General features: G+C 51.5%; 3 protein-coding genes across 10 annotated transcripts; 2 read left to right on the forward strand and 1 right to left on the reverse strand.

Moving 5' to 3' along the window:
* The first annotated feature begins 1,119 nt into the window (after nucleotides 1–1,119).
* Nucleotides 1,120–24,901, forward strand: WIPI2 (WD repeat domain, phosphoinositide interacting 2). Of its 5 annotated transcripts, XM_049790959.1 has the most exons (13): nucleotides 10,479–10,564; nucleotides 10,649–12,996; nucleotides 14,729–14,859; nucleotides 15,198–15,367; nucleotides 16,653–16,749; nucleotides 17,353–17,450; nucleotides 17,907–17,999; nucleotides 18,800–18,870; nucleotides 19,805–19,912; nucleotides 20,672–20,836; nucleotides 21,826–21,933; nucleotides 23,249–23,379; nucleotides 24,199–24,901. In XM_049790959.1, exons 5-13 carry the CDS (start codon nucleotides 16,704–16,706, stop codon nucleotides 24,309–24,311), a joined length of 933 nt encoding a protein of 310 aa, XP_049646916.1. In that variant the 5' UTR covers nucleotides 10,479–10,564; nucleotides 10,649–12,996; nucleotides 14,729–14,859; nucleotides 15,198–15,367; nucleotides 16,653–16,703; the 3' UTR covers nucleotides 24,312–24,901. The 5 variants fall into 5 exon arrangements, with proteins under 5 accessions (XP_049646914.1, XP_049646915.1, XP_049646918.1 ...); XM_049790957.1 differs by lacking the exons at nucleotides 10,649–12,996; nucleotides 14,729–14,859 and adding an exon at nucleotides 1,120–1,383 and having other exon boundaries at nucleotides 10,482–10,564; XM_049790958.1 differs by lacking the exons at nucleotides 10,649–12,996; nucleotides 14,729–14,859 and adding an exon at nucleotides 1,120–1,383 and having other exon boundaries at nucleotides 10,482–10,564; nucleotides 23,249–23,346.
* Nucleotides 24,902–40,126: 15,225 nt separating this feature from the next.
* On the forward strand, nucleotides 40,127–47,383 carry SLC29A4 (solute carrier family 29 member 4). The gene is made up of 11 exons (XM_049835505.1): nucleotides 40,127–40,209; nucleotides 42,741–42,910; nucleotides 43,600–43,731; nucleotides 43,847–43,960; nucleotides 44,042–44,170; nucleotides 44,690–44,764; nucleotides 45,149–45,414; nucleotides 45,503–45,638; nucleotides 45,865–46,052; nucleotides 46,338–46,578; nucleotides 46,651–47,383. The coding sequence occupies exons 1-11, from the start codon at nucleotides 40,181–40,183 to the stop codon at nucleotides 46,791–46,793; spliced, it is 1,623 nt and encodes a 540-aa protein (XP_049691462.1). The 5' UTR covers nucleotides 40,127–40,180; the 3' UTR covers nucleotides 46,794–47,383.
* A 1,117-nt stretch (nucleotides 47,384–48,500) lies between these two features.
* On the reverse strand, nucleotides 48,501–105,741 carry TNRC18 (trinucleotide repeat containing 18). 4 transcript variants are annotated; one of them, XM_049835503.1, is made up of 28 exons: nucleotides 105,454–105,741; nucleotides 88,051–88,176; nucleotides 85,792–87,597; nucleotides 82,438–82,540; nucleotides 81,819–82,024; nucleotides 81,460–81,606; nucleotides 80,771–80,955; nucleotides 79,576–79,999; nucleotides 78,119–79,066; nucleotides 77,322–77,497; nucleotides 76,439–76,575; nucleotides 75,852–75,980; nucleotides 73,778–73,952; nucleotides 72,343–72,706; nucleotides 69,402–69,677; nucleotides 62,187–62,426; nucleotides 59,363–59,805; nucleotides 58,388–58,549; nucleotides 57,386–57,527; nucleotides 56,806–56,923; nucleotides 56,448–56,523; nucleotides 55,978–56,086; nucleotides 54,932–55,048; nucleotides 54,441–54,605; nucleotides 52,595–53,889; nucleotides 52,011–52,247; nucleotides 51,464–51,538; nucleotides 48,501–50,900 (listed from the first exon to the last, which is right to left on the reverse strand). In XM_049835503.1, exons 1-28 carry the CDS (start codon nucleotides 105,653–105,655, stop codon nucleotides 50,694–50,696), a joined length of 8,790 nt encoding a protein of 2,929 aa, XP_049691460.1. In that variant the 5' UTR covers nucleotides 105,656–105,741; the 3' UTR covers nucleotides 48,501–50,693. The 4 variants fall into 4 exon arrangements, with proteins under 4 accessions (XP_049691460.1, XP_049691461.1, XP_049691459.1 ...); XM_049835502.1 differs by having other exon boundaries at nucleotides 48,502–50,900; nucleotides 58,388–58,552; nucleotides 72,343–72,709; nucleotides 77,322–77,494; XM_049835501.1 differs by having other exon boundaries at nucleotides 48,502–50,900; nucleotides 58,388–58,552; nucleotides 72,343–72,709; nucleotides 105,454–105,740.
* Between the last annotated feature and the right edge of the window lie 20,504 nt (nucleotides 105,742–126,245).

The raw sequence follows: 126,245 nt of genomic DNA on the forward strand, positions 1-126,245 counted from the left end.
TAAAATCTGCCATCTCTTAGCAGGAAAAGCCTCCCCACAGGAGAAGAAACTTTGGATGGGTAGAAGGAATTACGGGACCAACATGGATGGGTTGGCAGCAGCTGTAGCGGAGGCAGAGGCGAGCGTGGGGGGCGATGGGGGGGGCAGGATCGGCTCGGGGGTGGCTGTGGCAGGGTGGGCACAGGGCAGCGGGGTGCCGGGACGGGGCCGCTTGGGTTTAAGCCGTTTGGAGGAGTCTCCTCACCAGCATCTGGAGGGCAGTTGAACGTGGGGGAGCCTGGGGGGTCCCTTACACATCAGGGACCGGCCGGACTGGTGGAGGAGATGGCTCCATCACCCCCCGCCGCTGCACAGGCATCACTCACGGACCCTCCCGGATAAGCCGCCCCCAGAGGCACGAACCCCAACACCCTGCACTCCCCAGCGTGGCTCATTTCCCCGAGATTAGCTCTTTTCAGGACCAAGCCCTTGATTTCCATCCGGTTTCCAGACATTCCTATAGTTCAGTTGCCTTTTTTTTTTTTTTTTTTTTTTTTTTTTCCCCTGCAATTTCTATTATCTCCTGACGAGCTGCTCCCTGGATCCGGCAGCCCCCGACTTCCCCTTGCTCTGAAATTGCCTCCTGCCCACCCCTGGCTGCCCTGCAAGCTGGGGACCCCCCAAAACCAGATGCACCCCTGGCCAGGACAAGGCCATCGCGCTCAGTTGTGAGCTCCAGAGAAGGGGCTGCGCCCAGGAGCAGAGCCCCCGTCCCATCTGCTGAGCCTTGGGGACCTCCGGTGGCACGAAGCAGAACTGCAGAGGGTTTGACCCCGCAGGACCGTGACAGTAACGTGGCGGTCGCCCTCAAGGCTGGGGAACAGCGGGGACACGCCGGAGCTGGGGAGCACCGACTGCGGTATGCGTCTCCCATCCAGCCGCCGACCCCGGCGGGCCCTGCTTAGCTTTAGAACGTACCACTCCCCCCCCAGCCTTTTCCCCGACCAAGTTCGGCGCCACCACCCGAGCGCATGCGCGGCTCCTCCCGCCCGCTCCCTCCTCCTCCCCTCCGCGGGGCGGGCGCATGCGCGGTGGCAGTACGGTGGCCGGGAGGAGAGGCGGGCTGGCGGGCGGCGGGGGCGGGTCGGCGCAGGCGCGGGGCCGCTCCGCCGCCCGCAGCGTAAACAAGGGGCCGGCGGGGATGAGGAGGCCGCGGGTCCGCGGTGGGGGCCGGGGTCGCCGGGGTTGAGGTGTTCTGCCTGCTGGAGGCGTTTACCCGCCCCCCCTCCCCCAGCCCCCGCCGGACGGGGGTGGCGAGGGTCATCCCGCCATGAACTTGGCCAGTCAGAGCGGCGACGCCGGCAGCGGCCATCTGCTCTTCGCCAACTTCAACCAGGACAACACGTAAGGGGGCGGCGCCCGGCCTGAGGTGGAGGGTGTGGGGGGGAGTCCGGCCTGAACTTGGAGGGGGGGCTCCTGAGGGAGGGCTGCGGCCGGGGGACGCTGAGGAGGCCTGGCTGTTGGGGGGGGGGGGGGGAGCGTGGCGGGGTCCCCCCTTCCCTGGTGCCCCCCCCGCCCCTTTCCCATGGCAGGGAGCCCCGCTGCAGCCTCTGGCTTCTCTGCCACAGAGTGAGGCCGAGGTCTCCCTCCTCCCTGCAGCGAGGAGGGGTGGAAACAACCCCACCGCCGCCACCCCCCACCCCCACCCCCCGGCTTGTATGTGGAGCTGCAGGGTGTGAGGCTGCCCTCGTAGGGACACGCAGCGGAGGGCTAATGGGCTGCTTGAGCTGTGGTTGCAGCATATCGCCTTCTCCCTCTCCCAGGTTGATGCCCTGGGGAGGTTTTCCTTCTGGTACTTGTGAGGCATTGCTCGCTGTTGCATTGGAAAAGGGAGGGAGGGCTGCTTCTGCTTCCTGATGTCCAGCTTTCAGGAGGGCCTGAGATAACGTGAAGACCCAAGTCTTCCAGGAGGTGCAAAGACTTTATCCAAAAGCTTGTTATAGCTATCTTTTCATACAGCTTTTTTACTTTCACTTGCTGTCTGTGTTGAAGCAGTATGCCTTAGGCTTAAAATTATTTTTATGAGCCCATGCTTCTTTTGGTTTTGATTTTGAAAAAGAGGCCTTTCTCATGTAGTCCTTGAAGTTGTACTTATTCGTGTTTCAGTTCTAGAAACAGTCAGGTGGTTCATGCTGCACATCTTGCAAATTATTTAACTGCTGCAGCATATTTGGGTTAATGCCTAATAATTTTTATATCGGGTATTAAAAAGCAGTATTTTTCAATTTAAGAAATCCCTAGTAGTTGGAATTGGAGCACTAAAGATCCTTCAAAGAAGGATTCGACTGTCTGAAATACCTAAGAGATGAACCTGGGAAGCAATAACCGAAAGAACTTGTGCTTGAGAAAGGAGGAGTTTTGTTTTAGGAAGTGAGTAAGAGGAAATGATCTCAGGTTGGCATCACAGAGCATAATCCACGTGTGCAGTGGTGGGGTTTTTTCTTTTAACAGTTTATTTGTTTGTTTTACAAGCAATGATATCTTGTCCTTACAAGAGAGATCTCTGACTGTCTTCAGCATGTACTGTAGGATATGGGAATTGTGAAGGCGAGAAGATTTTTTTTTTAATGGTGACTGCCAAGATTGAGGAGGAAGGTCACATGACAGAAGGAAATACTCTGTTTGCTTTTGTAGGTTTTGTTGGGAGTGAAGAGGTGAACAAGTAGAGCTGGATAGACTTGAGACAAGAGACTTTAACAGTAAATAACTTATGATAAATGAGGGGAGAGGGGAGCAGTAGTCTTCTATGTATTAGTAAATCATTATCTGTATATTGATTCAAGCCAAAGACTTCTGCTCCTACTTTTCACGTTTTTTCATCAAGTACCATACAGAGCTCACTCTGTCATTGTGCATATAAAACATGCCCATGTTTTGCTCTGATACCATCCATTTTTTACCTATTACTGGATAAAACAAGTCATAATAACTAGGAAATCTGTCACCTCTTTCTTTCGCAGTTCATAAAGATGATTATGTACGTTTTTGAAGTTAAACTGTGCTGTCCAACGTTGGTGATCTAAAAGCATTAGTATTTCTCCTTCCTTAAAGCAACTGCCTGTTTTCAGTTGCAGCTTAGCTTTGTGGAGAGCTGTATATATTTAAAGACCACTGAGTTGTGTCAAAAAACTTCTTTTGAACAAGAGAGCTGCAGGCTTCACTTGAGAACAAACCCAAGACAGAAGTAAAAAGAAGGCAAACGTAATATAAGCTTATCTAGGTCTTCTTTGGCTTGTACACCTTGGAATCTTTCTTCAAGGAAGAGTAAAATGTGATTCCTTTTTAACTTTGAGTTTGGGGGGGACGGACACACGACAACTGTCTAATGATTTCTTTCCTCAACTGTGTATGCTACTTCACTACTTTTCCCATTTTGTTTTTCTAAATATCCAAAAAGTATTCTTCAATTTCTGTGCTATAGCTGATTATTATTTTTTTTTTTGGTATTCAGCATTCTAATGTCCATTGTGCAGGTAGATTAATTTTTTTTAATATTATTTATATGTGTAAAGCACCTTGAGGTTAGCTGATGAGAATTTTGGTGATGTATCTTTTTATGTGATCCAGACCTGGCCCATATATCTTTGCAATTCAAAGTATTGGATTACTAGGTCTTTTGCATCATTTTTTAATACTTTTGCATTTTCAGATATCCATTATACAATCACAGAATTGTTTAGGTTGGAAAAGACTCTTAAGATTGAGTCCAGCGTAAACCTAACACTGCCAAGTCCACCACTCAACCATGTCCCGAAGTGCCACGGCTACTATAGAAATGACATAAATATAAAAAGGCTCCTGTTTCATATTCTTGTCTCAAAATCATGAGAATAATTTAAAAGGCCACTTACTTTGAAGCAAATGAGATAGCTGGATGATGTTGAGTAAGTATCCCTTCTTTCTAATAATGTCTCAAAGACATCTCTCTAAGAAAAGTAGTAAGTATAAAACAAGTCTTGCAGATGTTTTTGCGAGCAGCGCAGCTTCTTAGTAAAACACTTGTCTGATGTGGTAAGTGACCCAAATAACCAAGTTACATTCTAGTTCTTAAACTGAGTAGAATTTAGTGGTTATATAAGTTCTTTAAACTGAAGTGTTTGGAGGGTTTTTTGTTGGTGGTTTTTTTTTTGGTTGGTTGGTTTTTTTAATTTTTCCCTACTTGTGATTTCTCTTAGTTTGTTGTTTGAATAGAGAAACAAGAAGTCAACTCTCTGGGTTTCTTAGTATGCTATTCTATATATGTGGAAGATCACCGTTTACCAGGTGAGAAGAGCTGAAAAAAACTTAGCAGGAATGAATTACACTTTTTCATGCTGGGCCTTGGAAAGCTTACTTATTTTCAATTTACATTACCAGTAACTGGAGTCCTTCTCCAGACGAGCAAGGTAAACAAATGCATATTCTTTCAGCCAGTATATGAAAGACAAGCTTTGTTTACATCTTCGCAGTCAGTAGAGCTCGCATCATGTTTTAAGGTGTGCTTCAGTAATTAGAAAAATCGCTGACAGACAAAGCTGGAAAATAAATGACATGGGCGCATTGTTGTTATTAGAATTAAAGCTTTTACCCTCAACTGACCAAGGTGTCAGTTCCACTCATGCTCAAATGTGTCTTGCTTACCTAGACAGCAGAGCCAATTGCCTTGTATTAGGAAAAAGATGGTACTTCTTGCTGGTAAAAATAGGTGTCAGGCTAACTTCTCCTAGGTTTTATGAAGGGTTGGTAACGAATTGTTGTCTCCTGTAGGAAGGAGATGAGCTTCATGATGGCTTTTAGTCTTGGGAAATCGGATTGCTGGTAGATAGAAGAATGTTGTCAACATAAAAGTTGCTGTTGCTTTTCCCACTTGTTGTAGCCCGTGGTGACTGAAGCAGATATTCTCTGTCTTGCTTTTAGTTGTTTATTTTTCCCACACTTAACTTTTTTTAGCATTCATTCATGGGTCCTGTATGTAGTAACATTGTCTCTTGGAATAGTATCTATGTTGTTGCAAGTGTTGTCTTGGCTCTTTATTCCATATTGCCCTAAGCTTTATTTACATGAGAGTTTTGAAGTATTGGCTGGGACTGGAACCCTGCCTGAAAACACTCCACCTGTAATGCAGCAGAAGCGGTTGGTTTGTGGCTTCTCTTTGATATAATATGTTTTCATTAAGTAAAAACATGCAGAAGGTCATTTTCAGAAGATGTTAGTGTGCTTGTTTTGGACCTAGCCCTTTTCCCCAGTGAATCAATCATTGCACAACTCAGCATGACTGGCATTCTCTGAGAGGCAGAAGCTCCAGCTTGCAGATGAAAGTGAAGTAACCGGTCAGAATTCAGGTAGCAAAACCATGCAGTAGAAGCTTGTGGGTGATCTCAGTGCTAGGTATGTTTTAGCAGCTGGAGATCTTTAATGATACATATTTGGTAAGAAGTACCATTTAAACCCGACTGCTGTTTGTATTGCTTCTGGGATAACAACTAAAACCGAGCATGGATACATTTATGAAAAATTAAACTCACCTCATAAACTCATACAAGCTTTAAAACTCATAAGGGAAATGGGTAATGTAATGGAAGTTCATAACTTTTTAAGCAAAGCATAAGTTCAAGATCTCAAAGCTTATATGTATCTATGAAATAGGTAAAAGTTTCAGTCTTTAAGTTGTAACACAAATATTCCTAGAGAAACGCCTTTGGAAGAACTTAAAAATTAACTTATATGGTGTTCAGACTCAATTTACAAAAAAAAAAAAAGGGGGGGGGGAAACCCCACAAACAACAAAACACCAAAGAAGAAAAAAACCAAAGAACCTGCTTGTGAAATAATGCAAGTCAACAGACTGTAGAGAAGTTTTAGTTGCCTTTTTTAAAAATAAGTAATCACGTGACAGCACTTGGAAACAAAATAGTTGCTGTAGTTTTGAAAATAGATTCCTGATGAAAGGACAAAAGGAGGCCTTTCGTTTGGACTTCTAATGAAAACACTGGTGCATGCCTTATTTGCAAGGTCTTCCTTAGTCTCTGCTTTCATTTATGTTTGGAGCTACATGTGACAGGTATCAGTCCATATATCTGTTCTTTCTGATTTAATTCTGCCCTTTTTTCCCAAATAAATCAGTTTCATTCTATGTTCTGAGCAAATGCTTGTAGCTCTAAAATTGTATAGCATGCCTCATGTCGCAGAAGTTGTATTCTAGTTCCCTTACTATGTGATGTTTGGATCTCTGTAGTAAACTGCTTGTGGGGAGAGGAACAAGGGTTAGGTGCTGAGCATTCACTCCTCTGCCTTTGTTTCTCTGAAGTTCAGGTGTCATTCACTCACGATCCTTGAGGACAGGAGAGCTCTATATTCCAAGGATGCTTTAAAATAAATTAAAAAAAGGAAGGAAAGAGCAGTCATGTAGCTCTCATGCTCAGGGAAGATAGCTGAGAGAAGCAATCGTATGTTGTGTTACTTGCTGTTGTTGCAGTGGAGATAGCAGCTGAGGTGGGCTTGCCAGACGAACTGTTCCTCAGCGTGTGACAATTTGGATGGGAATTTGGCCTGAGAGTAGTGATGTTTACTTGGATTATGAACTTTCTGCTGTCCCAGCGTATTGCTGCATGTTAAATGATGAGCAAGTCTGGTCTCCTTTTGCTGTAGCAGATTTAAGTTTGTGTTGGTTTTCTTTTAATGGAAGAACAATGGGAAAATCTCCTGTGGGTTGTCAGAGTGTTGCTGACAAATCTGTTGAACGTATGAGTTTCTATATCTAGCTTTTGTCCAGAATAATGACATTCTTGACCCTTCTATTAAGACATGTTTGTGAGATGTTACGATTTTGGTTTCAGCAGACATTTGGGAGGGGGAAATAAAGCAAAGTAAGTTTCTTTAGTAATTCTTTTCTTGTGTCATTTCACTGATTTTTGTTTTATTATTGTTATTATTATTTTCCCCCTTTTCATCATAAGCCTTTGTTCACAAAATGTTTTGTCTTTGGAAATTTACATTGGTTTTGAAATGAGGTGGAACATTAATATAATGTGACTATCGTAATGAAAGTAGGTTTAATTAACCAGTTTTTTAAAATAGTAATGACTTATGGAGTCGTGTTTATACTGCAGCTGTAATTGATTTTAATCTTTGAGAGAGCTGCCCTTAGCAGGATCTTTCTGATTAACATGGAATATTTCTGATTAATAGTTAAGTTCCTCTATGATACGTAAAGGGAAAAACTGGTTTTCTTCCTTCTGTATGTATATTAAAGAAGTAAGAGAATACCTATGTGATTCTGACCTATCTGAAAAACTTGTTTCTAAAGAGCCAGAGAGATTGAACCAGCTGATTTCCCACTCTAGGTGAGTGCACTTAGAGAGAATGTCAGCATCTTGAAATGAGTGTGTGAAAGATCTCATAACACTGTTTGCTTGATGAGGTTAGTTTTAATTATTTATGACAGCCGCTCTTGAAAATACTCTCAAGATTTATGTAGTCTTGAATCAGACTACAGTATTATCTTTGAAAAAAGTGGGTAAACACAGTTTCATAAATCATGGCTATATTGGTAATTTTGTACTGAGTAGACAACCTTGATGATGGAATAGCTCAAAGTCTACAGTCTAAGGTGTGTAATAGAGGCTACACATAATAAAGCTAAAAAAACACCTGTGTGTAGCATAATGTTAGAAGAAAAAAGGCAATTTTTTTATATTGATTTTATTTTCAATTTCAGTCTCATCAGCTTCTGAAAATTGGTGATAATAAAGCATAACACCCATGTTGTAAAAAGAGCTTCTGATAAACTACAGTAGCTTCTTGTTGGCCACTGTCTATTTGAGCAATAGCTGAATGGCTTATTGATCATATTTCTTCCCCATATGGTTGCACGTTTTTTGGAGGCGAGGTAATTTTGGCTTGATACTTGTTTTGTGGATTTGGTCATTTAGATAGCTATCAGGTGTCTTAAGGGCTTAAGTGTAATATCAGTGCGGGGGAAGATGGGGGATTTAAATCATTATGATTATGCTGGTATAACAGCCTAGTGAGTTCTCTTATTACATATAAAAAGCCTTTTTCCAATAGTTTCATAAGAAGTAATTAGAGAGTACATTAAAAAAAAAAAAAAAAAAAAACCCAAAACAAACTCAATCCCTCCAAAACCAAGAATGCTGTTCTAGAAGAAAAATGGGTTGTTTTGCAGTTACACTTGTATACTGAAACAGGTTTAATTATACTGACTCGAACTGTTCTGTGTAAACAAATGATTTGTGACTTCATCACCTTGATCCCGAAAGAAATAACAAAAAGCAGTTGCCATGGATGGCAAGGTCTGTTCTGTGCATCTTCATTTTGGCTTCTACTCTGTCTAATGATTTTTATCGTGTATGCAGCTTGCTTTCGCTATTGTCTAAAGCTTATTTAAACGAGGTATAGGTGTAGGACAAGAAAAATGGGCTTCCTGTCTGGTTTCAGTGATACTGTCAGTAAGACATAGATACAGCAATATTCTGTATTTAAAGCTGCAAGTACAATACAGGAATCAGTTCTGCCTAGTAATACACTCTCAAATAGCTGCTTTGTGGAGTTCTTTGTAAGGAAATCATCCTATGTCTTTTGTAGATCGTTTATATTGCAAGGAGTCTTGTGACACCATTTATTTTTAACTCAACTGAGTGCTTGTTTACCTTTGTGAAGTAACAGTTTTAATATCATTCTTTTGTTAAACTTTATTTTGAGGGAAGCAGTAGATGATCTAAGAAAAGCTAACTCATTTTTTTTTTTTCCCCCAAATTACAGTTTTGTATTTTTTTCACAGAATTTGTATTTTCATTGAGTTGTACAAAAATAGTTGAGGAAAAACACTGAAGCGTCTGTGGCAACTTATCAGATATAGTCTGCTGAACATACCGATTTTGTCTGAAGTAAAATTAAATTCGCTATTTCTAAGGTGACTTAGAGGAGCAGCAACAAAATTTCGTTTTATGGTTGCTTCTTTGTCTCGAAGCCTAATATGCTTTTTTCATATCTTGGTTATTGAATCTGAGGAGGCTTATTTCTCTTGCTTGGATGGTGCATATTTTAATTTGAAGGTTTAAACCTTCTCAAATATAATTTCTTAGCCAGACTGTGCCAGTTGTACTTTTTTCTAGAACAGAAGGTGATACCATCATACAGAAGTTGATTTTATAGCTTGGGATCTTAATTTCAGAGGGCAAACCATTTGAGGAACAATTTTTAATTTTCTGAATACCTTGAAATTTAACAAGTGCTCACTTTGGAGCCATGAGAGGAAAATGCGGAAAGAGCAAGAAATCTAGGAATCTGTATTGTATTCTAAATGCAGAGCTAATGTTAGTGCATCTGAATTATAGAGAATCCTCTTGCTGAGTTCAGAAGGGCATTTTGGCAGGCTGACTAGCAGCGTTGGGGTTTGAGCCTTGTATTGAATGACTTGCCACAGTTTGGCATATCAAAATACATTTTATTGGAATTTAATTAGTCATTCTCCATGTGTCCTGGCAGTAAGAAATATATGAACTATAAGCATACTAATACATTTCTGCACAACTGTATTGACTGTTAATTTTCTTATTCTGTGGCATAAAATCATCCTCTGCATGGGGAGGGGAAAATAAGAATGTGCCGTTGTCTGCTGCCCTGATGTGTAAAGACCTGCAAGACAAGCCTAAAGGTTTTTCTAGCTTAAAATTTAAGACCTGTCTTTGACTCTGACTGGAAAAGCAATTAAATGGTCTGTGAGCTAAGTGTGAAAATTGACTAATGGAGGAAAGAAGGGTTTGTAGTCAGTTTTTTAATGTTCTACTATTGTTAAAATCTGTTTAACATCAGTGACTAGCATTTTTAAGAGGGCTTCTCTGATCAAAGATTCAGCATGAGTATTTGTAAGACTGAGACCTAACAATGTTCATTGGAGGTGCTAGAATGTCATCAAATAAAACCAGAGAAAATTAGAGTTGGCAGTTTTTAATTCCTTTTTATTATTTTTTTTTTAATATGAAAGCTCTTTTGGGGTGGTTGGGGAAGGTAACAGTATCAAAAGCAAAAAATCCCCAGACAGCTCAGTTTAAAAGGTCTTGGAGGTCACCTCTAATGATGAGGCAATGATGTAATTGGTTTGCATTACATTATTCAAGTCATCATCTTTCTTCCACACTAAAGCTTTTAGTTTGTGTGGAGAAATCACCAATATGAATTGGACAGTAGGCTTACATTAAGCTGTGAACTCTCATTTCATAAAATGTGAAGCAGGATTCCACACCTGGGGTAATTCTGAAGCTATTTGGCCTTTTCAGAGTTGAGGAAGCTGTCTGCGTCTATCGTGGCTTTTTCGGTCAAGCTTTTTATTGCTCTTTGTACTGAGCTAACCCAACTGGAGTTTTAGAATAGGGTAAGAATCTGTCCAAGGGTAATCACAGCTGATTTAGTTGATGTTTCTAACTGGCTTGTTTCTTTTTCAGATCCCTTGCAGTTGGCAGTAAATCAGGCTACAAATTCTTCTCTCTTTCTTCTGTGGACAAATTAGAGCAGATCTATGAATGCAGTGAGTATCTTCTTTTTTCCTCTTTTCTTATCCCCTCAGTTGGCTGAATTTGGGAAGAATAAGACATGTTTCATTTTTTCACAGGTTGTTTGAAATTGACATAAGAGGAACCTTAAGTATCTGATGAAATATCACACAAATGTAAAACTATATATCAGTGTTCTGTATTTAAATTTAGCTGGTATTTTGTGAAATTTGGTAATAGCTATGAGGAGAACTCTTTGCTTTTCTAATTTTATGTCCAATAGCCAGGTTGTGTAGCAGCTGGGCATTAAAAAAAGAGAATTTACTGGTGTGGGAGAGTGTCTTTTGGGTCTTTATGCTGTCTGTTGAGGCAGGCAACCACTAATATACCTTTATCAAATAAGAAAACAAAGTCTTGATTATCTTTTTCTTTAATCCTAATATTTGCTGTTGGAAAAATAATTTTTAATGTGATAGCTGTGGGTTTACTTGTCCAAAAGGGTGAATAATCCAAATTCCCATAACTTCTCAATACTGGTCACAGTTGAGTAGGATATGAGATGAAATGGAGGGAGGCATGGGAAAGAAGTGGTAACCCCTGTTTTACCAGCAGCTCATAGACTTCCCTTTTTTGAGGTGCTAATAAGTAAAATATGAGTGCTATGCATGAGTATCCTTGCTTTCTTGTAAACTCCATGTGAACAGATGGTACCAGTGGCTATGATGTCAGCATTTATACTAGGATCCTGATGTACCATGCTACACAACAGACTTGTCTTCAGACTCCATACCCTAAGTGAACTGACCCTGTGGCGTCTTAAGTTTGAAAATGCTGTGTGATTCAGATCACCTATTATCTGTGGTGACAGCCTGATTCTGTATACAGTCAATGGAGAGAAGTAATTGTGAGGTTCAAATTAGGCACCTGTGATCAGGTTAAACTGTGTTGCAGCTACACCTGCCTGTTTGAGTCATGGTCTGGTTGTACTGGTTAATCGGTAGCTTGAATTCCATTTTATGCTGTTGAGTTTACGTACCTGACCTCAGTAGTATGTGAGGCACTTACAGTATCTGGCCTGATATCAACCCAGGAGACTCAGTGAAGATGACTCCTGTTACACAAGACACTGAATAAACACACTGAGAGAGACTGAGCTGAACTTTGCAGGACTGCTTCTTCAGGGTAGTCCTTGAAAGAAAAATTACAAATTGGATAAAGTGCCTTGCTCACAATATTGCAATAAACTGATAAAGAAGCTGGGATTGGAATTTAAACCTGCTGATTCCAGTCTTGTCTTCAGACTGTTCCGGGATGCCTGTATTGGCTTAACCTCTTCGATATTGTAAGTTTTCTTCCATGAGTGTTAAGTCTGTAAATACAGAGCACAGAGTGTGAGGTAACATTTAATAGAAAATGTGAAGGTTTGAGCTGTGTATGCCAATCTGTCCTGACCTTTGCTTGTAGGGTATGCAATGTCTGCAGCAGATCGAAATATTTGAGATCTTCATTTTTTTGTATGCAGTTAAATAATTTTCAGTCTTGGGCTTGCAAACCATGCCTGTTTAAAACTTGATAACTGGGTGGAGGGCTTCTGGTGTATTGGGTGGGTGCCTCCTTTCTGCAGGGAAAGGTAGCTTGAGGCCTCCCAGACATGTGCCTGCCTCCCAGTTTAGTTTGTGTTGTTTTGAGTGAGCACTTTTAAGGACCCCTCCCTCTCTTCTGTAATATTTGATCTGCCAGTTCTTGTGTAGGTGTCTAAAGTAAACTACAGAATGTGCCCCAGCTGTCTTGTGTTTGAGAGAACAACTGAAAGGAATGGGAGGTTTCTTTGTCTGCTCCCATCACTGACTTCTACTGTGATTCTGTACAAATTGCCTAACTCCCTGCTTTAGTTGACCCCCTGTAAAAATAAGTATTAGATTGAAGGGTGCTTTAAGGCTTAATGAATGCTTATAACATGCTTCATGTTCTTGGATTAAAAATGGAATAAAAGCACAGCTGATCATAATCTAGCTGGTTCTAACCAGCTCTTGTCTGTGATGCTACATGCTTGTGTTTATGAAACTGTAATCTTGTTATGTATTTGCTTGTTCTCCCCTCACTGCTGATACTTAAAGCATCTTGCAGTTCTTTATGTTCGTACTGTGTTTTGAATCCGAGTTCCTGGCAATGCTCACTTGTGTAGCGTATAGAAAAAAAAACGCAAACCCTGTCATTAACAGCATTGCTATAGGACTTAACTAGTGCTTCTAAACATATGATTAATTCAGGTCAGCTGAATGTAGGATGTGCAGTATAGCCTGGTACTCTACTTGAGCGGTTGCTCGTTAGGAAGCATACATGACTTGGCAGCTGTGAAGAGATTTTATCACTTCTTCCTGTTAGGAGAAGACAAAGGAACAGAGGTGCATCCTGTATTTTTAAAGTGAATTTAATTAAAAGCCCATCACAAAGCTTTTCTCTAAAGGTAACTACCTGTATTATAGCAAATCATTTTACGGTGAGACTGAAGGATTGTCTATACCTTTGAAGCATTTTCCTTGTTGAAAATTTTTTATTCTGTCTGTGACTGCTTAGTTCTTGATAGTGCTCTTCCCTGTGTGCCTTCCCTGCTGCCTACGCTTCCCACCAGTGCAGCATAGGACAGCACTTTTTCCATCTGCATCTGTGCTGCTGTTCCTCCTCTGAAATACCAGTTCTGCCTGCCTGGGAGAGTAATAAATCCCAGAAGCTGTGTCTTAACGCAGTTGCCCCTGAATGGGGAAAGAAGCTGTGCTTGCCCAGGAGCAGGGAGCAGTCAGATTGTGGGGTTTGGGTCACCTGGGTGCTGGTCTTCTGACTCTTGTAAAAGGATGCTATCATCATGAAGGACTCCAGGCTTAGATAGAAACCTGAAAACCTATGCTGTAAAATATTTGAGAATCTTTTCTGTTACTAGTCTGATTCAAGGAACATGGACCTCTGCATTTGAAAGTCTATGTGTAAATTCATATTGAAGCAGACTTTTGTATATCTTTTTCATCTGTTGTGTGTGGCATCAGGAAAATGGGCAACAATTCCTTGAAAACAAAGTCGTTGCTAAAGTGCATTATCCCCTGTTGCTTGAGGAAATTGAATTTGCAAAGCCTCTGTGAGCTGTTTTCTCTTCTCTGGAAAAGTACAATATTAAATACGAGATTTAGATAAAAGTCAGTTATGTTGCAAAGAATACTGAAAATGCTTAGCATAAACCTGCTCCTTTTCCATAAGGAGGCTACTTCTCTCTCTTCCTCAAAAGAATGTAGAGCATTAAATATTTTCTGGTTTTTTTTCTTGAAATAACTGCCCAGAAAAAGCACTTTCAAAGCAGACATGTCACACAGTGATGACATTGTCATATGCTGAGAATGTTGGACAGAACGTTTTTCAGGGAATTTCTGTCATTGGTGGTGAGAACAGTGCCAATTAATTATTTAATGTGTCTCTTGGCCAAAACAGACGCCTACAGAAAAAAAGCTTTTTTGTTTTTTGATTTTTTTTTTTTTTTTTTCCTACTGGAAGTTTTACAGTTTGGAATGTGTTAAACATTGAGCTAATCCAGATACTGACTTCTGAAAAATTTGGTTGTTTTGATGAATCAAGGCTAAAGGCTCAAGTTGCTTGTCTTGATTCAGTTCTGCAGTGGAAGGGCAGGTGTAACCAGTAGTGGCTGGTAGCTGTGGGAGAGCTGCAGAGAGTGGTAAAACTCTCTCCAGTTTTCTCTTGCTGTGAAAACTGTGTCTTACTGTGTCTCTGGGGCTTTTGGAGGTGAGCTTCAGGGGATGGGAGGGGGAAGCACACGTGCCAGGGTAACCGGTGGTGGGAATTGGACTCCTAACCAGCTTGGTCCAATACTGTACTATAACCGAATGCTCTGAAAGGGCTTCTTTGCCGGAGATCCTGGAGTCTCTTCCCTCCTGCTGACTTCCCCATATTTTGAATGGTGGCTTATGTTCCTCCTTTGCCTCCAGTGCTTCCATAGTAGAACGCTTGACATAAGTAATGCTGTTTTATGGCTATGCATACATGCTGGGCTTTGGTGATTCCTGTACTAATTGTTTTTAGGAACTGTCACGTAAAAGATGGTATATGTAAAAATACTAATCAGAGGCTGAAGCGGTCTTATAACAAATGAGTTTACTAGTTTCTTTGAGTACAATAACCTTTCTTTCCTCATGGAGAGGTGTGCAGAAACTCCAATGTTTTTGGTCATCAGAAACCCTTCCATGCATAATACAGCTCTGAAAGCAAAACAAAAAGCACACCAAAAAACCCCAAACAAAAACCTTTGCTTACCTAGGTTTCTACAGAGGTAAGAGAAGATTGTAGAATTCCAGAATTTGACAATTTGCCATTTTTTGTATTTCGCATTTTTGGGCAGGGGGGAGTAGATACTCTGCTCTGAAACATAAACTTGTATGACACCTCAGGGTGGGGAGCGGGGAGGAAATCTCTGTAAATCGGCATTCACCATGTAGATTTTCTTCTTTAAAAACCTGTCCTGCATCCCACCTTGACTCTTAGCTGTTGTGGCAGAATGTTTGTGGTGTTAAACTGTATTTTTTTAGACAGTATTTCCTGTTGATGTGCATCATTCTTCTTCCCTGAAATCTCCCTCTGTATTTTTCCCTCATTATTGTGATTCCTCAGCTGACACAGAAGATGTGTGCATTGTGGAGAGGCTGTTCTCCAGTAGTCTGGTGGCCATAGTTAGCCTTAAAGCTCCACGCAAGCTGAAAGTTTGTCACTTTAAGAAGGGGACAGAGATTTGCAACTACAGTTACTCCAACACCATCTTGGCTGTCAAACTCAATAGACAGGTGAGTAGTAATTTTGACTAGGTGAAAATACGGGGAGGGGTTGTGGATCTTATTCTGGCACTTCCTCTGCTGACTGATGTCTCTTCCTTTGGTGACAGAACTGCTATTTGAAATTAACTTGTACTTTTCCAACTGTAGCTTCTGTATGGCATCTCAGTACTCATATTTTGTTAAGTATTTTTGGTTCTATGTTTATGTATTTACTTAGGAAAATGCCCTGAGTAAGCTGGGTGTGCTTTGAGTAGGAGGTTGGACTAGAGACCTCCTGAGATCCCTCCCAGTGTGAATCATCTTGTGATCCTAAATGTGGAAGTATGTGAAACTGACAATTTCTGTTCAGGCCTAAACTTAAAATTGTTATCTATTCACTTTTTATGTTTTTAAATATAGTTTGCTGAATTCTTTTAAAAAAAAACAAAAACAAAAAAAAAACCCCAACCAACTGAACTGGTGAAATTTTTGACTTAAGTACCTGGAACCATAGTTTGCTGTATTGCTAAATTGTTAGTATGCTCTTCTGCAAAGACAGACTTCTCTGTCTTCAACCAGTTCATTCAAACTAGAGAGAATGGCATTGGAAGGAGAAAGTTTTCTTAGTGTCCATTCCTGCCCCCAAAGATCAGGTGTGGGAGGATGGGATTCCTGTTTAAAACCATAAGGGGAAACGCTGGTTGATTTGATTTTTGGCATAGTGAGGTAGTGTTAAATGAGTAACATCTTGTTAGTCATCCAGATGTAGTTTGTGAAAGTGTAAATGAGATGTTGAAGAATTTAATCAAAGTTTTTTAAAAAAAAAAAAAGCCCCTCACAAATTATTATAAGTAATAGGCTCTGTAAGTGGTTAAATAAAGTCTTCTCTGTTTTTTCTGTTTAGCCAAAGCAGAAAACTATTTGCACATGTGAATTGGCTTCTTGAGGAGTGGGGAATACATAAGGGCAGGTACAGAATAAGAATTAAAATAGCTTTAAATGATGGTTTCTGGCTTGCTGACTTAAACTAGTAATGTAAATAATTGTCATTTAAATCAATTTGCACTAGCGTAGTTGAGGAAAGTCAAGTGCACTGGTCAGTTCAAGTGACCGAGTGTAGTATTGCGCTGTTGAAGCCTTGTCAAGAGGTGTAACTTGTGTATCTTCTATCAGACTCTTATTTCTTCCCATCAGGTGGGTACAACCTTTTCTCTGTTGAAAGGTACCTACTGCTTTTTTGGATACAATTTTTTAGGATTGATAAATTAATGTAAACTCTAGTTTAATATCAGCATTTCATCTTTCCCCTGTCTAGAGGCTGATAGTATGTCTGGAAGAGTCTCTTTATATACACAACATACGAGACATGAAGGTATTACATACAATCAGGGAGACACCTCCCAATCCTGCCGGTAAGTATGTTGTTAGAAGACAGCATAATTCTGAAAGGTGCATTCTGTGTCAACGTACGATGTTTCCTAGAGGGAACTGTAGCATTGTTAATTCCACTTCCAAATGAAAGTAACGAATTAAATACATGAGTGTTGTCTTAAAGCCTACCCATTTAATCCAGGTGAGCTTTTTGAGAACAAATAGCAGACTCTGCCTTAAACTGCATCTTCCCAGTATTTTGGTTTCCTAGAGTGGATGTGTTGAAATGTTAGAAGTAGTAGAGATACAAACTGGATTTTGCCAGCACTTGGTATGGTTAAAGGCTTTATCAGGTTAATCCTTTAGGTGTTATGGCAGACGTGGAAAATTCTACTGCTTAATCAGTTACTGTAGCTCTGTTGGTATTCTTCCTTTTCTACTTTATATTAAATTTTAACTTACGTTAAATAGTTAAGTATGTTGCAGGCTGACTCTGAGATTACTCTTCCTTGTTCTGTTTCTGTTGATACCTTGTGAGGATAAGTCGATTTATCTTTGTAATATTCAAATGCGGAATCAGAAAGTTTTGCTGCATAAGTCTTGGAATTTGCCTCTTTCTAATTCTGTTTCTGCATCCCTTTTAGGGTTGTGTGCTTTATCAATAAATAATGATAACTGCTACCTGGCCTATCCAGGAAGTGCAACTATTGGAGAAGTACAAGTCTTTGACACCATCAATCTGGTAAGGATCTCTGTGAATGCTGTTTCCACTTCTAAAGATGCAGTTTTTGGAAACGATTTAACTCGCTCAGAGAGGAATTGCTAGACACTCAGTTAGGTTCCCCTACATCAGTTTGAAGTATGTCTCATAGCTAGGCTTCGCAGAACGTCAGCAAAGAAAACAGACGCTAATATTAGATTTGAGTAGAGTTGGGCAAATGGACAGAGCGAAGTGAAGTAATTTCTGGTTTAGTTGTCTTTTAAGTATCCTACTGCTTGTACTCTCTATGCACATGCTTCAGTGATTATTTTATGTACTTTTACTTAGCAATTACTGAAACACTTTATGGACAACAGCTTCAATATTTAAGACCCATATTTGCCTTGAATGCTCTTAAATATGCAGTCTTAAGCTGCAAACATGTAGCTTTTAACCTGTACTGTACTAAGGTTATACTTTATTGATTCACTCCTGCAGAGAGCTGCTAATATGATCCCAGCTCATGATAGTCCCTTGGCTGCTTTGGCATTTGACGCAAGTGGTACTAAACTTGCTACTGCATCAGAAAAGGTAATGTGGCTTTTTATTGACTTGCCAACAGTGATAAAAATGAAATTTGTTTCTAAGCATTTTAAGTAAGTTTAAGCATGCAGAATTCCATATGCGAGTGCCAAAAAAGAAGGCTTACAGTTATAATGCCAAATCTAAGTTAAGAACTGTTAATGACATTTGACACAATTTCCATGCTGTGAAATGTTGGATAATAAGGTTATTTAAATAAATACATTTTAATCTGGCTGTAATCAGGGCAATCCTCTAAGTGTTTCTCCCTTTAGTGCAGGATACTTACTAGAAATTAGTTGTCTTGTCTTGATGCTGTCTTCCTAATGAAAACAAGACAGCTAAAGTCAGAACAGAGAGAAGTATCTTGCCAGTCTGTGGCACGCAATGACAAATTGTCCATCTAAATTGTATAAATTAGAAAGTCTGAAGCCTCTGCTTTTTGGGTAATAAGCTTAGAATATAAAAGTGTAACTGATTGCATCTGATAAAGACACAAAGACATCCAGGTGACTGTGCTTGTGGTACTCATCTAGTGTGGTCATTTTCATGATCAAATATGATAAGAAGGGCTGTTCTTGATGCATAGCTTGTTCTCTACATTAGTAGCTCCCACCTCTTGTTGTTTCTCTGCTCTTCAAACACATCCTACGAACAAGCTCCATAAATATTTCATGCTAGTACGTGGTGTGCATCAACAGCAATAAGTTAACAGCAAAATGGTTTGCTGCTTGTGGTTGTACTCTGCTCACTAGAGCTAATACACAATGAACGAATGTGAAACAAATAATTTTTTTTTTTCTTTACAGGGGACGGTAATAAGAGTGTTTTCCATTCCAGAGGGACAGAAACTCTTTGAATTCCGAAGGGGAGTGAAGAGGTAAAGTTCAACTAGGCTAATTATCTGAAGCTCATTCCGTATGGTAGATCTCCAGTATGTTCTGCAATTGAGCTGGCATCCTGATTTTTGCATATTTTCATCTCTATTCATCCCTGCCTGTACACTTATAACAGTTTCAGCTTGAATGTCTTCCAGTTTCACTCCTTTGGACTTGGCTATCCATAAATCAATCCTGTCAGAACTGTACTCCCTCTTGCCTTTTAAAAATTTATTGGTGAGGGAACTTGTTTAAAGTGGGTCACCTTTTGTAAGATAAATTGTATTCTTAATGGCGATTGGAGGCAGTACATCTAATATTCTCTCTCTTCTAAGTCCTGCTAGAGCTGTGATCATTGATAGCCATTGTGAAATGGTACTATGATTTGTGGTAACTAGCAACTCTAGTTCTACTGTACTTTATACAGAGGTAAGACTGAGTTCAGATTGTTACTAATTAACCCCCTATATCTGGTGTACATCAGAGTTGAACATCATTAATGGGGATCTTGCTCTTGAAGGGCTTTAAGAAGGTATCACAGCATTCAGAATACTTACTATGGAAATGTTCTTTTTTTCTTATTTGCGAAGCAGTGGTGACTTGAGAAATCTGCTTAATTATTAATTAAGCCAAATACTTCAGCTTAATTGCGAGTCACCTGCAATCTCTGACAGGAGAGGAAGAGCAGGTGAGTCTACCATGCAACCACAGTTCCTCCAAGCTCTTGCAGTACAGCTTGTGTGAACATTATGGAGCTCCTTAGTGGTGAATGTGCAGAAAGACTCCTACCTACCAAAATGGAGAAGTAATATTCTCATTTAAGGCAATTCCCTTGAGTTAGTTAACACTAGCTTGCTTCTTACACCATTTCGTACAGTACTGAATGTCAAAAGTAATGCTTCATTGTTTTTTTCCATTGTTTTTTTGCCCCCTTAGGTGTGTGAGCATCTGTTCGTTGGCTTTCAGCATGGATGGCATGTTTCTGTCTGCATCCAGTAACACAGAGACGGTGCATATCTTCAAACTTGAGACTGTGAAAGAAAAGTATGTTTCAGAGTTGCCTTAGATTTTTCAAGGAAAAGGCCTTAAAATAAACTATACTCAACAGGATGAGTTCTCCAAAGTGTGGACAGACTGCTTTTGAACACTTCTGTTAAGTAAAGGGCTTAAGAAGTCACTTACGAATCAGCAACTGTGGCTGAGCTCTGTGCTGTTCTCCTGGTGAACAGAAAAGGTATTTCTGCCGAAGAGAAATTGGCCATCTTTGGCAGAGGAATGTGGAGCAGCTGTAATATTTTCAGTTACATTTGCGTTTCACCTCTTCTCACATCCATATGGGAAGAGCTATCTCAGCAATGCCTTCTAACTGCCTATAGGGCTTTAAAAGGCATCAGCTTGTAAAATGTTCCTATTTGTGATTTGAGTGGACAGTCTTAACTTGCATTTCTGTGGAAGTTGTTGGAAACAATGATTTGCTTAGTGATAGACAGTTGAATAAAATCTTGAAGTGTAGCACTTTTTGGTAGATCTTGCTTTTGTATAGTGAACCTTACGAAATGCAGTTTTATAAGCAGAAGTATCAAGTTACCAGTCAAACATGCTTAAATAACAGGTGGAGGGTATTGTAGGATACATTGTGCCCTGTAGCATAAACGGAGTGCGTTAGAGTTCTCAAGGGTGTTAGTTATTTCTGAAGAGAAACAAATAGCTGCTTAACATCTTAGAAAAATGTTTCAGAGTGTTTACATGCCTTTTTTTCTAATGTGAAAGCGAAGCCAGTCACTTTTCTCTTCTGATTTGTAGACCTCAGGAAGAGCCTACAACCTGGACAGGTTACTTTGGAAAAGTGCTGATGGCCTCAACAAGCTATCTGCCCTCTCAAGTAACAGAAATGTTCAACCAGGGTAGAGCCTTTGCTACAGTCCGCCTGCCGTTCTGTGGGCACAAAAACATCTGTGCACTTGCCACGTGAGTAAAGAAATTGAGCCTGCATTCATCACCCACTGGATTGCCATGTTGGGCTATGGAGAGGCTGACACCATAGGACATAACCTCCTCTCCAGCAGGGCGGGTAGTACACACAGCGATAGATGGCCTGTAATCATTTCAAATCCTCTTCCCGTTCAAGAGCAATGTGTTAGAGCTAACACCTCACAGTCGTATGAGAGGAGGAGGAAAAGGCATAATATTTGGAAGAGAATAGACTATTTCTAAGTGTTGTTTAAAGATGTCTTTTAATTTTGAAAGAAGAGTGTTGAGAACAGACCCATGGGCTTACGCCATTTGCTTCCGTTAGTGCTAGGGGGAGTGATACTGTGTGTTGTGTTAGTGAATTGCAAAATTAGGCAATCCAGACTAACCATTAAAGATGTCTTTGAAAGCAAGTTCATGTTGTTCTTGTCTCTGAAACAGCATAGCATTCATTAAAGTTAATTTTGAGGAGTAAATAGAATCTTTAATCTGTCTTCACCAAAGGCAGGTGCCATTTGGCACAGCTACCAAAGCAATAAGCTGAGCAGTAGTAAGCTTATTTTGTGGGGGTTTTACAGTCTTTATGCTAAATTGACTTCACTTCTGTACTCCGACTCCTCTGATCTCAAAGCACCCTTTAAGGAATAGTTAAGCCTTGTAACATTTCTGAAATAAGTAAATACTTCCCGTTAGAATATTTGTCTCTGGAGTAGCACAAAGCTTGGTAACAGGGTGGTAACTTCTGAATCTGTTTTACTGGGTTATATAGGAGTTGCTCAATTTCTGTGGCATCCCATTAGCCCGGAAGTATGGTTATGCCTTACCTTTTTTTACGCACAGTTTTTTCCTAGGTGCTCTGTCTAACTTAGTGTTCTCTGTCTTACGAGTAAGAGTGTGGGAAGTAATGACGTAAAATCATGGGAGGGGAGGAGAGTGTGCTTTCTTAAGTTCTTATTAATCTGTTGCTCTCCCCTAAACCTTTCTAGAATCCAGAAGATCCCTCGTTTATTGGTGGGAGCTGCTGATGGGTATCTCTACATGTACAACCTAGACCCTCAAGAAGGAGGAGAGTGCACACTAATGAAGCAGCACAAGTCAGTCCACATTAGCTGAGGACTATTGTATTTTATTTGTTCGCAAAATCCAGTTTGTTCTTAAACTTAGTTCTGTTGTACAAAAGTCTAACTTAGAACAGCTCATTTCTTTAAACTAATCTTTTTCCAGACCTGTGATATGAATAACTTCAGAATCCCCCTGCGCCTGCCTTCCTAGTATCTACTACATTAAGCACCGCTTTACCAGCAGAAACTTAACACTGTCCGATCGCAGTGAAGGATCAATCGCTGTTAGCTGTATGATCCTGTTTCCTCTTGGCAGTTTGAGTTACTTAAACAAGAACTTGAAACGTCTGACAGAATCCTTTTCATCAATAAATGAAGCGGTTACAGAGATGAGAAAGAGATGTTGCTCTGACTTCACAGAGGAGAATCTGGCCTATGAATTTTTCTGTATTCTCTCTTTACCAGTGTCCTTATTAAACTTCCTTGCATGTAGGCCAGCCAACTAATGTTCGGTAGTGTCGTGGTTTAATGATAAAACATCAGTGTTATCAACATTCTTTGCATACTGAACTCAAAACATAGCACTGTACCAGCTACTAGGAAGACAGTTAATTCTATCCCAGCTGAAACCAGGACAGGTAGCAGTAGTGTAGAACACTTAAGAAAAATACAACCCAGCATTGTTATTTTTTAATAATGTTTGGCATGAAAAGCTAGGGTAATATAGTTGGATTAGTTACGTGATCAATCATAGGATTAAAGCCACCGATAACTCATGAAGATAATTCAGGTTTGCAGCTTTGGCCAATCTATAATACTGGTCAAAAATCATACCTTTAGCTAATCATTTTAAGGTATGACCTCTGGTTTCACTTGTAGATGAAGTCTCAGAGGGAAGTTTTTATGAAGTTCTTAAATCTCTGAAATACTTTAATACCTTCACTATAGGGTTTTCTAGTATATGTGTATGAAGCAACCGCTTATGTTGTGGATAGAGCTCAAAAGACAATCTGTAATATTGCTGATTGGAATGTTTTTGTTTTTTTTTTTTTATTAAATCATGAGCTCTTGTTTTGAGTCTTTTTTCACAGCATCGACTACTAGGATTTAGATTCTGATGCCATGTCAGAGGCAAGCATGTCACTGATGCGTCTTCAGTATTAAATATGAAATGTTGTCAAATGCCATCTTGACAGTCCTCTAGAATGGAGGGACCAAGTTCTTCCTGTTACATATGTATATATATTATTCTTGCATATCTAATGAGATATTCTTCTGTAGCTGTCAACTAAAGCTGTATTATGCCCAGGTAGATCACCTCTCCAGCTAACCTCTCTCTGCTTGGTAGGCTCGATGGCAGTATGGAGCCAGCCAACGAAATTCTAGAGTCTGCATCCCATGACCGGCCGTTGGTAGCGCAGACGTACAGTGCTGCTGTGACTAAAGGTACATATGTGCCTTCCTCACCCACAAGGCATGGTAAGAAGAAGGCTGGAAATGGAGCAGAGAGCACCTCTGCGTATTGCTTCTCTCTAGATGGCTGTGAGCTCGTCTACTTTGACACTGAGCTTTTCATAACTGTGGGTGTGATGCGGAGCATTGGTGAGCAGTAGGAAGAGAGCACTTGTACAGTAGCCTCCTATAGATGGATCAGTCATCTTTGCTACTTTGAGTAGAACTTTGTCTTGAATTGTGAATGATTAGTGATAGTTGCAGCACTTGCCAAATGGTTCTAGAAATGCCCTAAGAGAACTATTTCATACAGGAGTCCTGCATCCAGACCTCATGCAAAGTATCTGAACTATAGCTCCCCCCCCCTTTTTTTTTTTTTTTAACAAGGTTGATAGGAGCACTTACCATTCCGTTATGGGAACAGTGACCTTTTAGCATGATTTGCTGCTCTGTTAAATTGAGAGAATGAGAATTTGCTTAATGCTGCACCTCGAGTGGAGCTTCTACCATCTTTGTATGGCACTCAGGTCAGTGCTTCGGCTGCAGAGGAAGGACTGTCTGCATGTATAGCCTCAAGACTGCAGTTGCAGCTGTCATGCATGGGCGGCGATTAAGAACATCAGCCTGCCCAAAGCACAAGTACGTGTTGCGCACATGTAGAGTAATTTAATTTTTATTATAAACTGCTCTTGGCTTGGAGAAACACCGACCATGATGAAAGCAAACATAGGGTAGCAGTGAAACTGTTGCAAGTAATGTCTGGTATTTCAGCTCCAATCATTCACTTTAGATCCAAGCCGTAGTTTGTGCTGCTGATCCCCCAACTATTTGTTCCTTTCTCTCCAGCCTATACGGATGACCTGGGTGCTGTGGGTGGAGTTTGCCTGGAAGATGAAACCAACTCACTTAGATTGGATGAAGACAGTGAGCATCCTCCCATGATCCTTCGGACGGACTAAACTTTGACCTGTGAACTCACTCCTGAAGCAGAGAACACTGGCTTGATGTTTCTTGAGGAATCTCGTGTTATGCTGCTATGAACTTTGACATGAGTTGGGAGAGAGGATGACAGACTCTTACAGTTTTAAGTCGTAGCTGTAGTTCTAATTCTATACAATTGGAAAAATATATGGTTTTCAATTCAGTGGCTTTTAATCTTGCTTATCTATTCTAGCCGTGTTTATTTTTTTGTTGCCAAAACCTGCTGTTTGTGCAGCCCTCAGAGCCTACTAGCTTTGCATGCGTTCATGTGCCAAGCAAGCATAGGAGGGGGAGAGAGAGAAGCCACTTTATTACAAACTCAAGTTTGTATTTTTTTTATATATGTATATAATATTTAGCTTATATAACGAAGGAGTAGAGAAGTGGTTCTGGAAGCTGAGACTAGTTCTGCACTGACAAAGGTCCAAATGGTTTCCTGTGCATGGGCTTGCAGGCATACCTAGTGACTGACATGCAACCTTTCAAATGCAATGGCCTGGTTTTTTGGGTTCTCCCTCCCCTTTCCTGGACCATTTTGTTAATTAAAATTCCTTCTGAATGTTGTGTATTTGTGGGACTGTTCTGTTTGTTGGGCTGGAGAACTGGAAGTGTTTCCCTGCGTAAGGATATAGAATATAGAAAGTGCCTTTACAGGGAAGAAAAGGAATTGCTGCAGGAAGAAAGCTAGAATGCAGGAATTGCTAGAGACTCTTGTTTGTACACCTTTAGTACTGGGGTGTCTACAGCCCGTAGTGGCTGATAAGCTTGTGGATTTTTTAGAGAAGTCTTGGAATGCACTTTCTTTCTCTCCTGTAGATTGTCTTATTTCCTTGGCAGAGTAGCAATAACCTTTTTTTATACTTTTTTTAAATTATCCAAAGCAAGGAATCTGTCAGGCTGGAGGGAAGTCCCTGCAGAGCATGGCAGCCCTGCTCTTTAAACAGCCTTAAGGTTTTCAGCTGGAAGGCATAGCTCTCAGTTCTTGCTTCTCTTCAGTCTGGGGCTGAGTGTACGGCTCCAATAGTTGAAGGTTCATGATTTTTTTCCAGATACGAATGTAAATACAGATGATTTTGAAAGATTTATTTTCTTCTGCTAGATAACAGTGCTGCTCTCTCTTTTTTTTGGTTTTTTTTTTTTTTCTTCCCCCCCCCCCCCCCCCCCCCCCCCCCCCATCAGAGTACCTTTTGTGATACACTCCAAGGACTGGTTGTCTCTTTGGCAGTTTTGGAATAAATCCTTAACTGCCCTGACCCTGACTAGGGCTTTCCAAGGCTGAGCAGTGCTGCAGACTATTTTTAGGGTTGTAATGTGCCTTCTCTTAAGTCTTGGATAACAGTTAGTGAGCAAGTGATTAGCAAAGTACTTGGTGAGTGTTACTTTCCTTTGCCAAAATGAGCCTGCTTTGCCTTTTATGTAGCAGTGTGGGTTGTTTCCTTTCCCTCTACTGACTGCTTGCAAAGAAATAAAACAAGACAAGGAAGTTGCAGATCTTCAGGGAAGGAGAGAAGCTGAGTACTCCAGCTATGGGTGAACTCCCTACCACGACTAGACAGTGGTGTGCTTTTAGGATTTGGTACTGTTAACAAGTCTTCTCTCAAGCAATAGCAGGCAGTGGTCTTTGTCCCCAAAGCCCTGTGTGGGCAGGTGGGCTTTCCCTTCCTCTGAAAGTGCAGAAGATGATGGTAGCCCCTACCAAGAAAGCTGCCTGTATCAATGAGGCTGTGTGAGTGGAAGATGTTCTTATATGAGCACGTGTGGGAGAGAAGTGATCAGGCTTGTTTATTCACTGAAAACCCTTGACTGTCCTAAGTAGTTGGCTGGCGTGGCTTGTGGTGTCCTCTCCAGAACCCAGCATGTTCAAAGCAAACCACTGAACCATGCTGAAATCCCACTTAGTCTTTTGACTTTAAGCTTTGGCTTTGGCTGGCAACTAAATTCTATGGTCTGGATTTTTTTTTTTTTTTTTTATTTTTTTTTTTACTTCAAGTGCTATCAGTTTTGCTGTGGAGCTCATAACTGCAGAGTAAAATACAAGTCTTGGAGTAAATATAAAAAAGCTCAGTGAGATTTGCTGGCAAACTGAACCGCCCAGGAACTGTCAGATGTCTTCTCGTTCCAGACTAAAGCTGGTAACATTCCTGATAACATACTTGGAAGTGTGGCATAGACTCCACAACTAGAGTTAGCAGTAAACAGGCATAAGCAACACAGGTCTCCTAAGCACACAAGTTTTACAACTCTTGAGTGTAACAAAGGCCATGTTACATAGTAAGATATCCCTTAATGTATTTACTAACTTTTACTGCTAAAAAATGAGAACATTTATTGTACTAATTTTACCCTCTTCTTAACTTTCACACCTTATCTTCCACAGGTGAGTTGGAGGTCTCGTATTCACTGTATTTGTGTCTTCCATATGCTGTAGTGTGCTCCTGCTCCTGAGCCACACACTGACTGTTGAATCGCTATGCCCTGCTTGGTTCATTCTTAAGTAGAAGCTGGAAGCCAGTTAAAGTATCTGTCTTTGTTGTTGTTGTTGTAACTGGGAAAATCTTTTTAGAGAGCAAAAGTATTAATATTCTGGGGTTAGTGATCAGCCAGCATGGAGCTAGTAGGGTGGAGTAGGTGGTTTCCGGTCCCCACTGACAGTATTTGAGTGGTGACAGTAGTTTGTCTTTATTTTATAAGGATATAAACTTTTTCTCAGATAAAATATGACTAATATAATTTCCCTCTGATGGCCTTTGGCCCTCAGTAACCACCCTGTTGTGGTATGCTACCAAAGTTTGAAGCCTTTCAGGTTGGGGTTTTATCCCAATGGCACAAAGATGTATGGGGCTTTTTTTCTTAAACACACTAGAAATGCTGTTTGCAGCTGCATCCTCACCCGAGTATGGAGGATATGATTGCGCTGTTATGCTCTGTGGATCGGGTGGTGTCTAAACATTTCTGTTCTGATGGTCTAACAGCCCTGGGTTCCCCAGGGTAAGCCAAGGAGGCTCTACCCCTGTGCTGTGGCCATGGGCTTCTAGCCATGCCATATGGGAACACCTATACAGCCCCTCTCGTTTTAGACTGACCTTCCTTGGAAGGGTGTGTTCTGTGTCACTCTCTAGATACAGACTGCACTTCTGATAGCTTTTTAAGTCAGTAGAGGATTGGGGGCAGAGATAGACAACTGAAACAACCAAAGCTGGGGAGGGGGGGAACACTTAACAAACTTGGAATCCTAAACTCAGGTCTTAGATTGCAGTGGGATCTGTTCCCAGTGAGTACCGTAGGGAAGGAGCTGTTTCTCTTGATGTGCAAATAGGTAGCGAGTGTACATACTCTGCTGCTGTCTCGACATCTGTCTGTTTACCCTACTTAGTATTTCAAGTTCTGAGGCAGAAAGCTTTTATCTGCTCTGGTCTCTTCTTATGTCACTGTTTCCAAAATACAAGCGATAGATACAAATCTAGCAGTTGAAAGGCTGGGCCTGGCAGAGGAGGAGGAAGTAAAAAGCATAAAGAGCTTAGTAAAAGCTGTTTCTTCTGCGGCCCTGTTCAGCAAGACATTTGTGCGAGTGCTCCCTCTGGTATCAGATGTGTGCGTGTACCTTGCTGCTTCAGGTCCTATGCAAGTGAGTTTCTTGGGCCTCTTTCTACAGAGGGTGGGGGTAGTGGTGGTGGCTTTTCAAGTCTGCCTGAACGCAAATAAATATCTGAGAAGACTCTTAATACAGTGACAGGTGTCTCCGCAGAGGAAACTCACATCTGACCTATGCGTAATAGTAAAAAGGGAGGAGTGAACTGAACAGCCACCAGCTCGGTGAGTAGGTTAGCTTAGAGCACCGCGAAGCCGATCAGCAGAGCAGTCTTTATTACATCCCATGCTGTGCTTTCTTGGCTCTAATAATGGCATTAGCACCAAAGCAACATGCAGCAAGAGGGTAGAATTTCTTTCTTTGTAGGTTGCCGAGCTATTTGGTATACCACTTGTGTGTGCAGATGCTCTGCTGCTGTTTGCAGAGTGACAGGAGTCTTTGTCCAAAGCATTGGTGGGGATTGATCACTGCAGAGGTTTGGAGAGTTTTATTCTGTGCTCCAGCTGTCCTGGCTAACAGTCACCTTGATTTAACCTGTTAACATCTGAGAGCAAGGCAGAGTGCCTTTTCCACATGTGCAGAGCAGGCCTTTCTTTTTCTGGAATCTGTGCTGCACTGTGAAAGGCTTGCAACGAAGGAAGCATGGCTCTGACTGTAAATAAATCCTTTCAGATTCCAGTTGCACAACCAAAGGAATTCAGCAAATTCCTATTTTTCTAACCGTGACATGCCTTCATTTTAACACTCTTCAAATTGGCAAATCTCATCTTACACTGCCTTGAAAATAACGGACAAGAAGTTTTTATTCTGGCTTGCAAATAGCTACAGTTGTGCTCGTTGCAGATGTCCCAGTGCTGTGGCTTTGACCATGCAGCTGCAGCGATCTGTACGCTGACTCCCCTTGCGCTGCCTTTGCATGTGTCCGACTCATTTCTCAGGAGTGGGGAGTTATTCCTGAACCTGTAGCTCTGGGTTTCTATGGGGTGTTGACTCAACCCTTTGTCTACTTAGATCTATTTGCTCTTGCGTTTGCTTCCTCACCTGGAAAAAAACCTGCATCCTGCAGTGCTCACTTAATCTGTTCAGTATCTGTGTCGATAAGTGGAAAAATCTGTCTAACATTCCGCCTCACCAAGTGTCTGGCTCTCACTGCTAGCCCATCGCTCTTTGTAATTTTATAACTGCCTAAGAAATTAAATCTGTGTTGTGATAAGTATTCTGTGTCTTCTTCCTTTTGTTTGCTGCTTGGAGATGGGGCCAGATAAGATCAGGGTGACGCTACGTGTGTTCTGCACTCTGTGGCCCAAACCAAAACACCAGCAGTAATAAGCCCTCAGTCCTAGGTGTGCTTTGGAGCCGCTCTCGAAAGACACCATCAGCTTGGATTTTGCAGGGACTGGAAAAGGGCAAGCTGAGTTTCTCCTGGCACATTTTGCTTGCAAATGTAATTTTCCCTCTCATTCCTCCTTAAAGCTGCTCTTCTTGGACTTGCACTTGTGTTTTTCTCACGTTCCTCAGGTGAGTTTAGATAACTTCCTTTATTCTTTCTTTTATGGGTTGCATCTGAAGCAGTGCTTTCAAATATGCACCCTGGTCACTGTGCTGTCACTCCAAGTTTGTTGCTTCTCGCCTTCAAGCCCAGGAGGAAGATCGCCCATGCAGATGGGCGAGGAGGCAATCTCCTGCTTCTGTATGTATCCTTCCTTTCGCAAAGCCACGACGAACACTTTGATCAGAGTCAACAAAAGGAGAAAAAGCCTTTCTGCTCTCCCTAGCAATGGTGGAGCATGCAACGATGAGATTCTCCTTGTTCTCCTGCATGACTGTTTCATAGCGAGGCCTCAGCTGTGAAGCTGCAGATGTCTCCTCTCCTGATCTAGCTCTGGAGGGCAATGCTGTCCTGTCAGTGCTGTTTGTGTGCCTCCTTTTGCTTCGGGCAAAATAGGCTATGTTAGCTTAGGTGAGTGTTTCTAAACTGTTCATTCGGCTGTTGGTGATGTTTCTCGTCTTCTGCCTGGAGCAAACTGAAGATCTGAGAGAAGCCGCTGGTGGATTCAGTAAGAGGCAGCAACTTCCAGCCACAGCGGTGATACCCACAGCCTGTCTGTCCCCTACGCCCCACATGGATGTGGTCATCCAGGCCCACTGATGTTTTGGGAGGTCTGACTGCCCCTCTGCTCCTGCCGTAGGAGAGCAAAGCAGAATATTCTCCAGTAAGCACGGGAAAACCGTAAATAATGGGTCAGAACCCAGCCCTGAACTGGGCAGCTGTGGTTGCGTTCAGATTGGCAGTCTCGTGTCTGTCTGCTGTTACTGAGTCTGGCCCATTAAGCATGAATTCCCAGGGAAGGGACTTAAGAAATCTCATCTCCAATTATTTATCTTATTACAAGGGTAGACATGGACTCGTGCCTGTGTTCCTTCCCAGCACCCTTTCTCTTGGTAGCGAGTAGGCTTTTGGGTTTAGCCGTGCTGCTGTGGTCTACCGCGTGATCAGGCACTGAGACCCTTTGCTACAGAGAACTTGACTCCCAAGATGAAAGAACTCTGAGCAAGACCACAATTTTGGTATAAACAGCCTAACTTCATGGGCTGCGGCTGTGCTGAGCACGCTGCTGGGAGCAGAGGTACCGGGCAGAACGGCCCTGGCAGGCTGACACCGACCTCAGCCGTGCTGGTTTGCAGTAAACCTTTGATGCAGCATCGCTGGTTTTTAGAGCAAGCGGGTAGAAAGCAGATGCTGGGGTGGTGCTGGGGCAGCGGCGGGCAGAGGCGAGCACGGGCGCTGCTCTGATCCTGCCCGCGTCTGGGAGCAGCTCGTCCCTCCGCAGCACCCGCTCCTGGCTGCGCGCTCACCCATCCCCGAGCACGCACCTTTGGCGTACCGCGTCTAACCTAGCCCCAGACAAGACTCGGCCAGGCCCTTGGCAGAGACTTCTTCAGCTAATTAATGGCGCAATGTGAGCTAATGAGGCTTTTCTCCCCAGCCTGCTGGAGTTGAGGAAATCTGACGCCTGCTGTTCCAAGCACCTTGTTACGTTTTGGGGTTTTAGCAGCGAGTTTTATAAATTACAGGTTGCGATAAAGGATTCGGAGATCTCTAAGTCCAGGTAAGTCTCTAAAATAGGCTAGAGGCTTTTGACAGTATTTTGATATTCTGGAAACCCTTTTGAAGGGATGAGGAAGACCCTGGGAGAGGGAGGCTTGTGTTTGCACGGGTCCGGGTGGGGGGCTATGCCGGGGAGCATCGAGTGACGCAGGGCAACGGACCCACCTTGTCCACACGGTGGGTACGGACTGTCACCTTTGGGTGCCAGCACGGCACCTACCTGCTTAGTGTCTCCTCTCCTGGGTGCCCCACCTGCGGGCAGCCCCCTTGTTGCTGCTTTCCCCTCCTACTTCCCCCCCCCCCCGCCCCGGGCAGGCAAGCTGTGCTTCCAAAACCCTTCTTGGCACTTCACCAGGTGGTTTCTCGGCAGCTCCGGCTCAGGACTGATATTTTATCTGGGGAGGGCAGGCGGAAGCCTGGGCCTTCTGCTTGTGAAGGCGAAGGGGCTGGGGCGGGGGGGGCCGCGCTCTGCCGCTGCGCAGCCGCTAGATGGTGGTGCGGGGCGGCCCTGCTCCTTTCCCGGCAGCATCCCAGCCTTCTTCCCCGGGAACAGCTATGGCTTTTTCTCCCTTCCCTGGGAACATCCCAGCCTTCTGCCCTCGGGGCTTCCCTGCTCTTTCCCCGGCAGCACAGCAGCCTTTCCCCCCCCCCCCGCCCCGGAGCATCCCTGCTCCTTCCCTGGCAGCATCCCAAACTTCCCTCCCACACCCCTAGGAACATCCCTGCTCCTTCCCCGGCAGCATCCCAGCCTTATTCCCTGAGAACATCCATGTTCTTTCCTCCTTTTCCTGGGAACGTCTCGGCTTTCTGCCTCCGGGGCATCCCTGCTTCTTTCCCAGCAGCATCCCAGCCTTTCCTCCCGCCCGGCCAGGAGCATCCCTGCTCCTTCCCTGGCAGCATCCCAAGCCTTTTCCACCCTCCAGAGCATCCCTGCTCTTTTCTCCCTCCCCTGGGAGCATCCTAGCGTTCTCCGCCTGGCACATCCCTGCTCCTTCCCCCAGCAGCATCCCAGCCTTTACTCCCTGCTGCATCCCTGCTCCTTCCCTTATTCCTTCTCAGAGCAGAGACAACCTTCAGTGCGTGCTCAGGGCACCTTCTCTGCACTGGTGCTCCATGACTCAGAGCAGAACAAGATAGAAAAAAGAAAAAAATGAAACCCTAAAGGTCTTTGTCTGCCCTCACCCATTGAGCTTAAGCTACTCCAGGAGGCAGAGAGCTCTTGGCTGCTGCGTGTGCCACGAGCCTCCTGCGTGGGAAAGCTGCTGGGAGGATGGAAAAGGAGCTTATTTGTGCCTGGGCTGGGCTGGGAGGACTGTGGTGGGGCCAGGCCGTAGCAGAGAGGTGGTGGTTTTAGCTGTGTCTTTAAGCCAGTGACTGTACTACTACTCTGCCGTGGTTCCCTAAACGAATTGTATTGCGGCTGTTGAAATGGGATTCCCAAAAAATCGAGCCCTGGCAGGAGGGGGCAAAGCTCTGGGCTTCACCTGGTCCCAGAACCGTGGCTGTTGTCTGGAGTAGGTCTGGTTTGTAGGGAAATACAAACCCTACGCCGCGACCCTTCCCTACGCGCCGTTGGGGTACAGGGGGCTCTGCTCCAGGTGCCCCCCGGCTCTTCGGGACCCTCTGCTTGCTCTGTATGGGCAACAAGCCCAGTGAAATCGCAGAGAGTATCTCTTCTCCCTTCACCCGAAAACAATTTTGAAAATGAAAGCAGGGAGGCAGAGCTAAGAGACGTTATCTCGCTCCTTTTTACCGTTTCAGATAGGAAACAGCCTTTCATCTCTCCTAGGGCAAAAGGCAATTTGCATTTCAAGAGGTCAAGACGTAGCTCTTGCTTTTTACCATCTGAAATTAGTTATGAAAAGTCTATTTGGAAACAAAACAACGCACGCACAGAAAGATGGCCTCTGCAGGCTCAAATTAACTGCTCCTGTCATCCCCGATTTCCCTGTGCTGCTGGAGGATGCTGAATCGAGGAGGTACAGGCACTGCCGGAGGTGCAAATGGTGCAAACCCATGAGCTGGAGCTGCTCCGGCTGGGGGGGGACCTGCTGGGCTAAGGGGGATGGGGGGGGGGGTCTCCCCTGGGAATCGGGGAGCTTTGCACCCCGGAGCCGTGCACAAGCTTGGCTCTAGAAAGGGCGCTGCGGCGAGGATAACTCAATAACCATTTCTCTGCAAACCCTGCCTCCCCGCTTGCTGCCAGCTCCTGCGCTCGCCCGGGAGCGGGACCTCAGCCTGGCCCTGGCAATTCAATTCTGCCTAATAAAAAGCCTCTGGCAGCACCGAGCTTGGCTGGGGTTTTCTGGGCGCTGCTCGCTTTGTTTTCTCAGCTGCTGCCTCTGCCCTCCCCGAGCTCACCGCTGCCACTTATTTATATTGGAGTTTGCATTAGCAGATGCACTCTGGGATATTCAATTACCTATAAAGAGCTGTAGCAACGCAAGCCTTTGCTGGAGCCGTCAAGAGGGTTGGTTTTTGGTGGTTTTTTCTTGGTTTTGGGTGTTGGGTTGTTTTTTTTTTTAACTTGCTTTTAAAAGAGATGTGGGGATGGGTAAAGTGGTGGTATTAAAAAAAAAAAAAAAAAAAAAGTGGAGTAAAGAGGGGGAGAAATAAATAAATAATTCTGTTTATGAAATGAAACAGCCGGGTAGAAAAATGATCTCCGGGAAGAAAGCAGCTCCCAGGGCTATTTTTAGCCCTTTTGTTTCTTTTTCTCACACCACCCCCCCCTGCCCCCTCCCCACCCCATGCAGGCCGGGGCTTTGGTGCATGTCAGTCCCGCTGTTCTCCCTCACCTCTTGAGTGTCAGGTGATGCCTGTTTTGGTTTTGTGTTTGGTTAGGGTTTTTTTTTTTTATTTTATTTATTGCATCTTATTTATAGTGTGGAGGCAGGGGGAAGAGCAGCAGCGAGCAGGAGAGGCCGTGCAGGCATCGCCCTCAGCCCTGGTTGGGAAAACTGGGAGCGGCGGGGACCGTGTCTCTGCTGCAGGACCTGTGTCACCAGTGGGGTTACCCCCCGAGCTGGCCATAGCCCCCCCCCCCCCCCCCCGGTTTGCTCCTTAGCAGCTTCAGGGGCTGCTGTAACCCCCCCAAAATTCCCTTCGCCCCGATCCTGGGTGGTTGCAGTTGCCGTGCTCCCTGCGACTCCAGGGCAGGAGTCACGTTTGGTGCGTTTTCATCCTTTGGGAACCCCACGCTGCTGCAGCCCTGGAGCTCCGTCGGGTCCTTCTCCTCCCCCTGGGCACCATCACTCCTCCACCCATCCTAGTAAAACTTTCCTCTGCCACCCTCAAAGATGCTCAGCGCTGCAGCCTTCCGCTTCCCCAGGCATTCCTCCCTACTCCGTATCCTTCCTCGTCCCCAGATCTCCCACCGCGTCCCTCCTGGATGGTGCTGCTGCCCCCAGGACCCCTCTCTCCTCATCTCCTCTACCAGCAGCTCCCCCCGCAAAGCGAACATCCACGCGGGCTCCCATCTTTGTGCCTTTATGGAAGAAATACATAATTCTTTTATTATTCAATTAGGAATTTAACACACAATCAGGTGATCGCTTTAAGAGGATTTCCTATAAGGCAGGATTTGAATAACTGGGCTACGAGTAATATATTCTCTTAACTGGTTTATTCCTTTATCAGATTTTTTTTTTCCTAAGCACTTTAATGCATTTACTTTCCCATTGTCGACACTTTTCTCCGCGCTCTTCCTCCCTCCCCAAGCTTATGCAAATCCCCCGTAAGGCGTTTAACGCGCCGTGTGTGTCAATAGTGCCAAAATCTTCGCGACGGCATTAGGCTTCATGCATGCCCCGGCTGATTAAGAGGGGCGGTGGGGCCAGCCTGGCTGCCCAAGCCCCCTTTCAGCCTTCGCCATGGGGCCAGGGAAGGGGCCCCTGGGCTGGGAGCTGCATTTTTCTAGAGAAAAGGCTGGAGCTGAAAGTAGCTCTTTTCTTTTGCAGGGCGAAACGTGAATAGGGAGCGTGGGGCTGACCTGTCTGCCGCGGTTTGCTGCCCTGTCGCTCAGCTTTCGGGGCGCCGAAGGGGTGCGTGGAGGTGTTAAACCGGTGGGGGGAAATGTCTGCGGGTGAGACGTGAGCGCAGGAGGAAGAGGCGAGTGGCAAAATAACCCACGGTCCCATATCAGCGTCGGTTTGCTTGCAAATCGCCTGCCCGCACGGCAGCGGGCGCACAGGGTGCATCGCCCTTGGGTGCCCACCCGCATCCCGGAGCCCTGTGGGAACAGCTTTGTGCATCGCTGGCAGGAAAAGCAGATTTTTTTGCTGCTAATTGTGACGCCGAGGGCTTAGGTTGGCTCAGCTGGTGGGTCTGCTCATTGCCGTTGGTTTGCTTTCCGAGGAGGTGGCACCATGCTGGCAGGCCCAGCTCGCTCTCATCTGGGTCTCTTGTTTTGGGGAGGTTTTAACAGCCCTCGTGGCCACGGGGGTCTAAGGTACCCAGTGTGGGGGGAGAAGCCTGGAGCACTGGCTCCGGGGGATCCATTTGCCCTGTTTACCTCGGTGGAGCGTTCACTCTGAAACCTATGGACAACCGCTTGGACACTGGAAAAAGGGGAGGAGGGCAGCATGTGCTAGCACGATAGGAATAGCCAAAGGGACTGTACTGCCTGTAACTCGTGGTTTCCCCATCGCCAGAGGGGCTCAGGCTTTGCGGCTGCTGGCGAGGCTCTTTGTGAGCCTGGCACGGGGGAGAAAAAAAATCCATCCAAGGATGGCTGTCACCATTTTCTCCTTCCAGAGAAAAATCTCTTCTCTCAACCTGAGTCTTTAAATAGCCCGGTGAGTGGGAGCGAGCTGAACCGGCCCTTCTTGGCCCTTCTTTCCTCTGCACCCACCACTGATTGTCTCCTTTTTTATCCCGTCCTGCTGCTCTGCCTGTGCGTGCTGCAATTATGCAAAGTTGCAATCAAGGAGCTGAATTAGCAGCTCATCTTGGATTAATTAGTGATGGATGCAAATCTCTTTCAACAAAGAAGGGGGGGTGGGAATGAAAAATCTGTGGGTATCCTCTCTGGGTTTCTCCAGCTCTCCCAGGCTGGTGTAGCTGACTTGGGGATGGGAGGGATACAGAGAGTAACGCCTTGCAGGAGAATTGGAGCATCCGCGTGGAAGAAGTTGGTCCTTGGCCTTGGGAGGACGGCTGGGTGTCCAAAAGCTGATGCTCAGGTCAGCCCCTGCATCTCCCTGGAGTGTTTAAACCTAGTGCTTTGGCCTTAGAGCAAGTCCTCCTCCCACCCCAGTCCTGTTGCAAAGCTTGGAGAAAACCCAGTTAATCCCCGCAGCCTCCAGTGCCGAGCTCCCGCCAGCACCGGGGATTTCTAGTCGCCTACAATCGGATTGCAACAAACCCCTCCACTTGCATTGAACAAATTCCCTGGCTACTCCCCGCTTCTCGCAGGCCCCGATAATCCCCCAAGTGTGACTCTGGCCAAGAGACAACATCCCTGATTAATCTCCACCGTCTCCGTGCAAAGCCGGTGCTGCCAAGGATGTTCCCAGTGCCGGCGTGGCACGCTCGGCTGGCGTTGGGAGCAGACCCCAGGGAAGGATGTGAAGGCTGCGATGCTATTTAAAGGAGTTTTTCCAAGAAGGGATTGCAGGCTCGGGAACAGCCTCCCCTTCCCATGAAGTGGAATAGATGCGCAGTGCTCCGGGGAGCGCTGAGCGTGGGGGTGTTGGAGCGGGGGGGGGGGGGGGGGGGGGCTCGGATGTTTCATCCCTTTGCCTGGTTCCCCCCCGCTCAGCAATCACAGATACGGTGTCACCCAGCCCGGCTGGTGCAGAAGGGACACGGCGTTGGGCACAGAATGCCCAGGGCACCCTGGCAGGGTGAGCACGGCTTGGTTAAGGAGTCGGGTTTTTGCTGCTCAAGGTCGGCTCGTGGCTGCGCCCACGGGGCTGGGGACAGCAGGGACAGCCACTTCCCGCACTCCCCAAGGGTTTAAAGCTGTGGCTTCGTGGTTTTGGCAGTACGGTGGGATGCAGACACCTGAAAGGTCTCTCCTTGCTCTCACCTCCGCAACAAGCAACGATTAAAAAAATCTGACTCCGCTGGAAGGACAAGAAAAAAACTGCAATATGGGGGATTTCTGGAGACCATCCTAATCCGACCTCTCCGAGCCAAATGAATCAGCAGCATCTTATTCCAGCCGGTGGGATTAATCGGTGTTCGACCAGGCTCCAGGAAAGCGAGGTGAGGCTCTGACTAGCACGGACCTGCGGCGAGGTGGCTGCAGGGTGTTAGCTGGTTCACGGAGCCGAGCAAATCCCTCCTCGTAATCCAGCAAATGCCACCGAGATGCACCCGCTCGTGCCGGGAGCTGTGGGACAGCGGGGAGAGGCAGGAAAAGGGGACAAGGCAAAAATTCGTCTAAAAAGCTGTGGCGTGGGTGAGGAATGCTCCGTGGCTCATGTTGTTGGACGTGGGGGTGCAGGGGAGAATCCAGGATGGGGCTGGAGATGGGGAATGTCCCTCCTGCCATGGGGATGGGGGTGTCTGCGCCAGCTTCGCCCCATCGTACTCAGAACCTGGCAGGTTTTCCTGGCCGTTAAAGTGGGTCAAGCAGAAACCCAAGGAGCATCCAAGCTCACCAACCTCAAGCCAACTACATCAAAGCTGAATTATTCAGGGCCAGCTTAAAAAATTGAAGAGCCCAGCAAAACTCAGGGAGAGCCCAGCTGACAGGATCAACCCCCCTCCATGCCCCTGTCCATGCCCCTCTCAGCCTGCCCCTGCTCGGGGGGGGGCAGCTTGGGCATTTTGGGAGGGTGGACAGTGTTGTTTGTGTCTAACGCTGCCCTTGAGGGTGGGAAAAGCAGAGAGAAAGCGCTCGGAGAAGTTCACCCCGACGGATTCATGTCCCTGGGGTTCCCCATAACCCTCCAAGCTGTAGCTTTGGGTACCCCAGCAAGGCCCCATTGCACCCATAGTAGAAAAAGCAGAAAGGGAACCCCCCCGTCCCCCAAAATGGGGATCAAGAGGTCGCCTGATTTTAGACAGGACGGTAAAAGTCAGGGGCTTGTTATTTGCCACGAGGTGTTTGGTCGCAGCATCTCCCCGTGGCTCAGAGAACACCAAGCGCTTTTGGGAGCTGAGATGCTCCCCTGAGCTCGGTTACTTTTATAGGACACCCCCCCCCCCCCCCCCCCCCCGCCTTCCCCAGCTCCGTACTTGGGGCTTTGGGATGGGGAAAACCAGCTTGTGGAGAGAATCCCTGCGGAAGGCGGTGAGTAATTCTGCTTGGCGAGTGCCGTGAAAAGGCGAGCGCACATATGCTTCAGCTCATCCTGCTCTTTTTGTAGAGTACTCGCACCATCTGGGTGCCAACCAGTGGCAGGCGTGGCCAGGGACCCCCTGCCGCCCCAGTCCCCCTCTTTTCTTAAATTTCCAGGGTACCTGGCAGGGAGTGATGGGGTCTGGTGTAGGGCAAGGGGACAAACCCCAAGAGGAATGAGGTTCTTTGATGTTTTCCAATGGCACTATCAAATCAGAGCTGAACAAACCCATCCGGAACAAGCAGCCCCCCCCCCGCCTTGCACTCATGCACTGAGCTGCGCAGGTGCTCAGCCAAGGTGGGAGCAGGGAAAGCTGAGCCCCCGGCTCCAGGCAGAGCTTGGCGCAGCAGTCCGGTTTGGTCTGAGCCAAACTCCGGCTATTTCAGCCAAGGAGAAAAGATGGAAATTTCCACCTGGCCTGTTTTCCTCCGTGTGATGAATTTGCGGGAGCCCCTTTGCTCAGCCCTGCTCCCGGCCGAAGGGCGGCTGAGGAGGCACAGCCGGTTTTGCCTCTAATTTCCACTGGCGTGAGTGGCAGCAGCGCATCCCGCCGGCCCCGCACGCTGATTTATACAACGCAGCATTTATTGACTGTGAGAAAATTGTAATTCACAGCCCGGCGCATCGCAGCCGTGGCGTGTGAGCAGGGATGGTACTTCTTCTCCTTCCCGCTGCCGCCATCCTCCCACGCTCCGGGTGGGGAGAACGCAGCAAGGGCTGGTCCCCCAGGGCTCTCACCCAGCTCGGTGGGAGGGGGCACCTGCTGTGTCCCCCACCCTGTGCCTTGCTGCTCCTGCGAGAAAACCCGATAGCATCAAATCCCCGTGATGGTGTCTGCAGCCTCGGCCAGCTCACCCCCCCAGGGGTGGGGACGCCGCCGTGTCCCTGCCTGGAGCACCCTCCCTGGGGACACGCGTCCTCTCCCCGGACAGATGTCCCCACCACCCCATGTTGTTGGTTCCCTTCCTGCTCTGCTTCCACCCACTGGTTATGCTGGGGAGCAGAGACCCCCCCCACTTGCTTCCCCCAAAAGCTGGGGGATTGCTGTGTTCTGCTAGCCAGAGCTGCAATCTATCCACCCATCCATCCATCCGTCTGTCCTTCTGCCCATCCATCTACTCTTCTGTCTGTCCATCCATCCGTCTGTCCTTCTGTCCGTCCATCTACTCTTCTGTCTGTCCATCCATCCCTCTGCCCATCCATCTACTCTTCTGTCTGTCCATCCATCTGTCTGTCCATCCATCCGTCTGTCCTTCTGTCCGTCCATCTACTCTTCTGTCTGTCCATCCATCCATCCTATCTGTCCACCCACCCGCGGGACAGCTCACGCTGACCCTCTCGGCCCCTCTCACGCCAAAACCTCTCGCAGGGTGAGGAAGACCCCTGCCCCTGCAACGCTCAGCCCCTAACTGAAATCACCACGCCTTTCTTCCTAATTAACCTTTCTTCCTAATTAACCTTTCTTCCCAATTACCTCCAGGCCTCCAAAATCCCCCTTTAAAACACCTATAGGCGATACCTACAGGGTAAAAAAAAACCCCTGTCCTGTGGCCCCCCGGGTCTATCCCAGCGGGGTTGGGGGGGGGCGATGCTGGGGGCACCCCAGCTCCCGGTTCGCACCCGGGGGGGGGGGAGAAAAAACCCGGGGGTGGGGGGAGCGGAGGAGGAGTGAAGGGAGGCGGGAGGCAGGGCCTGGGCCGCCTCTGCTTTTCTCTCGCAGCCACCGCATTCGTCCTGGTGACCCCCCCCCATACACACACACACGCTCCGCCGCCCCCCCGCCCCCGGAGGAGGCTCCGGTATGGCGGGGCCGGGGCCCGGCGGCCGCCGGTGCTGAGCGGGGCGGGAGCAGCGCGGATGCCGCAGAGCCGCCGCGGAGGAGGGAGGTAAGAGCCGCCGCCGACCTGTTGGGGACCGCCTGCCTGAGGAGAGAGGGGCTGGGGACGGGGACATGTCCCCCTGACCCCCCCCCGCCTTCCCCCGAACCCCCCCTGCCCTCCCCGGCTCCCGAGCATCCTTCCCCCGGGCGCGGCCGGGGACGGGATTCCTCCTCTTCCTCCTCCTCTTCCTCCTCCTTCTCCTTCTTCTCCTCCTTCTTCTCTTCCTTCTCCTTCTCCTCTTCCTCCTCCTCCTCCTCCTCCATCTCCTCCTCCTCCTCCTTCTCCTTCTTCTCCTCCTTCTTCTCTTCCTTCATCTTCTCCTCCTCCTCCTTCTCCTTCTTTTCCTTCTCCTCCTCCTTCTCCTTCTTTTCCTTCTCCTCCTCCTCCTCCTTCTCCTTCTTTTCCTTCTCCTCCTCCTCCTCCTTCTTCTCCTTTTTTCCTTCTCCTCCTCCTTCTCCTTTTCTCTCCAACAAGGAGCATCTCCTTCAGCCCGAGGACCGGTGGTTGGGTTGGGGACGGTTATTGAATTCCCTCTGTTTATTGCAACTTTGCTGCTTGCAAGATGTCGCTGGGCTGGGGACGCTTTCGCTTGGGGGGGACCCTTTTGCCAGAGTAAAAAATTGTTTCTCTGCCCTGACAGGGCAAAGGGGGGGGCTGTGGTAGCTGGGGGGGGTGACCCGGCACTGGGGTGCAGTGGTCCCCTGCTCAGCCCAGTCCTATGGGTGCCCTGTCCCTGGGTGAGACCCCCCCACACACACCCCTGGGTGGTGATGGAGGACCCCCCCTTGCCCTCCCACCCTGGGTCCAGAGGGACGGCAGGGCCCAAGTCCCCTCCCGTGGACACGGGTGGAAATCCAAAGGGAGGGGAAAAATCCGATTTATCGCGGCGCAGGGATGCTCGGAGGAAGCGAGGCGGATGGGTGCTGGAGGGCTGGTCCAGCACCGTGGCTGTGCAGCGCATCCCACTCTGCTCCCAGCCCCAAGAAGTTTGGGCCACAGTAGGTACGGGGTGTTTCCAGTCGACGTGTTCTCCAGCTGGGATCTCTGCTATGGAAAAACCCTGCAACAGGCTTTCCCGGCATCCCGGGAGATGCTTCCCACTGGGCTTTATTGCCTGGAGTAGCAGCAGGCATAGGAGGATGCTCGGTGGAGGGGATCGCAGCCAGCTCCTGGGGGAGCAACAGGACAGAGCGGTGTCCCCAGCCGAAACGTGCCCCGCTGGGTTGTCCTGCCCGCGGGGCTCCGGGATGGGGGGGGGGGGGTCTTGGGGCCCACCCTGGTGTGGTGCAGGGTGTGGGGACCCCAGCCGGGCCCCATCCAGGCCTCCACACGGCCTCGGGGCCGTGGCAGCTCTACTCTGGGCCACCAGTCCCTGCAGCGAGCAGATGCATTTGAGGCTCTAGGATTGCGCTCACGGGGTCTGTGGGTACCACATTTGCCACCCACCCCAGGGACCCCCCACCCAGCATCTGACCCATCCTGGCAGCCGGGAGATGCTGGAAATCCTCTCTGCTCCTGCAAACGGCGCATCTGCCAGGGAGACCGGAGAAATCACTCATTGATTTTTTTTTTTTTTTTTTTTTCCTCCCTTGCCTGCTTCAACCTGCTGTCTTGGAGGAGATTATTTATTTTTTTTTCCCACCCCCCCCCCAAGCCAGCTGGGTGGTCTGCGGGCGGCGGGCGCGGAGGCAGGCTGGCATCTAGCGACTGGCGTCGGTAATACAGAGCAGCCCCCCTCGCTGCCCTGGGCTGCTCCCCAAGGCCTGGGCTGGCCCCAGAAGGATGAACCATATTTTGGATGGCTCTGGTAGGGTCGCTGGAGGATGCCCAGGGGTTTTGGGAGCTCGTTTGGGGATGCATTTGGTGCGGACCGTCTCGGGCATGCTGCTGGGGTCTCGCCGGCAGCTTTCTGAGCGTCTCCCTGCTCTGCCGTGGTCCCTCGGAGAAGCAAATCCGAAACGCTGGCCTTAAAAGCTGGGTCACATCCTACCCTCTCCCTGAAAAGGCTGCAGGAGCGTGTCTGTCCAGGTCAGTGGCTCTGCCCCAGCCCCGGGCAGCAGAGATGCTGAAAAAGAGCGTAAACCAGAGTAAGCGTGTGCTGCCTGCAGAGAGCAAGGGCTTCCCGAGGCAGCCGGGATCTTCCCCGGCAGCCATCCTCCATGAGTGGTTTTCACCCATTAATTTCTCTAATTGCTTTTGGAAATCGCAGCAGTGTTCAGCATTGGTAGCATCCCAGTGAGGTGCTGGGGTGAGCGCTGTGCCTCGGGGGTGGCTCACGTGGATCCCCCCCCCCCCGATTACCGCTCACCATCCCAAATCTAAACTCCTGCCCAGTGGGTCGAGGGACCCCGCTCTCCTCCAGGAAAACATCTTTCCAGGTGGAAAAAACATAGGATCCACAGCAATACAGTGGGCAGGGAAGGCTCAGGGCCACCCACATGCCATTCATCCCTGGCATCACCCAGACGATGATCCCATGGGGACACACAGGAGCCACGACCCGGGGGGTGTCACTGCTCTCTCCCCTCCCTCCCCAGGTCGGCCACGATGGGCTCGGTGGGAGCCGAGCGCTTCAAGGAGCTGAGTCCGGCGGGAACGCCGGAGGGCAACGTGGTGATGAGCTTCAGCTTCGACAGTTACCAGCTGGAGGAGGACGAGCTGCAGCGGGGCAGCCAGGCCAAGGGCATCCTCACCTTCATGGAGCCGGGTGAGGGCAGGCACGGCCCCGACCCGCAGCCAGGAGCCGGGTTCTCTGCTGGTTTCCCACCCATTTCGGAACTTCCCGGGACGGGTTTAATAGCCACAAATGGCCTGAAATGCCATAAAATTGCCTAATGCCTTTTTTTTTTGGACTTGTTTGTACCCACGTGAGCCACCACAGCACGCCGTGGCGGTGGGCTCTGCAGGTTGGCAGGGAGTTGAGGGTTCGCACCCTGGCTCTCCCTCAGCCTGCAGCTTCACCCTTCCCAGTGTAGGGCTCAGGGATGCTCCCGGGATTTACCCCAGCCCTGTTCCACATCCCGGGGCAGCCCTGTCTGCCTCCACAGCCCCCTTCCCCTCTCCTGCGCCTTGATTTTGGCTGTTACCTCCACTGCCTGGCTCTTAGGTTATTAGACTGCAATTAAAACTCCTCAGCTCCCAAAGCCCGGGTGTTTTCCTGCCTCCTGGGTCTCTCGTTGAAATGCCTCTATTTAGGAAGGAGTTTCTCAGGGCTGGGGCTGTTTGTGAGATCTGTGGGGTGCTGGGGTGCTTGCTGTGGGTGGGACATCCCCTCATTTGCCATGAAGGATGTGAAAGCACCATTCGTTGCCTCCGTGCTGGGGTCTGCAGCAGGTCCCATGGGTGCAGCAGTGCCACCGTCACGTCTTTTTCTCTTTCTTTCCCCTTCTGGGGCAGCTTCTGAGGATCCCGAGCCCCAGGATCGATACCATGGGATTTACTTTGCCATGCTGCTGGCCGGGGTGGGATTCCTCCTGCCGTACAACAGCTTTATCACCGATGTGGACTACCTGCACCATAAATACCCAGGTAGGTCGCCAGCAGCTGCAGCAATTACTGGCTCCCCCCCAAACCCGGGGAGAGCTTGGCCCCGCTTCCAGGGGAGCTGGACCCCTGCCATCCCCCGTCACCCGCCTCTCTGCAGGGACCTCCATCGTCTTCGACATGAGCCTCACCTACATCCTGGTGGCCTTGGTGGCCGTCATCCTCAACAACGCGCTGGTGGAGCTGCTGAGCTTGCACACCCGGATCTCCGTGGGTGAGTGGGGGTCCCCGCGCCCCTCGGCGGTGCCGGCTCCGTGCTGTCCCTCCACCACCCGCCTCCATCTCCCACCCGCAGGCTATCTCTTCGCTCTGGGGCCCCTGCTCTTTGTCAGCATCTGCGACGTCTGGCTGGAGCTCTTCACCCGCAGGCAAGCCTACGCCATCAACCTGGTCGCTGTCGGGGTGGTGGCCTTTGGCTGCACAGGTATGCGGGACAGCGGCTGGCAAGCACAGCCCTTCAGATGGGGTGGGAAAACAGCCCCAACCCCAAGAGCCGTGGTCTCCTGGGACAACTTCTCGCTCTGATTGCTATAAGCTGACCCTCGTGTCCCTGCTCCATCCCCTCCACCTCTGTTCAGGCACCGCGGAACTGGCCAGGGGCACCAGCACCAAGTCGTGCATTGGTCCCCGACACCACCAATGTGGGCTACCGTGATGGTTTTGCTCTCTGAGCCCCCATGGTGGCTTCCCAAGCCCCTGCACCCGTGGCCACTCTTGGTGGGAACAGCCATGGTGGGGCATCCAGGGAGGGCAACCCCCCCCCCCCCCCCCCACCCCCCGCTTTTGGGGCAAGGAGGCTTCGGGCACTGCGGCGGCTATTCAGGAAGGATGCGTCTCCCGGATGGCACAGCAGATGGGCTCCCACCTGGGTTTCTTTCCCCTACCCGGCATTTCGGCTGCAGCAATAATCCCTCCTTCTCCCCTCGGCGCATCTCTCCTGAAGTGCAGCAATCCAGCTTCTACGGCTACACGGGGCTCCTGCCCAAGCGCTACACGCAGGGAGTGATGACGGGCGAGAGTAAGTACCCGCTCTGCTGCCCCGTGTCCACCTCCGACCGCATGGGCTTGCTCGGGGGGACCCTCCTGTGCCTTCTCCTGGGGTCCCAGCGAGTCACACCCGGGGCCCCACTCTCCCCAGCGCAGCCCAGCCGGGTTGCCAGCAGATCACGGACACCCCAGGGTGCTCCCCAGCAAACCGGGATGTTTAGTGGTTTCTAAAAGTCACTTACTGCAGTGCCATGCCAAGCTGGGGTTGGGGATGTCTGCCGGGAGCTGGCTTCATCACCGCTGGTAGCTCCTCCACACCTGGAGGCATCACATCCACACGGTGGGGGGTTGAGGGGGGTCCCTGAGCCGCGAGGTTCAGTGGGACGCGGTGCCGATAGCTCTTCCACGCCACCAGGCACCGCTGGGGTCATCATCTCGCTCAGCCGCATCTTCACCAAGCTGCTGCTGTCAGATGAGAAGGAGAACACGGTCATCTTCTTCTTCATCTCCATTGGCATGGAGCTGACGTGCTTCATCCTCCACCTCCTGGTGAAGCGCACCCGCTTCGTCCGCTACTACACAGCCTGCTCCCACAAGGGTCTCCCCGAGACCCGGGGGGCCGGTGACCGCGGGACAGGCTACCGTGTCCACCACGATGTCACCGCTGAGGATGTCCGATTTGTAAGCCAAGGGTGGGTTTCCCCGCTGGCCCCTGGGTCCCTCTCGCCGCCGGAGCTCAGCACTGGCGTCCCCTCTTCCCCCCACCCAGGAGAACCGGCAGCGGGGGCAGTCGAGCTCCCCCCGGGGCAGCCCTGGCCCCGAAGCTGAGCTGGCCGGCAGCGGCACCTACATGCGCTTTGATGTCCCTCGGCCCAAAATCAAGAGGAGCTGGCCCAGCTTCAGAGGTGGGTGGTGGGCAAGCTAACCGGGTGGTTTTGCAGCATTTTGTGGGGCAGAATGAATGACTGGTGGCCCAGGGCTTTGGGGAAGGGTCACTCCTTTCTCAGTGTGCCCAAAAACATGGGGCAATCTCATCTTTGGAAGCTACCTTGGGGGTGCAGGCAAGACTTTCAGGCTCTGCAAGGGGAGGGCTGTGAGTTTTGGCTGAGCTCTGCTGCCTGTCCTTGCCAGACATGCTGCTCCACCGCTACGTCGTGTCCCGGCTCATCTGGGCCTACATGCTCTCCATTGCCATGACCTACTTCATCACGCTGTGCCTCTTTCCCGGGCTGGAGTCGGAGATCCACAACTGCACGCTGGGGGAATGGCTCCCCATCCTCATCATGGCCATCTTCAACCTCTCCGACTTCGTCGGCAAGGTAGGAGAGAGGCCAACACCAGGGCGGTGGGGGTCTGCCTCCTTTTTGTGTCCTCTTTCAAAGCCGCTTGGCTCCACCAAGGGTCATCTCCACCCCATAGGTAGTTCACCAGTGCAGGGTAGCTCACTGGCATGGCCAAGGTTGAGCTCCTGCAGCAGTTGGTCTTTCCACCATCTCATCCCCTCCTTGCTGCCCCATTTTGGGCACTGTGTCCCCTCCCCAGCCTCCTCAGTGCACACACACACACCCCCCCCGCCCCAGCACGATCTCTGCCCCTCGCTGCAGATCCTGGCTGCCCTGCCCTACGACTGGAGAGGGACCCATCTCCTCGTCTACTCCTGCCTCCGTGTGGTCTTCATCCCCCTCTTCATCATGTGCGTCTACCCCAACGGGAGGCCCACCTTCAGCCACCCCGCCTGGCCCTGCATCTTCTCCCTCCTCATGGGCATCACCAACGGCTATTTCGGTAGCGTCCCCATGATCCTGGCTGCCGGCAAAGTGAGCCCCGAGCAGCGGGAGCTGGCAGGTAAGACCGAACCCTCCTGGGAATCCCATGCAGGGTGGCCAGAGCGCCTTGACACCATGTCCCTTTCCACAGGGAACACCATGACCGTGTCCTACATGACAGGCTTGACGCTGGGCTCGGCTGTGGCGTATTTTGCCTACAGCCTCACCAGTACGTCCCACAGTACCTGTTTCTACACCGAAACCTCCAACGGCTCCTTTACGTCGGGGTACTGAGCCCCGGGGTGGGGCGATGGGGACAAGATGGGACCTGCTTCCCACAATGGTCCCCATTGCCCCACTTGGTCCGTGTCCCTCCTCGGGGAGGGAGCCTGGAGCTAGAAAGCTGCCCCAGGGCGGACAGGGACAGGCATCCCGTTAGCATGGGGTTGTGGCATCCCGAAATGGTCCGTGCTGCCCAGCCAGACGCTGCGCAGGGCCAGTTCTTGGGGGTGACATTCCCCCCAGCCTGGGGGACGGGTCCCATTGCTCTTGGGGGGCTCCCCATCAGCGATGTGCAGCTCTCCAGTGGAGGTGCGGGGAGGGTGTCTTTTGTTCGAGCCAAGCCCTTGCCAGGAAGAAGAAAATACTGCCAAATCCCAAAGGGAACAGGACCAGCACTGCGGAGGAGGGTGATGGGAGGGCTGGTGAGGAAGAGGAGGAACAAGAGAGGAAGGAAATACTCCTTCAGTTCCTGGTGGCTTTGGGAAGGTGGGTCTTGGCTTTTATTGATGGTGCTGCAAGTTTTCACCAAGAATGGCTTGAAATCACGATCCCTCCCCTCATACACCAATCGCTGTGTAAAAGACCAGATTCACTTCTGCTGGTTGGAAAAAGAAAAAAATTTTTTTTTTTTTTTTTGGTTGCGTCTTGGGTTTTGCGCCCCTAACTGCGAGACGCAGGGTCTTGCCTCGCTCTACCCCATGCTGCCCCATCACAATGGGGCAGAAGCCGGGGGGGTCTCTGAAGGCCCCAGCACTGCCACTGCTGAGCTTCAAGATTTAGTGCAAGGGACATAAATGAAGCTGACGCCAAATTAAATGTCTTTGCACTGATACCTGGTCGTTAGCCGTGCCACTGGCACTGGCAAGGCCCTTGGCACTGCAGGCACTTGGCTGCTGGTGATGGGCTGGGCTGGCAAACACACACAGGGTGATGCCTGCTGCCTGTCCTGTGGGGTCTCGGGGTGCCCCTTGTGCTGCTCCCCATCTCCAGGGTCCCCTCTGTCACCTGGGGTGGCTGGACCTGTCACCAGGTCCCATCGAACCCGTGCCAGCCTGCAAGCTGCTGCTGAAGTGCAACACCTTTACGGGCAGCCAGAGGGAGAGAGAATGGGCTGAGCGGAGCAGAAACCATCTAGAGAAGGAGCGAACAGCAGAGGCTGCCGCTTTTTGGGACCGGAGGCACCTCGCTGTGCCAGGAGTCAGCGGGTGGCACCTCCCAAGGAAGCAAAGCCCAAGGGCTGGAAGCAGCAGGAGCAGGAGGAAGCGAGCACCAGGCTTGGGACCCTCGACCTGGCCCCACCAGCACCGGAAGGTCTCGCGGTGCCAAGCCCTCGGCCGGTGGAAGTGCAGCTCATGCCAAAAAGAGCAAATCCAGTGTTTTATCCTCAACACATTGTTCCTTCAGGGCTTGGGGGTACAGGAGCTGCCGTGAGCATGGTCGTAGGGGAAGGACTCGCACCTCCTGCCCCACAGGTCCCTGTGAGCAGAGACGACTGCTCCGGGGTCCGATCCTGTCCATCGGTGCCACCCCACAGGGGAACTGTGAGATGGACGGGGTCTCCCTGAAAAGCCATGTGACGCCTGGGTTGGGTCTTTCCCCAACCACAAGGCAGGGGCTAAGCCAAAATGCGATCATTGCCACCAAGGTGGAGAGAAACCCTCCAGTCAGGACAAGTGAGACAAAGAAAGATGCTTCGTTGGGTTGCTTTTTTTCAATTAATTTTTTTTTTTTTATGAAAAAAGATCACACGGAGTTCTCCAACAAACAGAATGCCAAAAAAATTATTAAACAAAACATAAACAAAACAAAACAAAAAAAAAAAGACAAAAACCTGGCTCTCCTTTCCTCTCGATTGTCTGAAATATCCTTGTGTTCCATAGAAGGCAGTGGGTTTTAAGTGCTTTCTATTTAACATTAGCATAAAATCTCTCTCGCGCGCTCTCTCTCTCGCTCTTTAAAATATGCTCACACAATTTGCTTCTAGAAGTACAGTACACTTTGAGCGTGGGGGGTGTGCCTGTTCCCAGATCATTTACAATCACAATCCAACAGGAAATAAAAAATAATATTCTAAACGTCAGACTGTGTTCATTTCTGTCGTTGTTTTTTTCTTTTTTTTTTATAATTTCATAATTTTTTTCACAGTTTTAAAAAGTTTATATTTATATATATATATTTATATTTATATTTATAATTAAAAAGTTGAATCCATTTAAAGACTTATAATACAGGAGGGCTAAAGAGTCTTTTGGTACATTAAAACTGTACAGGCTAGAACCGTCACTATCCGCTGCGCCGAGGCACCGGTGGCCTGGGTTGGAGATGGTACGAGCTCAGCACCATGTGGTTCATTAAAGGACGAGGGGTAACTTTGCAGGGGCGTCCCTCTCCCCTGAGCCCCGGCCTCCAGTCTCTGGTACGCAGCCGGTACCAGGGCGGATAGTTTCCAATCTGTCCTTGTCTTAAGCGTCTCCCCACCGGAGCCTGGGCCGTCACTCCCGGCCGAGCCGGGCCCCGCTCCGTGTCCTAGCAATCTGTAGTGCGAGTCGGTAGTTGCAAAGATCAGTGCGTCTCTTGGAGGGTTTTTTTTTGTTTGTTTTAAGTGCAAGGATGTTGCATCGTTGCGTGGTTCTCCTCCGGCGTCCCCTCTGGCCAGGTGCATCCCTGGTGCAGCAGCGGTGATGCCACGGCTCCAGCGTGTGCCCACGAGACAGTGGGTCAGCTCCGCAGAAGGAGTGAGGAGGCAATGGCAGCAGCTCTCCAAGAGCCGTGGGGAGTTTGGCCGGCTGGATGGAGCAAGCTGAACGGTCCCCTCCCTGAGCCCAAGGTGGCAGTGGGGCTCTGGCTGTGGAAATGCCGCAGGTGGGCATGGCTGGGCTTCACACTCTATCCCCATTCCCTTCAAATGATGGGCGAGGGCTTTCCAGCAGCTCCGCGTCTCTGCTCAGGCAAGGCATGGGGGGTAAAGTCAGGCGAGGGATGCCGAAATCCAATGGCCTGTGGTCTCCTCTGCCCCAAGCACCAAGCAGCAGCTTTTCCCAGTCGTTTCCTGCCCCCCTTCAGTGCACACTCCAAGACGAGTTCCTTGTTCGCCAAATGTCACCCCCTCGCCATGCGCTTGCTCCCCCCGGCACCTTTCCAGGGCATAAGGGACACAGAGCAACAGGGAAAGTGGGTTCAGACTGTTTGTTCGAGGCAGTGGGAAGGCAGCATCCCAGACTGGATGTTGGCTCATCTTCTACCCGGCTCCTCACAGCCCAGAGGACTCCTGCTGCCATCTCCGTGCTAGGGCCAGCTCTGCCCTTTCGCGCTCCACGCTGCGGGCCGGGGGCCTCCAGGGAAAGGGAACCGCAAAAAGGCGCTGAGAGGATCGAGACGAGGCGCTGAGAGAGACTCATCTCCTTTCTCTTTCACCCTGTCCTTCCTAAAGGGTCATGCGAAACTAAGCAGGAAAGGGAATATAAGGACGGAGAGGAGCGTACGCAGAAGGCTAGCGGCTGTCCTTCCATGTACATGCGGCTGCCGAGTTAGTGATGGGGGCAAATGACACAAAAGGGATCCCTCCTGCCGGGGGGTCCCGCTGGTGAAATGATCACGAGACCCATGTGCTTTCCTGGACCAAAAGGAGGAAGGGAGAAGTTGGTCATTGTCACCTTACTTAAAGCCACTTCCAGAAGAGCCTTGGGGTTCAAGCACCACCACCCCCCAACGGCATCTTCCTCAAGTCCTGTAACTGTTTCCCCAACCCCTTTCTTCAGCCCTCTCCTTCCTCCTCGTGTCTCTCGCGCTCTCCTGTCTGTAGTGTGACACAGAAGTCATGAGCATTGAAAGAAACAATCATGTCGTCTGAACAGGCACGTCCTCAGGTTTGTCCCGTCCCTTCCCAGGGGGTGGCACGTGTCCCCTGGGCGGTCAGCAGATGACAGGGACCCCGTCGGTGTTGAAGATCATGCCCGTAGTGGGCTCGTAGGTCCCTGCAAGGTAGTAGAGGTCCTCACTGTCTTGATATTTCTTCGTCTTTAGCATCTGCTCATACTGATCCAGACCAACAACAAGACACTTGTGTGAGATGGTCTGGACATCGTTTTCATCCACGTGAGAGGACTGGTAGAGGGCTCGCTGCATTACAGGAGCAGAAGAAGGGAGACAGAAAGAAAAGGAGCAATTAGATCTCACAGCATTTACAGCATCATCTTCAATAGGCAGGAAAAACATTCACCACAACTGGCCAGGGCTTGTGCTCACACTCGAGCAGCACACCCCACTCATGTCCACTGCCAGCCCAGGGGATGGACACCGGGAATCTGCACAGGCCCCTGGGCAGCGCAGACCCAATCCATCCAGTGCACTAAACCTGAGCCCTTGCTTTCACTCAGCTCCCGATGATGGGAATGCTGTGACTGCCGAGCGCACAGACAGGGGAATACCAAGGCCAGGAGGTTGTCATCCTCACTTCAAAGATGCAAATGCAAAGACGGGTGCTGGATACCAGCCCTCTGTTCCTCCCAACACCAGCAGCTACTCCCACCCTCCCAGAAACACCCATCCAAAGTCCTGGGTGCTGCAGACTCAGCAGCTGAGGCAAAAAGCAAGAGCCAGAGAAGCTCGTGGGGCATTTCCCCAGCAGCATTTGTTACAGAGTCCCCCACATCCCCTCCCAGCCCTCTCCCAGCCTCACCAACCTCCATAAAGTCCTTCCTCTGGTTGGATGCCTGCAAAGCTGTGGACAGACTCCTGCCCGATTTCTGATCCCAGCGCTGTGCCCAAGAGGAAGAGAAAACAGAAAGGAAAAGCAGGTCAATCAGTTGTTTTTCCATGCTGTCACCTCCTGCCCACCACACATGCCTTTACAACCTCAACCCCTGTCCACAGCCACTGGTAATAAATACTGAGAGCCTACTGTAAACCACACTGCACACATGTGCAGAATTCAGTGTTTCTGAGCACCAGGCCAATCATTCTTACATGTAAAACTTGATCTGGCTCTTAACACTCTTTGGACTGACACAAAAGTCTTTATTTCCTAGCACGATAAAAACCACCCTTCCCCTGCTCAAGGCTTAAACACCAGGCTTCTACACACCACAGGCAGACCCCAAAACGTGAAACGATGAGGCCACCCCCATTACGATACCAGTAACAAACTGGGCCATGGGTGTTTTCCTCATCCTGGGAAACAAAAGGAAACAAGGAGCTTTGCAGCCCTCTCGGCAAAGGAGACCAGCCTACCTTGCCTTCGTTGAGTTTCTTCCCAGGGTTGGTTTCTTCTGGGTGATAAAACCATTTGACTCGGACCACCATGTTGTTCCCCCATGACTCCCACATGCTCTGGATCCGGCCAATGTAGGGCAGGTTGGGGCGGCCAGCTGAGAGGAAGACTGCACAGTCTCCAATGCGGATTATCTCCTTGCCCCGGACGATGGCCTTGTAGAAGAGCTTCCTGGCCTTCCCTTTCATTCCTCGTCTCTGCCAAGAGAGGATCGCGCAGGTGAGCAGCCAGGGATCACCCAGGTTTTCCCCACCCACCACTGCTTACCTTGTCCCACATCCCACCCTTTGCTGCCGGCAGAGCCACAGCATTCACAGGCATTCCCACAGGAAACGGGGCAGAGTGACATGCCATGCAGGATGGCTCCCCCAGACACAGCAAATGCCAACCCCAATCTCCTTGCAAACTGGAGACCTTGGCTGGGGACACACCATGCCACCAGAGTTTCACCACCCCAGGAGAAGGCAAAGGGCATGGGTAAGAGGCACCACGAGGCAAACGCCAGTGCCAAGCACTACGGAGTGGTGGGAGAGGCTCTGTTTACCTGCGTGGGTTTCCCAAACCACTTCCACAGCTGCCGTGCAGGGAGGAAAGCAGCAATCTTGGGCCTGTTCTCCACTGACGGCAGCCGCTGGCGCTTGGCCAGCTCCTTGGTGGTGGGCAGGTGGATGCCCTCGCGCTTTTTGGGCCTGCTCTTGTTGCCACTCTGCTGCGGTGCCGGCTGTTGTACCGGCTGCTGCGCCGGCTGTTTCTGGCTCTGGGGGTGGGAGGATGCGCGGGATTTCCCTGCCTGTTTGGTTTGCTTGGGTGGGAGGGTTTGCTGCACCGAGGAACTTGGCTGGGCCTCAGCTACTTCGTCATCAGAGCTACAGGAGGAGTCTTCATCCGTGGTGGAGGAGGAAGAAGAGCTGGAGCTCGATGAAGAAGAGGTTGATGAGGCCGAGGAAGAAGAGGAAGAGGAGGATGAAGACGAGCTGCTGCTAGAAGAGGAAGAGGAGGAGGAATTGGAGGAAGAAAGAGGGGTGGATGCTCTCGAGCTGGCTGAGCTGCTGTCCTGGGCCTCCCCTCGGTTCTTCTCAGCCTCCTCTTCTCCCTCTGACTCCGAGCTGCTGTCGCTGCTGTTGCTCTCAGACTCCTCCACGGCTGCTGGAGCTGCTGCCTTTTCTTCCTGGTCCTTCGAAGCAGTGAGGCTCTCCGCTGAGCCATCGAACTTTCCTCCGAAGCTGGCAGGGGAAGGGTCTCCCTCAGCTGCTTTGGCTCGGGAAGATTTCTGCTTGCCCTCTGCACCCACTGCAGGGGGGTAGCCCAGCCCCAAGAGACTCTTGCTGTCTCTGCGACTGGCCAGGTTCGAGTCCTCCAGCATCCTCATCGCCTCCTTCATCTTCTTTGTCTTTGGAGACATCACGCCCTCATGGTCCAGCTTGATCAGGATTTCGTTGTCATGCTTCCTCTGAGCCTTGACCATGGTACCAAACTCCTGTGTCTCTTCTGTGGGCCGCCCTTTCTTGGCCTTGGTTTTTGACGCCGAAGCATCGCTAGAGCCGAAGGCTGCCAGCGTCCCTGGGAGGTCGCTGTAGGGTTCCGTGCCAAGGATGCTGCCGAACACAGCGGGCTGGTAAGTGGGTTGCGGGGGACTATGCAGCTTAGTGGAGATCTTCATTTTGCTGGCTTTGGACCTCTTTTCCTCTGTGGGGGCAGGAGAGCCTCCAGTTGGCAGCGGTTGCGATTTTCGTGACCCCTTCATGCTTGGCTTGCCCAAGCAAGCTGGCTTCTCTGGGACTGAAGAGGTAACAGGTGAAGACTCAACCTGATCCTTCTCTTCTGGCAAGGCAGCTTCTTCTGCATAGGGGAGGAAACACAAAGGCATGATGGTATCCATCCAGATGGGCTTTATTAACTCAGACACAACCAGACACCAGTGCTGACCAGTCTCTGGCCAAGGGTGGCTTGTTCCTGACTGCTTAGGTATCCCCAAAGAGGCACAGGTCCTCACTGAACAGCCTTACTAAGCAGCCTGGCCTGATGCTATCGCCTCTGAGTAGCTGATGAGCAATGCCCAGCGATGCCGCTTCAACTGCAGGGGACCAAACTGCAGATTTCCTGCATCTTTGGCCCTACTGATGGCTGCTGAGATGCTCAGCTAAAAAAGGGACCCTGCTCTGCAGCCTTGACTGACAGGAGGAAGCTCTCGGAGCACAAGCCAGCTTCTGAGCCAGCCTCCTGCAAACTAGCCACAGCAGAGTGAGCTGATGCATGGATGCTCTGCACTCAAGCAGTGCATCCATTCCCCTCCAAATCTTGCGCCAAGCAACAGCTCTAATGTGGGGAGAGTGGTGAGGAACTGTGCAAGGACTCTCTCAACTCCAGGTCTGACAGGGGTGATAACCTACCAGCTTTCGCCTTGACACTTGGTTTTCTTCCTCGCCCTTTGCCCTTTGAGACAGGCTCCTCTGACCCCAGTGTAGCTCCCTCTTTTCCTTCTCCAGTGTCTTTGCTAGATTTACGGCTACGGCGCTTGGTGCTGGGTACCAAAAGGGCTGGGGAAGGCTCAGCACCTGGAACAGGTCAAAGACACAGTCAAATGCAGTCAGACAACACATGAAACAGAGATGCAATACAGGGAACTGTATTCCCTACCAATTCTGCAATAAGGACTGGGCCTTTTTTCCCTGTGGGTTATCTCCCACACCAGCTCCGCATGCCCATAATTGATAGTGCAATCTTTGTGATTGCAAGTCTGTGAACTCGTCCCAAAATCAGTGCAATCTTTGTGATTGCAAGTCTGTGAACTCGTCCCAAAATCTCAGAGGCAGGTGGACCAAAACTCCCTACTTTTCACAGTGGGAAGTGTCATGCAAAAAAACTGAACAGCAAGACTCACACTGGATCTTGTAGTCAGGTGGGAGAAGCCGAATGTGAGACAGCGGGATACGTCCCGTGTCCCCATCATCAAACTCTACTGTGATGAGATCACCATCTTCCTCCAGATCCAGGGCTCCTGTTGGGGGAGCAGAAGACGGGATTAGGGACAAACATCAGAGTACAACCCTCTTGGCAGGGAAGTGGGGATGTGGGGAAAGACAAGGATCCTGCACCAGCTCCAAAGCATCCCGTCCTCACCTTTCCTAGGCTGTGCAGGGAGAGCACAGAAGGCTCAGTCTGCAACAGAAAGTCCCTGATAATACTAAACCAGCCCACCCAGTGTAAAATTTCCCAGTCAGCAGCACTGGTCCAGAACATAACAACCATTCCACCTCTTTCCCCTATTTTCCTCTATTCTTGCAGAAATTAATTTCTCTGTTTTCACTGCAGTATGGGGTTTTTTTTGACCTGCATTTTGTAACTACTCTCAGCAATCACAAGCTGGTGCTTTTCACCTTCTCTCCAAGAGAAGTAAGCCATGTTCCCACCCTCTCTTCTTGCATCAGCATCACTGGTCTGTAACTCCTAAGTAATTCTTCCCTCCTACAGATGTAGTGTGATCAAGAGCCCAAAAGCAAGACCAGTCATGGTAGAATTGTCAAGGGCTCTTCACTGGCTTTTTAACGAGACCAGATGGGAAAGCTGATCAGAAGCAAAGCTATGAGAGTGCAGGTGATTTAGAAACCTCCATAACCTCAGATATCTTTGGTGCCTGGAGTTAATTGTGACTTTTTGAAGTGCGTTAAATTTCTCTGATATTTTAAGCTCCTAAATTGCTCAGACCTCTTCCTATGAGAGCACACCTCCTGGACTAACAGGATGTTACTAAAACAGCATCATGACTGAGTTGGGCATGACCTGGAGAAGAGGAATGGGCCAGGCTCTGACCTCCAGGATACTCACAGCACCCTTCAGGTGCTTCCCCAGACAAGCCTGACATCCCTCAGGACACGTAGGACTGAGACATCCCTGGTTCATGGCGCAGAGCAGCCAGGGTGTCCTTACCTCGGACAACTGTCCCTGGGTAGAGGCAGCGGTACTGCTGGCTCCAGTAGGCTGCAATCCTCGTGCCCTCGGGCAGGAATCGCACTGAAGGTGGTTTCACGTCGATGATCTGCTCGGGGCAAGAGGAAGGCAATTACTGATGTTCCTGGAACCAGCACAGACCATCCCACCACACTTGGTGTGTAGCAAAGCAGCTCTGGAGAAGGCAAGGGACAGCTTCTTTGCTGTTCACAGGGCAGTGTGAAGGACTATCCCTGCTGGCATACAGGCCTAGTGCCCACTGCCAGTGGGGGAGCTCAGCCACGGGGCAGCGACCCACACCAAGAGGAGCTCTGCCCAGGCTGGCCACAGAGGAAGGACCAGGGCATCCCTGCAGCCCCAGCTGGGGGAGGAGGAGGCTAGCTGGAAGTGTCCTCCACCCCAAAACAGAGCTCAGGCACCAAGAACAAGCACCCTTTGGCCTCACATACCGCTTCCTGCAAGAGCTGCTCCAGGCAGTAAATGTGGGGACGGTTTCCCCTCTCACCTTCCACCACTACACGGTATCTGAAACACAAAGGCCGGGTCAGACACGGCACATGGAAGACATCAGCCCAACCAGCTAACACCTCCCTCTGAGTCGTACCACCAGTATATTTGAGAGCATCTAATGAGAGGTAATTGGATTTTCCTCAGCACTGATAAACCAGAGTGAACTCTCCTTCCCTTCCTGCCAGACTGTCAGTCTCTCTCCAGACAGCTCTATACAACCCCCAAATTGACCCCTGCATCAGCTACGTCCCCATTCGCCAGCAGAGCCTGGGTGGATACAGTAGCCTCTCAACTCACATGTCTGGTGAATGCACTGTCTTGACATGCCCAGCATAGAGCAGCTTGTCATCCATGGGGATGAGGACACGCAGACCATCTTTCAGCTCATCCTTGTCAATTATGCAGGAGCGGGGAGCTGTGAGGTGTTGGAGCAAGGTGGGGATTAGAGAGCACCATAAATGAAAAAGCAACAGCAAGGGGAGAAGGAAAGCTTATACTCCCAGCATCACCCTCCCCTAGGAAAAGGCCAGTAAGCCCTTTGCAGAAAGGCCTCTCTCTCTGGCAAGCTCCTGGCACAGAAACATTTTGCCCTGTTGGCAATAATAAAAAAGTCCTCCCTCTTGGTAATAATATACCAGTAAATGACAATAGGGAAGCTCAGAGAGTGGGCTTCATCGAGATGTCACAGTGGGCCACTCTGATAAGGCTTGGCTTTGGCAAGCCAAACGGACTGGAAAAGTGGTATCTCCACCCCAAGGACTGATGGCTTTGGATGAGGAACATGTGAAAGCAGCACAGTCCTCTTCTGAGCAGCCCTAGGAAACTCGCCCAGCTCCTCTACCTGTACAATTAGGTCTCTGACCCCTCCTGCCCTCACCTGGTGTGGGAGGTCGCTCGACCAGCATGCTCAGTGGGATGTTCTCATCCTCTGAGAAGCTGCTGTCTTGGTTGGGTTCAAAATCCTCCTCTGCTGCCATGCTCTCCATGAGCTTGCTGACAGCTCCTCCTTTCCCTCGGTTCTGCAGGAAGAGCAAGCAGCACATCAGCTGGATGACAACAGGCAACGGTCTGATCCCATCTCACCTTCGTCCAGCAACAAATAACCTGAGGATATTGGGACCAACTTGTCTCCATCCTCAGCAATGTTAATCAAACAGAGAGTTAAGTGGATGTACCCAAACCTGCTTTTTGGTTGAACAAAGACCTTTGCTTTTCTGGGTTTATCCCCAAGCATCACTGACAGCTGACCAAAAGCTATTTCACACATCCTAGCCACATCTCAGTCCTGAAGGTTAGGAGAGATGCTGTGGAAAAGACAGCTGTAGCTTTGCTCTCCATTCACCATATCTCTCTCTGCACAGCGCTCCTGAGACCCTGTCTTCACTTAGCAGGCAGCAGGCACTGTTCCTATTTCTTCCCAAAGCCCCACAATCCGTTACACACAGACCATAAGCATTACACTCAGAAATCACATGAGAAGATGCAGTAATGTGTGTAATGAGAGAAGACAGGCTACAATAATGGAGCACAAACCAGTTGTGACCCAGCTCACCCAGTGCTGAGCAAGGCAACTCCATCACCATCTCCTTGGTCCTCACTATCCATGAAGGCTCTCCCTCCACCCTGTGGCGGCCTTTGAGAAAATCCTGCCTGCTCATTAATTTGGGGCGTGAAGGCAAATGAACGCCAGATGGTAGCAGCAGGTACTACCTGATAGTCTTTCTTGGATTTTAGGCTTCTCAAACCAGCATTTTGCCTGTAACACACCCAGCAAAACCTGCATGTCTCTTTTCCCTCCCTCACACTGCAACAGTCCAGGAAAAGAGCAGGGCTCTGCCAGCCACCCTCCAGTTCACCCAGACTAGAACCAGCCCCTCACCTCTTTTTTCACCTCCTTGGCTTTCACCTTGGCTTTGCTCTTCTTGGTGGAGCTCAGGGCATTCGCCAGGGTGACACGAACATCAGATGGGGAGCTAGGGATCCCAGGAGGAGACATGGACGAGGAAGAGGAGCAGCAGGGTGTTTCTTTACCCTTCTTCCGCTGCTAGAGATAAAGAAGACACTCCCATCAGTAAAGAGAGGATTGGTAAAGATGTGGGCCCAGGGAGAGGGGAAAGGTGGAGCAAAGCAGGCTGTGCACAGGTAGGATGACATTCAGCCAGCAGCTAGTTCACTGACCACACCATGTCCTACATCTCCCAGCTCAGCTTTCAGGCTTCACACATTTTGGGAAGAGCTTTTCATCACCCTGGAGAGCAAGTCCTGCCCACCAAAGAGCTCCAGGAAGATCCTAACTGGCCTCACGTCACAACTAACTTTAAGTGTCCCCACAATCAGTGCTCCTCCATAACGCTGCTATGAACTGAACTGGAGCCCAGCTCTCAGCCAAGATGAAGAGCCAGCAACCCAGAGATCACTGCCACCACCAGCCAGGGACAGCCCTCAGAAGATACCGTGTAAAAGCTGAAGAGCCTTAAAGGCCAGCATGGGGGCCACAGCTCAGCAAGCGAGTCAGATTGTGCAGAGAGCGGGAGAGAGATTTCTCAAATGTTTTAATGCAGGATTGTCCACTCTGGCCAATCCAAGCAGGATGCATTTGGGACAGGGAGGGTGACACAAGTAACCTGCCCTGTTTAAACACAACAGGCTTTTTACTCCCTGCAAGTCAGATCCAAGCCTGACAGCTCCTCCAGGCGTATGTGGGGCTGGCAAAGGTGTCAAGGGGCAGCCAAACAGCACTGGGGCAACTGCTGCGACAGGATTCAACTCTCCTCTGCCCCAGTGGAGTTAATCGCTCTCCCCTCGCCCTCAGCTCCCAAGGGTGCCACACCAATTCTGCCAGTGCATTCCTCACCTTGCTTAGCTCCTTCCTCTCCTTCCCCTTGCTGCCGTCCTTTTTGGGGCTCAGGGGTGCCCCTTTGCCACAGCGCCCAGGCTTGGTGACAGGAGTGGAGCTGGCAGGCGCTGCAGGGGTCAGCATGGCCGAGGACATAGTGGCATCGTGGAGGAAGATCCGCTCACTCCGGCGCCGGTTCCACAGGTCATCGTCACTGGCCTCCAGTCCAAACTCAAAGCTCAAGTCCTTGGGGGACTTGAATTTCTTCAGCTTGCGGCCTTTCTCAGACCCAAGCTTGGCCTTGTCAGTGCTCCCAGATCCAGAGTCGAGGCTGCTGGGGGCCTGGCTTGGCGGGATGCTGCTTGCCTCCAGTGGCCCCTTTTTCCCCCGCAGCAGCCCTGAAGGCGACTTCTTCCTGATCTTGATCTCACTCTCCGAGTCGGTGTATTCAAACTCTGTCCCTAGATGCAAAGGATTTAACAATCAGTCAAAGCCCTAGCTGAGCCAAGAGGGGCCACATCCCGCTTGAAGCTTTTGGGCTCCATGAGAGATGCCGTGCCTGTTCAACAGAGCCCTTACTTGTTCCCTTTTCCCTCAGATCTGCATTTCTGCCCCATAAAACACTGATTTCCCTGAAAATAAGTCTCCCCTGCCCCAAACCAGAGCCCACCCATTCAGGCAGTGTGGTTCAGTATGTTCCTTGCCTCCATTTCTCCCTTCTCCCACAGCCAAAACCCTGCAGGAAGTTCATAAGAGAAAAGATACTCTTAACATTTGCCCCTCTACAAAAATGAGTTGCTCAGCTGAAGCCAAGCACGAACCCCATAAGATAAGCTGAGTCTTTCTTCCCACCCGGTGGGAGTCCTCTCCAGTCTCACCTTCATTTCAGGAGAACAATCTCTTTAACAAATTGAATAAACGCATATTTCAAGCTTATTTTTTGCCATTGGCCAACAGACACCACAGATCTTTTTATTGGCTCAGGTTATCGTCTTAAAGTCAGGGGAGGTAAATGATCTTTTGTCTGTGGCAAATGGAAATCCCCTCACATTGGCCTCTGCTCAGCATCATGGGCACAGCAGTACCCAGATGCCTGAAATACTGTAGTAATGCCAAGATGTTCACCACCTTCAGTGTGTTCCCCAGAACTTCATAAAGGACAGCAAGATCATACGTTTCCAGGGGCAGAAGGGAAACTGAGGCAGCACCTACACACCCAGCAACATGAGCAGGAGGTAGGCAAAGCACTGTGGCTGCACAGGCACTGTGCTGTCAGAGGGATATAAACAGCCAAGAAGAAACTTGCCCAAGATCGTGCCATAAGTCTATGTTAGAACAAGAAACTGAGCCCAGATTTTCCAAATCCATTTATTTCCCAGGACACTGGACCTCATGGGGTGGCAAAGCACTTCTGAAGATGTGGAAGATGTGTACAAACATCAGCAGAACCTGTTCTCCCTCTCCAAAAAAAGAGCATCAGCCAAAGGTCTCTCTTGTATCCTCCTCCAACCTGCTGTGGGTCTCCCCTCTCTGCACACACATCTGCATGACTTCGCCTTCACACCAGGAAGGTCTGAAACCAGGCCTCGCTTCATGCCAGGGAGGTAGGCAGAAACTGTTCTCAAGCCCAACAGCGAACATCCCCTGCTGTGATAACCACTGCATGCAGGAGACCCTTGAGAAAGGACACAAGGGACTGAATAACATTCATGTGGAAAAATGAAAACGTACGAGGCTCAAGCATGCAGAGCATCTTCTCTCAGTCCTTCTCTCTCAAATATGCTTAGTTTCCTGGGCAAATTCAGTCTGCGGGAACCTGCTCTCATCTTCTATCCAAACCTCATCCCCTGAGACAGCCCCAGCACGAACAGGAAAAGAGCAAGTCTGTCAAAATTAAAGCTGGCAAGGCTCAAAATGAAAAACCCATTGGAAATTACAACACTCCTTCTCCTCTCTCACTGCCGAATGAGGCAATTTCTAGATGCTTCCAGCTTCAAGGAGGACAGGTTACAAGACAATGAATTCTTAACAGAGGCTGTTGGAACAAGTTGGCAAAAGCCTAATATAGCATGGAAACAGTGCTAAAACAAGCCAGGCTCCCAAGGAAGACATCATTTTCCATTCTGAAGCATGCTATAAATTCCATTATCACTTAATAAATATTAATAGAGAATTTATAAATGGAGCCCATATAGATCTGTCTGACCGGGAACAGTGTCACCAATGGGCACTTGTGCAGCAGGGCATGGGGAGGGGAAGAAATTAAACTCCCAATTATGTGTAACACACTGAAACTGAGAGAGACAGGAACAGAAACACAGGGTCTGGCAATGCAAACACATGAGCAGAGGAAGAAATGCTTGTTTCAAGTCTCACTGGCCAGTTTCTATGAGGAAGCTGATGGGATGGGCTGACTGAAGAGGTTTTTCTTCTGCTTGGATGTCTCTGCTTCTCTTGCGTATCTAACATCAGCTGCATTTAGCACATGCTTCCTTCCCTAAAACGTAACAGCACTTCACTGCCTCCAGCACTCTGTCCAAGGGGACACAGTATCCCATCGCTTGCCTTTGCAGCATGACTGTTAAGGATTTGCCAGGTAGGAAAAGAGAAAACTGCCCCTACAGAAGCCATGGCTGCAGCTGCTAAACCTGCCATATCCATGACTGGTTCTTGTTTTCTTGCCAGGTGATTCCCCCTGCCTTCAGCATCAGCACCAAGCAGCCAACAGCAAAGAAAGGGCAAGACAGTGTCTGGGTAACAACCTGCTCTCCTGCAGCACAGCTGGGACCTCCTGGACCTGCCACCTTGCCCCCATGGCACCAACCCTAACCATGCAACTCACCCATCAGGCTCTGCCGCTCCTCCTTCTTCTTCGCCTTCTGCTTGGCCTCCAGCTGGATGATGGAAAGTGGAGGGGGAACAATGGGGCTGGGCATTGCACTGGCGGCAAACCTCGCTAGAAGGCCCAGGCCGCTCTCGTCAAGGGCAGGCGATGAAAGCCTGTCGGTGCCATCCGTCCCATAGTCCTCTGCTTCCTCCTCTTCCTCTTCGTCCTCTTCTTCCTCCTCCTCTGAGCTAGAATCTAGCACGCAGAAAAGAGGGAGTCCATTACAAATCTCATGGAGTTGTGCATCATCCACATTTCCACCCCGAACCGATAACTCTCATGCTGCTCTGTGCTCACCTAAGTAGCACTGAGCCACCCATGAGCTGAGCCAGAAGACGTTGGCCACGGACACACACGTGTCTTTGCAGCCATACAGCTGGTATCACCCTGCCTACCACCACCCTTGAAGGACACAGCAATAAAGGGTACGGCAAAGAGGACCTATTCAGGGTGTTGGAAGAGATTTGAAAAGGATGCCATGCACCCCTTCCCTGCAGCTTTCAGGAGGAATTAAAAGCTTAATTCCTTTGAAAATCCCAACCTCGGAGCTGTGGTATTCCCCTCCCACCCACCACCTCTTCCACCATAACAAAATCCATTAGCGTAATCAGAATCAGATATCAGCAGGAAAGGGGAATACCAGAGATCAGCCTGCGCCACGGCGGGAGGCAAGGAGGACACAGAGAGGAGAAGGGGCAGGAGGCAAAATGCAAAGGGAGGGAGGGAAATAATAATTTGAAAGCAATGGATTTGGAATGCATAAGGGGGAAAAGTGTAGGTAGTGTTGGAGACAAGGAGGAGTGTCTAAACACTCTGCCTCAAAACTCTCTGTGCCTTTCATTTCCTTCTCTACAGCTCAGGCTAGGGAAGCCCAGCTCAGCACAGGCAGGAAGAGCTGCCCACAGCCAAAATCTAATTCTGGCAAAGAAATCAGCCTTGCTGCCTGCCTCGGCTGACACCCGCAGAGAGCAGTGGGCTGGGGTTTTCCTTTACGGTGTATATACAGCAGGTATTTTGGGGGCAGATGCTCTGAGAGTGGCACCTCTCCCTTCCCGCAGCACTTCCCAAGAGTCTGTCATCAGCTCAAAGGCAATTAATTTTAACAGCATCTCATCCATTTAGTGCTGGTGAGCAAAAGTCACTACATAAATGCACATATACCACACACATACATATACACACACATATATGAGCACATATACCTATAAATATATATATAGATAAATATATTTAACTGCAAAAAGTGGGTCTGGAAAAGCGATTTCATTTCTCTTGAAATTGAGGGCTTAAGTAGGATCATCAAGGTTGCTGGAAAATTTCCACCACTAGCAGGAGCCCTGCTCTCCCCGCCTGAGCCCACTCACCAGCTCCCAGCCAGCCACTATCCCTGCATCTGAAAGCCAGCCAAATGAGAAACCAGATCCCTTCAAAATGAGCTGGAATGAACATGAAAATCCTTTTCTTTTCACGTATGCCCTCTGGGATAGATAAAAACGTCTTCAACACTTGGTTGTTCAAAAAAAAAAATAAAACAGTAACACAAGTGTTATTTTTCCACTTTGGATTATTCTTCCATGCAACAGGAGTGTCAGAAAACAGTATTCTCATCCTTGCATTTTATCAACTGAAGTAATGGCCAGCTATTTTATTTTTTTTTTAACAAGGAGAGCTTATTTCCATAACATACATCAGATGGTCACAGAATACTAATTTTTAACTGCATAAAAATCCCCTCCCCATTTCAGTTGCTTCAGCTGGTTCCTTGTGATATACCTACAGTTCTGCAGTAAATACCAAGAAATCCACAGCCCTGCTCACTCCTTGCATAAAAACCACATGCAAAAAAAAAGTCCGCAGCAAATTAGGATCAGATTCCTTCCCCTACCAGAAAAGGGGGCACAACTGCTGTTTTTCTAGCACATTTTGCCAAAAAGAAAACAAATCCAGATGAACTCGGCTATTCTGAGACGTGGAAACCACCTGCCTGAAAAGCAGCAAAACCATGCCTGAGTTCAGTGACACACGATGGGGTATTGAGACCCCCTCCACACATCCCATTTGGCTCCACAATTCAGCAGTTCTCAGCAAAACCGGAAAAAAATTGAAACAAATCAACCTGTACAGCCCCGCCTGTCAAGACAGTCAGCCGAGCCAACAGTGGGGAGGAAAACAGGCAAAAAAAGGGGAAAGGTTGCAGGAAAATCCCTCCATGACCTGTCCCACGGGAATCCCCTGCAGCACCCTTGGCTCTGCTGCACCGGCTGCCCAGGAGCTGTGCCGAGCACAGGCAGCACCACCTCTTCGGCACTTAAAGACTCTGCACGTGCAAGGGCATAAGGGTGCCCAGCAGCTACAGTATTTCAAATGCACCTAGGTAAAACAGATTTAAAAGCCAGGATGAAAGTGGCTATTACTCACGCTACAGAAAACATACAATACAATAGCGTACCTGGCAGTTATTCTAACCTCTTTCAAATATAGAGTGTCACACTATGAAGATAGTCTCTTGTCAGCATTTTTACCATAACACTTACATTTTTATCTGCATGAGATACAATTTTCAGCCTGAAAATAAACACATTTTAACACATTCACAGCACAGATCTATCCTCCTCCACTTCTCATGGCGAGGGCAGATCTTGCTAACTCCACTCTACATGCACAGCACAATCCCTGCTCCTCTTCCTCCTGATTTTCCAAGGTACAAAACCTAACAAATGAAATAAAAAGAACACATTTGGGGCTCTGCTCCAAACCCACATGCTTCTAAACTAAGTCCCCAAATTTATGGTCACGGTGAAAATAAGCTGCTGGTGCTCTATGGCCATCTGCATGGCTTCTTGGAGAGACTCATGGTGCCTGTATTTAATATGAAGCAGGAGTTTTACTCCTACTGTACCCAAACTATGTGTGGGCTTAAAATGAAGCATGCACAGATGCCTTTACACAATTGAAACTTCAATTTTTTCTCCTGAAAAGGTGATTTTTAGTTAACAATGGGGAAAAAGATGTTCAAAAAATCATTTTTTCCCTCAACAGTAATTCTGTTAACACTGGGCAAGGGCAAGGGAAAAAATATTCCAAGTTAAAAATATCTTTTCTAACTGACATTTTTAAGAGCATGTATATGTGTGTATATACCCACACACGCAACCACACGTGTACATACAATTCCACAGTCAAAACAAACAATAAATTCATATTTAAATGCTACTGATGCCAGATAAACTGAAGCTGCAGAAGATTATTTTTTTCTAAAATTTTTACCTGCATTAAATTAAAAACCAAACCCAATTAAAAATACTAAATTTTCTCATTGCTTTTAACAGCTAAGCTGCTGTGGTATTTTACTGTTGGAGAGCAGTAAACGAAGATTTGTTAATGATGAACAGAAATTGGTTAAACAATTTGGTTTTTAAAGACTGATGTAACAAGACAGATTGAAGGGGGTGTGGAGAGGAAAGGCTTGGGAAGGGAGGGAGTAAAAACACACACTTAAAAAGAGTCATTTCACATTGTAAAAAAAATAGCATGATTTTCTCATAACACCAAGCAGGCCTACAGCATACAAAGCAGGCTAAGTACAGGCAGACTTTAGACAGCTACTGGGTCATTGACATCTGATTTGTGTGATCTGTCCAAATTCTGGAAGTTACTTATTTTTGAATGTCCAATTTAAGACTGTACCTTTTTTTTTTTTTTTCCAAACAAGCCAATTCTCATAATTGGAAGATATTTCCCCCCCATGTGCTGTGCTGCTGACTCCAGAAGTACTTATAAAAAATTAAAAATATTACAACTATCACATGGGAATGACTGTAGAGGGAACCGGTTCTCTCTCACTGTTGTTTTTTTTTTCATTGGGCATAAAATCTTCCTCCAAGTCAGGGAAAAGAGAGCAGGGAAGGTACTAATTTCTTAAGGAAAACAGAGTATGGAGGAGGAGGAAGTATGGGTCTTTGGTCTCAGAAAGCTCAAGATATTACCTATCCTGATGGTTTTCAAAAGTCCCACGTGGCTTTAGCCCACATTAGCAGTTTTCTCTCCAAGGTCACTGGATGAAAAACCACAAGCTTTGCCTGTTGTCAGAATGGCAACATGGTGGTTGGTCTGTAAGAAAGCAGTGTGTCCCTACCTCTTCTACCTCAAACAGGTCAGAAACCTCTTCTACCTCAGACAGAAACAGGTCTTCCTGCAGCCACTTCTACCTCTGACATAGATATTGGCAGGGCCATGGCCAGGCAATTACTCTGATACTAGAACAGTCTGCATTGTGGCCCAGAAACCTTTAAGGACAGTGGCAGAGCCTTTGCAGGCGGCACCCATGGCTTCTCATCTAGGACCCATCTGCAAATCCTTCCCTTTTCTGGGTTAAGGGGTTCTCCAAAAGAAGGCCTGCAAACAGTAAAGCATTTCTGGAGTCCTCAAACACATACACATAAGCAAACCTTCCATGCAAGACTCTTCGTGGACAGAGGAAAGTCAAAAGTGGACAGCAATCATCTTAAAAATTAAAATAACCAAGAGAATGCAAAAAGCTACGTGTCATTATTCATGGAGGCAACATCGAAACATCTGAGGCTGACAGATGACATAAAGAAAAGTTATTTTGCCTACCTACATAACAATGGTCAAGGTTCGGGTTCATGGCTAGTGACCCTCGCTGAGAAGTGTCTGCCCTACAACCAGCCAACCACTTTGCTTCTTTAGTGCAGCGTGAGAGCAAATGCAAGAGACCGACACAGACATTCAAAGCATCATGGATAGGGGCAGGGGTGAAAGGGTTGGTCAAGCAGCTGCAAGGAGAAAGCGAGCACTTCTAGAAAAGCTGAGGTTATTAATCGGTTTAGTATCAGGGAAAGCCATTAGAAACCCTATTACCCAAATATCCCTTCAAGTAATGCTTCTGAGAAAGAACAACCAAAAAAAAATCATTTGCAGAAAGAAACAAAACTGTAACCAATAATCCCTCCCCACCTCCCCGTCCATGCCCACCTCCCACCCCAGGAGGTTTTGCATCTTTGGTTTCCCCACCATTAAATGACACCCCAGAGGGATTTACAATGCCTTTCCCCATTTGTTCCAGATTCCCCAACCTCCTCCCATATCCCCTCCCCTCCCCGGATTTTATCCCATAAAACTGGGATTTTTTTTTTATTTTTTTTTTTTAAAGCAGACAGGTTACTTGAAAAATAGACAAAGCCAATTAGGGACAAGTTACCTATCTGCTTACCTGGAGCAAAACCAAAAAGCAAACCCAAAAAACCCTCAAGAACTTGGCACCTAAAAGGGATTGATATCCTCAAAATTTCCAACAGCAGCAAAATAAACAAAGAAAAGATGCAGGAAGGAACAGGGAAGGGAGGAATGGAAGTTAACGCAGACGCTTCATGGAAATGTGGCAATCTCACCCTTACATAAAATCCACTATCCCCAGAACTCTTGGGGTTCTCTAAAGAATATTATTTTTTTTCTGAAACATGTATTTATCTTTTTGGGTTTTCTTTGAAATGCATTGGTGGGTCCAGCCCAGCGCCACATCAACCAAATCAGCGTTCTGTATCTTTCTGCTGTGTTTGGTAATTTTTTTTAGCTTAAATTATCTTTCTTTGGAGGTTGGGTTTGGAGGGAAGAACAAACAAACAGGTGCATGGAGGAAATTAACATCAAAAAACTAAGAAAAAACAAAACAAAAGCAAAACTATCTAGCCCCGTTTTCAATTAACAGCCGTCTGAGCAGTGTGAAATACTAAAAGGCTTTTGCTGCACTACATCCAGATCTGCCGTGTAACTTAGATGATAACAACTGGGGATGCTCTTGCTTAGCATTCAGCCCAGACGAGCTATTTTCTTTTGGGAGCTGAGGGCTCATTAAAATGACCTTTCCCCATGATTATTATTTAATGAGTGCGCTCTAAAACAGAAACCCCTTGTGTCTCTGGAGGAAAAGCCTCAAGTAATCTCTTTTCCCACTGAAGTACTAATGACAGGCTGACAAAAAGAAGCTGCAAGAAAAAAATTGGGGTGAGGGTGAGGGAGGGAAACTGCAGAGTCAAATTTAATGCAGTAATTGCCATATCCTTGAACACTGTGGGTTATGTCTGGGCATCTGAAAAAAATTACCACCCAAAAAGAGAGGCAAAAAGTTGCCGTATACATTTTAAAAAGTGAAAAAGATAAATTTTTGGCTGTTAAATAATGGGGATCTTACACCCAGCACCCTCCTGCAGCAGCAACAAGGACCAAGCAGCTCCACATTTTAACTGCCTGCCTCGAGAGAGTCTATCAACAGAGGAAACAAACTGAAAAAGAAAAAAACAAAACTGGGTGAACAAAATAAAAATTAAATTAAAGGGGTTGGGAGGGGTAAAGGCCTAGGCTTTATCTGGACAAAGGCAGCAGGGATATTTGAATAATAGAGAGTACCCCAGACTAGGTTAATTCCAGTTCTACTCATGGGGAGTGGGAGCAGGAGGGGGATGCAGAGCAGGATGAAGTGAAGCGGCAACCTAATCGCCTGATAAGAGACACAGCAAGAGAGACAAGGTACACAGGTTTAGTTAAAAATGAACTCGATATGTTTAATAAAGCTTGGTATACCAAATTGCAGTACAAACATCAAGTCACACGGCCACACAACAGTATCCCGGTATTTAAAAAAAAAAAAAAAAAAAAGGAAAAAGAAAAAAGGAAAAAACAAAAAGGAAAGTAATTTTAAAAAAAGAAGAAAGCTCCTTCCAAACCTCTACAAGGCTCATGCCAAAATAAAATAATAAGAAATAAAATAATAATAATAGTAATAATAATAATAATAATATAATGGTGGTGGTGGCAGCAAGGAAGAAAGTGAGGGAAAAACTGAAGGGAGGAAGGGAACAGGAAAGCAGGGAGAGGTGGACACTAAAACCCAGTTGATATAAAAGCTCTAAAAGAGCCAGCCAGTAATAATATCACAATGATACAGGTACAAAAAGGATAAAAAATAAACGTCGGGCTGATAAAGCAGGCTACGCTGCCAAGAACAAAGATGGCCGCCCTGGCTCCGACCATCAAAATGGCTGACCCCGGCCCACCAGGCCCCTCGCTTGCCCTCGCCCCCCGCCCCGCCCGCTCCCACACAGACATGGCAGAGGGGTGCATTTGGGGTTGTGTTTGCTATAAGCTAGTAACCTTGATCGAACGAGTCCTCCGAGGAGTCGCTGAAGGAAGATCCCGCCTCGGCCTCCCGCAGCAGCAGGCAGAATGGCTGCTTCCGGCCCGCCACCGCCTTTGGCTTCAGTGGCCGCCCGGCCGCCGCGCTGCGGGGGGCTGCCTTGGGGCCACCGGCCGCCCGGCCACCCTTCCTGGCCGCCGCGCTGTAGAGACCGGGCGGCCGCGGCTTGGGGGCAGACGGGGGCTGCGCCGGCCACTCGTCCCTCAGGGATCCCTCCTCCTCCGAGTCTGTATCTGTGGTCAAAGCAGGTGGGAAGAGCGTTACATCAGAGAATGGGGGTTTGGGGGTTTTGGGGTGGGGTTTTTTGGGGGCTGCTTTGGTGCGTTTCTTTGTAAAGAGGCTGTAGACCAGGAGGGGAAAGTGGCTGCAGGAGGGGCCGTGTGCCACCATTTTCCACCCCTGCCAGGTCCCTCCATCCTAAGTCTCAGGCTCAGCAAGCAGGAGCTGAATAACACAGAAATACATATTTCCTTCTTTTGGTCAGAAATAGACACTCTCCACCTAGGCCAAATGACTCCTGTCCTCCCTTAAGACAAGATCCAAGGAGTATTTTTAGCTCAGGAGCAGAAAACTGAGGTAGAAATTTCCGCTATGAAGATGTCCACCGCACAGCAACGCCAACAACTGGGCCATCGATCTGAATTAGTCTTAACCATGGTTATGTCCAACGCTCTGACCTAAATCTACTTTTCTACACGAACCAACTCTCCCAGAGGGTTTTCGACATGGGCAGCCAGAGCAAGCCCAGCTGCCAAATGGGCAACATGTCTAACTCCAAATGCCTAACTCTGAACACGCCACCGCAGACGCTCTGCGGCGTGCAATATAAAGTACGCCGAAACAGAGCAGGGACCAAGCCGCTCCTCGGTCCATGAACCACAGCTTTACAAAGCTGCCAAGCCCCATGGGCGGTGAGCAGTTATCCAGCAGTCCCCTCTGGCATCTGATGAGTGGAACAAAAAGCGTATGGTACCCCTGGATGCAATAAAAGTGGGTATAAATTGTCACCTCCCCGCTTGTGAACACACCATCGGCTCCACAACGTTACAGACATTGCGGTGAGGACCGTTCCAGCCTGTGAGCAGCCGCAGATGCTCTCCAGCGTCAGCCTAGGTCAGGCATCGCTCCCCACCTCCATTGCATTGGTTGTGAAGAGGAAGAAACAAGGGATAGCAAGTTTAGAAGGCCCAAAGCCCAAATATGCAAATTATTTTGGGCATCTGACTTCTGTTAAAATCTGTGGGAACTGGATGCTCAGCTCGCCCTTTGGATCTATGCCCAAGGTTTTCAGGACTCCAGCTAGAAAATCATGAGGTTAGGAGACAGAAGGACTTGGCACCAGTCCCACTTCTCCTCCTCCACAAGAGCAGCCCACCAGTCATGGGAGGTGCTGCCATATGCTCGACCTGCCTCCCCAAATCCATCACGCTTGAGTGACCAAATGACAGGCTAAAGCCCTTTTCTTGAACCTGCACACAGTTGAAAAACCACACAACAAAGCTGAGCCATTTCAGAGTCAGTTCCTCAGTGACAAAAATCCTCCTGAGCTGAGATTTGTGTAGCGAAGGGGCACACTCCTACACCAGAAGACTTGCTGGAGAGAGGAGGGGTTAGACAGAAGCTCCCTTAGGTCCGGGAGAGAGTTTTTGTTCATGAAACCCCAGTACCAAGTGCAAGGGCACAGCAAAAGCTCGCTCTGCCACAAGCCAAGGCTTTTAGCTCCAGCAATAGCCCATGTCTCCTCTCCCCATTAGCTCCGGAGCTCCCAGCTCAGGAGCCATGTGTCTGTCCTTGGGAGTGAAGCACATTCAAGAACAGAACTATTGGGTGGTGTGTACAGCATGATCAGCCAAAGGCTGTGTTCAAGTCCACTGGACACAATGGGTCCTATTTTGCCATGTAAATGGCTAATTTCATGCCAAACATTTGTTCCGTTGGAGAATCACTAGCTCATCATCTTCCCCATTAGTGAAATTTCTAAACCGGTGTTGCACTGAGAGATATATTTGTTATGCATACAAACACCCCATAAGGGTTTTAACATGGGACTTAAATAGCTGCAAGCAAAGGAAAAGATGTGTACACAAGTGAGCTAAGACAATTACACGACCAGGCCTCAGACCATAAACTCCAAGTCCCTCACATGCTCTCTGCCCCATTGTCTGCCTGAACCATTAAAGACTCTTCTACCTCTGGTTCTACTGTCTTCCCAACACTATCTGCAATTCAGATTTTTCCTTCTGTAAGTGGGGTCCCTAGGTCTGCTCAGTTGCAGGAACCTTTGCCTCAGGTGCACTTTGGGTTCAGAAATAGCAATCCGTACACAGGATGCTGGGGTGGAGACTAACACTGATGAGACAGATGGGAAGGCTGAGCACAGTAGCCAGGAACCAAGCCACGACACTGAAGGGCAGCAGGATGCTCATGAACATCAGAGCCCCCTGGTAAACTTTGCCTTCTCCAACTGACTCCATGGCATAATCCTAAAGCCAATCCCACCCAACTCAACAAGACTTCAGAAGTCAACTGTTAACCACCTCCTGGAGCAGAGGGTATGAGTACTCATCTGACAGGTAGAAGGAGAGTGTCTACTCCCACCAAAAGCAAGAATGTAGGTCAACTTCTTTTTTAAACCATTTTTCCCTATTGACCATCAGTACAACACAGGCCAGTTAGAAACAAACTGGTATTGGCTACCTCTTGGACAGCAAGTTGGGCGGACAATACATGCTGACCCCAAAGATGCAGCAGCATTGATTAGCCAGGGAGGAGGTCACCTTTCACTCGTGAGCAAAACCAGCTCCACCTCCAAGACCCCTTCCAAGAGGCCAGAAACGCCCACCACAAGCCCCCACAAAAGATTACACTGTAAGAAGAGATAAATGAGGGGTTACTTACTATAAGAGTAGCTGCTAACTTCAGATATTGCTGGTGAATGGGAAACCTTGAGCTGATTTTTGACTTTTAACCCCACCTCCATCTTCTTCATTTTGGCAGCCACTTTGTTTTTACCTTCCTTGGTGGTTTTCAGTGACAGGCCCAGGTTCTTGGCCAGGCTCTTCTTCTCCTCCTTGCTCGGCAGAGCCTCGTGGGGTGGGAGGTACCTGCTGCCACCTCCACTAGTTTTCGGCTTTCCCCCAGAGCTGTCAGCAAACTTGAAGGGGGATTTGAGCTTGTCTTGTTTGGTGAGCGACAGGGCCTTGTCAAGCTTGCTGGCCAGCTGCTCCTGATCCGATGGCACCTTCTTCTTTTTGAGCTTTAACTGCTGAGGTGAAAGGAAGAGACACAGGTGAATACAGAGCAGATATGACAGGCCTGAGGGATTTTACTAGCCCTCATAACAGTCTCTCATGCACGCTAGTTAGTAAGGCCTCAAAATGATGGTCTTATGCCCCCGTTGCCATAACCCACCATGGTGCTATGGAGGAAGAAGAGGAAGATGTCAGCAAACAGCACAGCTTTACTGTTATCAAGCACTACAAAATTGCAAGATTAACTTAGAGAAATTGCATTTTCTTCCAAAAGAAATATGTTCACAGAACATGTTTTGGAGTTCTTTTTTCTCAACACCTCCTGGTTTTTAGGATATGTTTGGGTTGGTTTTACAAGCTTTTTTCCGTATCACGAGGATTAAAAATCTTCTTTACCCAAAACCCCAGCCAAATAAATACGGATTTCCACATAATCAAACAGCTCCAGAGGCTGGGATGCCAAAAAAGACCCAAATACCTCTGAGCAAGAGCATCAGCACCACTGCATTACAGCCAGTGCTGTCACATCCTCTTCAGTATTTTCTTGCTTCTTGAAAAAAGTAAATATACTTTACATGTGCTACTGCTAGATAACAGCAGCTGTAACTCAGTACTTTGCCTGTATGCATTTTGGATTTCATCAGCAGCTTAAAGCTCCAGTAAACATCTCATTGCCTCAACAGGAGCATAAGAAAACCCTGCATTTAAAATAGCAAGGTTGTGCTCCCTTTGCTCCCTCGTTTCAGGAAGTCCATTCCCCTCCACTATCTCGACAGGCAAAGGGGTAAGACAAGCACTGCTCTGGATTCAGAGCTAGTGCAACACTGTGATGCTCTGGCTGGCTTGAAGGCGCTTGCCTCTCTGCTACCTACCAAAGAGGTCCAACCTCCATAAGCCAATGTTAGCCTTTGCAAACACCCCTCCGCTGCATAGTCCTCTCATGGAGAGCTTCTAAACCCATGTGAACTGAGAACAGACGTTCTAAGATCAGGAGGAGTTATCCACTGCAAGCCAACACTAGCAAAGCAGGAAAGAGATCTGCTTTTGGCCTGTGGCTCTATATTCCCCATGAGGGCACTGACCTCATTTGAGAAGCTGGGAGCCACATCATGCTCTTCCCAGCTCTGGTTCCTCCCTTTCATCTTGCCACTGCCGCTCTCCACATCCTCGTCCTCCTCCGGGAGGGCCCCTTTGTGCCTCTTCTTCATGCCCTCGCCAGTCTCAGAGTCTTCGGAGAGCAGCAAGGACTTGCTCAGTCTGCAAGCCAAGCACAGGATGGGTCAGGGTGGGGGGGCTTTCCTCCCTGTGATCCCCACCAAGCTCAAAATTGAGGTTAAATGCCTCCTAGGACAGTGGAGATCCTCAGCTGGAGCCAAGTCCACTGTGAAGTGACAGCAGTTTGGACAAGGTTTTCCACCAAACAGGAGAGCCAAGGAGCCCTTCGTGCACACTCTTGGCCACCAGCACAGATGAGAGTGCCTGAAATCAGAGACCTGCAAGGTGGTCTCTGAAATGAAGTATTTGGTGTCTTGAGCAACAGCCACCGAAAAGTGCCTGATTTGGTACAGAATAGCAGAGGGAAGGATAGGCAGCTGAGCTGGCCCTATCAGTCTCTTCCCACCTCTACTTTCATGGACTCTGTAGGTGCAGAGAGAGATTCCCAAGGCCCAGGGAAGTGCCTCACTGCCCAGACACTTGCTCTGGTTGCTCGGCTATGAGCAAGGAGGTGGTAAGGAACTGCCACGCAAGGTGACATGCAGGGACAAGGGCACTGTAGGGACTGGCTTGCTCAAAGTACAGGCAATCTGCCTTACAAGCCTGGCCCCCCTGCAAGAGGCATTTGTGATCTATGTCTTTGGTCTCACTTTCGGATTTGGGGGGAAAGGAGAGGGTAAATAAATCATTAAAAAAAACCAAAAAATAAAGTAGGTGAGACTATAAGCACAACTTTCACTGCTCCCCAGCTGTCTCTAGTAACTACCTGATGGATGATCAGTCAACACGTCAAGACCTGTACCAAGCCTCCACTAAAAACTCTCATACGCCGCTTCCTCCACACTAAGCCTGCTGGCCCAGGTCATACTACCACCACAAAGCCACTGACACAGGGCAGCCTCCTCAGCTTCCAGGCATTTCCCCTCCCCTCCGTCCTCTCTGCTGACCTCTGCAGACAGCTAAACCAACACCTCAGGCCCTGGACACTGGCTGAGGGTGCATCTCCGTCTCCCACGCCAGGCTGCTCAAGCATTCCTGTGATGCGGGGACATGCATACGCAGCACGATCACGCACGCACACATGCACAACTCCAGCCACCTCTGGATGCCTCCAGCCTGTCCAGCCACCCAAACACGAAAAGCAAAACACAAAGCCACCAAGAAGACAGATTTTCAGAAGCGCATGGTCAGTGGGAGCTGGGCACCTGAATCTAATCTGTAGTCTTGAAAGGACATTTGCAAAAATACATAGCACGCAGGAAGGCAGCTTGGAAGTGCCTTCCCATTGCAGAGACATGGCCATCTATGGATGGTTAGATGGCCAACAGTGGCAAGATCCAGGCATCCAAACAAGAGCAGCTGGACTTGCAAAAGAGAAAAAAGCAGAAGAGAGAATGATCCAGACGCTTGAAAGAGAGAGGTCAGGCGAAACCAACTCCCACTGATTAAGGGAACAGAGATGAAGACAACAGAAACACAGCAGAAAGGCCCTACAAAGTAGATAACCTGGAAGAGCCCTGTCCTTGCAGTTTTTTACATCAACATCCCTGCAATTAGCTCTACAGCACCCGCTTGCACTGTCCACTCTCCTGAAAACACACGAGGACACGCTCCCCAACACCAAGAGCTCACCTACAGGTCCCTGCCCAGCCAGCTGCTCCGTATCACCTCACTGCTGCTCAACTCAGCCTGTCCTGCTTGCACCCAGCACCACAGACACGTGCTCTACCAGCGGGGAGGGAGGACGCTGGCACCGTATTCGCACTGTAAGGACACACTCACATTAAATGCACACGCTTCCACAACACCACTGCTGCCAGAGACCGGCCTGCCAACACAACGCCACAGCAAGCCCCCGCTGCATCCGAGATGCTCTCCCCAAGTAAGACCCTGGTGCAGCGACCCTGTCATTTTCCCGTCTTCCCCGAATTCCAGCCTTACTTTCCACTCTTGCTGTCACTCTTCCCTCTCTCCTTAATGGGTGACAGAGCGCTTGATCCAAGTTTCCTCTTCCTGGGCCTTCCAGGGCCTCTTCTCGCCAAGCTTCTACTTTTCTCGTCATGCTTTTCCCTTTAAAAAAACCATACGCTTCACTGTTAACCAAGGCAACAAAAAAAAAAAAAGCAAAGAAAAAAAAAAGCAAAATCAAATTTTGCAACCAAAAAGCAAAACAAACAGGGAAAAAAAACTAAAGCAAATAAATCCAAAAAGAAAAAAAAGGGAAAAAAATTAAAAGAAAGCAAGCAAGAACGGGAGCCAACCCAGAACCTTCGCCTGCCACCAAACTGCTAAACTGAGCTGCTGAAGCCAAGGTTGTCTCTAATACGGTCTCCCAGCTGCATTCACCAGTGATCAGGTTGTTGTGTCACATAGCCTAGGAGTGTGTTGTGCAAAGCTCTGGCGGGCCGTACCAGGAGGAGAGGAGAGAAGACAGGGAGGGATGGAGGGCTGTTTTCTCTCCCAGACTGAGGGGCAGTGAAAGTGCCCAGCTGGAAAAAAACAGACCGAGTGAGCAGCCTGCGACTTACTCAGAGTCCCTGCGGCGCTGCAGCTTCACCAGCTCCCGCTGCTTCTCCTTGTACCGCCGCTGCAGCTCCGCCAGCCTCATCCTGTAGTCCAGCTCCATCGCGTCCATGTTCTCGATGGCCGATTTGATGGAGTACATCTAGGGTGGGGAGGCAAGAGGGGGCGAAAAGGTCAGGACACATCCAGGCCCTCACCTAGACTGGGGTGGTGCACGCTGGGGTGCCCTTGCAATGGCCAAGATCCACAGCCTGGCAGGGAAGCCCTTCATGCTTACAGTGGAGCGGAGCACCCTTGCCCACAACAAGCACAGCCCTAGAGCAGTATCCAAGCAAAACCAGCTGAACAAAGATGTTCTGTGGCTTGTGCATGTGATGGTATCAGCTCTGAGGGAGAGCAACCCTGGAAAAGAACCTGCAGGATAAAATACACAAATGGAGTCTCTTTTCCCTTATTTAAAAAGACCAATCAAAATATTCCCTGTCTTGGAACACTTACTTGCTGAGTACAAAATAATTTGTCAGTCTCTCCCATGGGGAAGAGTCAGCAAAGAAAAAAACAAGAAAGAACCCTCCTGACACTATTTTTATCCCCTCCTGCCAAAGCAGTAACATACAAGTTCCTGCTGGCTTTGTATTACAAACACCCCTTCCAGGGCTGCCGAGGGTCCTGCTGAATTCAATGGTGTTGATTCACAAACAAGGGAGGAAGCTAAATCGCACCACATCGACTCCTGTGCAGCTACAAACGTGATGTGAGGGAAGCACCGAGTCACTTCAATGCAGAAGGGCAGCACAAGCCAGGTGGCAAACTGTGGCTGGAAGAGCAAGCTGCAGTGAGTGGATGCACTGTGGCTTTTCAGGCTCAGCCACACTAAGAGCTACTTACGGGTTCATCTTTCTTCTGCATCCAGCTGTACTTTTTGTTGGGATTCAGTTCTCGAGGCAGCCGGATGGTTTTCAGACTTTCCATAAAGGGGGTGGAAAGTACTTCCATGAGCATGTGGGTGCTGGCAGCCAGCAAACTCTCCAGTGTTGGCCGGACAGGGAAACTCTCTGGACCTGCTAGGAAGGACAGAAAAAAAAGCTGCAGAGGTTCACATTCCAAGACTGCTCCTCCAGCAGGCACAAGGAGAGGCTTATGTCCTTTCCTGGACCATGGCAGCTCCCAAGGAGCCTCCCAGCCACCCTTGGCTCCCACTTGAGATCTCCTGTTGTACCCAGCCATGGCACAACTGGCAGTTCCCATCACGTCTCACCTCAGGAAGTTACTGGAAGGTGAGATCTTTTCAGGACCTGCCAAACTCTTGGAAAGCATCATCTGGAGCTACTGGGGCCTCTTGTGCCAAACCCCAACAGACTGTAGACTCAGTGCCTGCCAGAAGGGTGTTACCCTGGCAGCTCTCAGCAAGTGGGGCTGTTTCCGCTACACATACCACAAACTGTCTAGACATGGCGAGGGCCTTTGGAAGAGGAGAGCAGTACAAAAGCCACACGTAGCTCAGCCTACTGCAACAAAACCCTGCTCCAACCCCATCCAAAGTACCAGCCGCTTGTTGCCTGGCTGAGGTTGCAAGAGATCCCACCTGTGCCTCTGCTCTTCTGCTTGCACAGAGAGCACGAAGACCATATGCAGAGAAACCCAACCTAGCCCAAGGCTGGCCAGACTCCACACTCACGACTTACTCTGCATTTCCTGCTTCCGTTTCTCCAGCTCCATCTCTGCAATTTCACTCAGCAAAGTGATCCCTTGCAGGAAGGAGTGCTCCAAGGCCTGGTCAGGTAACACCTCCACCTTCATCTGGGATGGAGTGACACTGGTGGTAGTCAACAAGGAACAAGCCTGAGGCATTTCTGTGGCAGCTACCAAAGCGTTCATCCCAGCCAGCGGGTCGCCTGGCTTGATGTCCAGAGCTGGGATTTGACAAGAGATTGCCTCTTCCGTGTAGGAAGGGACCTTTGGCCCCTGCTCCCCCTCCTCAGGGGGCAGGTTGGGAAACTCTCTCCCCCGGGGCACATCGGCACTCTGCAGTTCCATGGCTACGGAGGCCTCCTCCCGCTGGGGTGTCAAGTCCATCTCAGGTGGCTCGTTCTCTGCGTGCACGAGCGAACCGTCATAGTCAATGTGCATGGAGCAGGTTTCTGCTCCGCTCCCAGTCTCTGCCTGAGCCTCTGCTTCTGCAGGGCAGGCCACAACCTGGTAAGGAGGTGGGCAGCTCTGGAGGTCTTCCTGGTCCTGCTCCATAGCACCCAGGGCTTCACCTTGATGCAGCAAGAGATTGCAATTGTCCACATTCTGCACTGGGACGGCTGCAGAGGTGGTGATGTTCAGAGTCCCCATGTCCTGCTCACAGATGCTTTCTTGGCTTTCCTCCATCTGCACCTCTGATTTCACCCTCTCTTCCAAAGACTCCTCTTCTGCTGCTGCTTGGATGGGCTCTAGCATTTTGGACGGAGACAGGTGGATGGGCTTGACCTCTGGGGAAAGCTCCATGTGCTCAGAGCCTTCAGCAGGCAGTGGGACGTCAGGAGCCAGGCCATCTGCATCAGATGCTGCAGTGGGCTGGAGGAGGTAGGGATAGTGTCTTCCAAAGGAGGGAGGCAGGGACTGGAATGGATATCCTGGGGGGATCTCTGCAAGATATCAGAAGTGACAGGCTGTGTAATAGCCGGGTCTCCAAAGCACCTTCTCTCTCACTAAGGCATAGAGATGGGTTCCCTTTGCTTTCATCATCTCTTGTCTCCTCCTGTTATCAAGCAGTAGCTGCTTTGGGCACCTCTCTCCTGGCCAAGGTGCCACAGGCAGCAGCACCCCAGAGGTCCCTTCTGCACCTTCCCAGCACTCTCCTGCAACTGGAGAGAGATCTGCCTCTTGCATCCTTCTCCCACTGACACTTCATCCCTGGGGGAATCAACCCAGGCTCAACCCAAGGGAAGAAGAGAGCCTACAGCCCCAGGTGCCCTTACGACCCAGGCATCGATCCCAGTCCATCACACCACCCCTGGTCCTTGCCTCTCCCCTGCCTTGTAGAAGAGCTACATGGTTTTCTCTAGGGGAAGGGATGGAAGCAGGAAAGAGCTGAGGAGAAAAAGGGAAGCAGGCACAAACACAACGGGACTCTGCCAAAGCAGGGCTCTCTTACCTGGGAACAAGGCCTGATATGGACCAGCAGCCTCTTTTTCCAGCTCCAGGTCTTTCTTCTCCACGGTCTCGGGCGCCTCTTCCTTTGGAGGGATGGCAGGGGCAGGGGGTGGAGAGGCAGGGGGCGGGCTGGAAGGATGGGAGCTGGGGGTGGCAGGGTAGGAGTAGGCTGGCTGCGAAGGTGGCTCCTCCATCTTTTGGATCACCTCAGCTTTGAGCACAGACACGGGTGAGGCCCTGGGAGAGAGGGGAGGTGGACTCACAGCCTTGCTGTAGGATGTGGAGGCGCTGGGAGACAGCACAGGTGGTTTTCGGTGCACCAGTCCCGGGGCAGAGGAGGAAAGGCCTGATTTGGCACTGTCCAGGCTCCGCTTCGTCACCTTCTCTTCCATATCCACACGCTGCTCATTTGCCTTCAACCTCTCCTGCAACAAGAACAGAGCGAAACTCAGCAAGACATCTCTACCTGCTCCTGGAAAGCAGCACAGACCTATCACCAAGCCAGACCAAAACATGGTCTTATAAAAAATGCACTGGAATAAAACACACGTTCCCCAGTGCAGCACAATTTTAAGACCAACCTGTTGGAGGGTGACACTGATCTGGGATAGCTTTCTTTACAATTTCCCGGCTCTGGGAGCCATGTGAAGGGTGTCTCAGCTTTCACTTGCAACCAAAGCAAACCACTTCTACTTCTAAGCCTCCAGCCTAGCAAGCACACATGTAAAATGAAGGCTGAGAACCAGATGACTGCTACAAAAATTAAATGGGTGTAAAACACCCAAATGAAAGCTCACGACTTCCAAAATCATTTGGTGAATGGGAGCTGGCTCCAGGACCCAGTGTGATTGCTGTCAGTATTGCAGCTGCTTCTCAGAGCCGCTCAGGAGGTTTGTTTGGAGGTGACCAGGGATGAAACCACTCAACTGAACAGAGACGTCCCTAGGGAAGGAGTCAAGGCTGCCCTGCTGCTGGGCAGCCCTCCTGACAGCACTGCTCAATGGCTCTACACCAAACCCCACCCTAACTGTGCAGGATGCACTGAATGCCTCATATCCCAGTGACCAGGGCAGGATCACTCAATGCATCTGTACCCTTGAGACACACTTGCAACACAGGCACAGCTGCTTCTTCCCCTCAGACACTCTAACTTCAGGCTTGTTTCATGCTCAAGCAAGAAGCTCTTGAAAACGTACCACGAGCTGGGCACTCCTCTGTAGCTCCATGGCGTGGGCCGCTTGCTGCTGCAGGATGTACAGCTCGTGCTGCCGCAGCAGCTGCTGATGAGAGAGGAGCTGGAGCTGGTGAGCATGCTGGAGGGAGCTCCTGGTCGGGGGGTACATGGCAGGCCACAGTGGAGGTGCCCGGTCCATCAGCTCCGCTGGGGAATGAGCAGAGATGCAGTCAGGGAGGCAGAAGGATGGGGATGACTAGAGGATTCAGGATTGCTCAGGACAAGTTTCTACCGCAATCCCAGGGCGTGAGGGATGCCAAACATTTGGGCTATGCAGAAACGCAACCAGAAATGCAGAAGGGGAAGCATGCTGACTTCCCCATGGCAGTCCCACTCCCACCACCCCACGGGTCCTGGCGCCGCCTGACTTGCTTTGCTCTCCAGGCACCCTTGGTTTGACGTTCCCTGGCTGAGCCCATGAGTAGATTCTCCTAACCAAGGACTCAAACTCTGTGGGGTCCTGCAGATGATGAGGAGCCACTGCTGAAGATTATAGATTTCCATCTCCAGAACACACCTAAGAAGAGGTCAGCTCATGCCCAACCTAGAGCTGTGGCTGCTGGTCCCCATGGTCCTATCTAGTCCTCTCCAAAGCCCGTTTCCTCCACAGCTGTCACAGCATGGTCCTCAGGGACGCGCTCACATCCTTACCGAAGTGTGGCAAGTGCTCGCTGGGGATCACAACAAGCTGTCCTGACTGTGGGTCTCTGGCAAACTGGTAGGCAGAAGGGAGAGCTCCCCCCATGGCAGGGGGGAAGCCTGGAGTCATGCCCTGGTGCAGGGAAGGGTGACCAAGTCCTGGAAGAAGAAACACCACAGTCACAACTCAGGGGATGCAGGCAGCTCCTACCGATGCAAGAAGTCATTTACCATTTGATTGCTCAAAAAGACCTTCTTCCCTTTCCCCTGTGATCAGACAGCAGCTTCACCGGGCACTTAGCAACACCTCTCTCTGAACTGCATCGGTGTGAACACCCCATGGACACATCGCTCCCTCCCAGAGCACTCACCGTAGGGATGGCCGGCCAGCCACATGGAGGGGCTCCCCGTCCTGGGGAGCCAGGGGTGGGCTGCCAAGTGCGAAGCCGGGTCTGCAGACCAGCGCCCGGAGCCCGTCAAGGCTGGGCCTCCCGTCACCATGAGGTTGGAGTTCAAACCGTTCGTGGCACAGCCAGAGGGGTGTATCCGGGCAAAATCTGCCAGCTCCTTGCTCTCTCTGGTGTTGGAGGAGGCAAGAGAGAGAGTGAGAGAGTGCCCAAGTGCTGCAGGTTACTGTCTGGCTGGAGGAGCCCAGGGTTATGGACCAGTCTGCAGAACAAGCGTGTTTGCAAACCAGGGACAGACAGCCAAGGAGAGCTGCGATGGAGGTGGTTAACATCACGTCCAGAATAAAACATCCCATGTCTCCATCCCTTTGGAGCAGGCATGGATTTGCAGCAGTCTATTAGGATTTCTCTGCTGCATATTTAGGATCTGCCTATAACCCCATGGCACCTCACTCAGCACTACTCTCAGCACCAGCAAGGCTAGTGCCAGCAGCCTCACCAGAATGGATGCCTCCGGACAGGCTGTCCCCAAGCATGGCATGTGGCACTGCAGCAAGAGACCCCATCTTCCTTCAACCCTCACCTGAGCAGCTTCTCCTGATCCCGCTCCAAGCGCCCTGCCAGGAGGTGGCTGTCCCGGTGGCGGCTCCTCTCATCCCCACAGTCATCTTCTGAGCGTCCATGCCCTTAAGAGACAACCCAGCACCATCAGACACAAGAAACAGTCTGGGGAAAGCTGTCCCTGCTCCTCTGGACATGGAGAGGCAGTATCCTGGGAGCCAGCACACCCAAATGCCACTATCCCCAAGACTACATCAGGTTCAAGTCCTAAAGGACTGGGCAAGGCTATCTATGTGATCAGGATATCTCACTAAGGTGGCTCCTGAGAGCAGCGAGGTGCATGTGGTTTGAGGTTTGCGTCTCCAAGCCATCAAGGGACCCGCTCACCAGGCCAGGCCAGTCTCCCAGGACAAGACAGCCACCAGCCTGAGAGCAACAGGACCAACGGGACCGTTTTCGCTGAAAGACAGTGGCAGATTTCCCATCTTGGGGACGAGGCCCAGATAACCCCTTGCATCAAATCACACAGTCCTGCTTAGCACATCTTGCAGGGGGGGGGGGGATTTTATCTCTGCACCTTCTGAAGCATCTTCTGCTCCTGTAAACCAGCCTCGGAGCACAGAGTATACTCTGAATCCCTGTCCTTCTGCAACAGGCAGAACCAACACTACAGACCCTCACAAAACCAGTGTGTTCTGCTCTGCAATTCAACCCATTAACAGGAATCTGCATCCTCTCCAAGCCATGCAACAAGAAAGGGTCTGGCAAGGCAGAGACACATATGGCAGATGAGGGTAAGAGTCCATAAAGGGGGGCTGGATGTTTGGCTGGAGAAATAGCTTGTCCAGAATCAGAACAGCTCTTGCAAATACAGCCTGGCATGGTAGCAGCTGCATCTGCAAGAAGTTAGGAAGCACCTTCACAGGAGCAAAAAGCAGTGCCTCGCTTGGCCCTGCCAGGACCAGGTATTGGGACCACCCTTCTTTTATGTTACCCAAGGTCTTCACCCCAACCGCCTGATATTAGGCTTGCTTTTCCCCATTTTTTTCCCTAGTTTCTTTCTTGCACATGCATTTTTTCCACAATTACCTGCTGCCCCTCTCCGTATTACGCTTTGGTGATACCATACAGTCCTAAATCCCAGCCCTGCTTTCAGTGAGCAGCCAGCCAGTCTAACGGGGCCAGGAGGAAGGTGTTTGCTTCCCCCCAGCTCCCGGTGCTCCCTGCCAAAACATCCTCCGCCTGAGTGATGCTCTGCACCCCGCAGGGCTCAGCGGTGCAGCACAGCCTTGCACGGCTGCACCCTGGCTCCCTGGCAGCCCTTTCCAGGGTCCTCGCTCTCCTGTATGGATAAGGTTTGGCACACGGGAAAACATTTCTGAACATCAAGTCTATTCTGCTGACAGGCAGTCTTTTCAAGGAGGGCTCCGCTGTGTATTTCCACAAACCTGGACAGCCCATGGTTTTTTTGCTGTCAAGTCTCCAATTCCCTCAGCTTTTACTGTCAGAAGGAATCCAGGAACAAGACAACATCTCTCCCAGCTCCTCTCCCCACGGCTCCTTCCATGGGCTTCAGACAGAAAGCAAAGATGCTTTAAAACCAGGCACACACCTCTCCCTCCCGAAGGACTTTCCAAGGTCACCACATTGCCCTTGCAGCCTGCCAAGACGCTGCGTGCAGTGGCTGTCCCCAACCAGCCCCTCCTCAACTCACTGAACTATGCCCCATGCAGTCTCCGTTGCTCAGTTTTACTACCCAGCCTCCACGGCATAAGGCACAGGGGCTCGTGAATCCCTCTGGAGCCCCAGCATCCCTCCCTGCCTCTCTGCCAGCATCCCCACTTGCACACAAATCCCCTTCCACCTCCTAGCCCAGGTTTTCCCCCCTTGAAGCCCCTCTTCGTATTTATTTTCCCCAGTCGATGCCCAACTGCCTGTTCGGTGTCAGCAATATGGAACAAGCCCTTGGTTAACTTGCAGCCTCCCTCCATTCCTTGGCACAAGGTGAGCTGACACCCGCCCCCAGCCTTTTATTAGAAACACATTATTTTGTTATTTTACCTCTGCTCCTCCCTCTCCCATCCACATTACTTGCACTCTGTTATTTATAGATGGGTTTATCATCTTTTTCTCATCCTCCATCCAAATACACACACTTTCTTATTCCTCTAATTCCCTCCTAGCCCCCACCCTGCCAACAGGACGGTCCCTTTTCTGTACAGACTGATGATTGTCCGGACAGTGAATGATCATTTTGTCTATATATATGAACATGACGCACAGACCACATAGAAAAATTCAATCAGTTATGCATGGAGGAAAGGCTTAGGTCCGTTTCCTTGACAACCCATGCCCGGCACTAAATACTTGCATTTTACTTGCCAAATACTACAGATTAGCCAACTAAAGCCTGCTTTCTCCTTCTTAAAAGGTCTAAACATTCAAGCACCGTCCACTCAGTGCAAGCAAGCTAATGTTATTAGACGAATATCTCCTGGCACACAAAGGGGGGGCAGCATTTGGGGGGCGAGAGGAGGAGAAAAGCAGTCTTGTTTTCTGTCTGAAAGCCAACTGCATCACTTAGCAACGAGCCCAGAGGCCTGCCAGAATTCAACCCTTGTTTGCAGCCTTTTAGTTCGGCTCAGTAAATTACATTTAACGCAAGCTGGGAGGGTCTGCGACGATTGAACGGCTGAACAAACAGCTCCCTGTGCTGCCCACGAGGTCCTCGGTCAGCTCCCGCCTGGCTATGGGGAGGGTGACGAGAGGCAATGGGAATGGGAAGAGGGGCTGCTGACTGGGAGAAACTGCCTCTCACCACTGAGGTTCAGGAGAGGGGGGCAAAGGCAGAAAACTGGGAAAGGCGAAGGCTAAAAATGGAAACCCAACCATTGCTCACCGGCCGCTTGCTTTGGCATCGCTCCTTGGCACGCCAGAGTCAAGCTCTCCCCATGCTGGGCAGCCCCCAGGCGTTATCTTGCTACACAAGCCAAACAGAGCACCAAAAAGCTTGCTGGAGGCATCCCCCTCCTGCCAGCACCATAGCCTAAATCAAAACCATGAGATTAAAACACCAGCACAGAAGTGTGTTAAGGGGTTTCTCTGTCACTCCCTTTGCTAACAGGGATCAAACACATGGAAAGGGGTTGTCCTTGGATGTGGGCTGAAGGGATGGAAGGGGGGAATGGGGACTCCCTCTTGCAGGGGAAGTCTTGCTCCCTGCTGTGGTTTACAGCATGCTCTTGGCTGGGAAGGGGAGGCAAAGGGAGCTGAGGATGCCAAACTCAGCTTATGCCACACAGCCCACACTGGGTGGCTGCTCTCCCCAGGGAACAGATCCTACAAGGAATTCCTGAGACAGGTCTGGGCAACCTACCTTTGATGCTGCTGAGAGACAGCGAGCGATCCCGGTCTGCCAAGCTGGGTCCCAGTTTGCTGCTGCTGCTGCTGCTGCTGTTGTCCTTCTGCCGGGCCACGGCCACGGCGATGCCAACGGGCAAGTGCCTCACCTCCACCTCGCCCTGGGAGCCGATGCTCTCACGACCAAAGGATTTGGCACTCTCGGGTCTCTCGGGGTCCCTCTTCAGCTGCTTTGCTGGCTGCTGCAGCAGCAGCTGCTGCACTTTGGAGGCGCCCAGCTGCGAAGAGTCCAACTTCACGTTGCCCAAGCCACCAAAGGGGCTCTTCTTGCCGCAGCTCTGCCGGGACGCAGTCTCCTTGGCAAAGCTGCCGCTGTACTTGATGAGGCTCTGCATGGCTGACCCTTCGCCATGCGAGGCAGGGTGGAGGACGTCCGCAGCACCCCGTGAGCCCACCACCGAGGACCGTGGCAAGCCACTGGGGTCAAGGTAGACCTTCTTGGCTTCCTCCTCCGCCCGGGTGACGTGGTTGTGCTGCGCGGCCAGCACTGCCATCTGCGTGGTGGCAAAGTTGCCCATCTCAAAGGGTTTCCACTTCTGCTCAGGCGGTTTCAGCTGACCATGGTCCAGGTGCTGCCGGGAGGAGTCCAAAGTGCCATAGACCTTTGCCGCTTCTTTGGAGCTGGATCTCTGGAAGCGGTCCCGCTCGCAGGGCCGATGCTCTGCCTCTGGACTCGGCTTCAGCAAGTCCTTGGAGGTCAGGAACTCCCTGCTCTCTGGAGACCCCAGCCCTGGCCGGTTGAGGAAGGGCTCAGAAGTGACCTGTCTCTTCAGCGCCATGGAGTTTGCCCTGATCACCGAGCCCTTCTCCCTCAGAGCCTCCATCCTTTTGGCATCACCATGGCAAGAAAAGTCCTGGGACAAGAGCGTGCGGGAGGCATCTGCGAGGCACCGCTCCGTGGGTGACTGCAACACTCCCACCTTCCCGAGGTCCTTGTCCTTCGCCTTGTTGTCACGGGCCTGCGAGGCGATTTGGATGGGCCCGCTCCTCTCATCGTAGGCTTCGACCGAAGGCACGAAGGTGGGGGCGATGACTTTGTGCTCCCTCCCCAGCTCCTTGGCCGGCGGGAAGATGGTGTACATGCTGGAATGGACGGGCTGCGGAGGGAATGTCGTGGCCGGCGTCATCTTCCCCGGCTGCGAGGGGTGTGGGGACGGGCAGCTGCAGGAGACGTGCAAAGCGCCCACGGAGGGCAGGAGGGGCTCCCCCCGCTTCAGCCGCTCAGCGTGGGCGTGCGCAGAAGGCCTCATGTTCTCATCATGCCGAGCGGGATCCTTGGCACAGCGGTCCTGCTCAGCACCCAGGACCTTCAGCATGGGGTCCCCGCCACCATTGCAGTTGCTGAGGGAAGAGCTCTGCAGCGGGTTCTTGGACTTGGGTTCCCCGCCGCCGGTGACCCTATTTGGCATGTGCTCAGCCAGGAAAGGCGAAAGACGCTCACCGACCTTCACTACCTTCTCCACCACGCTCACTTTCCGGTCGCTGTCGGGCTTGGTGTCCTGCGTAAGGTCTACCACGCTGCGGGGCCGGGGTTCCTCCTTCGGCTTACCCTCCTTCTTGGCAAATGGCAGGGACAGATCGCTCCGGCATGCCCGCTCCTTCCCACCAGGGTCTTTAAGGCCTTCTTTCGAGCTCTTGTGCAGCTGCCCAAGGTCCTTCTCCCGGAGCAAAGTGCTCGATGTGTGGTTGCCTGCGGTCCTTGAGAGGGGAGGCTGTGGGTGCAAAGCAGACTGGCCCGCGTGGCTGGACAGGTAGAACCCATCTGCAGAGAAGAAGCAAACAAAATCACCACGGGCCTCCAGCCCCTTCAGTCCTACACAGAAACAGGTGAGAGTTGGCAAACCAGGAGGGAATGGATTTCAAGGATGTTTCAGAAATGGCCAGGAAGGACAAGAGCAGAGGAGACCAGGCAGGTACCTCCACATGGCCCAGATGGGATGCAGAGCAGCCCTGTCTCCGATGCTGAGCCTTGCGATGCAGCAGCACGTGGGGGCTTCAAGGAGGGACCTGGCTGGGTTCCCTACAACACAGCCACATCCAAGAATTTGCTACTGCTAAGACCAGGAAACACCCCTGGATGATAACCCCGGGGGACTCCTGCTCTTCACCTTTTAACACCCCAGCATCCAGCAGCTCCAGCAGCCAAGACAGCCCAAAGGACAGGGTGAGCACCCCGAGTGACCGAGGGGAATGGCACACGGGGACCCAGACTCACCTTTCTGCGACTCGAAGAGGCTGTGCTGACCCAGCTGGGCCAGGAGAGGACTGCCGGCGCTGGGGGGCTCGAGGTGGCTCAGGGGAATGTATGACGGGTAGAGCCCGTTAGGCAGATGGGAAAAGCCTGCAGAAAATGGGAAACAGAAGAGGGAAACATGTTTCAGCCCAAGCGGCACGCCGCCTTGGAACAAGCCCCGCAGGAGCACAGACTGTTGTGGCTGTCGGTCCCTCGCACGCCAGGAGCAGCGGCTGCGAGGACACATGCGGCAACGCACACCGCGCACAGCCCACAGTGGGGAGCGCTGCTCGGGGCCCCCACTTCAGGTACCAACCCCCCATTGAGGGTACCCCAGCTCGCCCCTTGCACCTCTGCAAGGCTCTAACTTTGCAACCGGTGAGCTGCAAATGGAGTGTACTGCTTTCTGAGCAGAGCCTTAAATCTGCAGGCTGAACAACTAAACTGCCTGGCCGATAAGCTGTTTTATCACAAGTACTGCGACCTGTGGGTGAGGGCACTCCGCAACACACTTCCCGAGCAGCAATAAGACCCTCTTGCCAGCACAGCTTTGCCAAAACAGCCTGTCCCCGCTGCAGCTGCCCAGCACCAGGTACAGGCTTTGGGAAAATGCAAGAGCATCCTCCACAGCAGCTCACACAAAGCATAGTTTCATGTATCCAAAACCAGCATCTTATCCCAGAGGAAGACAAAACAGCAGAAAAGCTGCTACACATCCACAAGCTGATATGAAAGCAGCATGTCCCCAAGGCCCTGCTGCCAGCAGTCTGGATTATGTCCTGGACACTGGGGCCTTCTCCAAGAGTGGGCCCCCCAGCAACATCCTCAAGCAAATAATCATCAGCAGCATTTCATCAATGAATACAATCACCGTAACAGTGGTAATAACACAAGCTTTTGGGTACAGGCAGCAATTCCTCTACAACACTGCCACCAAACGACATCTGCGCAATACTACAAACCCCAACGCTCTGCTAAAACCAGCATCGCAGTTGGTGCAAGCATTAAAAAATGAAAAAAAGCCATCAGTAGAGTCTGAAGGAGCCAGTCAAGCCCTCTGCAAGCCTCCTCCCTTCCCCTCAGACCCCATTAGGAACCAACTTCCCCAAAATTCAATGATCTCACTGAAAGCAACAAGGCAACAAGTTTGTCAAGAGTCCAGCATCTAACTGGATCAAAACAACATCACACCGAAACCCAAGAGGAGACAGAGAAGTTCAGTCCCCGAAGCTGCACGTGGAGCACCATCTGCGAGAGCTAGTCAATATTTCACATTATTTAGACAGCCAGGATCTCTTTCGCATACATGTTTGCATCCCGGCATATGTGCTTCACCGACACGGTGCTCCGCACAGCTCCTGGCCCAGATCCATCGCCCGACAGCTCCCAGCGGCATCACCCGCACATGCCAACCCTCCAGTGGCAGGACCAGGGGACCTGCTGTGCCCACAAAGTTCAACACAGAGCCCATTCCCAGCAGGTAAAACTTGATGTTTAATCTTGTGCTGGGTGCCATGAAGGCACTGAGCACGCACACACATTCATGCCTCTCCTTGGTAACCCCAAAACCTTCACATTGGAGCATTTCCAAACACCTTTTCTTATTCCAGGGCTGGAGATCACTGGGTAGCACCCAGGAGCGCCTACCCCAGCTTAGCTGTGAGCAGCTCCACTCCTCAGCATGTTTCTCTCCGCCGCGTCACCTCCACCGCACCGCTCCGGCACGGCTGGGCTGGCGACAAGCCAGCGTCTGGAGCAGGAGCAACACATTTCTGAGGGAACGTGAGTCCTATCTGGCAGAGCACATGGTTGCAGCACGGCAAACCCCCTGGAGCACCCCATGCCACACCAGCCCAGCAGCCCCGGCCCCAGACATCCCCACATGAGCCCCTTCTTGCAGCCAGACCTCGATCCTGGCTGCAGCCACTCCAGCAACCAAGAGCACTGGCAGGGAGACTGTGGTAAGACGCATCCCATGCTGTAGACACCGCCATGCACAGATGCCCATGGCGCAGCCCCACTTGCACATGGTGCAAGGACATCAAGCCACCTGCAGAGCTCCAGGAAGGGGACATGATCCATTCCTGCCATCCAGCACAGGGACACCTGCACACAGCTTAAGCTACTGGTACCCAAAGAGGCATTTTGGTACCGGTTACATTCCTGGTCCTACTGGGGCAGCTCCCTGCCTGCGGCATCTTATCCCACCCAGGGATAAGGGTCAGCCCCAGCCCCAGCCCCAAATGCTCTGGAGCTTCCTCCGCAACCAGCATTATCACATCACACCACAGGGACCCAGCCTCGGCCCGGGGTTGCAGGAGGAGGAGCAGTAGTGGAAAGGTCAGCCGAAAGAATGAGGGGATGAGAAACTGGGATGGCAGTGGCTGAAGGACAGATGAAATCCCTTCCACCTGCCCAGCATAAGACAAGCTGTCACAGAGGTTCTCTAGCCACCGTGCTGAAGCAGGGAGCATGAGCGGTAACAAGTGGCTTCACGCGCAGTCCGAGCTGGGGACTGGTTCAGGTGGACAGGCTGGGGACCCTGCAAGACAGTCTCACCACCCTAGCTTGGGAAGCAGCAGCAGAACTGAGCTGATGCCACCAGCCAAGCCCCAAAGCCACCTTGTACTGGGCAGCCCTTCCCAGCACCTCCTGCAAACCACGGGAGCAGCGCTGCTCCTAGGAGAGGCATAAGCCCAGCACAGGGGCTCAAAGCACATCCCAAAGCTTTGCAGGTGGAGAAACTGAGGCACCGGCAGGTGCAAAGATTTGCCTGCATCACCCAGCTGACGAGTAGCAAAACCAGAGAGCCACCTGAACCCCAGCCTTGGGTTTACCAGCAACACTGTTTTCCCTTGCTAAGCGCCCAGAGGAGAAGCTGCCCAGGCTGTATTTACCTGGCCTGTTCCCTGCCAAGAGCCACGGCAGGGAAGAGGGATCCGAGCCACAGCCTTCCTGGGGATGAACCCAATGCAAATCCAACCTCAAGGCACTGCCAGAGCATCCCTTCCTCCATACAGCCCGCCAACAGTAATGCTGACGGGCTGGCGTAAGACTCGCACACAGCCCGAAACTTGCTGCCCCACTCCCCCGGGCAGGACCTGGAGGTGAAGCTGCTCCTCCATGTGCTAAGTAGCTGCATTTGCAGGAGGCAGCCGCGGGCAAGTCACTCCCTCCTTGGATCTCCGCGCCAGAAAGTGATGCCAAGGGGAGAAACTCTACCGCAGTGAGCAACGCACAGCTCACCCCAACCATGGGCTTCTGCCAGGAGAAAGGGAGGGGAAAGGGGGAAACCACAACCATCTCCATCTGCCCGCGGCCAGAGCGTTTGCTGAACCAGCACAAGATCCGCTTCGCCCAGGGACACGCCGACAGGTCTCAGCAGGCTAAGCCACGCTCCTCCAGCCAACTGCTCGCCCAGAGGCGGGCTGGCACCACGGCACAGGCAGGGAGGTGAGAGTCGGCAGCGCTGCCAGCACCAGACTGGCTGTGCCCCCCTTCCCTTCCCCTGCCACGCCATGCCAAGCCAAACGCACGTGCCCATCAGCACAGCCTCTGGCTGCCTGGGAAAGGCACCACCACCAAGAATCCCACACAGGTGCTTTGCCAGTGTGGGCATGCACAATCCAAAGCAGCCTGGCTCAGAGGGTAAAAGGGTTTAAGAGGCACAGAGATTGTCCTCAAGCCACCTTAACCCTTCAGGAAGGCAACAGCCAGCAGCCAAAATGCACGTCCCTGCTGAGCTCCCCCTGTCATGCTCCAGTGGGTGTAGTGGATGGGCATGGAGGGGGGACACACACCCTCGCCCCTCCTTCCCAGCTCCAAGATGATAAAACATACCTGCTTTGCATGACTGAGACATAAATCACTAAGGGCTGTTATTAGAGGAACTTGGCGGGTGCAGATGTGTCAGCCCAGTTGAAAACATCTTCTTCATCTTTGCTCAGCTCTCCAAAACGGCATGGGGAGCAGGGGGGAAGAGGCATGGCCGGGTGACTCACCACCAAGAGGGGATGTGACTGATGGAGAGATGAGATACCAGCAACCGCACAAACCGCACACCAAACGTCTGGAGGCCGGAGGTCGTACCGGGGGAAGCAGGAGGGAAATGGGCCCCACGTGCTCAGCCCGCTCGGGGTTTGCCCAAAGCTCCCCAGGAGGAGGGAGCCGCCAGAAAACATCGTCTGGCAGAGGTGGCGAATGCGGGCAGGCGGGCGGACGTGCCCGCAGCAGAGCAGGCTGCCGCATGCCACAGGTCGCCCGGAGTTTTTAACCTGCAGGCTCTCTCCACCTTGGCCCCGCCAGTCCCCAGGCCTGAAATTCATCCCCGGCTGGCCAAGCTGTCCGAGCCTGGGTTGTGAAAGAGCCAGGCAGGATGGGGATATGCTGGTGGGGACACGCTGGAGCTGAACGCATCTCCCCCATGGACACGGCTCCAGCCGACAGTCCAGGCTATATGCCTGATGTGACATGTGTGCACCAGTGCTGGGAAAGCTGCTCCACCCCAGTCTGGCTACAAGCAACCGGACGGCACCTTCACAGCATCCCTGCGCTGCCCTCCATGCTGGCTGCTGACCCAGCGCAGAGGTGACGGCTCACTCAGGCACCCACGAAGGGTCACGGAGAGCAAACAGGAGTGACGCAGAAACACCACTCAATGGGGAATTCACTCCCCTGGTCCAGTTTTCCAAACCAGCTGGCAGCACCAACGCACCAGGGAAAAGTAGCATCCACAAAGCCTCTCCTAGCACCCAGGAATGGCTCTCCCAACCCTGCTGTCACCTCAAAGGGAATCACGCAACAGGACGCAACTGTGTGACAGCCCCGGTGGCCTGGACAGGCAAGCAGGCAGCCACACACGATGCAGGTCGCAAAGCGCACCCCAAAGCCAAGCCCCGGGCACAAGCCATCTTTACCCAAAAAGCCACAGCCCTGTCACCAGAAAGCCAGTGGCCTCCAGTACCCCGGGAGAAGTGAAGTAACTCCCGTCGGCCCCATCTGCCCGTTACGGGTGTCTGCCACTTATGAAATATTTCCAACCGCCGGCATCTTGCCCCATCCTCCCGGGCCATGATGGACAGACACACTGCCAGGAAGCTGGCTGGCACCACACAGCGCTGCGCAAGGGGCTGTGACCACAGAGGAGCCCAAGCCGAAAAGCCTGGTCCCGCGGTCCCTCTGGTCCAAGCCCAGAGGGGCTGGGAAACACAGCAGCAAGGCTTTGGGTTTATTTCCATGAGATGTTTTCAACTCTGGGCACCCAGGGGAGATTTGCAGCCGGGGTCTCAGCTGGCTGCTGGGCTCTGGCACGGAGCAGAAGCCACAGCCGCCCTTGGCTGGGAGCACGGTCACCTCTTCCCCAGTCCGGCTCGCGGCGCCTCACAAGCAGCCAACTGGGACACCAGTCCACGCCACAAACAGCTGGATAAACACTTACGTCCTCATGAATCCCCTTTCCCCCGCAGGGAGGGAGGGGAACCAGGAGAAGTCCAAGCACAGCGAGTACCCGCTGGCTGCCAGACCACATGGGGCCCCTTCCCACCGCCGGCACAACGGCTGCCGTACCAGCACCAGCTGCCCATGCTCACCATCATCAGTACATCCTCGATCTTCTCCCTGCAGAAGCAGCAGCTTCCCGGGGGTGACTTTCTTAGGGCCCCCCCCCTCCAGCACACACTTCCCCATCTCTGCTCCACAACACAGAGGCACACAGCGCGGCGAGGCACAGCCGCAGCTATTTCTCATGCACACATTTATGGCTGCAAACAGCTGAGAGCCGGGAGTGCTGACAGTGTAAATCTTTGCCGCCTCCTCCCCTGTCTGCCAGGGCAGCTCCAGTGACACCCAAGGCACCGGAGCCGCCTTGACTCTGTGCCACGCACGAGACGCCAGCGGTACAAGCAACCGAACACACCGGGCTGAAACCGAAGCCCCCAGATCAGATGAACATGGACTGCAGTGGCAGCCGGTCCCCGTCCCCATCCCCACAGCCCCAAGCCGCTGCCGCCATCACAACCCACCACCCTCTGCCCCAAAACCTGACCCTGCCATATTTACACCCCATGCCACGGGGCTGGCAGCTGCTTCAAAGCCTTAATTTACAGCCTCAATTCTTCGCATCCCCTGAAGGCCTTCAATCTCATCCCCCGGATCCAGAACAGCCAGATCAATTTAACTCCCCGTTTAATCTTCTAAGGGCCCTGGCAAGCTCAGAGACAGCATCCTCCGGCAGGGGGTCCGTGCTCCTGGCCTTTGCCGGCTTGAACACCGCTGCGCCACTTTCCTTCAGCTGCAAAAATCACTACCTTAAAAGCCAAGGCGAGTTTCCCCCCAGCTCAGCACAACTCTCTATTGTTTCTTTTAATTTTATTTTATTCCACACGGTAATCTGTGTCCAGGCTGCTTTATTTTTAAGTGGCTCTTGCTCAATATTTACTATTGCTCGCAGCTGCGTCAGCACAAGAACACCACGCGCTCTTGCCGGGTTTCCGAGGAGCCCTCCTGCAGCCATTACCCCATGCCGATGCCGTGCCATGATTTTAGTGCCGTGCTACCCTCATGGTGAATCACCGTGCTGCCGGGCCTCCCGCAGCCAAGGCACACCAAAGGGCAGGGTGCGTGCACAGGGCATGGAGGGGGTTCCCTGCCTCCATGGAAATTAATATCATCAGGCTGAGCCCTACTGCTCACCTCCATCTCACCCAGGAGCTGGAACAGCCCCAACGCCTCGGAGACGGCGCAGGAGGGGAATATGGGAAGAAGTGGCTGCAAGGGCTCAAAGGCTCGGTGCTCACACCCCAGCTCTGCCCCCAGCATCCTGCAGACTCAGTTTCCACCGTGCAACAAAGCAAATGCAATCCAAGGTATACTGGCGCTTCAGGGCTTCGGGCCGCAAGAGAAGGACACCGACGAGATGCCCTGAAGATCGCCCACAAGGTCACCCACCAGCTCCCTGCTGACAGCGTCTTCATGGGGGACAGCAAGAAGCCACCCTGGTGGGGACCCAAATCCCTCTGGCGGAGGGAAGGTGGCTTTTCCTCCCGCTGGAGGGGCCAGGACGGAAACCACCCGCTGGGACCCTTGACATAACACGCAGCCGGTCTGCAGAGCCTGAAACACGTGGTGTGGGGAGCACTGACCTGGTCCCACATTAGTCCTGACACACAAACACTCGAACCAGTGTCAACGCTCCTGGGTTACTGCTGGCTGCTACAGCAGAAGCTTCTTCTCTGAGCCCCCAGCCTGAAATCCCCGTCGGACGTGTCTCCTTTTCCGCTGGCATAATTAAACCTGACACCCAATGGGGGTGACCAAAACCTCCAGGTTCTCAGTATGCAACCACACGGCTTTCCTCAAATAGGAAACAGCGACTCAGTGGGGTCTTCAGCTCCGCATTTACTAAGACACTGTATGGAAATTAAAAAATAATAATTTTAACACTCAAACTGATTAGCAGAATCCCCAGGAATGCAGAACCTGGCTGCGAGATTGTAGTCCCGTCTTCCTCTCCTGATTTTCTAGAACAGCATCAAAATGTCTTTGCTCTAGTCCATCCCTCATCATGGTGAAGACCCTCCAGCCACTGGTGGGTGGCACAGGGGCCCTAGGGCTGATTCTGCTCCCAGCACCGGACGCACACCTTCGTTGCAGGTGCTCCCCCTCCTTCCTAAGCACAGAAATTTAACCCACTCCATTTTTTAAATTTTTTTTTATATCACCCAAACTCAGCACAGAAGATGCGATGCAAACAAAGTGAGGCCCCCCCCTCCCGGTAAGCCAAGCCCTGCCTGCGCAATTAACCCAGCAACACCCATGTGCTGGCTGAGCCGCTGTCCCGTGCCTTCGTTAGAAAAGAGCTCGTTACCCTTCGCTGCCAGAGCCCGGCGAGCTACAGAAGCTCGGTGGGGTGAGATTATTGTGGGATGGCACGGGTGCTGGTCCCCGCATCACCTGCACCAAGTGCCTGCCAGCAGCAATTAAATCAGCCTTCAAAGAGAGATCCCAGCTTTCCCAGCACCATTAGCTGTGCCCTGGAGGGAACATGGTCTATTTTCAGCCACAATGACTTAAGACCAGGTCACCAGCAGGTTAAATGGGACTGTGCAGCATTATCTCCCTGCTCTCCCATTGAGAAATTAAACACTGCTGCGTGACGGGCAGCAGCCAGCCCTGCGGACGCACGCCGGGGTGCCCACGGAAAGGTAAATGCCACCTGCCCTCTCCACCCCTCGGCTTCCCATTGCCGGCCGTGGCCACCCACTGCTCTGGCTGCCTTCCCGGTGTGGGGTTGGTGGGTGGGGGGCCACAGTGGGATCATCCCTGGGTTCCTCCTGTCTCGCACGGTGAGGGCTCACAGCCAGGATGGTCCCCACCATGCCCAAGCCCAGGTGTGCTGGAAGGAGTCTCAGCACCCCCCATTCTGCAAACCTAAGCCCACATGGTGCCAAGACCGGGGCTGCTCATCTCGCCCTTTCCTCCAGAAATCAGGTGGCCTGACCACAAGTCCCCAGGCTGGGGACTGCCCCAAGCCACCAGTTTCACCAAGGTTTCACCAGGGCCACCAGAGAGGTGGTATCTCCTCACAGCAGCTCAATCCGCTTTGCCGGGAGGACCACCACCAAAACCCGACCAGCCACCCCGCTAACATCTGGCAGGGAGGCAGCAGCTGGATGTGGGTTTGTTTTGCCTCCCAGGCCCCTGCCAGGCGCAGTCAGCACGAGCCGGGATGACTCAAAGCCCTGGGAGATGCAGCCTCCGTCACTGCTTATTTTAAACCTTTTTGTTTGAAAAGCGGCTGCCATGGCTCCGTGCCTGGCAAAGGGGGGTGGCACTGCAAGGGTAAACTGAGGCACAAAGCGGCACAGCAGTCCGACCAGACCTGAACGCCCCAACACCAACGTGTGAGCGCTCAGCGAACAGCCAGCAACCACCACATGACATGGGGGTCCCAGCAGCAAGAGGGGACTGGCTCCAAGAAACATCCCAGGGCTGGAACGAGGACATTGCCAATGAGCCAGCCATGTTCAGTCAGCTCCAGCTTCATGACTCCTGCTTGGATACGGCATGGCCAGGACAGGATAAGCGCAAGGTGAAGCCGGAGACGCCCACATGTAGTGCTCCGTGTGCCATGGGGGTGAACTCATCCCTCTCCCGGAGCCCAGCGCTGACCTCCACGGCATCTGCAGGGACCAAAACCACCCCGAGAGAAATTCAGCAATGGGCTGCAGACATCTGGGGGTCGAAGAAGATGCACAGATGGAGCACAATCCCATAAGCCTCTTTTCCTTAGGAAACCAGGCTCAAAAGCTCAGGCTCTCCAGCGTCTCCCAGCCTCTCCTCCTGACCCCACATTCAGCCCTTTTTCCTTCCAGAGTCTCCTACCCCCCCACACATCCTCCCGAACATCAGCCCACACCACCTTTTCTGCACCGAAAAAGCGCTGAACCGTGAAGCAAAGGGATCTTTGCAACCAGCAAACACCCAACACTGCACACCTCCCCATCACTGATAATGGGAGATAAACGCAGAGGCAAATATTATGGTGGTGCGGTTTAATTCCCGATGAATTATGCAAATCCATATTCAAATTGAAGCACAGCCCTTGGGCTCTTGACAAATTGCCAACCTGGCCCTGATGTCAGAAGGCAGGGACAGCCAGCCCTCCGTCAGGTGAAGCACTAGATGGATGTCCTATATATCTATATATACACACGCATATGTGTTTGCACATCTCAACCAGGCAGACCAAGGAGCAAAGAATGATTCAAGAGTGACTTCTGCATTTCTCCTTTCTTCCAGCTGCGTTTAGCCTGGCCAGGGAAGGCCACCGAGCTTTCGTGTCCTCCACAAGATGGAAGCGGCTTGGGTTGACGGTGAGATTCATAGCAGGAAAGAAGATAAAATTCACCGTGGCTGGGGCTGGAAAGGAGGGGAGGCAGAGGGGGGCAGGACAGGAAAGCCTAAAAAGCTTGCACCGATGTGAATGTCAGCCCTGAAGCCAAGGAAAGGAAGAACTGTCCACAAAATAGTCACAGAGAGGGCTCATCTGATGAAAGTAGGAATTTCCGATCCCACACAAACCCCCGAACACCCATTAAAAGCAGAAGAAGAATCACCGCTTTGTGTCGCTAATCTCATTAGGGAGAAAGCCCCGCTGTAGCGCTGGGATTGCAAAGGGAAACCCCGGCACGCTGCGCACGCCTGGAGCCCGGCATGGTGTGCCTGCCCAGCAAACCACAGCCACGGCAAAGGCGTGCTGGGCTTTCACCGGCACCCCAGAAAGCTGCCTGCACCCACCTTTACTCGCCTGCCTGGATCTTTACTTGCCGGAGTATTACCTGCCTGGCTTGCATGCGACGTGGCATGTAGGATGCCTCTCCACCTAGCAGATGATGACACAGAACACCAGACTTACACACTCTGCACGGTCGTAATACAGGGGCTATTTCATTCACATGCTGCTATGGGCACTGCCTGCAAGCAGCAAAGAGCCAAATCCCTTCAAAACCCTTCCTCCCAAACACGCTGCCCATTTCAATTATTATTTTTATTTTTTTTTAATTAAAAGCAATTAAACCAAATGTATTAAAGGCATGTTCGAGCCACAGGGAATTCTGCTGAGAAGGGATCAAGGGCAGAAAGGGAAGCACGGGCAATGTATCTAACCACCAAACATAAAAAGGGATCTTTGCTCGCAGTAACGCGGCACGGTAAGATGGATGACAGCAGAAGCAAGAGCAACCTTTGCAGAAGTTGCTGGGGATACAGATCCAGAGAGACGGGGCCGAGTGCCTTGGAATCTCCGTTATTCCCCTAAAAAGGCACATTCTCTCCCAAACATACCGCATCACTCCTTCCGTTGCTCTGAGCCCACCATGTTTAGCTTGCCTGCCTGCATCCAGCTCCTTCAAAATGGCTCTTTGGCCACTGCTACACTGGCAATAAAATTTATTCCCAAGGTCACTTCAATCCTTTTGCCACTATTTCAAGTCTTGCTGGATTTGAACAAAAAACAGCCTCAGATATACCGAGCCCTCCCTCACCCCCTCCTTTCTGCCCATCACCTCCCTGATTTAGAGATACCAAACTCTCAACTACCTTTCGCTTCCCATAACCGTCAGCGAGAACAGCTGGAGAGGAAAACCGGAGCATATTGTGCACCCAACAGCTGATCCTCACGGCGTGGGGAGAGAGCCCAACTGTCACCGCCGCAGCGCTGCCGTACGGCAGGGCTCCTGCCGCACCGTCCTCCCCAGCCAGCGTGGACGGGGATGGGTATAAAGAGTTTATGCGGTTGCCATCCCCTTGGTGTTAAAAAGCTGGAGAGAAGCGAACGATAAGCAACGCAAATAAATAGCAGAGAGAGAAGGTGGTTTTCCCCAGCCAGTAGGTGCGTCGCGATGCCTGCAGACATCCAGTTGTGCCATCCCAGAGTGAAGCCAGCCAGAAACGCAAGGAGAAGAAAAACCCCAAATCCTCATGGCCAAGGAGAGGCAGCACCCTGCAGGGCAGCCAGGCCGGAGTGCTCCCCTCCCAAACTTGCTTTTTTAAAGAGCATCCCCAGCTGGAAAAGCCAGCGAGGGGCTGCCGCAGCTGGATGCGGTGCTGCTCCCTCGCCCCGGCCCTGCAGGCAGGGAGCTCGGGGCTCCCCCCGCCTTCCCCAACCCCACCTGCATTTTCGGGTCGGTTCAGGGCCCACCATGCTCTCCGTTTTCAGCAGCGAGGCATAACAAAGCACTCCCTTGTCCTCAGCACCTCGAGCAGGCGATGCTGGATCACATTACCTAACCCAGACCAACATCTCCCCATCCCGGCAAGGCAGCTTTCGTGTCAGCACATGCCAGGCTGGCCCCGATTCCCTGCACCACCTCCCGCCCGAAGCTTTAACTGGACCAGTTTAGTACACGCCGAAAACACACGGGGCCTTGTTTCAACTCGTCGGGCACTAACCCCAGCTAAAGGAGGTGATCCGACAGCCTCCCGCCGGTCGCAGCCGCGGCTGAGCCACAAGGCGCTCACCTGGAAGGCTGCCGTAACAATGTTAATTCCCCTTAACAATGTTCATTTCCATATTCATCAGAAGATGGTGAAATGACAAGATGGGGGGTTATTTACTATATAATTATAAACTAATTTCAGCTTTACCCTGGGTTATCCTAGGAAAGAGATCTAAAATTTCCCTTACGAAAGCCCTGCTCTGCTAACCATGTCTGCAGCGAAATTAATTCCCGGTGATTTCCATTTCTCCAACAGCTGCTGTGCTGGGAAAGAGCAGGAGCCTGTCCCCAATGCCAGGGACCTGCCTGGTGCCCCATGCCATCCCCAGCTAGGATTTCTAACACTGGCACATCCTCCGGATCACATTTTCACTGGCACACCAACAGTTGGGGCTGGGACCAGTGGTTGTCCAACCCCGCGCCAAGAAGACTCGGTGCTGGGTGGGGGGCAAGGCTCGCCAGGTGTGGGAGAAGGGCTGCTAGAAACCACGCTAATAAAGCACATCTTTACAGGCACCCTGTATCAGAGGCAGGGCCAGGCTCCTGCCCATTCAGCTGGGGAAGGTATTAGAAACCCTAACACAGCGGAGGATCCTGCAGGACCTCGCTCCGAGCAAGTTTACGTCACCGCGTTGGCTCTTGGGCTTTCATCCGTGGTCCAAGCCCAACGACCCTACCACCAGCTACTGCCACTTGGGATGGGAACTTCACCTGGGGCTAGAGGACAGGGTGGACAGTCCTTCCCACCCCTCCTGAAGGACGGAGATGCCACCCCACAACGCACCCAACCACCACGACCTTGGGGAAACCACTGGACATCAGAGAAACACATCCCCAGCACCCCAGAAACGCATGGTGGGAGACTGCAAAAATGCAGAAGTCCCTTTTTTTCCCTCCCATTTCATCCCCACTGCAAAACCGGAGACCGCTCCTGCCTTGCTCACAGCCTACAAGTTGGCCGCGGGCCCAAGGGAGCTGCAGGGGCATCATTTAATGGCCGAGCCCTTCCTCCGCCCCCGGGGATGCCGGGTGTAAATGGGAAAGCGTGAGGGGTCTGAGCGCAACATCCCTGCCCCGCGCAGGCCAGCATCACCTCCCCGAACCCTATCGGGACAAGCTCACTGCTCTGCCTGAAAACACATATCAAAAAGCATCTAATTTCACCGGGGCCCCAAGGGAGGAGAAACATCTCCCCAGGCAGGTCTCCAGCCAGTCCACATTCCTCCCAGTGTTACACCGAAAGCCCCTGTCCCAAGGAGCCCCCCACGCTCAGCCCCTCGCACCACCCCCTGGGCGGGCAGGGAGGGGGAACCGCGATTTCAAGGGCCATTAAACACCGACAGTATTTTCCTTGGAGCATCAAAACCGAAAAAATTCCACCGCTGGTCCGGGAGCCCGGTCCTTCCCAACCCAGCTACGGGGAGGAGGTGGGCACAGCTCAGTCCAGCACCGCATCGGTGCTATCCCGGCGTCTCCTATCAGCAAAGCGATTTTAGCACGGATGCAGTTTAGATGAGCAAATTGTGCTTCTGCTGGCACCGCCGACGGCAAGGCCTCCTCTGCAAAATCTGCGGGCTCAGCAGAAGCACAATTTTGCCATTATAAGGATGGCTACAGTGGGATTTTGCTGGCACAGCAAAGCTCTCCTGGGAGGGAGGGTATTTTTTTTTTTTCCCCCCCTATGCTCCGACCTGGCCCAGCTGTCTGGAAAACTTCTCCCTGGGCACAACAGGCCTGGAAGCAGGGATGGTCTCCAATCCACCTTAAATCCCTGCATTTGAATGCATATGCTAATGTGGAAGTAGGAAAGCAAGCAAACCAAAATCTCTCCCCTCACCTGACCACCTTCCTTTCAGCCACTGCTTTCGAGCTGGATTTAGCACAAAGTCAGCTCTGCTCATACAGGTGTGTCCCTTTTCCCAGGCACTGGAAAGTGTTTCTGAAGCATATTTTAATGGAAGAGGCTGGGCATCCTTTTATACAAACACAGATCTGCTCCGGTGGCAGCCCCCCCCCCCCCCCACATATCCCACCCAAGAAAGGATACCTGAGTACACAGCAAAAAACAGATTTTTATTATTTTAAACTCAGAGAGTCTTTCTTGCACGTGCATGATATTTGCTCGCACACAGACCTGCTGCTCGGCAGGGACGCAGTCCCAGAGCAGCCCTTCACAATCGAGTCCAAGGGAGCCTTTTCCACCTCCCCCAAAACACAGAAGCTGCCAAGGACAACGCACCCACCGCGGGATGGAGCCGGGACCAGGACCCTCGCTTCGACCCGAAGACGGCGGGGTAGGGAAGGAGCAAACCTATAAACCCCTCCATGTTTTGAGCCGCGGGCTGCAGAGCAGAGCAAGCTACTGCTTTAATGGACTCGGCCGCCCAGCTCCATCGATTGCAGCCTCTTTTCATGCAATGTCTTCCCGACAAGCTCAGCCGCTGCCAGGGATAAAATTCCATTGCAAACAGTCACCTTCCTCCCCCAGCCCTCAGCAGGGCCCGTTGGGAGCACCCCGCTGCTCTTCAGCCCCCGTAACCTCCCCTGCCCTCCTTGGGGATGGGGAGATGGCGATGCCCAAGAGCGAAAGGGGGGACACGGGATGGCAGCCCCGCAGCCGAAGGCTGGCTCACCTCCCGCCTCAGCCTCCGTGTGCTTCCAACAAAGGGGCTTCTGTCCCCGTCCCCCCTGCCTGCACGGCAGTGGCCGAAACGCTACCATGGAAGAGAAACCCCCCAGGGAAAGAGCCAAGGGTCCAGGGGTCACTGCACACAGTCCAGGCACCCATATTTTGGCACTGGGGCAGAGCCCGGACTGCCGTAATGAGCAGAGGGTACGAGAAAAAATAAGGAGTTGGTGCTGGCGATAACTGGATTCTCAAATATGGCCAATCGCGCTATTTTTACAGGGGCGTATTTATTTTAGGAGGACGCTGGGACGGATTCAACAGTCTCTTTCTTCAGCCTGGCGGTATTTAAAGATCGGTTTGAACTGGCTCTATTTAAAGGCTTTGCCTCCTGCCCACTTTTCTTAACCCCTTGCACAAGCCTTTGCTTTCCACCCTTCCAAACCCCTCCTAAAAACAAAACAAACCAAAAAAAAAAACCCACAACAACAAAAAAAAACACACACACCAATATCAACACTGCAAACACAAACCTACAAAGGGCCCCTCCGCAGCAGGAAGCAATCATCATTTCAAACGATATTGTTAAAGCCGTAAAAAAAAAAAAAACAACCAATAATCCCTGCCTAACCCACTGCTGTGGTATAATGGAAGTTTCAACTGTTAATTGTACGTATCTTTTTAATGCAGTTTAGCCTGGTTGTGAATTGCCGTGCCATGAAGAAGCTGATCTCACAGAGCAAGCTTTGCGAGCAATCATCCTGGGGAGCGCACAGGGGAGAGCTGGGCACCACGGAGGTGCAGGTGGGAATGGGGGAGATTTTCAAATAATTCAGAGAAATGAAAATAAAAATACTAAGAATACATTAAGAAAAAAAGCAAAACATTGGAGGGATCACAAAACCCATTCCCTCTGTGAGGGGCCCCAAATCCAAGGCTCGCTCCCAGCCCAAGGGCTCGCGGCGCAGTGGGAAAGCTTGTGGACGGCGGCAGGGAGCAACGCTTTGTCGGCTCAGCCAGAGCTCAGCACCTCCCTCCCAGGCTGCCTGGATTTCAGGGAAGCACCAGAAAAGGAAACTTTGGGAGGAGAAATAAAAGAAAACAAAAAAAAAAAAAAGAAAAAATCACCCAATAAAAAAAAACACCAAACAACAACAAAAAAAAGAAACAACCCGCACTCAGTTTGGCTTGAGATTGTCCAGACAAATTTTTGTAGAGCTTGTATTCTGCTTTAGCAGGAGGTGGAGGCGGGGGTGTGGGGGGAATACCGAGAACAAAAAAAGGGAGGGAAAAAAAAAACAGACAAAAGGGAAGGAAAAAAGGTGTTTGCCCATGTGCTTGGCTTCATAGCCGTTCGCTTTACACCTCTCCTCTTAGCACCTGGGAAATTGGCACTGCCACCTAGTCTAAAACTAATAAATCTTTTTCCCTCGATTCGGGCTGCTTCCTTCTCTGCAGATGTTGGCAATCAGGTTTGCAAATTTCAAAGTCATTCATCCCGGGCGGCTGGGAGAAAAGCAGGTTTATTATTGCAAAACCTGTCACCCTCCCAACGCCTAAAGTAAACTCCGAGTCACCTCTCCACGCCCAGGGGAAAGAAAGGGGAAAAAAAAAAAAAAAAAAAATAGAGCCAGAGACGGAAATCAAACGGTCAGAAATCCCTCGCGTCCTCCCAGGGCAAGCTCGGCGGCAGCTCGGCAAAACAACGGGCAGCAGTGCGGGCAGAAGGGTGCTGGCAGCGTCCTCCCGGCGGCTGCCGGACCCCGCGTTATCCCCTCCTGCGAGTCGCTGGGAAAGGGAGATCGCAAAGGGGGAAAAAATAAAAATTCCTCAAAAAAAAAAAAAGGAATTTAAGCAAATAAATAAAAAGCTGACTGGGGAAAAAAAAATAAAGTCCGTACATTTCAACGTCTGGTTTTTTTGGTTGGTTTTTTTTTTTTTAATGCAGAGGCAGTCGCGGGGCTGCCCAGGGATGGAGCGGGTCGAGAAGGGGGAAAAATACAAGGAGGGAGCAGCCTCTAGATGGAAGTTTTGTTTGCAGGTTTAAAAAATAATAATTACCAAGGAAAAACAAAAAAGAAAACACAAAAAAACACCAAAACCCGCACTGCCGGCAGCGCTGCCCAGGGGAAGCAGGGACCGCGGCTGGGCTCGGGCTGCACCGCCGCCCTTCCCGAGCGCCGGCCCGGAGGGAAATTACCAAAACTGCGCCGTTTTGCCCCTTTTTCCAGCCGGAGGGTGTTTTTTTGCCCAGCCGTGAAGCACCCGGCGGGGCAGCGCAGCCCCGTCCCCTCCGCACCCCGATCTACTTCTCTCCCAGCCTTCCCGAAAATCGGCTTTATTCCTCGGATTTATTCCACAAAACACCCGCAGCCGCCTCGGCGGGGATTTTCCTCGGTGCCAACAAAACCGTGCGCTGGGCGGGGGGGGATATTTTTATCTGTTAGGAGCGATTTTTGTCCCCATTCCCTTATTTTTTTTCACCACTCCTTTTTTTTTCCCCGCATTCCCCTATTTTTTTCCCCCCATTCCCCTGTTTTTTTTCCAAACCAAAGCCAGGCGAAGCAAAAAAAAAAAAAAAAACCCTAAGGGAAAGCATGCGAAAAAGCTGCAAGCGTACATCTCTATTATTATATTTTTCTGCCTTTAAAGCCCTGCGGGCTGCCGGCCCCGGGGGTCCGCAGCACCGTCCGCTGCCCGCAGAGGAGGGAAAATGGGGGGGTCTGCCGGTGGAAGGGGGGGTGGGAATCCGCGGAGCCTTACCCGGGTGGGAGTGGAGGCTGATGCCCGATGCGAGGAACTTGCCGGGCTGGAGGGCGGCGGGGAGCCCGGCGGCCATGGGACCGGCGGCGGGGGCCAGGCGGCCGGTGGCTCCCAGGCGGTGGCTCTCCATGGCCAGCCCGGAGAGCAGCGGAGGGGGGCCGTGTACCGAGCGGGGGGGCCCGAAATCTCGGCCATCCATCATCCACTCGCCGGCTTCAAGGAGTCTCCCGGATCGCTGTCGGTGCCCGCCACCGCCTTCCCCCCCCCCCCCGCCCCCCACCCCCCTCCTCCTCCTCCTCCTCCCCCAAAAAATCAGATGGTTTTCAAAAATAAGGCGTCCAAGCGTCCCATGGCGCGGTGCAGGGAGCCAGCCCCGGCGCGGCGGTCTCGGCGCTGCCTGCAAAAGAGAAGGGGGGTACGGTGAGCCAACCTGCCCCGACCCCCGATCCCAGCCACCCCCAATAAATGCCCCCCCAAAAACCCACCCTCACCCTCCCGACCGGGGCGGGGGGTGGAGTGGGGGGGTGAGAGAGTGGAGAGGGAATAATAATCCAAGGAAAACTTGTGGCAAAGGGCGGGGAAAAAAAAAAACCAAACTTAAGTATTTAATTTTTTTCAAAAGAAGTGTTAAATTTGTCACCCCCAAAGCCGGGGAGCGCCCCGCCGCAGCGCCCGCAGCCCGGCTCCGGCGGGACCGACCCGGCGGGGAATCGGCATGGCATTTCTCTCCGCGGAGGGCAAGAAAACAAACACCAAAAAAAAAAAAAAAAACAAACCACCAAACAAATCCTAAAAAAAAATTTTTTTTTTGTTTTGTTTTTGTTTTTTGTTTTTTCCGTGGGGATGCTTTACCCCGCCGAAAGCCGTCCCGGGCAGCGGGAGGCAGCTCCCGCCGGGGAAGGGGCTCCGGCAGCGGCATCGCTTCCCCAGCTCCGTTTCTCGTTTCTTTTCCCCCATTCCCAAAGCTCCAAACCGCCGCTTGGGTGGGTTTTGGGGTTGTTTTTTCCCCCCCCCTCCCGTTTTTCCCAGCGCCGCTCCCGCTCGGGAAAACAAAACACGTCTTATTATTTCCCAACAGAGTGAAAAAAATATATATATTGAAAATATATATATTTGTACTTGCAGCCTGATGAAACGATCCCCCCGCCCGTCGGGTTTTGCACCGGGATAGCGAGAAATAATAAACACTGCGGGGAATAAAGTGGGTTTTTCTCTCTCCCCCCCCCCCCCCCCCCTTCCCCAGCGCTCCCGGAGCCCCGGGAGCCGCCGCTCCGCTCCGCCCCGGCTCCGCCGCCCTTCCCGGCTCCTCGCCGGCCGCTGCCAGCGCGGGGGAGGGGGGGGGGGGGGGTGCCGGGCCAAGAAATGATTAACAAAAAAAGAAAAAAAAAAAGGGAGGAAAAATGAAAAATCATAAGAAAAATCCCACCGTCTTGTCTTTTTGGTTGTTGGTTGGGTTTGTTGTTGTTGTTTAATTTGGGTGAAATTAAAAAAATTAAATTAAATCCTGCCTGCGTGGCTGAGCGGGGCGAGTCTCACCCCGGGGCTGCGGGAGCGGCCGGATCCCGGCTTGTAACTACTAAAACCAAGGGGAAAACCAAAATTTTAAAAAGCTAAAAAGAGGCAAAAAGCGGGGCGGGATGGGGGGGGGGGGGACGGACGGGGACGGGACAGGGGACGCCCCCGCTCCGCTCCGGGGGAGGGAAGCGGGTCCTACCTCGGCGCGGTCAGGCCGCCTGGTCGCGGGGCATGGCGGCGGTGCGGAGCTGGGGCGGGGGGTGCCGGCTCGCCGCCCTGCCCGCCGCCCGGCTCCGCTCCGTTCCGCTCCTCAGGGTTAACGCGGGAGCGACGCGGTGGCCGCGCCATGGAGCGGCGGGGCCCCGCCGAGCTGCAGCATCGCCTCACACACACACACACACACACACACTCACACACACCCCCCCCCTCACACACACCACACACAACCCCCCCCCCCCCCCCTCCTGGCCGGCCCCGCGCGCGGCTCGGCGGCGCTTAAAAAAAAAAAAAAAAAAAAAAAAAAATTAAAAAAAAAAATTAAAAAAGGGAGAGCGCGAGGCGGGAGGGAGGGGAAAGAAGAAGAGGGGGGGGGGGGGGGGGGGGGAGGGGAAAGGCGGGGGGTGGAAAACGGCGGCGCCGGGGCCCATGAAACACGCATTGTTCTCGGCGCGACCGGGGCGGGCCCGCCGCCCGTTCGCGCCGTCGCATTGGTCGGCCGGCTTGCCACTCACCGCCGGGTAAACAGGCAGCAGTTTCCAGGCTCCCCGCTCTCCCCCATCCCCCCTTCCCCGCCCCTCACGGTGAGGCGCTCCCGCCGCCGTTTCCAGGCTCCCCCTCCCCTCCTCTCCTCACTCTCCCGCTCGGGGCTGGCGGCGGTTGGCGGGGGAAGCGGCCTCGGGTCTCCGTTCTGCCCCCCCCCCCCCCCGGCTCTGGGGAAGCTGCCGGGGAGGTGGGGGTCCCGCCCCACGACCCCCCTACCCTTTATTATCTGTGGGGTTTGAATCGTTCCGTCCCCCCCCTCCGCCAAGCGTCGGCTGAGGGACGTGAAGGCCGCCCCCCCCCCCCCGGTAAGGTCTGAGGGGGAAGCGCCGCCGGGCCCTCTCCCACGGCCCCGCCGCGGACAAAGCGGCCTTTGAGGGAGAGCGGGAGAGGCTGAGGGGGGGGAGAGAGGGTCTAGAGAGGGTCTCCTTCCCTCCCTGCGGGCCCCGCCCCCCCCCCCAAAAAAATTTAAAAATAGGGTGAAAAGGAAGGCCGGGGGAGGAGAACACCACCACCACCACCCCCCCCCCCGCGCCTCGCTCCGATTTCACCAAAACTCCGTTTTTTTCCAGCTGCATTTAGCGCGAGAAACGGGCGGGAGAAGCCGCGCTGCCCGCGCGGGGGGACGGGACCGTCCCCGCCGTCGTCGTGTCCCCGTCCCCCTTCCCTCCCCCCCCCCGGAGCTCCGCTGCCCGCCCGGGTTTTGGTTCTTCCCCGCCGTCCAGCCCAACTTTTACTTTTCTTTTTTTTTTTTTTTTTATTTTTCTCTTCTCCGCCCAGCCCTGTGCAACACCGAGAGCCCCCCCCTCGGGGGGGGGGGGGGGTAGCGGACACCCCATCGGTGCCAACGGGCCCCCCCCATAGAGCCCGATCCACCGCCCCGCTTCTTTATTTAATTAAAAATTTTTAAAAATCGGCTTTTATAATGAAAAAGGGGGGGAGGGGAAAATCTAATCCCGGTATATATTAATAATAATAATAACAATAATAATAAAGCCGCCCCCCCCGCACGCCCGGCAGGAAGAGTTTCGAGGCGCCCGCCGGGGCAGTGGCCAGAAAACGGGAGAAACGGCCCCAAAAAGCGGAGGCGGGAGAGGAGCGGCTCCCCCCCCGCACCCCCCCCCTTCCCCGCCGCGACACCCACCACCACCCCCCCGGCACTTTCCTGCTTATTTTTAATCGTTTTAAGACAAGCGGAGCCGCGTTCCTCGAAAAGCTCTCACGCTCCGAAAGGCGCTGTGTTTAACGCGAGAGAAAAAAAAAAATAAAAATACATGTTTTTATTTATATCTAAGAGCAAAACCCGGCTGCGTCAGAGGCGAGGGCTCAAACCCCGATGCTGCCGGGGGGAGGGCTTTTTTTTTTTCTTTTAGTAAACCAAAAAGGGGGGAATTGGGGAAGGCGGGGGGGGGGGGGGGGAGAGATATTAATGGCTTGATCGCTTTTATGTGGCTTTAAAAGCATATTTTATAAATGTTTAATGCCTTCACGCCCGGACCTCCCCGCCGCTGTCCCCGGGACGGGGGGTTGGCATGCCATAAATCAGGAAAATGCTAATAAAAACCCCGGCCCGGGCGTGGCGGGGGGGGGGGAGCCGTGTCGTCCCCCCCCGCTTTCCCCCGCGGCTCCAGCCCTTCCTCCTCCTCCTCCTCCTCCTCCTCCTCCTCCCCCGGCCGGGAGCCATCTTGTAGGAGCAGCTCCGGGCTGGGGCAACGCTGCTGCAAAGCACCGAGCCGCCCCCCCAAAAAAAAACCCTGCCCCCCCTTAAATCTAGATATACACATTTTTATTATTATTATTTTTCCCTCCGAGGCGCGGTGGTAGTTCTGCCCTGGAGGGGGGAGCGGGCACCATTTTCCCATCATTTTCCACATTAACGCCTCTCTCCCTTTCTCCCGGTTATTTTCTCGAATAGGGACCCCCCCCAGCTGCAGCTGCCACCCCTTTGGGGGGGCCGGGCTGTGGCCGCGAAGGTCCCGGGGAAATTGGGGGGGGGGGGGGTGGCGGCCGCTCTCAACATTTTCCCCGCAAAGCTTTACCGCAAACACCGCTGCCTCTAAAAATACCCATTTTTTTTATTAAAAAAATTACCTGGGGGGTCCGCCAGCAGCCCCTTGCTCAGCACCGCGCTGCCCCCCCCCCCCCCCCCGTGCCGGTGCCCCGGGCTGCCGGCAGGTTCCCACGGTGCCGCCCGCCCCCGGGCCGCCCCCCGCCCCGGGGAGGGGGCACCCCCGCCCCCCCTGCTCGCCCGCGTCCTCGCCCTCCACCTCTCCCCTTACGTTCTTTTCCGTTCTTTTTCTTTTTTTCTCCCTTTTTCTCCCATTTTTCCTTTTTTTTTTTCCTTTTTTCTTTTTTTTCTCTTCTTTTTTCCCCCCTTTCCCCCCCCCCCCCCCCCAGCCACCCCGCACCCCCGGTCGAACACGAAATTGTCTCCGGGCCGGCCCCAGGGGTTGGAGCGGGCCGGAGCTCACAGCCCACCCCCCCACGCACCCCCCCCCAATCCCGGGGATACAGGTAGGACTGGAAGGTGTGTGTGGAGGGGGTGGGCTGGGATTTGGGGGGGGGGACACCTGTCTGGAGACGTGGGAGGCAAAGCAAACTGATGGCCCCCCCACCCCTAATGCATCTTCCCCCGTTTTGGGGGGCTGCCAAGGTTTGGGGGGCTGCCAAGGTTTTTTTTTGGGGGGGGGACACGACGACTCACCCGTTCATTGCAAACCCAGCGCTCAACTTTGCGCCGGCGGGCTGGGAGCAGGCCCCACTGGAACCCCGTCCCATCCCCAGCCATCTGGTGGGACCCCCCCCCATCCCCCCCCAATAACGTCCCCCCCTCCCCCCGGTGATCTCCGTTTTTAACGTGCTTACTACACGTTTTCAGGCTGGTTTTGGAGCTATATTTAAAGCGTGCAGTCAGTGGCTGGATTTAGAAAACCAGGCATAAATCACATTAAAACACGGACGGCGACGATCCCAACGCGTCGGCAAAGCTTTGCCCTGATTTCATTGCCCCCCCCCAATCTTAAAAGCAGAACCGAGACCGACAGCGGGGTCCCGACCCCCCCCAAATAAAACCAGAGGTGGGTATTTGAAGGCAAGGGGGTCCCTGCTGGGATTTATTCCGATGAATCCTGGGGGACTTATTCATCGATGGGGGGGGGTTGGTTAATTCAAAAGCCCCGGGTCGCCGTCCCGCCCCAGCCCCCTTGCTGGCAAGGAAAGAGCTGCCGTCCATGGGGAGGGGGCTGCGGGTTGGGGGGCTCCCCATGAAGAGATCCCCGGGGAAACAGCTTGGGAACCCAGCAAAGAATTCCTGATTAATGACCAGAACAGCTCGGGATTTCGTTTTTTCTCCATAAATCCTGGCTGATTATAAACCCTGCGCTCAGCCTGGCTGTGGGCTTTGCATGGGACGGGGGGGTACCCGAGAAATCCACCCCCCCGGCCCCCCCAGGGGCCGTACCCAATGCCCGGCAGCAGCTGAAGGCTGCAGCATCCTTGTACCATGCCGGCCCCACTGACCCACCGCCCCTCCGGCGTGGGAGAAGGACCTTGGGGGGACACACACAGGGACACGGGTGGTGCCCCCCCCCCGCCACCCCATTCACAGCAGTTCCGATCCCGCAGCTCCAGGGTTTGGAAAGCCAAACGTCTCCCAAACCGCAGTCTGGTTTTCAAGTCCAAATAAAGCCTGCTGGGTTTTTTTCCCTGCCCAGCACAGGACGGCGGGTGCGTATGCACAAATCCTCCCTGCTTTCCCGCTCTGCCACCTGTACACTCTCTTGCCCCCCCCCCAAACCCCGAGCTGGGACCCCCCCATGTCAGGATATGCCCTGTGCTTCTCGCACCCTCCACGAAGCCCCTAGTACTGGGATTTGTCACAGCTAGACTGGATCTTTGATAGATCGGGGTGGGTTTTTTTTTTTTTTTTTTCCCCTTTTACCCAATAATAAGCTTTTTTTCATCCAAGATCAGGAAAAAATAGGCAGGGAGGAGGGCTGACATGCACAACCCATAGAGAGCTTTGAGAGGAGCACGGATCCCAAAGCTGTAATTACTGCCTGCGTTTTCAGCTACGGACCGGCTGCTAAATTGGTTGTAAGGCACGGAAACGGCAGTTACACCTTTCAGCGGAAAAAATGTGGTTTAGCAGAGAAACGTGCATGGGAAACCTCCCCAAATCTGCAATCCCTATATAACACCCCAGTGTTACAGATTCTGCATTTGTGAGTTTAAAACAATCCCACGTCCAGGTGAACAGGAATACTGAGCTCCGAATGACAAGATCTTCTACATCAACAGAGTGAAATAGGGATTTTTCCCTTGATCTGTCAGTTAAATCAAAAATACCCTCCTGGATGCAGGACACGAGCGAGCGAGAGGCAGTAGCATGTGCTATTTTGAGGTTTGATATAAAATAGATACCCTTGGCTTCAGCATTTCTCCGTAGCCCGGCCCACAGGAGCTGCAGGTACTTTCGTATGCATACAAAACATTTTAAAATGGAAAATATTCACAGCTGCTCTTGCCGTTTTGACAGGGGGGAAAGGAATCGCGGGGCATGTTAAGGAGATATTAAAAGCTGTGGTTTGAAGCTCCTAAAGCATTTACTCAGCGGGAGATCCAGAGAAAGAAGTTTAGAAGTTAACTGCATACTTGTGTGCCTTTGCTCTGTCCTTCTTAAAATTCACCTCTCCTATCTGCTTCTAATTTAAACAAGCAGAGCCCTCCAGGAACTGGAAAATCCAGATTTGCAGCATCTCCCAGGGAAAGACGTTTTCCTACGTGCCCCCCCAGCACGAGGGTCCTGCTGAAGGTTAAACTCGCAAGTGCCTCTGCTTTTGCGCCAAGTTAATCTCCCCCCAAAAATAAAAGACCAGGGAAATGCCGGTGAAAACTGCCTCGATGTTGCCAGCTGGGCCCTGCCTTGGTCCTGTCCCTCTTCCAGAGCCAGGCAGGGATTTCACCACCGCTGCCGGCGTTAAATGCTCGTCCCCGCTCCGTGCCCTGGCCTGCTTCGGCTTCCCTGCCTGAAAACAAGGTAAACCCATCCACCTCCCCGGGGTACGTTATAGTGGCTTAAAATTAACACTCACAAATGTATTTTCAAATCCCTTCATGAAAGGCACCAGAAGCTCTAGGTATTATTAGAATAGATCTTTCGCCTTTTAACAGCTGTTAATTGCCATTAAAACCAAACATCCACCGCTTTATTGGAACAGCATCTGAATTTCCATGTCGCACGCCGCGCGTTGCAGAGCCTGCGTGTGTGCTTGGTCTTGCTTTCTTGCACGTGCCAGCCTGCCACGACGAGGTGCGATCGCTAAATCCTACCTCGGTGGTAGTTATCTTGCGTACTGGGACCCATTTTTGGGTCCCCTGCCGCCAGGCTTTTTCCTTCGCCCTCCCCACCATGCTGCAAGTCGTTGCACCAGACGTGCCGTCATTGCAAGAAGCTCAACCCCCCCCCCCCCCCAGACTTGCTAGCAGAAAAAAAGGCGGGATGCAAAACCTGTTCCCAAAAATACCCCGAAGAAGCAAGCAGGAACCTGCCCGCGAGGAAATGGGTCCCTAAGGCTGAATCCGGCCTGCAGCTGCCAGCAAAAGCACGTGCTGGGTGTCACAGGGATGGGAATAGCCCGCTCTGACGAACGTGGAGTAAATCAAAGTCATTAACAGGCAGGGCTGGGGGGGGGAAGGCTGCCAGTCCTGCCCTCCCTGCAGCCACCGTGCCGGAGGCTCCTTTCCCCGCTCCCTTTGGGGTCCATCAAGCCGGCCCCGTCCGCGGCATCCCTCCATCACCTCGTGGCCCGGGATCCACCACCGCCATACGGAGAAACCGAGCGCCGGGCAGGGAAGAAACCCTTGGGAAAACCGTGCTGCAGGAGTTTTCCCCGTGTCAACGAAGGCACTGGCTCCCCGCATCCCTCATGGGTATTTTATACATCCATCCAACGATCGCACCCGCCTGGCAGTCCCCTGCCACAGCCTACGCCGGGTACCAAACTGCTGATGCTAAACACGTGAGATGGATTCAGCGGTGCAAGAGGGGAAGAAATACCTGTGGTTCCAAGCCCTCGAGCATCTTATTAGACCCCAGTGTTTCCTCTCACCCCAAACACCAACCCAAGGAGGGGGGGTGTCCATGGCTGGCTCCCGGGGCTATCCCCTCGCTTTTTCCCGTCACCCCAGTCCTCTGCACGGCCCCAAGTGAAGCCAAGGGGGAAGGAGCGGTTGGACGAGACGAGCCCTTTCTGCTCCACAAAGCTCGTCAGCCGGCACACTGGGCTTATAATTACTATTTCCTTAAAGACGAGCCGAGCAGCTATAGACAAAAAAAGTCCCCTCTTGTCGGAGCTGGAATTTGATGTCCTAACGACTGTTTTTGTACCATGCCTGTTAGAGGAAAGAGCTCTGCAGGAGGGGGAAAGAGAGATTTAATTATAGAGCTGCATTGTGATTTTGCACACATAGCTGGCTGTTGTAATCAGGTTACAAGTGTATCTGATTTTCTTCCCTCCCCTCCCTCTTCCTCCTCTTTCTCTTTCTTTTCTTTTTTTTTTTTCCTCCCCCTTTTCCTTTCCGTGGTCCAAATTAGTTGCTTATGTTTGGGTGTTGCGGAGACGAGCTGTTATTTGGCTTCGCTGAAGATCTTGATCAAGGGAACAGTGTTTCCAAAGAGGCTCAGCAGCTCTTTGCGAGAGAAAAACGACGGTTCCCAGCTCCGGCAGAAACCTGCCGCGCTGTGCCGGGCACTCGCATCCCACCATCCCAGGGTTCCCCTCCCACTGCCACAATAAGGGGACACACATGTATACATCTGTCATCCACCCCCCCCATGCTCCCCATCAAATTCCTGCACATCCAGGATTCCCTCAATAAATAAGAGGCTTTTGAAGAAGAGGAGGACCCCTATTTACCTCCATTGGGGTAGGAGGAGGAAAGAGAGGAGAAAAGAGCGTTTTTAAAAGCAACTTTATATTTTTCTGTCCAAGGCAAGTGATGCTGCACTTGGATTGGGGACTGTTGTTGGGTTCATTTAGGAATCCATTGTTGTCCATGTGAATTCTTTTTTACATTTCAAATAACAGGATTATTTCCCCAGGGGGTAATATCCTGTAATTTGAACACAATAATGGGAATAAATTACTTACTTAGAACTAATAACGACAGGCTGATTCCAATATATATAGGAACTGTAACAGCTTTGGTTAGTTAAAGTGTAATTGTGTCGACGGATGACATTTTCTTTCAAAGGAATCTGAATGACTTTTAATTAAATTTGCTGGGGGTGGGGAAGAGAAGGAGAGACACGCTGGGAGATCTCAGCTGCCGGGGCTGCCGGCGGGTCCCGGCCGTGGTGCCCCAAGCCGAGCATCGCCCCACGGTTGCCGAGTTTCCAGACCATAACAGGGGAGAAAGAAACCGTCACCGAGCCCCATGGCCAAAGGGAGGTTTGCAAGGTTTGCAGGACAAGGAGAAGGGACAGCTTCCCCCCAAACGCCAGTTCACCCACTTTAGCATTCCCAAGGGGCCAGATTCCCACCATCCAGACAGGACCGCGCTGCCCCAGCCGCCGCTGGGCCGTCCCCGGCCTCGAGCACGGATGCTGCGTTTCAGCCATCGCCATCGAGATGCAGGGATGCTGCAGCGAGAGCCCATGGTGTTCCCGGAGCGCTCGCCCTGTCCCCTGTCCCACCTTGCCATCACCTCTGCCGCTGCTCTGGATGGACAGGGACGGATGCTGGGATGGAGGGATGGAGAGATGGAGGGGATGGAGAGATGGAAGGACGGACCCCAGCCCATTTCTCGAGCTCCGGCCAAGGCCAGGCAGAGGGCAGGGCGATGCCCGTATCCCACCCTGCGCACCACCACATTGCTTCTACCTGTGTGGGGGAACGGAGGGGTCGACGGAGGGCAGGAGGCACCAGCAGCCAGGCAGGGCGGCTCTGCTGCTCGTATTGCCGATATTACCGATATTGCCACCTCGGCCTCGGGTGCTGCCCCACGGGGGTTCCCCAGGGAGGGCAGTTCTGCCCGAGGGGGACCTGGACCAGCAGCCGTGCATCCCGGCTGCATCCCTCGCCCTCACCCCAAAACTCCCCCGCAAGCTCCAGGCTTTGCACCTCTCTCCACCACTGGCTTCAATGCCAAGCGCTCCTCGGGTTTATTTTTGAGTCAGAAGCACGCGAGGTTCCCTTTGGAGGCAAAAGGAAAAAAAGCATCTTTCAGCCGCAGCGTGCAGAAAGCCAAGTTCCTGCCCCGAAATATCTCCGAGAGGAGCGGCGTGCCGCTGCCAGTGGCTCCGGCCTCCTCCAGGACTCATTTTCCTCTGTTTATCTTGAAAATATTTCTGCGCTGAGGTCCCACCCCGCACGGCGGAGCCCTGCGAGGCCGCCTTCAGCCTGACACACGGCCTCTTGTTTATCCAGAGTGAGTTTTACAAATAGCTTATTAAGCCCAGAGGTCTGTTTGCTGGAGGAGAACCTTGCGGAGCAGCCCCCGCAGCCCCCACTGAGGCTCCTGCCAGCCAGCCCCAACCCCCACCGACCCCTCTGACATGCATCGAGTGGCTCAGGCCTCTGCAGTTGCAGACATGGGTGTCTGACAGGTTTTGGAATCGCTCACTATTAAAAAAAATAACAAGTGTGCTGGTGATGGCGCTCCCACCACCCTCATCCTCTCCGGGCTCCCAGGGCCGATGTCCTGGCTGGGATTTCGGCACGGCACGGGGATGCCGTGGCACTGCCAGCTCCGGTTCGTGTGATCCCACAGTGGCAGCTGCTACATAACTTTTGCTTTTTGCAAGACCCCACGGCAAAGGCTGCTGGTTTGGGGGTTTTACAGGGGTTTGGGTTGCAGGGAGTATGCATTTTGGGGATTGCTGAATTGGTCGTGCTTTGGGGGTTGCTGAAAACATGCCTGAACCCCTGAGAGATGAGAACAGCCAGATGCTGCATACGGTGGTCCTGGCAGGAGCCTAGTGGGACCGTGCCTCAGTTTCCCCGCCTGCGCCTCTGCTGCCCACCCGGCCCCGGGAGCCCCCAGGATGGAGCTGGGATGGAGGGTTTCAGCCCACAGCAAACGGCGTCGGGGGTGTCCCACAGGGCTCGAGCCCGACCACGGGCACCCCTGCACCCACAGGGTCCGGCAAACCCGTGCCCGAGCACCTCTGTCCCTGCTGCCACCGCTGCCCTTGGCAAACGGGACAGGAGCCGACAGAACTCGGCACCAACCTGGGGCGCCCACCCCGAGCATCCCCTTCCCGAGACCCCCTAAAGCATCGATCCCGGAGCACGCACCCGTGCAAAACCCCGTAACACAGAAACGTTCATAACCTGGCTGATGAGATTAAATTACCTGCCCCTGGAAGAATAAAGGAGGCATTCAGTCATTTTTTTTAATGTCTTTTCCCCTGCCAAGGCCAGACACCACGGTGACGGTCGCTCACAGAGGCAGAGAAACACGAGCCCTCACCTCTCCCTCCGAGGGTGACCCCAATCCGCCCCGCATCCCCCCCTTCTCCGACCCTTTAACACCCAGGAGAGCACATGCTTCTCTCGCCCGTCACAAGCTCCCTTATCTTTTAATAAAACCTTTAAGAGCAGAAGTCAGGCAATGCCGGCACAAAGGCAGCTAAACCTCCTCGCGGGACATTAATCATTTTCTTTGACACGTTTTGCTAATTAGCCAAAGCATTTGCCTCGACAGGGGAGAAATTGGGGCCTGGGAAAAAAAAAAAGAAGAAGAAGGGGGAGAGGTGGAAAGGGAGGAAGAAATGGGGGAAGAAGGAGCTGACGTCGCTCCTGTGCCATCCGGCATCCCTGGGCATCACCTCGCTGGGAGAAAACCTGGCCTCAGCCCCTTCCCAATGTTATCGGGACATGGTGATCTGCGATACACGTTTTACCTTCCCCGTCCCAAGCCTTATTACCCCCGTTATTGCACATTGCACCAGTGGTGGGTTATTTGAAACATGCTATTTGGAGGTTTAACTCCCTGCTTTATCTTTTACATGGCTGTTAATCCTCGGGACACATGTTTCCTATCAGCTGTTGATATTTAACATACAATAAGTGTCTTATTAAATCGCAGCGACTGGCTCCACACAGACTGCTCCCCCCCCAAACCCACTCTGGGGGCACCCCGAAGGCAGACGGGGCACCCCGGCTTGGGCATCGCTTTTGGGTGCACAATGTGTTATACCTGACGGGGAGAGAAATATAGGGGGGTGAAGGCTCCTCTGCAGCAGGAATTCAGACTTTAAACTGGGTCTCTGAGCCCCTGAGCAGCCACCACTCCCACACATGGGGAGAATCCCTTGCAATTTTTAAAAATATATTCTTTTTAAGGGTTTTCTGGCAATGCTGTGGTGGCTGGTGATCACAGGGATGAGCCCATCCCAGGCAGAACCAGTCACTGTCCCAGCATGACTTCTTTTTCCAAGAGTCCGGCCTGGTTTTCATAGGACCTGATGGTTTTGGGGCGATAGGGACCATAGAGAGAGCAACCCACAGTGAAATCGTTCTAATCCACTGCACTGAAAAAAAAAAAAAATCCCAAAGAGAAACCATTGCCTGCTCACGCCTCCCTCCAGCCCAGCACGGCAAAATATTGGCTCCTGTCCCATCACTTAACATCAGCTCTCCATCCGAACCCGCTCTGGAAGAGCAGGGCAGAAAACCGCACAGCACATTCCCCTTTTCTCCACAAAAACAAGTGTAAGGACAACTAAATTGGGTGATAGGTGTCCCCCCCACACTGGAAGGGTACCCACCTGTGGGTGTCCCCTGCCCACGGCAGCTCGGCCATCCCTGTCGATGGGTACAAGGGAGCGAGAGCAACATCCCGGAGCCAAGCCAGTCCTTTGGGTAGCATTAAAAAAATAAATCACAGCTCTTTGCTCCTCTTCAGCACGAGCTTCTCATTGCTGCGGGATGACACACACCGTCCCCTCCAAAACAAGGCGCTTTATTATTATTCTGTTTCTAATTTGGGGGTTGGAAATAATTTTCCATCCCAGTTTCCAAACTAAACCACCCCCCCCCCAAAAAAAAAAAAAAAATACTAATCTGCTTTCCAGAGAGCAGCGGCAGGGTCGGTGCTCTGTGAGAAAAGGGTGAAGATGTGGTAAATCAGGCGGGAAAGCTCGCGGCGGCGAGCACTGAGGAGCATCCCTCTCCACTCCCGTTTCCAAGAAAAAACATTTACAAAAGCCAATTCCGTTAAATATAGAGCTGCCCCAGGCTCCCTCTGCATCTGGCCGGGGCTGGGATGGGCTGGTCCCCCTGGGAAGGGGCTGTGCTCCATCCCTGCCCTCCAAAGGATGGGGGGGAAGAGGTGAAAGGCAAGTATTTGGGAAGCAGCGCAGTGCTAGAAACCTAAAGCGTAAATCAGCATCATTCACCATTTTGAGTGTTTTAACCCAATTCTACTGGCGGATCCTCCTTGCTCCCTACAAGGCAGCAAGGTGCTGAGCCACGCAGCGAGGTCCCACTTCACCCCGTCCTGCCTGGCCTTGGGGACAGTGGGGACACCCAGAAAGAGCTGGGCTGAGTCCCCAGCCCCGTCACCCCGGGTTGTGCCTCAAACCTTGCGGAGACCCTTGGGGGGGTCCCGGTGCAGCCGGTGGCACTGGCAGGCGTGCCGAAACCAGCACGCAAGGAACTGGCGCGGGGCGGTGGAAACCCTCCAAGTTTTCTCCGCTGTTGTATAAGAGCCACTCAAAAATAATAAACCCCCAGAAATTGAAACCTGGGAGCGCAACCGGGCTGCTTCCCAGGCAGCCGCCGGAGCGTGGTTTGCACAGCCAGCCCTGCACACATGCACGGGGGGGGGGAAAATGCCTTCAGGTGAGGCAAGCTCCACAGGAAGGTCAGGATCCCAGATGTTTTCATACCAAAGATCTTTCAAAAAAAAAAAAAAAAAGGGAGAGCGAGGCACGAAGGCAGAAACACCCATCATGCCGAGCGGTCGCTGCAAAACAAGTATTTTTCCGTGAGTCACCAGTGGAAAGACCAGATCAGGCATCCCGCGGGTGGGCTCGGCCGGAGTTGGTTCCCCGTCCCCCGCCACGGCCGGGAGGATGCTCGGCTGGGGGGACACTGCGTGTGCAGCCCCGTGCACCTTCGCTGCGCCCGCTCGGGATGCCTGACCCTGCTGGGGGGGTTTCCCGAGACTGCCGGTAAAATTGCTTTGGGATCACGCTGGGATGGATTCAATGGAAAACCCCAAGCTTTGAGGACCTCCGGGCGTGGGGCCGCATCCTGGTGGTGTTTAGACATGGGGAGCGATGTTTAGTCTGTACCAGCGGTGCAGGATTTTCCCAATTCCCCTTTTCCCGGCCACCAACATTCCACCTGGAGATCCAACGTGTGCCCTCACCGTGGCCTCAGGGCTGCTTCACCGCTCTGCCGCTGTCCCCCGCGCCTCCGGTGTCCCCCAAAACCCTCAGGGACTGAGGGAGGCGGTGGTAGGGGAAGAAATAAAAATAAATAAAGAAACGGGGAAGGAGCAACCCGAAACAAACAGGTTTGATTTATCGATGGCGGGAAGGAGGCGAGCGCGTTGAAAGGCAGCGCAGGAAGTCCCGGGGATCATAAATCCCGGCGGGAATGGATAAAGCCGATGTGCTTCCATGCGCTGGGAAAGCGGGAGGTTACGGGGAGGGTGGGCGGGTAAAGTTTAGGGAATCTGGGGTGGGGTGGGGGTTTTTTTTGTTTGTTTGTTTATAAAAAGGCGGCGATGAAGGGGAGGCAACGCCGCAGCCCTGACCGCCCTCCCCGGGGCAGCACCCAGGGCAGGGTGCCGGCCGATGCCCCGGAGGGGACGGGATCACATCCTTGGGAGGGCTGGAGCTCCGTCCCGTCATCGTCACCCGCAGAATAACAGCAATACTGGCTGTGTTGTGGGTACAGAAACGGCACGTACTTGTTGCTGGCCGGGTTTCCTGGCAGCCCCAGCCAGGATTTGGCTGTGCAGGAATTTGGAAGCCTCCTTAAATCCAGAAAGAAATGAGAAAAGGCTGAGAGCAACTTTCTGAGCAGAGTTCAGCTGCAAATCTCTGCTCGGCGGCAGCTCAGAGCGGGGCCGCGGCCGCCCTCTCCCGCTCCTCCCGACGCATGGGGTTAGGGATGAGGTTGGAGACGCGGCCGCCGGGTACCGTGTCCTCCTCCATGGGGGGGGACATCGAGGAGGACTCCCCAGCACCCCCAAACACCACCGCCTCCCTCCTCCCCCTCCCCAAAAAGCCTCCTCGGCCACGATGCACATCAGCATCCAACCCCCCCATCCCACCTCCCTCCGCCGAGACGGCCCCACCGATCGATAGTGCTGATATGAAACCCCATAAATCCACCTCACCTTCGCCCCGGGGCTGCCGGTGGCCGCTCTCGCCCCACGGATGTGCTGGCTCAGCTGCGGACCGACGTCAGGCTTCACCCTGACCTTGAGATTGACGGGGCGGCGATGGCATTGCTGGGAAGACCCACGGTCGATGGCCGCGCTTGCTGCTCATTTGGTGAGCGTCGAGGAGGAAAGGGATGAAAAAGAGGCAGGAGGTGCCGAGCGCTCTAAAAATGAGGAGCAAAAATGCAAAGAAATTAAAAATCGCCCCAGAGCCTCCTCTGGGTGCTCAGGAAGGCATTTCCCTACCTCCGGAGCTCTGCACGGGCAGCACCTCAGCCCCATACCCATCAGGAGTGCGGCTCCGGCTCTTCATGCCCCCAAATCCACTGCCAGGGACCTGCCTGCTGCATCCTGGCTCGGAAATTCAGAGTTTCTTGGGAAAAACAGGCCCAGTGCCTGCGATGGGGGATTACCTGTATCTGCTCAAAACCACTCCCCACCCTGAGCGAGGATGCTCTCCGCAGCCGCAGCTCTCCCTGCAACAACCAAGATGCGGTTTTGGCCGTCCGTGGGAGCAGCCACGCCAGCTTCAAGCTGGAAATCAGTGTAAACCACCACCATTCCTAACCCGCTCCAGTTTCCCAGCCAAAGCTCGGCCTCCCCAGCCACATCCTCGGGTGGAGAGGGTCAGGGTGATGGATGGTACCCATCCCTGCAGCACCGGAGGAGGCTCCGGGATTTGGGTTACCCCTCGTCCTGGAAAGCCGAGAAGGAGCAGCAAAGCGCTTTCCACCATGGTGATTTTTTATCTCACTTAGGAGAATATTTTTAATTAATTTTGCCATTACCCCATGCACTTGCTGTATAAACAAGATCTCTCCTTGATGGTTTAAATGGCCTGAAATCATACACCTTAATTAAGGCGTCCGTCGGGGTAAATAACTGGCCCGCCGTTCTGCCAGAGGAAGGGGAAGCCCAGGGCAAGGAGGAAGGTTTGCTGCAGGAATGAATATGCTCTGAATATAGCCCAAAAAACATTGTCTTTTTGTTTCCCAGCTCTCTTCTCATTCAGGGACGGGGACCAACACAGGGCACCCCATGCCATGTCCCCTGCGAGTCCCTGTATTTGCCTTAAAGGGAATTTTCTGCCTTTTTGCCCCAGCTCAAGCACTATCCTTTCCTATAGCACCTGGGACACAACGAACATTACTCAGCATCCCAGCTAGGTTTTAAATATTAATCTTTTAACTCCCAAACTGGAGCTTGCAGGGGAAAAATCAAGTTTGATGGGAATGGGATCCCAGCCACAACACTCCCTATTTTTCAGGCATCTCGAGCATCGTTTCGGGGAGCGAATGGCTTTTCCATATTGGGCTGTGGCTCGCGCTGCCTCTCCCCGCCGGAGAAGCCCTTGAGCATCGTGGAAAGGGCTCGGCTTCGCTTTGACGGAAAGCTGCTTTCTCGGCAAAACCTCAAAAAACAAGCTTTCTGTAAGAAAAATAGATGGTTTGGGATGACCGAGGGATGCTCGTCAGGAATTCAGGGCTGCCTTTGGCCCCCCGGGTGCCCCCATCAGCCAGCATAGCCCCCCCTAAAAAAAGCCATTTTTGCTAATTGTTAATAACCCACTGCAAAGAGGGGAGGGGAAAAAAAAAAAAAATCCCTTCGTGCCCTAACTTATGCACAGACAAGAAAATGTCGTTAAACTAAACCAAACAAACGAATCAAGAGGCAAAGAGAAAAATCACATTAGCCCGAATCATAAATCCCGGAGAGGGGTATTTACAGGCTGAATTGCCAAGTGCATTGAAACTGCAAAGAATCCGAAAAGCAGATAGCCATAAAGGCAGACAACGGCCCTGAAAAAATGCTTTGATTAGGATCTGGGCAGCATTCAACCCAGATGTTCATTTGTCAATGAAAGAGGGATGGGGGGGAGGTGAGAAAGGCTTTAAATTAATCTTTACAACTAGAAAGGAGCTTGTAATACACACCATATGGGGAGAAACGTCCTTCGAAGCCCCTCGCCTTCCCCCAGCCCAGCCTGTTGGGAGGCAGACTGGGACCCTCCGGCCGGAGCGTGTCCTCCCCGGCTCCCATCGCTGTTTCATCCCCCAATTTTCTCCACGCACCAAACCCCCCGTGAACCCAAACTGCTCGGCTCGGCCCCCTTCCACATGTGCTTTTTTTTACCGTGAACAAAACAAACTGCAATTCCTCTTATAACACCAGCTCTCTTTTATTATTCCCCACCTCCCCAGACCCAGATACCTGCTCCCCCCTCCCTCCAATATCCACATGTGGTTTCTTTTTAACCCTTCTGAGATGGCGACGGGGGAGGGGGGGGGGGGGAGAGGAGGGACGAGGCTGTTTATTAAATGCCAACCATTCAAATTAATTCCCCTAATGGACTCGCCGACATCATGGTGTGCATTTAAATGAACGCTTTGTCATATTTCATAGCCAACCTGCAGCTCTCTGCAGAGCAAACCTGCTGGAAAGCCGGGCCAGGAACAGCAGCAATGACAGGAACAAACCTATGAAGCAATAAATAAGAATTAAATACAAATCCCAAATGTAACATGGGGGTGATGAGGGAGCCCAGGAAACCCTTGGAAATTTGCAGGCAGGGTACAAGCGAGACCCTAGGCAGGGCAAAAAGAGCTGTGCAATGGCAATGGGAGCTTCTTGTCTGCATGGGAGGAGGAAAAAACCCGCTTGCTGGTAGGGCGAGAGGGACCAAAGACCCCCCACCCGGGGCAGAGACCCCTCACCCAGGTCAGCATGAAGCCACCGCTTCCCAGCTGGTGTCTGGGCTGTGTTTGCTCCACCGAAGCCGCGGGGACCCCCACCACGGTGGGGACCAGCCCCAGCACCCCCTGCTCGGCCACGGGGACCCGGGGAGAAGGCAGACCCCCACCCATCCTCCACTTCCAGCCAACGCATCCCCCCCCGGACCACCGATTTGGGGGGTGACAGCCAAGCTGCCCAGCCGGCGTCCTTCTTCACGGCACGGGCTGGGATGCAGAAACCCAACCTCTCCTCAGCAAGCCGTTACCACCAGAACCGACGGCCCCGGCTCCTGGCAGAGCATCCCTGCTGCTTTCCCCCCCCCCCCATCTCCCCCAGGACAGCCACAGGTTACTCACCTTGGCTTCGGCTTCAAGAGCTCCCAGTCCTTTTATCAGCCTGATGGAAAGCCGGCGTGCATACACACACACACACACACACACACGCTCGCTTGCTGCAAGCATGGGCTATGTCGCGCTTGCAACCTCTCCTCCCATCTTGTTCCTTCTCTTCCCCCCTATTAAGAGCTGCCGGGGAGGATTTCTTTCCACCTTTGAGGGTACTCCTCCTTTTTTTCCATCCTGCCCCGCTCGGCTTCACCAGGAGCCAGAGGATGAGGAGGGGATGGGGAGAGGGGATGAGGGGGAAGCATTGCTGCTCCTTTCCCGTTTGGCACACCAACCCGAGGAGGGACTTTGGCATTCCATGAGGGCCAAGGGAATGGGGGGATCTCGGCGGTCCAGGATGGGGATGCTGGCAGCAGCAGGGGTTTGGCAAAGCAGAGGGAGCAGCGAGCAGCCGGCTCTCCCCTGTCCTTCTAGCCCTGCGGCGGGGCTGAAGGTCCCCGAAGACCGACGGGCCGAGAAAGCAAAAAGGATGAGAGCAGGAGCTGGTCCATGGGCTGGGCTCAGCAGGTGGGATGCTGGTGGATTTGGAGGAGCAGAGCAAACGTTCAGTCAGCTCCGGCTGATTTTGTCCGAGCCGTGGGCTATCAGCAGCCCAAGTAAAATGGGTGTTGGGGGGAGGTAACGGCTCACGTTGGAGAGGACCGTGGGAGCAGCAAAAGAATCCCAGCCAGAGACTGGGCTTAGACAGAAACAGGAGCTGGGTGAGGAGGGGGCTGGTGCTGACCTTCCACACCAGGCGGGGTCCTGGGCCACAGCAGTGATTCGGGGATCCTCGGTCACGCCTGGAGCGAGTGGCCGAGCCCTGGCGGGCGTTCAGACAAGGGCTCACTCTTGGTAACACTCGTATGCAGAGATTTCTTCTCTGACTCCCGTCCTTTTACCCTTGGACATCTCTAAGCATGGGCACTTTGTGCTCCTGCTGCCACTGAGATGAAGTCCCCGCTCCTGGGGGTCCCGGTCCTCCCCCCCCAGCTCATCCCTGGACCACCAGGGCTGGGGAAGGGAGCGGAGACCACAGGCAAGGGGCTCACTGCCCATCCCCAATCCGGAGAGCTGGGATAAGATGGAGCTGGCCAGAGCGAACCAGCCCAACGATGCACCCGGAGAGCAGAGGATGGAGGGGGGACACGGCTTCCCCACGCATCTGTCTGTCTGTCCATCCACTCTCCCATCGGCACAGCAGCCCCCGCTACAAACACGGGCTGCAAAAACATTAATAATCGTCATCATAACAGCCCTTTCATTTTCTTTCGGTATGAAAATAAACCAGCACTGTTTGCAGAAGGTTCTCATTTAGGGAAACATCTGGAGTCAGCACTTCTCCCCTGAAGGGCAGCAAAGGGTTCAGAGGATACCAGCCCATGTGCCGGGGAGGAAGAGGAGGAGGAAGGAGCCGATTCACCCCGTCCCCCAGGGAAGGGACACGGCGTGTTGCTGTGCAGTGTCTGCTACCTGGCCTCAAGCGAGCGAGGTGCTGTCCCTCCTGGGGCGAAGGGTGCAAATCCCCCCAGCACCCCAACCAGGAGAACGGCCCCTCCAGGTCCCAAAAGCCGTGGGCACCAAGCAGGTCTCGGCGATGCTCGAGGTCCTCCCAGCGCCAAGGGGATACCCAGGTTTGGCTGCTTGGGAAAGACCCTGGGGACAGGAGGAGCAGGGATGCTCCTGGTCCCCTGGGCTGTGGGTGAGTGGGGAAAAGGGCTTACAGAGGGGCAGCACATCTGGGGACACGGACTGGTGTCACAGCCCAGCCAGGGGTCATCATCCCTTCTTCAAAGTCCTTCTGGACCTTCTTCCAGGTCCTCCGAGGGCCCCAGGGCAGGAGCATCCCCCCAGCCAGCAACACCTTGGGTGCAAGTGAAGCCCCTCCTGCCACCCCGGGGGGCTCGCGGGTGAGGAAGGGTCCTGTCTCGTCCCGTCTCATCCCATCCCATCCCTGGCAGGTCCCCAGAAGCCGGCAGGACACTTGGGGCCAGCACG

The sequence above is a fragment of the Accipiter gentilis genome, chromosome 33 (genome assembly GCF_929443795.1).
Source record: "Accipiter gentilis chromosome 33, bAccGen1.1, whole genome shotgun sequence".
In the NCBI taxonomy this organism is placed as follows: domain Eukaryota; kingdom Metazoa; phylum Chordata; class Aves; order Accipitriformes; family Accipitridae; genus Astur; species Astur gentilis.

Coding starts and splice junctions, on each gene's coding strand:
- WIPI2 (XM_049790961.1), top strand. CDS start 7,219: ATGATACGTAAAGGGAAAAACTGGTTTTCTTCCTTCTGTATGTATATT. Junction 18,871..19,804: donor TTCCGAAGGGGAGTGAAGAG/GTAAAGTTCAAC, acceptor TTGCCCCCTTAG/GTGTGTGAGCATCTGTTCGT. Junction 23,380..24,198: donor TTCCTCACCCACAAGGCATG/GTAAGAAGAAGG, acceptor CTTTCTCTCCAG/CCTATACGGATGACCTGGGT.
- SLC29A4 (XM_049835505.1), top strand. CDS start 40,181: ATGCCGCAGAGCCGCCGCGGAGGAGGGAG. Junction 43,961..44,041: donor GCACACCCGGATCTCCGTGG/GTGAGTGGGGGT, acceptor TCCCACCCGCAG/GCTATCTCTTCGCTCTGGGG. Junction 46,053..46,337: donor TCTCCGACTTCGTCGGCAAG/GTAGGAGAGAGG, acceptor CCCTCGCTGCAG/ATCCTGGCTGCCCTGCCCTA.
- TNRC18 (XM_049835501.1), bottom strand. CDS start 105,655: ATGATGGATGGCCGAGATTTCGGGCCCCCCCGCTCGGTACACGGCCCC. Junction 81,607..81,818: donor GCTGGCCGGCCATCCCTACG/GTGAGTGCTCTG, acceptor TTCTTCTTCCAG/GACTTGGTCACCCTTCCCTG. Junction 57,528..58,387: donor CCAAGGAGGTGAAAAAAGAG/GTGAGGGGCTGG, acceptor CTCTTCCTGCAG/AACCGAGGGAAAGGAGGAGC.